This window comes from Micropterus salmoides, unplaced genomic scaffold (genome assembly GCF_014851395.1).
Source record: "Micropterus salmoides isolate LMB-PRFRI ecotype aquatic unplaced genomic scaffold, ASM1485139v1 Ms_hic_scaffold_7, whole genome shotgun sequence".
Lineage (NCBI taxonomy): Eukaryota > Metazoa > Chordata > Actinopteri > Centrarchiformes > Centrarchidae > Micropterus > Micropterus salmoides.
In genome coordinates, this window is record NW_024044459.1 from 4,120,502 (window position 1) to 4,245,208 (window position 124,707).

At 39.9% G+C, this 124,707-nt stretch overlaps 7 protein-coding genes across 8 annotated transcripts; 3 read left to right on the plus strand and 4 right to left on the minus strand.

Annotated features, from left to right (window-relative positions):
- The first annotated feature begins 4,776 nt into the window (after nt 1-4,776).
- On the plus strand, nt 4,777-11,809 carry LOC119891965. The gene is made up of 6 exons (XM_038703985.1): nt 4,777-4,971; nt 7,827-8,039; nt 8,454-8,702; nt 9,933-10,074; nt 11,494-11,630; nt 11,681-11,809. The coding sequence occupies exons 1-5, from the start codon at nt 4,962-4,964 to the stop codon at nt 11,606-11,608; spliced, it is 729 nt and encodes a 242-aa protein (XP_038559913.1). The 5' UTR covers nt 4,777-4,961; the 3' UTR covers nt 11,609-11,630; nt 11,681-11,809.
- Nucleotides 11,712-16,516, minus strand: LOC119891964. Its single transcript, XM_038703984.1, has 5 exons — nt 15,873-16,516; nt 14,430-14,530; nt 14,113-14,331; nt 12,352-12,525; nt 11,712-11,838 (listed from the first exon to the last, which is right to left on the minus strand). The coding sequence occupies exons 1-4, from the start codon at nt 16,328-16,330 to the stop codon at nt 12,380-12,382; spliced, it is 924 nt and encodes a 307-aa protein (XP_038559912.1). The 5' UTR covers nt 16,331-16,516; the 3' UTR covers nt 11,712-11,838; nt 12,352-12,379.
- A 2,887-nt stretch (nt 16,517-19,403) lies between these two features.
- On the minus strand, nt 19,404-22,230 carry rpl35 (ribosomal protein L35). Its single transcript, XM_038703986.1, has 4 exons — nt 22,116-22,230; nt 21,456-21,592; nt 20,613-20,694; nt 19,404-19,596 (listed from the first exon to the last, which is right to left on the minus strand). The coding sequence occupies exons 1-4, from the start codon at nt 22,116-22,118 to the stop codon at nt 19,447-19,449; spliced, it is 372 nt and encodes a 123-aa protein (XP_038559914.1). The 5' UTR covers nt 22,119-22,230; the 3' UTR covers nt 19,404-19,446.
- A 1,196-nt stretch (nt 22,231-23,426) lies between these two features.
- On the minus strand, nt 23,427-46,023 carry golga1 (golgin A1). 2 transcript variants are annotated; one of them, XM_038704319.1, is made up of 24 exons: nt 45,832-46,023; nt 44,856-45,156; nt 43,057-43,147; nt 40,831-40,905; nt 39,169-39,266; nt 39,059-39,091; nt 38,251-38,379; nt 37,779-37,948; nt 37,390-37,501; nt 37,181-37,264; nt 36,065-36,190; nt 35,701-35,796; nt 35,242-35,337; nt 34,642-34,737; nt 32,242-32,382; nt 31,979-32,053; nt 31,547-31,636; nt 31,159-31,261; nt 30,456-30,616; nt 29,604-29,762; nt 29,445-29,504; nt 28,281-28,505; nt 28,018-28,104; nt 23,427-26,288 (listed from the first exon to the last, which is right to left on the minus strand). In XM_038704319.1, the coding sequence occupies exons 2-24, from the start codon at nt 44,982-44,984 to the stop codon at nt 26,208-26,210; spliced, it is 2,517 nt and encodes an 838-aa protein (XP_038560247.1). In that variant the 5' UTR covers nt 44,985-45,156; nt 45,832-46,023; the 3' UTR covers nt 23,427-26,207. The 2 variants fall into 2 exon arrangements, with proteins under 2 accessions (XP_038560247.1, XP_038560248.1); XM_038704320.1 differs by lacking the exon at nt 38,251-38,379.
- Nucleotides 46,024-46,705: 682 nt separating this feature from the next.
- On the minus strand, nt 46,706-52,044 carry LOC119892177 (serine/threonine-protein phosphatase 6 catalytic subunit). The gene is made up of 7 exons (XM_038704321.1): nt 51,898-52,044; nt 49,930-50,025; nt 49,707-49,772; nt 49,473-49,614; nt 49,286-49,365; nt 48,465-48,674; nt 46,706-47,627 (listed from the first exon to the last, which is right to left on the minus strand). Exons 1-7 carry the CDS (start codon nt 51,970-51,972, stop codon nt 47,379-47,381), a joined length of 918 nt encoding a protein of 305 aa, XP_038560249.1. The 5' UTR covers nt 51,973-52,044; the 3' UTR covers nt 46,706-47,378.
- Nucleotides 52,045-53,547: 1,503 nt separating this feature from the next.
- si:ch211-158d24.2 (multiple epidermal growth factor-like domains protein 9) lies at nt 53,548-98,572 on the plus strand. The gene is made up of 6 exons (XM_038704322.1): nt 53,548-54,252; nt 58,521-58,725; nt 72,013-72,152; nt 77,604-77,753; nt 87,566-87,835; nt 96,498-98,572. Exons 1-6 carry the CDS (start codon nt 53,688-53,690, stop codon nt 97,016-97,018), a joined length of 1,851 nt encoding a protein of 616 aa, XP_038560250.1. The 5' UTR covers nt 53,548-53,687; the 3' UTR covers nt 97,019-98,572.
- Nucleotides 98,573-99,773: 1,201 nt separating this feature from the next.
- LOC119891963 (lymphotoxin-alpha-like) lies at nt 99,774-106,916 on the plus strand. The gene is made up of 4 exons (XM_038703982.1): nt 99,774-100,438; nt 102,985-103,015; nt 103,146-103,205; nt 104,322-106,916. Exons 1-4 carry the CDS (start codon nt 100,172-100,174, stop codon nt 104,738-104,740), a joined length of 777 nt encoding a protein of 258 aa, XP_038559910.1. The 5' UTR covers nt 99,774-100,171; the 3' UTR covers nt 104,741-106,916.
- Nucleotides 106,917-124,707: the final 17,791 nt, after the last annotated feature.

Genomic DNA, 124,707 nt, shown 5'->3' on the forward strand with positions numbered 1-124,707 from the left:
CCCACTATACAGTTAGCAGAAAGTCAGCCAGAGAAGGACTCTAACGCTCATGCTCTATGAGCCCCCAAACATGGTAGCTTGGGAAATGAATGGGGCACAAAATACAATTCTCTTAACACGATATGAAGTCCCCTCAAAATGAAATTTTAGCAGCTTCTGGCTTACTTTAAGATGAAACTCCCACATTCTTTACCATTGTCTCTAGCCATTACCTTACTGCTTCAATGAATGTGAAGACTCTCGTGAACATTCTTGGGGTCTATAAGAGAGCAAATTGAGGGGAAATGTAGCTGTTAAAGTAATAAATTGCCGTGTGTATTGTGTTATAATAATGGCATTTGAGTAGGGAGAGAAGTTGTGGATGAGAAGGGGTTTCCCAAAGAGTTGGTACCAGACAGACAGAGTGGACAAGAAGAGCTTTAGCAGGGATAATATAGAAAGAAAGAAGTATTTTTAGATAGGGAAATGGGGGACTGATTGGGTTAGGGAGGCTGGTGGGGTGAGAGAATAAGAGAGAAGATTTTTTATTATTGCAGCAAACCAATTTTCCCACAGGGATAATTAAAGTTTCCTTTTACAGTAATACATCAAATTATGATTACAGAACGAAGCAGAAGACTGATGGTTTGAAAACCAGTTTGTGATGGCATCTCATCCCTCAACAACCGTTATTGAGTCGTCTTACTCAGAGCATTTATCTCAGCTGTTGCGCCAGTGGAGCTGCTCAACATCCAGCTGCCTGAACTAGTTAATAGCAGGTAAGAAATAGCGCAGAGCTTGTGGCAGCAGTGGTGAAAGGTCATGTGAAACATTGTCCCCAAAGGCCTGTGGAAAGTGCACACACATGCTTTCTATTATTATGTTGTAGATGAGACTGATTTTCGAATGTGCTAAACATAAACATCCTCATTGAATCAGTTCCAAAGCCGCATGCCCTGGGTTTAGCAAATTAAAATGAAAGTCTAAAGACATGCTAACACCACCGTGAGGCTGCAATTTTTATTACACTCTACTATAAAGGAGTGCACTCACTGATTATTTTACTGTTAGTTACTTAGAGCCTCATGGAGTTGTAATGTAAAATCTAATGTGGGACTAGAATATTCATTATCTAGAATCACCACTATAATTGGATTTTTGTTCTGATGCATTCACAGAATGTTGTAGCAGCTGATTAGGTTGGAGCATTAACACATGTACATGCTGTTGCTGTAAGTTAAAAACTCTATCCGCAAGCTAATTATTAACTATACCTATCAAAATGAGTGTAATTTCATTATGTAGCTATTATAGTTATCATATTTAAAGGTACCGGCACAACTGTCCTTTAAAAAAGCTGTAAATAAAGCAAGGGAAGTATATAATAAAGCCATGGAGGGTGGAAGTGGATGAACCCAGTTGAAGTAATCACGTGTACGAAACGAAGCTCTAAGAAGTAAAGCAAACTCGGCAGGGATAATTTCATTGTTCAGCACCACACCTGGCATTCTAGTATATTCTGCATATTGGTTGGTGGATTTTGCACAAAAAATCCAAGAGAAATCTGAGAGCTCTCAAATAGAAAGACCACACTCTTTAATAAAGATAATAAAATATTCCCATAACTATGCTGGCATTAACATTTAGCTCATAGGTCCGCTGTACCTAAGTACAGCCCCACAGAGGAGCTAACATGGCTGTGGACTCTTGATCTCGTTATTCTCATGATAGAGGAAAGCTCATGGTGAGTCCAAAATGAAAAGGTTTCATCCTCTGAGAAGCATGAATGTGGTCTGTAAATGTCAACTGCTGCTCTGCTCATCAATGTTTGCATTTGGGAAAGAGGAAAGGACAGGGGTCACCAAAAATATCACAGTTCATCGCCTGCAGACCATGACTGTCACCAGCAGTAGTGGCAGTTGTTGAGATATCTTGTTCAGGACTGAGGTTTTTGATGGAGAAAAAAAGGGCAAATGCACAGACATCATGACTTTAAGAACCTTATGTCACTAATGGGGCAATAAAATAATAACAGCTCCCACAGTAGATGCACATGTGCATAACTTGACAGACTCCCTGGATTGACAGAGGTCAAAAAATAAAGCCAGCTCATGGACAATGGTGGCTGTACTGTCAGCTCAGTTTCTGTGTTCTGCAACAGATCTCACCTGGATATCATCTAAAAAAGTGAGCCCCATGCTGCTGATGTAAATGGTGTGTAAATGAAAACAGACAGAAGCCCATGAAAGCCACAAACCCTCCTCTGATGGATTCAGTTCCGAGTGCAGGTGAAAGGGAATACAGACGCAGGGCAGACTGTATGAATTCTTTCTGCACCTGTCCTCCTTTTAAGTTAAATCAGTATGACGTGGTGATAAAAGTATCACAGAGGAGCCCCAAATCCACTGAGTAATGTTAAGCTGACTCCTCACGCATGACCTTTTGTTTTAGTCACTCATCTTTTGAATTATTTCCCATGGCTAACAGTGCTGGGTTCATGAGCCAGTGTGTTGTTACTGTCCACAGTACAATAGAGGTCACGTGGGTCAGTGGACATACAAACTCCACTCCCTGTGGTGGCTTTGCACTTGCTTCACACATGTCCTTGCAACAGCTGGAGCCACTGCGGAGCCTGGCGGTCCAGTGGAGATTTGGATTTCGTAAATAGGATAGTAGTTTAAAATAAATAAATCTACATTTGCAATATTAGATACAGTATTTATTTTGTAACAGATCATTTTTGAATGAAGCTTATATTCATGCATGCCTGGATTGAAATACTGCACAACATTTATTGTTTGGGCTTTTGACAATAAATTACAGGTTGTATGCCTTTTTCATAATAAAAAAAAAATACACATTCAAATTTTGACTGGGTGGGTTCCAGCTTGCCTTCAATAGATCTTTTTTCTAATCTTTAATGATGGTATTCACTTAAACATGACCATGAATAAAATTCCTGAAGCTATTGCATTAAAAAGAAAAGTCTGCGTAAAAATACAGTTTAAGCCTTTTAAATGTGTTATCATTTTTATATTGTAAGCCATAACCACACTCTGCATGTATTACAGTAAAAGAAAGAACCATAATGTTCATCTATACCTTGTTTGCTCTCATGCAAAATGTATAAACATAAACATTTTGTATTCTTTGTCTAGTAGTATGATCATACTTCATCATTGCCACATGAATATTACGAAGGTGCCCTTAAACATTATAGAGCATTATGAAAAGTTAACTTTTGAAGCAATGAAGCATAATGAATGACTTGAACTGACTGACGTTTATTGACACATTTTTCTTTAGTCCCGACACAGCACAGCATACACAGCATTTCATAACTCAACAGTTGTTGCTTGAGAAGGTTTCTGTTCAATTAAAGTGAAACTGCATTGATTTTCTGTGTCAAAACAAATTTACTACTCCTGGGGAATACAATGCAGAAATGTTATGGATTTTCATTATGGGAACAGTAAGAGCCAGTGCTTTTGGAGATTCACTTTGGAATAAAGTTCAGTATATATTGGCGTCTGATGCCCAGATTTTGACCATTCTTTAATTTATTTGTCTCAACTCACCCAATTTTATAGAGATGAATAAATTGCTGTAGTGGTCATTTAAAGTCCCTGAAAACATATTTACTATTAGTGAGTTTGAACATTTTTGGTTCATTCACAATAGAAATTTCTGTATGTCTTTTTTTTAATCTGTGTTCTTTTCATGGGTTTAAAGTGGACACCAACCAGGGTTTAGCAACATCTGGATCTAAATCTGATCACAGTTTTGCAGGTTGTTCAGTTCGATCAAATCTGATCAAACCACATCCACACAGTCATGATGAAGTAGATTAGTTGAGTTTTTGAGTGTAAACTCTTTACAAGTGTAAACTTGTAGTTATTTAGTAATGTCAATACCTAAGTTTGAGAGAAATACTTGAGATGCTAAACAAGCATGCAGGTATTATAGTTAGTTAACCAACATGCTTGTTATTCAACCACGTAGTGGTTCAGATCACGTTTAAATTGTGAAATAACCAACAACAGTCAGCAACAGCACAGAAATGAGCATTGTGTATTAGGTTGATACATTCAATAACTTTCACTTTGTAGTCTGTAGTTTAACTCATAGTATAAAAGTTGCATCATCATTGTTGCATATGAATTTGGCTCGATAGTTAACAAGGACTTGTGTGTGGAAACCTGTGGAGATTTCAGTCAAATCTAATCTAATAATAATTCTTCTTCTCTGGTGTTTATATCAGATAAGATAAGAACACATAATGTGAATGAGTTAAGTCGAGACTTAATTTTGCAATACCTGACTTGCTTGAATGTGTCCTTCTCTTTATTACCCATAAAACTTTGCATTTGAGTATAGTTTGCAGTTTACTGCAGGTGGTTTGGATTTCATTTTCACTCTTTAACAACCTGCACCACAGCTCTCTTGGCAGAGGACTGATAGGCATTTCAATGTATTTATTTGCTGCTGCCATGTTCCAACAGCACTGTTCCCACCAAATGACCCAAGGAAAAGGAGGATCCACACCCAAAGTCAAATAAATCACTCATGCTGGTTGTGAACATACACTTACTAACACCATTCTTAGCACACTGTTGAGCTGGACATGTGGATCTTCAACACTGATGAAGATCCACATGTCCAGAGCAGTTTACATCCCATGAGAGCCTTGTTAAAATATCAACCATAATGCCATTGTGTCACACAAACCAAAGCTTGTAACCATGACAGTAGAGAACTATGACACCTTACCCACCCAACACCCCTACCAACCACAAACAAACCCAGAGAGTGAGCTCACGGCCCCTTAGCAACAGCTGAGTCTGTCTACAGCAACAGCCCTGCTGTTAAAATCAGCGTTTGGGTGTGGATCCATTTATGGAGGAACATTACAAAATGGGATTTCATTCAACTCTGCATATATGATTCCACAGGGAGCCCTGCTTAAAGACTTGAATGTGTGAATGAGAGCAGGTAAGAGCAGCCACAGAACTTTAAACATTGTGGGAGAGTTGCTGAAAGGCAGTGTAATGAACTGTAACCGTAACCACACACACATGCTTTCTGTTAAAATGCTGTTGATAACCCTGCATGTCCAAGTCACTGAAACAAAACGGCCGAATCAGTTCCAGAGGTGTGTGCCTTCTGTTTTCCTTAAAAATATGTCAGGCTGTGTGAACTGTTGTGTAGTAATGTCCCAGGATAGAAGGAAACGTCTGCCATGTCCTCTTAGACTACACACAGAGTTTAGCCCCAGTCAATCCAACACTATACTGACCAACTGTTTGGTAATCAAAAGGAGTACACACGTATTGTAAGTCAGTCTGTGTGCTTAATTCCCATTGTGTGCTTTTGACAAGATTTTTGCAGGGAGTTTGATGACCATGTATGGGCTGCTGGGCTGAAAAAAAGGTTGTACAAAAAGTTACATTTATGTCGGTCAGTCGGATAGTTGGTCCTCCACTTTGGACTGACTGAAATATCTCAACAACTACTGGATAGATTGTCATGAAATACAAACACTTATGGTCCACAGACCATGAATCCTACTTACTCTGGTGATCCCCTTTTCTACAGTCACCACCAGCAGATTGACATTTTTCGCATTTAGTGAAAAACCTTGACAGCAAATGTATGACTTGCCAAGAAAAATAAATGTTAATGTCTTTGGTCATCCCCTGACTTTCCCTCTAGCACCACCAGCAGGTCAAAGTACAGTCTCAGCTGTATTGAAGATTTGTGTTTAGTGCTAATTATCAACCATAGTTGTCAGCTGTTAGCATGCTAATATGCTAAACCACTGTAAGATGGTGAACATGGTAAACATGTTAGCTTTGTCATTGTGAGCATGTTAGCGTGCTGAAGCTCAAAACTATCGTGGCTGTACACTCTTAATATTGTTATGATTTGTAATGCAAATATTTTTATTTATTTATTTATGTATTTATTCCAAACTTCTACGTACAGTTTCATAGCCTTTTCTTATTTTAGCCCTGTGATTATATTTTTTCTCTCTCTTACTTGTTGTGTGTACAACTGGGTAGAAAGCTGCAGCAAACCGTTGCCCTTGCATGGACAAACAAAGTTGTATTGATCTTGTTGAATATTTGGTGGTTCTAATGCCAAATAGGCCTACCCAACAAAACTAAATCTAAAGTGAAAGGATTTTTTATAAGGTGTGTTTTAGAGAATATGCAAAGATGCAGATAATTAACTATATTCAGAAGGGGAGACTCTGCATTGGCTTTGGAAGCTGAGCCTTTAGCCACAATTTAACATGACTCATTAGCAACAATTAGGTGGTGTGAATTTTGATCCACTGAAAGTTTTGGAGTAAAAAGCTGTTATTTGCAGACAGAGAGTTATTTAGAGGGTTTTACAGAACACACACATATTGCATGACTTTTGTTACAAAATGCCAGTGAGAAATGGTATTTGATTAGATAAAAATGTTAACCTACTTCAAGCTATCGTTCATAACCAAAGCCAAATATAAATTTGGTGTTATCATGGTATGCAAACAAGCCAACACACAGTAAGCTATATTCAAAACATCCTACAGTCTGTACAATAAGTCAACAGTCATAAGGCCTTGTTTACCCCTACCTCCTCAATCAAAATTTCCTGCCCCCAGAATAATGTGGTGTGGCTTTCATTGACATTGTCAGCTTTTCTTTCTTTTTTAAAACAACCATCAACTTCTTATAGGGAAACTAAGATAATCAGTCCCTGCAGCTGCACTATGTGGTGCATAAAATCTTTGTCAAGCTCAGAATTACCTTCTCTCAGCCACATATAGGCTACCGTAAACTGCATTTATCATAAAGCTGCGGTGAGACATGCCCAGCATGCACAAATACAACCTTGGTGTTTCTGTAAAATTAAACACTAAAGCACTTCTGCCAATTCTAGATTTTTATATGAAGTGTTTATCACTCAATTTTAAAACAATATAAAAAACAGAACGGTTTTCTAGATGACTATGCTGAAATTAGCATTTTTGTGTCTTTATAAGAGATTCTGAGAGATGACAGGAAGACAACAAAGGTCCCTGGACAAACTCAAATAGGAGACACTGGTTCGTACATGGGACATGGTCAGGTGCCAGCCATGAGGAAATTTGAAATTATGAGAGGGGACATTGTGAAGGAGGAAATTTTAAAAAAGCCAAAACACATTCTGCAATAATGATTATCAACACCTCTCAATATTGACACAAACACTGAGAGTTTGAGAATGAAAATATGAATGTGAATCATGCTAAGGCCTTCACAACTACCAACCAACCCCAAATAACCCAAATAAACAGTTGATTATGGTGATGTGTAAGACAGTGCTGTCCACCATCATCATCATTAAAACACCAAATAATGGGAAAATGTAAAAGCTCTATAGTTGCAGATTTACCAGGAAAAGCTTCCTGTATGCAGAGTGAGGAATATTTACGCCAGGCCATGTGGTTGACACATTATGTGAACATACTGAATCAAACATAAACTCTGGTTTCACTTAGTGGATGCAAACAAAGGCATATTTTTTTAGGAATGTTTTAGCTCCATGACAATAAATTCAATACAGATTCTGAAGACATACTTTGAAGTTTTTAATTTATGTAATACATTCATGCCATATTCCAAAATCCAAGAACACAGGGAACACCCATTTATAAAATGTCACAATCAGAAGTTTAAAATCCATACCAGTTCCTATAAAACAGGTCAATGTATTGCCTTTAAACTCAACAATACACACACACTCATTAAATGAATATATTGTGAGTCAGTATACTACACACACTGTGACTGACTGTGCACCATCTGTCTTTGCAGAAAAACATGTTGGATGTGTGATGAATGAGAGGAGGAAGCGTCAACCAGGGTGTGGTGCAGATGAAAGCATGTATGTCCACAGCGAGCAGAGGAGGAACTTTCAGTCTAAACCCTTTCATGAGAGCACAGCGTTCACTTTGCTTCCACTGAGACCGCAACCATATGGAGACACAGGGCTTTCCTCCAGAGGCTCTGAGCTCCTTGGCCTGCAAGGTGACTACATGCTGTCTGTCACCTTTCCCACAAATTACATGACATGGCATACAATTATGTTCTGCCATGACATGCTGGCATTTAAAGTTGTTGTATCATCTTGTGTCATTTTATTCCTTGTCATTTCAAGCCATGCCATTTAATTTTGTGTCAAGTCAGTTTATGTCGTGTCATTTCATTTTGTTTTGTGTCATGTCATGTAATTTCAAGTGTTGTGTGTTTCACTTTAGTTCAAGTTGTGTAATTTAATTTAATGTTGTGTCATTTTATGACGTGCCAGTTAATTTCATGTTATGTCATTTTATGTCATGTTTCATATCATTTCAACTTCACAAGTTGTCAGTATTGCCACTGCTGGAGGCAAATATATCTATGTTTAAATATGTAATTGTCTCATTGTTATTCCTGTCATAGTACAGGGGTTCTGCTGTCCCCTCCAGCAGAGGCCCAGCAGTGGGAGGGTGACACACAGGGTGACACCACAGAGCAGAAATGGGGTAGATGGGAGCCTGACACTGCTGAGCAGTCTCAAGGGAAGGCTGGAGAGCAGAACAAAACTCGCATCAAGGTTCAGGACTGGGAGCAGACCTGAGATGACCCCAGAATTCCTGTTCCAGACTCCCACTGTGTGCCATCACAGAGATCCAGTCAGTGGCGCAGCAGGTGAATTAATCATAAATGTTGATTTCCATGTAGCCTCTATGCTGACTGATGAATCAGTATTAGTAGACAGCATGGGAACCACAACTTGGTTCATTACTCTGTTGATCATTTATTCCATTTGTTCAAAGATGAAGGTTGGATGTGCTGAGTTACCAGTTTTCATGTTCCGTTTCCTTCTAACAATCCTTTCTTCATTATACTGGAAAATTCATGCTTAACACCTGCTCATCAACATGGAAACTGCACTGCTAATCAAACCAAATAAGACCTTTATTATGGCTGTATAGATAGATAACTGAGGACTTACCCAATTTAGACATCATGTTAAACCATGTAAAACAAAATGAATCCATGCTTACTTAAAGCATCTAAATCTGATCTAAATATCCAGAGTCTGTTCATATTAAGGTTTATTACAAATAAGCAGTGTAGTACTGATACATGCTACAGTTATAATTAATTAAACCAAAACCATGATCAGATTTTTGATTTTAAAAATTCTATCATCTGTTTAGTCTAACTCTATCAGGAATTAATCTGGGTGGTGATGGTGCATAGATAAGATGCTTGCCTTTGGTGTGGGAGACCTGGGTTCAATTCCCACTGTGAGACATCCACCATGAGTCCCTGAGCAAGACACTTAACCCCTAGTCGCTCCAGAGGTGTGTGACCTCTGATGTGTATAGCAATCTTTTTTTGGGGGGGGGATAAAAGCGTCAGATAAATGTAATGTGGATTCTTACCTTTCATAATGGGGACGGAAGCTGCTGTTTACTCACAATGCTAACCACTTGAAAAGCATTTTTGATCAACACGCACAAACACACACAGGCATGACAGCTTCCAACTGACTGCAAATCTCCATAATCATATTCAGACAACATGCGTATATGAGTTCTTCTGGCTTTGGGCAGAAACAGCTGTTCTTATTTCTGGTGACTCAAACAAATAATCCAATTTCATTGCCAATTGACATGAAAGTTTCTCTGTTTTGCATTCTTTCTATGTTATTTGGATTGGGGGCAGTGTATGTTTTTGCTGCAGTTTGGGTAATTGCCTTTTGGATATCCTTGAGTGATAAGCAGACACAGTTGTTGAAGTTATGCTCCATTTATCATCCGGCCCCAGATCATAGCGTTTAGATTATTGGCAAGCTGCAAATGACATCTGCAGCATAAATGTGACTGCATTCAAAGCTGCATCTCTGACCGTGACTCGCTCTCCTCGCAGAAACTCCCACAACCCCCTGCGACAATAAGAGGCAGGCTCCTTATGGACAGCCCGGCGCCGCAAAGGTTTCAGAACTCCATCTGTATCTGCCTTCATCACTCTGTTATGACGAGGAGCAGGACCCTGAGACTGAGGAGATGAGGTATGAGTTGTTAGTGGTGGTGTTTGGGGTCGTGGAGGCTGTTGCGAGTCATAGCAGAGCAGCCATCTGCATCATTTTCATCTTCTGTTCCTTGGATAATGTCTTTCACGTCACATCTATGGTTTTCACCCTTCTTTCCAGAAACTGGAACAGAGTTTCAAAAACAGGTCTCAGAAGTGATGTCAGTTTGAGGGTGGGGGAGACAAAAAATATTTTCCCAAGCAATTAGAACAACTGCAGTGCACGTAAAGACATGCCAACTGGATCTAACTGGGATCTCTTATATCCATGGAATCAATCCGTGCAACAAAAAAGCCAAAGAAGATGAAGTTGTAGGATGTTCAGTGAAAAAGACTCCCATGAAACATTAATGTATATTATTAACCCTGTTACGTGCAGCATCAGGCAGCTGTTTTCAGTAAAAAAAAAAGTTCTGATAAACCGACTGTACACTATCTGCCCAGCACCAAACAGCTGGTGAAGAAAGAGGAGCTTTTAGCAGCTAAAGAGACATATAGAGCCCAAAACAGAGCTAAAATGAGAGTAAATACCAGACAGAAACACAACTCCAGATGAATGCTAATGTTGCTCCATGTCTGCTGGATGTGTAAAGGTGCAACTTTATAAGGTGATAACATGTCAGTGTTGTGTTTACAGCTTGTTGTGCTGCCCCTAAATGTAGTTTGAGATAAATTTTACGTTCATAGATATATCGAAATAATATCACATAAACTCACATAAGTTAAACAGAGATTTATTATATGGACATTTAAATATCACTGTTTGCAGTCAGCACACTACTACCAAATTAGACATGAACATTAGGATTATTACTACAAATAGGGACCAGACAATAAAGATATCATTATGTGTTCTGTCAGGACACAAGAACAAATGTCTCAGGCCTCACTAGTGGCCCTTAGGGCTACACATTTCATTACAAGGATGGTGTATGAAAAGAAAAACATGATGATGATTTACAATTTCTTTATGTAAAGTTTTCCCCGTGTGACTAGAGGAAAAGCCTCTGGGTCATTAAATACTTTTTCAGCCATGACAGATAGTTGAACTTCCACTATTTGAAGGTATCTATGTTAAAATTGTGTTTCAGTTTTTGAGTCGCATGTAAGTTGTTAAAAAGGTTAATTCTTTACCAAAGTAATACCAATGTAATTCAGAACAAGATAATGATAGTATGACTTTTTTTTATATATCAGTACATGCCCAACTTTAAAAGAACATAGCGACATTTTGGGAACTCCTCTTGTTTGTTGTCTTACAGAGTCATTTCTGTGCTGTACAAAGATAGGTCCATTACATGTTTAGAGTGAGACTGGATGCTGAGGGGAAAGCTTTCAAAAGTTAGGATGTGTTTAGGGTCTTGACTCACTGCATCTTATGTATCTGTGCCCCTTGCAGGACTTTAGCAGAGGAGACCAGCGCTCAGGAATCTAAGGTCAAACCAAACAATGTAAACCCTTCACACACCAGTCAAGACCAGCCAGGACCCGGCGCTCCACAGCACACCTTCTGATGACATCACACCGGAGGACTCTGAGCACAGCTGAGATGTGAAGCATATAGAGTTCAGAGCAGAAAACAGATGGAGCCAATTTGCCCCTAAAGAACATCCACGTGGGCAGAACAGAAAAGAGCGATGGGGAAACAGGCCTCTGCTGATAAGGTCTGCAACTGTCCACAAATGGAGGCTCCATAACGAGAGGCTGGGGAGTCTGCCAAAATAAAACTACCCCACAATAGAGTCTGGGGGCACAGGAAAATAAGAGTATATAATTATGTACTGCTGGGCCACTTGAGAAAAAACAAAGTAGTAAGAGAAACAAAATAAAACTCACAACAGGAACATATACAGAGACAAGACTGGGGCACACAGGAGAGCAACCAAAAAGGAAATATTGCAAAAATATTTGACAGCAAAGTAGCTGTAAAGGTAAAGAATGTAAAATACAGAGACCGTGTGAACAGAAAGGAAAAGATGTACAAAAGTTAAACTATTGGTAATTCAACAAATATGACTAAAGGGATACAATTTTTTTTTTTTAAGTATTTGAGCATGTTTTAGGACTGTAACGACCACTGAGGATACTGATGCTGCTTCCATGCACACATTATTTGTAACTATGACATTAAAAAAAAAATTTGAATTTGTGTGGAACTTTTCACTTTCAGCAAATTGTAAAACAGAACCACACTGGCTCCGGGCCCTCCATGGGACATGACAGCTTCAGATCAAAAAACTTCACACAGTGAGACTACCTGCAGTGGTCCAGAGGTGTGCAGCTGCTTATTGTTCACAGCGTGCCATGTCTGTACAGTGTCTTCTTTCTGGCCGTCTCTCAGTGCAGAGGTAGCAGATCATGCACCACACACTGCGCTCTGGAGAGATCAGGACTCCACTGCTGCTCCGAAAAGGCCTTAGACCACAGGAGCCTGTCGGCAGAATGGAGGGGAGGTGAAAGTCAAGCAGAAAAGGAATCTGACTGAAACTTTGTGTGTTTAGCTCACTCTAGCTGTCATTCCTGGAAGTCCATTTCCACCAGGATCACTTCATTTTGACTTAGTATCTCTTGTTTGTCTTACAATGCTTTTTATTAATATGATTCCTGTTTTCATCTGTTCTGTTATTTCTTGGTAGTTATACCAAACTACATGCATGCTAGTCAGCCCAAACCCCATCAATGTGACTCATAAACAGAAACATTGGCTAGACTATAAAAATAAATTGAAGGTAGGCCTATCCAGCAAAATGAGGAATTATTGAGTCTGTTTGGCTGGAGTGCCATCTGTGCAGACTGTTTGACTGTGGTTGGCTTGTGGCAGAGCATACGGTCAAAAGTGACATAGTGGCTGTTGAATTTGAAGGTGTATAAGATGGTAAGCAATGAGCTGGTGGCTCTGTCTGTCTGTGCAACACTTTGGTACATGACACACTGTGTCAAAAACTACTGGGCAAATGTTTCCAAAATCTTCTTTGGATGTTTGTGGTTCCCAAAAAGTGGTGGAAGAAATATTCTGATCCTTAACATAAGTAAAAGTAGCAATACTCCATTACAAGCAAGAGTTCTGCATTCAAAATGTTACATAAAGGGTTATCAGCAAAATTGAAGTATTTAAAGAATTTAAAGTATTTAGAGTATTTAAAGTATTTAAAGTATTAAAAGTAAAATGTATAACGGATTCCGTCAGTGTTTTATTAAACATTGCTATATTGAATCATTAATACTGATGCATTAATGTGTAGCAGCTTTTTAATATTGCAACTGCTCAAGAAGAAGCTCCTTTGAACTATTTTACATAATTTTGGGAAGTTAAACTGAAAATGATGTATGATATTTTATAAGCTGATGATGATATGGCATGTAAACTCTTGATCTGTACATCAACTGGTAGCTGTCAGATCCATTTAGTTTAGTAGAAGTATTAAGTAGTATAAAATGGAAATACTCAAGTAAAGGACAAATACTCTAATTTAGTTATAATTCTATGATACCAGGATCTTTCCTCTAATCTCACAAGAGCCATTAGATTTCCATTTGAATATACTGTATTGTCAAAGTCAACTGGGGTTGCTCAGCACCAATTATTTTAATCTTCATCACCACATGGCCATTCCTCTAACCTACTCTTACACCTACAGTAAATGATCACTTCCCCGTTCATGCCCCCAGAGGGAGAAGCCTTTAATTTGGTGATTGCACATTGTGTTCTGTAACATCATCCTGAAGACGAGTGGTCTTATTGTTCTGTATTCCTGTCCTTTGCCCTGTTTCCTTTTGTGACATCGAGCTCTTGCAATGAACTATATAAATAAAGTTACTTACTCACATTTTTGGCCCCACGACTGGGTGATGCTCTAAAAACAGTAAAACCTTGAGTATAGTTCTTGCAGCTCTATGCTGCTGTGTAAAAAACACTTGAGTCTGTAGACTGTAGGGGCCCAGACGGTGATATGAGCCTTACTCCCTTCATTTTTACACTTTACTGGCATTATTTAGGTTAAAGAAGACAAAGCATTACCAAGGATGAAGTATGCAGCAGCACTGAGGGAGAGGATGATGAGGAAGATGGTGCCTACACCTAGATCCCCCATGGCACACGCATTTGGACAAGCACAGGGGCTCTCCACCCAGATCTGCAGGGGCACCTCAGTTCTGAGGCTCTGGTCCCGGATAAAAGAAGTGGACTGATTTGGATTACAGTGGTAATGAACAACTGTCAGCGGCTGCTCGCCATGAGCTGGGACAGGAGAAGAAGACTGGCTATCAGGTCATCACACTACAGTGACAAATTGATCAGTGATGTGAATTATATGTAAGTTTTGTGTTGCAACTCACAAAAATATGAGACAGACAGCATCTTCACAGTGTCATTGTAGAGAAATTCATTCCCATCATGTTTTCCATAGCTGATAAAGCGTCTGTTGAGCCTGTGATACCTATAAACAAAATAACACAAAAAAAGAACAAGGACTTCTTTGACTGTTTGAGTCACCTTCAAGGTATGTAAAGGATACAATCTCATATGTGTTGATGATAGCATGTTTACTGAAGGCTCAATGTTGACTTCAATCCAAAAAACAAGCAGTTGCAATACTCCCAGACATGTATGTAAAGGCCAGGGGCCAGACTTTTTTGGAGTCCTAAACAGAATTTCAGATCATCTCTTCCTTACCCTAACACCCCCCCTTTTTTTTCAAAAATAATCTTTGCAATCTGCAAAATATGCACCACAATCAACTACAGTTAGTGAAGAAAATATCCTGTCACTGTTCACGGTGACAGAATATTTTAATAAAAAATAACAAAGAACCCATGGTTTCTTTATTATGGAAAGTGTTTAATACTTGATTTCAGTAACAGTTGTAGGTGTACCTCTTCCTGTCCTTCACTTCTCAGAGTTTTTATTCTGACAGCATGGTGTTTTCAACTCAACTGAAAGTTAATTTCCTTTCTTTCAGGGTAAGAAGTACAAGCCCCTGGATCTGAGACCCAAGAAGACCAGAGCTCTGCGCCGCCGACTCAACAAGCATGAAGAGAGTCTGCGGACCAAAAAACAGCAGAGGAAAGACCTCCTCTACTCCATTCGCAAATTTGCAGTCAAAGCTTAGAGGCTTTTTCTATTGATAAAATAAAATCTGTGTCAAATCAATAATGATAAAAGCACAAGTCTTCGCATCTTCAATATGTGTGTTGGGGTGCCCCCTGGTGGCCACTACTCTTTCAACAGCTGCTCGGTTTCAAATCTAGCCTATATGTGATAATCTTATAAAATATAACGATTAAAGGTTAAACCAGTTGTCCTCAACATTTTGTACTTTAAGCAAATCGAGCTGATAGCTCTTCTGTACATTACTAAAGTTAAATACCGGACTTTTACATGTAACAAAGTCAGAGGAACTGATACAAGTCAGTGTTGACAGTAACCAAGCGTTTTAATTTCGCCAGCCTTACCTTATAACTAGCAAGTCAGCAGTTTATTAAAATATTTAGCAGGTATCAAAATTGCTTTACATTTGGTTCAGACTATGTTTAGAAGGTTTAGCTGAATTATTGCAGGTGTCTCACTTGTTCAAAGCACTGTGCTGTGAATTACGTAATAACCTTTATTTCTTATGGTAAGGGAGACCTAACGGTCAAAGTGACAATGGCTACAGTTACACAGGACCATGAAGAAGTGTAAACGTAGGAGGAAGGTGCGGCTGGAAACATTCTGAAAAAGTATATGTTCAACAAAGTCCTGCTGTTGTGAATCTCAGCACTGACTCGTGTCTGCTCTACCTGACGATGAGGCATGCAGCGACATTAGTGCAGTCCGTCGCTCCTGTCAGGTCTTCTGGCTGTGAGAATGGCTGGCAGGGGCTGAAGGACAGGAGCGTCTCTGCGCTGTTCTCCGGCATGTCCTCTGCTGACACGGGCTTCAAACGGCCCAGGAAACCATCCGCATCTCCCATAGCTTTCAGGTTTATCACCCCGCTCCCATCCTTCATGATGCATTTGCAGTTGTTGACTTTGAAGCAGCCTGACTTAGCAGAATTCGGGTGAGTGGAGGGAGATGAGGAAAACATGCTAAAACAAACTGAGAGCGCCAGGAAGACAGTCTGAAGGCTCATAGTGACCGCGTGCACCAGCGCAGAGGACAGTGACAACCTGCGACTTGTGAGGAAACTAAGGAGCAGCTGACAGCACCATGAAGTTAGGAAAGTAATTAGAGTAAAGGTGATTGCCATTCCGGACATTCCGAAGGCCCCCAGTCTTTCCAAATGCAGTAGTAAAACGCAGGCGTGCAACCTCTGGCCTGCGTTACAGAAGGCAGGGCCGTGGATCACAAATGTGATCACACCGAGCCGGGCCTCCCTCCACTGGCTTCCTGTTGTTTTTTAGAAGTGATTTCAAGTTATTTATTACTTGCAAAGCTATGAAAGGCCTGTCCCCAAGTTATTTCGCAGATCTTTTAGTGTCCCTTCCCGTTCCCTGAGGGCCTCGGATGTGTCATTTCTGGGGTCTCATTTATAAAACAGTGCGTAGAAACCTCACTAAAGGTGTACCTGCGCCCAAAAGCCAAAAATGGCGTGGGCCTACGCCAAAAAATATTCAGACTTATAAAACCGTGCATAGGTACATCTGTAAGCAAGTTCCTTTTATAAATCACAATCAACTTGAACTGGGCTGCATGTGAGGGAGCTCCTTGTCCTACCCTTCAAATGCCCACAGTTGCCTATAAATGGTCAGTGAAACGCCCATCATTAATATTAATAAGTACTGACTGCAGGAAGAAAAGGAGGCAAATTCTACAAAAAAGAAATTTAACTCAGTGTGACAGCAACATTCCTTTTGGTGAAGCTGAAGCATGTGGTTTGGTGGGTAAAAAACTTTCACGCAAAGCTTGTGCACTGGAGAAAAGGGGGCACCAGAGCTCCACCCCTTTATGACTGATCTGCAGGAATGGGCATCCCTCCTGAGTAGTGACGTCACTGGCTGGAGGGGGACACACACGCGCAGGTACTAATTTGGATTCCCCCGTTTGAAAAGAGAGTAAACCAAATGCATTCCCTTGTGTTTGAACATTTATTTAGGCTACACAAACAGTCCACTCACTTAACGAGGCTGCCGATGAGTTAAAAGAAATGTGACTTGTTCTAAATGACAAAACAGTGTTATATTTCCATAAATCTGAATGAGTTATGACTATTCTGATGTTTGGACTGAACAACATGGAAGTATGCTGCTCTCCTGCAGAGTCTGATTAAGCACACTCCTTTAGTCTGTTGAGTCAACCATGGAGTCACCACTTTGTTATGAAAAGTGAGAAATTAATACTGTAGTCCAAGAGCTGCTGCAAGAACCTCTAATCATGACAAACACTGGCTTTAGGTATACATCCCATGCCATCGTTGACTCATGATCCTTTCACTGCCATTCTAAAACAGCAGAAACGTACAATCCAAACCACCTGCTTGTCTCCGCGGTAAATAGGGGAACATTTAAAGAGAATAAATACACTGCTCAAAAAAATAAAGGGAACACTAAATTAACACATCCTAGATCTGAATGAATGAAATAATCTCATTAAATACTCCTTTCTTTACATAGTTGAATGTGCTGACAACAAAATCACACAAAAACTATCAATGGAAATCAAATTTATCTACCCATGTAGGTCCGGATTTGGACTCACACTCAAAATCAAAGTGGAAAACCACACTACAGGCCGATCCAACTTTGATGTAATGTCCTTAAAACAAGTCAAAATGAGGCTCAGTAGTGTGTGTGGCCTCCACGTGCCTGTATGACCTCCCTACAACGCCTGGGCATGCTCCTGATGAGGTGGCGGATGGTCTCCTGAGGGATCTCCTCCCAGACCTGGACTAAAGCATCCGCCAACTCCTGGACAGACTGTGGTGAAACGTGGCCCAGATGTGTTCAATTGGATTCAGGTCTGGGGAACGGGCGGGCCAGTCCATAGCATCAATGTCTTCCTCTTGCAGGAACTGCTGACACACTCCAGCCACATGAGGTCTAGCATTGTCTCGCATATGGTTTCACAAGGGGTCTGAGGATCTCATCTCGGTACCTAATGGCAGTCAGGCTACCTCTGGCGAGCACATGGAGGGCTGTGCGGCCCCACAAAGAAATGCCACCCCACACCATTACTGACCCACCGCCAAACCGGTCATGCTGGAGGATGTTGCAGGCAGCAGAACGTTCTCCACGGCGTCTCCAGACTCACGTCTGTCACATGTGCTCAGTGTGAACCTGCTTTCATCTGTGAAGAGCACAGGGCGCCAGTGGCGAATTTGCCAATCTTGGTGTTCTCTGGCAAATGCCAAACGTCCTGCACGGTGTTGGGCTGTAAGCACAACCCCCACCTGTGGACGTCGGGCCCTCGTACCACCCTCATGGAGTCTGTTTCTGAACATTTGAGCAGAGACATGCACATTTGTGGCCTGCTGGAGGTCATTTTGCAGGGCTCTGGCAGTGCTCCTCCTGCTCCTCCTTGCACAAAGGCGGAGGTAGCGGTCCTGCTGCTGGGTTGTTGCCCTCCTACGGCCTCCTGCACGTCTTCTGATGTACTGGCCTGTCTCCTGGTAGCGCCTCCATGCTCTGGACACTACGCTGACAGACACAGCAAACCTTCTTGCCACAGCTCACATTGATGTGCCATCCTGGATGAGCTGCACTACCTGAGCCACTTGTGTGGGTTGCAGACTCCGTCTCATGCTACCACTAGAGTGAAAGCACCGCCAGCATTCAAAAGTGACCAAAACATCAGCCAGGAAGCACAGGAACTGAGAAGTGGTCTGTGGTCACCACCTGAAGAACCACTCCTTTATTGGGGGTGTCTTGCTAATTGCCTATAATTTCCACCTGTTGTCTATTCCATTTGCACAACAGCATGTGAAATTGACTGTCAGTCAGTGTTGCTTCTTAAGTGGACCGTTTGATTTCACAGGAGTGTGATTGACTTGGAGTTACATTGTGTTGTTTAAGTGTTCCCTTTATTTTTTTGAGCAGTGTATTCCAACTGGACTTAGTTGTCCAAACGAATGATTTACAAACCAGTCTGAAATTTGACCCAAGCTAAAAGCCACAGTTACATTGAGAATTCAGCACATTTCTTGTTCAAAGAGTTGAAGAGGACTTGAAGATGTCATTGAAATCCTAATGACACCTATGATGTTGGGGGTTGCCTTTAAGGACACAACTCAAACCCTGGAGAACCCTTATGTAAATGAGAACTACTGATTTTTGCTTCAATAGAAACAAATATCAATGTGAGATATGTTTGCAGATAAACAATGCAAGAAATGATTCGTCTTTTACACAGATTTTATTTTATCAATAGAAAAAGCCTCTAAGCTTTGACTGCAAATTTGCGAATGGAGTAGAGGAGGTCTTTCCTCTGCTGTTTTTTGGTCCGCAGACTCTCTTCATGCTTGTTGAGTCGGCGGCGCAGAGCTCTGGTCTTCTTGGGTCTCAGATCCAGGGGCTTGTACTTCTTACCCTGAAAGAAAGGAAATTAACTTTCAGTTGAGTTGAAAACACCATGCTGTCAGAATAAAAACTCTGAGAAGTGAAGGACAGGAAGAGGTACACCTACAACTGTTACTGAAATTTTCTAGAGGTGGACTTCAGTATTATACTTTGGTATAATTTTATAAAATCAACACAAGGTCATAGAGTGAGCATGAAGTCTTTACATGTCAATAATGTTATTTCAATGATCTGTTGCTACATTTATTTATATATTTTCATATTTGCATTAGTAGGTGGCCAGCTGAGTACACATCTACCATCAGAAGGTAGGTCATTCCTTTGAAAAGGGACATCACAGCACTCTGAATCTTTCCAACTAGGGTTAGGACATGCACTTACATGCTGCAGACAATCAACCCATCTGCTTGGCATACCATGACAAAGACTTTTAGGCAGCTGCCCTACAGACCACCTCTTCCATTCTGTTACATCCTCAAGTGCCACAACCAGCAGTAAGTATGCAAATTTCCCTTAATGGCCATGTTCTGAATGCTGTTTTCTTGGGAAACCATCTTTATGCATCATCCGTCATCCTAATATATTCATGCAGCCACAGTATATTTTCAAACACCTTCTGAGTAACTATGTAAATGATCAAAACAAAGTGTGGCAACATGACAAGTGCTCAATGTTGCAGGGAAACTGATGTTACACCATTAAAAGCAGTCATTAGTTGGGCCTTTTCTACAGTGTGGTATAGAAACATTACTACTATTGATTAATTATCAACTCCCAGTAAACAGCCAAGTCAAATAAAATTAACGCTGTCTATGTAAATAGTCATTATGAGGAATACTAAGGTCATCTCAAGTCTCAGTCTTTTGGTAAGCAGTGTTGAATGCATCAGCAAAACATCAGCTCAACAAATATCATCTTTGACCAGAGAACCAATGAGGAAAATTTGAAGTTCCATACAGACATGTCATGTTTGTGCTCAGTGAGGAGCTGAGCTTGCTACAATCTATGGTGGCTGCTTTCTCTCACCTTGTAGAACTTCCTCAGGTTCTCCTTCTGTGTCTGGTTGATTACAGTCAGGACTCTGGCGATGGATTTGCGGACAACACGGCTGCAAAGAACAAACAAAGTCAGGAGCTGATTTTTGCACCCCAGATTTTGGTTTAGTGACAAATCAGCCTCAGAAGTAGAGTTGTACACAATTAAAGAAATAAATAAGATCCAAGCCCACTGTTAGTCTGCAGAAGTTTAATTCTGGCAGTCTCAGACTTTTAAAAATTTTAACAAGAAATTTTAAACATACTGCCTCTTGCACAGGTTTCCTCCTTATTTTTCTATGTACATAAATATCCATTGATTATGAGGAATATTCAGGTCATCTCGAGTCTCAGTCTTTTGGTAAGCAGTGTTGAATGCATCAGCAAAACATCAGCTCAACAAATATCATCTTTGACCAGAGAACCAATGAGGAAAATCTGAAGTCCCAGGCAGACATGTAACGGACAGTCTGTAGGGGTTTAATTCCTCTAATGACTTGTAAATTTTAAAGTTAGTTAACGTTACGGTTTTCATCCTTATTCTATAGTGGCAGTGTGGAGCCTAAAAAATCCAAACCTATTAGCTACAATAATTTAGTGAACTTTGTATTTTAGTTTGGTTACCATTTGATAGTACCCTTGCACAGTACTGACGCCATAACACATTTATATATGTTTATCAACCGTGGGGCTCTGCACACACAGAAGACAGCTCCTGTACATGTCACGACGTTATAGCCAGAAACAGCCATGTCAACTCTGGACCAACCTGGTCAACTCGCAAGAAAGTGTGGCTTAGCGCTGATAAATCATTTTCATCCAGCAAGTTACTTACATCTTGGAGAGCTTGGAAGCGGCTCCACCGGTAACTTTGGCCACACGGAGCTGGGACAGTTCATTTTTCAGGTCGTCCAACTGCTTGAGGAGCTCTTCCTTCTTCTTGCCCCGCAGATCTCTTGCCTTGATCTTGGCCTGGACCACGATAGAAGACATTCGTTAACCACCGTATCACATTATTAGACTCAAAGACGCCATCTCAAGCGGCTCGAGAAGCATCAGCTCTTTTAACGTTGTCAGGAGCTCCTATTCCCGACACGAGTCAGCCAAGCTAACACAGCTAACGTTATTAAAGTTAGCAGACCAATAACTTCACGTCTTCACATCATTCAAGCCATCTGCTACCAGTATTTACAGTGAAATATCGGCTGCACGTGTGTTCTGTTAACATTATCCAGCAATAATAGCAAGCAGGCTATCGACAGCCTGCCATATTGTCATTGGCTTAACGTTACGGTTAGCAACTACGCTTAGCAATGTCGGTCTGTACCACCCGAAATATAACATTTAATTCAATTCCGTTAGCAGCCTACTTATAGATAAATTCATAAACAACTACCCGAGAAGCTTATGTACACGTATAATATATTTTTAATGGGGTTTAGTTGAGATAAACGTGAAAAAATACATAAATGACAGACGAGTGTCAGCTCCTCACCATGTTCCCTCTCGCTGCCCTGTTGGAAAGGCCGGACGCACCGCGTGCTCAGAAAAAGTAGTTTCCGGAGAAATGTCTTCTTCTTCGGTCTGGATTTCAGATCGACATCATAAACAGCGCCACTTATGGGCGCAGCGTTGGAGAAGCAACCGAATCAAGATGCAAGACAAATTTGGAGAAAGAAACAACGTAGAAATCAAAAGGGAATATCATTTCATAATCTCTGAGGATTTTAAGTCGTTTCTAAAGGTAAATTAAAATATTATAGAATATACATTGCAAATGGGAAAATGTATGTAGGCTATACTGATAATGTTTTCACCTAAACTGAAAACAAAACTCAAAACACCAGAAAAAAGGCTATTAGGCCTATAGATATCAGCAACAAACACAAATAATTAAATGTTCCAATACCACATTAAGAAAACATGTATTGATAAAAGTATGAATAAACACATATTAGAATAAATAAAATTCAATATTTTTATATATTTGAACCCATTCAAAAGTTTGGGGTCACTCAGAAAATTTCTTGTTTTCAAAAGAAAAGAAAAAATTTATGTCCATTAAAATAACATCAGATAATAGTCAGATGATAATCAGATTGATCAGAAATAAAGTGTAGACATTGTTATTGATGTAGAATGTTGTTGCTGCACACAGCTGATTTGTAAGGATATATCTACAGAGGCCCATTATCAGCAATGATCAGCCCTGTGCTCCAGTGGCACGTTGTGTTTGTTAATCCAGGTTTATAATTTTTTTAAATGCTAATTAATCATTAGAAAAGCCTTTTACAATCATGGTAGCACAGCTTAAAAACTGTTGTGATGATTAAAGAAGCAATAAAACAGGCCTTCTTTAGATTAGTTGATCTGGAGCATCAGCAGTTGCGGGTTCTATTACAGGCTCAAAATGGCCAGAAACAAAAATCTGTTTTCTGAAACTTGTCAGTCTATTCTTGCTCTGAGAAATGAAGACTATTCCATGTGAGAAATTGCCAAGAAACTGAAGATCTTGTACAATGCTGTGTACTACTCCCTTCACAGAACAGCGCAAACTGGCTCCAACCAGAACAGACAGAGGAGTGGGACACAACTGAGCAAGAGGACAAATACATTAGAGGGTCTAATCTTAGAAACAGACAGTTTACAGGTCCTCAACTGGCAGCTTCAATAAACAGTACCCGGATTAAGCCCTAATCTTTTCTTTTTATTGGCCGGGCTGAGATATGGCAACCCCAAACTTTTGAACAGTAGTGTATATATATTTCCCTCTCACTAAATATGCAAGATTTGGAGCCAGAAGAAGTAATTTTATCATTTCAGATTTATTATTAATAAATGTGGGAACGGAAAGTTGTGGCAGCAATTGTTAAATCATAAAAAGCAAAAGACAGAAAAGCTGTAGTGATTGTACAGTTGTTTCAGGGTTTAACACAGCAAAATCAATCAGATTAAAAAGTGCATTCATTGTTTTTTTTTGATTCTCATGGATGCAGATTACCCAGTGTGGGTGACTACATCAGTCTGCTACCGGTTATTAGTAACACAAGAGGATGACAGCTCCTGCATCCCAACATAAAACAAATGTATTCAGAGCAGATACAACTTCAAAAGCAAGAAAAACAACAACTGACCTGAAGTACTTTTTTTTTTCTTCTGTGACTGATAATCGTATGCAGACAGCACCCTGATGTATTTCTGCTTCACAATGTTTGCATATTACTGTCATGAATACCAGCGCAGAATCCTCTGGCCTTTAGAAACAAACAGAATTGTAAAATACTTCTCAGGCTGCTTTAGGGATTCAAAAATGCAGTTTAACCACAGGCATGCAGATTCCCTGGGCCTCCCACTAATTTAAAAATAACCATTCATTGTGTTGTGACTGACATCACACGGAACGAGGAGGATCGGGAAAGACAGTGGGACTGAGTGACAAGCAGAGTCAGAAACATATATGAGTTCTGGTCTATGATGATGATAAATATTGCAAACTGACCTCACATCAAACCATTTACATCCACTGATTGATACAGTTCTCAATGCATCCAGTATGCACATATTTTGATATATAAATAAACATGTGGAATGTACTTTCATTTACATTAGCAAAGGCAGGTACAGGTAGAGCATGTTCACCAGTCATCATTTACATAGCATTCACTTATTTAATCACATTGTTATTTTTAAAATGGACAACTATAGTCTCAATCATTCATATTGGTGTTCAAGGACCTAAAACAGTCTGTGTGCATATTGTATCAGCTCTGCCAGCCATTGTTGCTCCTCTAGTAGCAGCAACTGAAAATAGAGACTTTTCTTTACCCTGAACTGAGCCTCCAAACAGCACTTCCAAGCTACTAGTCAAATGTTTTAGTTTAGAGGTGGTTTAGGTTAGGGCCATGGTTAGATTAGGTTCCGTCACTCGAGGTGACAGAGGGAGGATTTGAGTGCAAGGTCTGCTGGGAGGCTCAACTCATAGTAACAATAACAGTCTAATGGCCAAGCTGTTTTAAAACCCATTTAAGTAAGCTGTTGAACTACAGCCCCGCTGATTTCAGCATCTGTTTATGTTGGCAGACAGGCAACAAGAAATTAGTAGTCCAGAAATGCCAAAGCTACAGTATGTTTTCAGTATTTTAAAAACCATTACGTTGTTTGTCTACCAGACAGCGCTGACAAGTTTATTTTTACACTAGAATATATTGCTGACTGTAGATCTCTTGGTCCCAAGTACTCACCAAATTTAAAGGATCCTTATCAAAACAATTTATGTATCTGTATAAAAAAAAGATATATTGGCCGACATTATCAGATTTTTAAACTCTGTATATACCATCATGTAATAAAACTGGCGGGCTCTAGCTCAGACCAGCTTGTAAGGGCGATTTCAGTGAAGCTGTGGTAAGAAATATGATGACAATTAAATTTTAAGGAAAGATGAGAACAATGAATTTTCTTTAAAAGACACACTCCAACTTACTTTTGATGATTTTAAAATTCAACCTAGTTAATCAAGACTCTAAATGAAAAATGTCAGCACTCTCATTTCTCAAGATCATTCTGGAACTTGAGGTTTCTACTGGACAGAAATCTCAGCCTGGATTCCCTTGAGCTTTGTGAAGTAGTCTTACTTCAAAGCACCAAAACATAGTAAACAGATTTCTTCCAATGCCATCATGAATATTTCAACAGGTAAAGACAACTAATTTACTCCAATCACAGCAAAGAAAATGGTTGATGGTTGAAAGGGCTTCAAACTCAAGTCACTTATCACACATTTAGATCCTTTGACACAAATGTGAACAATTTATGTCCATTTGGCAGGTGCTATTAAATAAACTCTCACTGAAACTGAATCAGCGTCAGTATCCTGTACAGGTCATTAAATGACACATTTTCATTAAGAAGCCCTCTGATTTAAAATAGAAGATTAACAAAGTGACAAGATAAAAGGTCCTTCAGCAATCAAAGGCTGTACCATTTGTCCAGTAAAGACAGTCACATCAAGTCACAATGCTTTTTGTTCTAGAAAAACACAGGTGTAATTTGTGTAGTTGGAATCAGGTAGGAATGAGGCAGTTCCTAAAATAACAGTCAAGACAGTCTGTTATTTCTTTCTGATGTTGTGTCTCGTTTTCTTACATGCCAACTCACTTTCTGCTGTTTTCATGGGCTAGAAAACATCAGATCTGAGTCATATGTCAGGGAAGAAAAATTAGACTTGAGACACTTGAGACTCCAGTGTGAATACAGTGTCTTACCAATATTTTATGGTCAAATAACATTTGGTCTAACGTCCATCTGCCTTAATGATTGGGGAAAAAAATCCCAGTCATTTTAAAATCAACAACTGATTATAAATAGGCCTTTATCCTTCAGACATAGTGTGCAGCCCATCCTCTGTCCCTACAGAGCAGAAAACAACAGTCCTTCCCACACAGAGCCAGAGGAAACTGCGGGAGGCTGTTCAAGGTTGAAAGCTAGAGTCCTTCTCAGACACAGAGGAAGAACCGTAGACTGTATGAAGAACGTCCTCCCCTTGGAGGTGGTCCTTTAGCTCCTTTCCCTCCATCGCTTCCGCTCATCAGCTCCAGTGAGTTGAAGTGCCTGAGACTGAAGGTCGGATGATACCCTTTGGAGAAGGCTTGGATCCAAACCAGGACATCTAGAACAGAAAACACCAGCCACCAGGTTAGCTACCAGTGAAACTAGCTCAAATTATATACATGTTTCATTCAGAAGAGACATTGGCCCCAATACAAGAACATTTTCATGTACTTATCCTAGGTGGTCCTAGGAGGTGGTAAAGGGAACGCAAAAGATGGAGAAAAGCAAGAGTATACGTTGTATTATTTGTGATGTTGCACTGTGAGGTGTTATAATAGAGGATGTCCACCTGCCGCTGCAGCTGTTAAAGAGAATTGGTTGAATTGTTGAAGTTGTCATGCCAAAACATGCCAATAAAATACAAATATGATTCACATTATACTGACATTGTAACCAGAATATACATTAGTTTATAACATTTGTCCCCCATTTTAGAAGCATATTTATTCAGTCCAAATCCATTCAGATGAAGGCACTAGGATTTCAGCTTAGTTTTTTTTTTTTTTTTTACTAGAAAATTGGTGAATGTGACAAGTCACAAAACCTGTATGATCAATTCAATTCAATTCACTTCAATTCAAATTAGCTTTATTGGCATGAATTTGTAAGAACAACAACATTGCCAAAGCATCATACATACAACATAACAACAATCAACCCCATACATTTCATTAAACAAGTAAATAAAGCGTAAAGTAATCAAAGCGTATGTGTGTGTGTAAAAAAAAAAAAAAAAAAAAGATTATTAAAAATTTTAATAAAATAAATAAATAAAACAGTAATCATGTGTGTGTATGTTTAAAAAATATATATATTAAAAATAAAATAAATAAACAGTAATTGTGTGTGTTTAAAAAAATTATATATTAAAAATAAAATAAATAAATAAAACAGTAAGCGTGTTTGTGTGTGCTAAAAAATATATATATTAAAAATAAAATAAATAAATAAAACAGTAAGTGTGTGTGTGTGTGTGTAAAAAAAATATATATATTAAAAATAAAATAAATAAATAAAACAGTAAGTGTGTGTGTTAAAAAATATTATATTGAAATTAAAATAAATAAATAAAACAGAAAGCGTGTGTGTGTGTGTTAAAAAATAAAAATATATTAAAAAAAAAATAAATAAATAAATGAAACATAAATTATATTAATTGATTAAAAAATAATAATTAAATAAATAAATAAAAATAAAATCAGTGTCAAATGTAAAAACAAAACAATTACTAAAATATCAAACGATCAAAATAATAATAATTTGAAAATCTGTACAATTATTTGTCAGTCTGAGGTTCCACTGGTCCTCACTTCATGGCACGAGGGGATATATTTTGCAGCAATTATTTCACATCTGGGCATTTCTCCCAGTAAATAGGGGAGTTTCTGTGTGTCTGATATGAATTCGAATTCGGGGTATATTTGAGAAATGTTTGCAAAGTGTTTTTGTCTTAGTGTTTTTATATTGTATGATCCACTTATATGAATCCATCTGTCTGTTTGTTTGGGGTTCTTGCTCGAGGTCCATTCTGAGCAACAGTGTTGAATTAAGTTGAAAATATCTTGATCTTGACCAATCCCCCTAAGGTCAGTGTCAAACCATCATGTAAATGTTTAAGGCTTTTCTACCCCGATCACAGAAACACCCTTAACTTTGGTGAAACTTCACACAAATATTCAACGAACAAAGCTTTAGTACCTTTTTAAATCTTCTACTGACACATACAGGATGTGTAAAACAATGGTCTGTGTTGAAATAAAGTGTTAAACTGTGAATGAAACACCAACCTTGTACTCCAGAGTTTGTTTCAACATGTCCTCTTCCTCACGAGTGAAGTTCAGCAGCACAGATACAGCTCGTATTAACTGGTATGCCTGACAGAGCAAGACACACAGAATCAGACTTGGTGTGTAACAGAGCCAGGGTCAGTCATTTAGTCCAGGGCAGGCCTACAGGGCTGCACATGAACGCTTTATTTACTTATGCAGCCTATGTAGTTGTTGAACTAAAGGGGTTACAAAAAAAAAAAAAAAGAGCCCTGAGGACTTACTTCAGCTTCTCTGGATGACATAAACTTGAGGACGACATGCTTGAGATACTCAAAGTTGATTTCTCGTGAGTCGTTGAGGTCTGAGGTATTAGTCACCGTAGTGTTGGAGGTTGGGGGGCTCGGGGTGGATGCTGTAGGCGGGTCTGGACAGACCCTGTCTTGTTTTTCAGCGCGGCTTTCTGGCAACTTCTCTCTCCCTTCAGTGTCTGGCTCAGACTTCAGCTTCTACAAAGCACAAAGAAGGAAACGCATATATAATATCCATCTATATTTATACCATTTACCTCTGTACTATTTAACACAATACTCCTGCAATATTTTCTAATGTTCAGACAGGAGATGATTTAACAGTATTGTCAATTTTAAAGCCATAGTTGGTAGTTATGATAGTTTGAAGATGAATCTATAGTTTACCTACAATACTGAATACAGAATAATTAAGTGAAAGGTAAATTGCATGTTGTTAAATATCATACAGTTCCTTCATAGAGTGACGACATGTGATTCAAGTTTCCATTAGTCTGATAATTTTTTTATGTCAATGAGGTATGTGCAACTTTTTAAATGTATTTATATTGGAATTACTTCCGCAGGTATAAGTGGAGAATTTGCATTCATAGCAGCATAGCAACCAGAAAAAAGCAGGACAGAGGTAGAAATCATGAATCAATCAGTTCAAAGATTCGTAATCACTATGTACTTTGTTTACTTTTCTCTAAGCTAAGCAGTCGCATCACCATTTCAAGGCACTTCAGCATGAAGAGCAGCGCTCATACAGCCCAACGTTCAGTGCCGATTCTGATTAAGTTCAGTTCATGTAGAAGCACTGCACGAGGTAACAGCTAAGCAGCCTATTACTGACCACTGAGTTAGTTCCGTTGTCTTTTAATAAGCTTTTAAGGTGGTAGTAACGTACTGTGAATCACAGCTGAGCGGACAACAGAGCTCTACAGTCACTAGTGAGCTCCACTGCTAAAAGTTACAGATTCGGTCAATGGTGAGTCAGTATAGTCAGTTCACTTTTGTTGATAAATTATTTCTTTGTATATGTACTTAACACTTCTATTCTAGATCACACTGATTCCTTTAGTTGTTTCTCCAGTTATAAAAAGAACAGGGTTGATTAGTTCCCTTATCAAGAACTGTTCAGTAAACATGTCTCACCAGTTCCTTCTGCAGCGTCCTCTTCAGTTCTGCCAGTCTCTGCTGCAGCTGCTTGATGGTCTGCAAAACAATACCAATGTGTTTTATGTGCAGTGATGGGTCTGTACATTTCATTGAAAGCTAGAGGAACAACAGAATAGGAGTAAGACGGCAGCTGACCCTGTTCTTATCGCTGAGCTGCTGCTCCAGCTCTCTGTTGACCTTCTGAAGGTGATCCAGATCGTCCACCGTCACACTGCCGTTCTGATCCTCCTCGCACACTTCAGGGCTGTGAAGCTGTTCTGTCAGGGTTTCCACCTCCACCTCCAGGTATGAGATCTGGGCAACACATACCAAACCACAATGAAGGTGTGGGAAAACATGGACAGTACAACCCCCAAATGGAAATATATGATAAGAATGTTTTTAAGGTCAAACTTAAAGTTAAGTCTTAAGGTGGGTTATGTGACAAGGGTGTCTGTTCAGTCTGTGCACTGAAAAATGCATTATGGGAAACAAACAAACACTATTTCAGCAGTTCCAGCCATGTTTTTGTGTCAGTACTGTTAAATAACCCACGGACATTCAGCTTAATTTCTAGTTCACCAAGAAATGCTGTTGCTGTGATGTTATAGCGGCAGGAGAGTTGTGAGTATCACTGTCTAGAGCTGCTGTGCTGCACTGGGAACATCTTGACCTCTCTGCATGTTAGCTTCACAGCAGCTAACCCACAACTAAGCTAACATTAGTTACATTACTTGCTGCGTCCTTGTTCGCTCTGTATCATTTATTAGTTGTGGTACCCCACCTTAAAGCCGGAGCTCCAAATATGGAACACTGGTCTTCCCTGAATAATGTTTTTTAAGTGTGATGGGCAGGTGACAGGTCAATAATGAGCTATGAAAGATTGGTGACTTGAACAAAACAACTATTACAGTTGAAAACAAAAATTACCAATCCTAAATCCTGCATCATTACTGTGTGTACAAAGAGCAAGGTTAGGTATTTCTGACTTTGTGTGTAGATGCTAACCCGCGCCTGGCAGCTATCTAGCTGCTGTGTCTGGCTGAGCAGCTCCTCCCTCAGGGTGATCAGCTGGGAGTCTTTGTCCAGCTCCATCTGCTCCAGCTGGGCTCGCTGTTTTTCTACCTCCTCCTGCAGCTGGACCAGTGATGCCTGCCGACACTGCACCTCTGCAACACACACACAAGACGCAACATTTGAATTTATTTGAAAAAAATTCTAATCCAATATATTAAATATTAGATGTCATTTATACGGACAAATTCTGCAGAGCGACAGGCTGACTAATAAAGCCAATTTATCCTTACAGCAGTGTTTATAAGTCCATTTCTAAGGTGCATTATTTTGGCTACTCCCTGTACGAACACTTAAACAATATGGATTTTCAAATGTCATTACCACTATTTATAGATCAAAGCTGCTAACAGTGCACTATTCACAGCTTTCTTTATTTTATTTTCAGTTGATTAGGATTCCTTTGTATATGTACCTGACACCTCTACCACAGATCACATTGCTATATTAAGTTTTTACCCGGATATAAAAAAACAGACTTATCAAGAAAAGTTAGCAGACATATTGACAGACAATATATAATAACAACATGATCCACCGCTTTGCTACTGTTACACAAAGAAGAAATACATTAAGAACGAAGACTCATGATTACAAAATGGAAGCACAAGAAATTCAGGCGTGTTTGTGCTTGTACCATTCTGGAGTGTTTTGATGTCTTCCTCTCTCAGTGCTAGCTTCTCACTGACAGTGGACAGTTCCTGCTGTGAGGTCTGTAGAGATGTGGTCATCCCTGCAACCTGACAACAAGCAAACCAACCACTTTTCATTACAAAGTACATGTGAATGACAACCAGCTCTGATTGTTTTTTTTGTTTTTTTACATTGTCTTATAATCTGTGAGTGCTAAAATAAAGGCGCAGTCCGCTGAATAACGACTCTTCTGTTCTTTCTTTCCTACAAAGGAATAAGTGTGTTTGTGACTGGTCCACAGGAAGATTGCTACATCATTTGTGAGGGACCCCATGTTAGGTGTTGCCTTTGTATTGTTGTGAATATTGCAAGAAGTGTGTTTGCCCACAGACCTGTGTTTGCAGCTCCTCCTTCTGCCGTCTGGTTTCTTCTAGAGCTTTGGCAATTTCTGTGCTTACTGTCTGCCGGCTGTTCAGCTCCGCCTGTGGGAACACACCAAGACTAAGACAAGAGTGACAAATACACTCCTTTTTTAATTATCTTCTTGAGTCATCATCTTTTTGAGTCTTTAGACCTCTATATTTCTATTGGTGAATGTTCAATACTAAGTATAAAGCTTCTGGCTTTGTCATATGGCAGTGAAGCTATATCATATTATGTGAAGACAGCTGAGTAACCAATTTTTCATTATTGCTCTATACATCTACAAAATAGAAAACTGGTTGGAATAGATGGATTGTTTCCATTACATGTTCCTACTTAAAAATACAGAACATGCCAAATAGAACAGAGATTATGAGCATATGATCTTCTGAAGTTCTAACCCTGCACTGCTCCAGCTCTTCTGTCTGCTGCCTCAGAGTGGCGTTTGTCTCGTCCCTCTGCTTGTCCAGATCAGCCTTGCACACAAAAACAGGTACGAGAAAGTATTAGTCAACATAGAGCAAACTGCGCTCTCTCTTCACTGCAAGAAATACAGCGATTAACCCACTCCCTCAGTGTAACAGGATGACTACTGCACAGTGTTATAGATTACAAATACATCTTTGAAAAATAAAAAGAGCTGAAAATGACAAGCAGAACATACCACCCTCTCCTGCAGCATCTGTCTTTCTGTCTGTAAAGACGTGATGCTTTCCTCCAGCCGGCTGGCCTTCTCCTGACTCTGTTGCTGTAACAAACACACCTGCTGATCCAGAAAGGCCTTCTCTGCACTCCACTCTCCCTGCTGAAAAAAAACATACATACAAATGCATCGTTAAACATACGCATACAAAAACCCACCTTCATTTGATTTTAACAAGACTGAAAATTAGCAGTGTCCCTCAAAAAGGACTTGAGTACACGTGGACAATGTCATATCTTTCTTTTAAATGCTATATGTGTTACAAATGGGTACACTGTGGCTCAATAGCTTATTGTATTAGATCATATATATTGTGATTGGACACTCACAATTGACATTATATCTTATATTAAAAGTATTTAGCGGGAATAGTTGGGTATCTGTAACTAATATTACAAAGAGTACAGTCAAGATGAGATGAGATCTCACGATATTAAAATATGAAAATATTCTCATCAAGGTGAAAAGCCGTCTCATGATATCAGCATGATGGATTGAGGGTGTGTTATCATTTTAGATAGCCCCGCCACTCTTAAATGGTTTGTGTGGTCAATTTACATTTACATTTACATTTATTCATTTAAATGTAAATGTAAATGCTCCGTACTTGTATAGCGCCTTTCTAGTCTTTTCGACCACTCAAAGCGCTTTTACACTACATCTGCATTCACCAGTCACACACATTCATACACTGAGCCTAAGTGCTCAAACGGAAACTAACATTCACACTCACTCATACACTGGCGGAATTTCCCAGGGGCAAATCGGGGTTCAGTATCTTGCCCAAGGACACTTCGACACGAGCCAGGGATTGAACCGCCAACCTTCCGATTAACGGCCAACCCGCTCTACCTCCTGAGCCACAGCCGCCCCACAAGCTGTCTCAATTTGATTAGCTGACGCTTTTATCCAAAGCGACTTACAATTGCTATATATGTCAGAGGTCGCACACCTCTGGAGCAACTAGGGGTTAAGTGTCTTGCTCAGGGACACAATAGTGGATGGGTCACACCAAAGGCATGTGTCTTTCCCATTGCGCCATCACCACCCGCTTGGGTAGGGACTGAAAAAGTACATTCACATTTTTGCAGTTTTCTTTTTTTTTTACCATTGCGTAAATTAAATAGTCAAAATGTGCTTTTTACTCAGCGTTTCCCACACGATTTGGAGAGACTATGGTGGGTGGGTCCAAGGCCCAAGGGGGTCCGATAAAGTAAATTACATGTATCCATTTACTTTTAATAGACACGTCATATATTTTATTTTCTGCGAATGTAATCCAATTAATCTTATTTCTATCCTGTATAGACACCTTTTTTTGAAAACCGAACGTCGTCACGTGTGTCCTCGCGCTAAATTCATCATGTCCGACCCAATTTGATAAATAAGGTTGTATGTGGTTCTCGTATCGTGTAACATGAAGACTTCAAAGCCTCTGTTCAGGTAGGACTCTCATTCTGCAACACTTGTCTTTGTAAAGAGAGAAAATTCCAGGATAGTGTCTAGCCTGCCTGTCAGCTCACACAGGTCTGTTTCAGTTACAATAAAGGCTTGAATACGTGTGCAATCAAAATGTAGGTGCGGTTAGCTTAATCATCTTCTCAGAAACGAGTGACAGAAACACTCAAAGCGGGTCAGATCGTTTTTTTGTGTTTTCTAAGAAGTCAGCAACAGATGGAGGGCATGTGCTAGGAGACAATTCAGCAGAACAGGCAATTTTTGCATCTTTCTCTGACACTTTAAAAATGTTTCCACACTATATTTGCTATTTTCGGCTGATTAATTTTCTGTACATAGTGGTGCTTCATGGCCAGGAAGACTGTAAAAAACTAATTTCACTGTCTGAATACTTGCACTGAAATGACAAATACAGAGTGCACATTGGTGTCTGCAACTGTTATTCTTTATACTAACACCAGATTACACCAAAGTAAAGAATTAAATCCTACAAACTGGTTTGACATTTGGAATATTGTTTGCAAATGTTTTGAGTAATAACATGTGGAGCAGAAGCAGACATTTTTACTCTCATTTAACTCAAATAATTAACTTGTGAATTTGTGATTAAAAATATGCAATTTATTTTAACAGGCTTTGAATGATTAAGCATTTACTGATTACTGTCCAATAATTGATAGAGGGAAGTGCTAGTTCTACTTTTGGTGAGGAAAGCTCTATATGTTATTTTCCGAGGCCATTTTCCCAGTTGGCTGAGAATTATACCTGACATGGGCTAAGAGTATGTCCTCCAACCAGACGATCATAGGGTCAGTGCCAAGTCTGTCTACTCTAACGGCCTCTTTAGGAAATATCAAGCCTATTTTGGACTCATTTTGTGCTATTGACTGTAGTGGTACTCACCAGTTTATCCATATACTGTTGCTTTTCTGTGATCTGCTGCTCTGAACTCTTCAGTCTATCACTACTCTCTAGGACTTGCTGCTCCAGATTAGCTATCTGAAATAGAAAACATACAATGACTGAAAGTGACCAGGTAAAGAAGCAGACATATTAAAGTTAGCTCAGCCAGAATGCCAAGTGTTTACTGTTGTCAGCTGTCAGACAATCTTTACAGTACGCTTCCTTAGCCTCTGTAACCATGTGATTCCAGATTCTCTAGTTGATAACAGATCTACAATTAATATCTAATATATAATGCTTTTGAATAGATTTTTATATCAACTTTAAAATCCAATGAAACACATGTCTCTTTAGACACGTTTTTGGCATTTTAAAGTTGATTAATGCCGCTTTGAGCTGACTCAATGAAATCATAAGAAGTTTTCTGTTTATGTTCCACAAGACATAATTATCCAAACAATGTAAATGTATATGAGGCATAAAAACTGTGGAGCTAAAAATCATGATTTACTCAATCACTGCCAGTCAACCATGCACATGGAGAGAAACTCGACTCCTTTCTTATCTGTTGTTCTTGCAGTACTTTGTCCGTTTGCTTACTTGTGTGTCTGTTCTCTGTCTGTAGGCTCTGGAGGAGTCGTCTTTGTGTCGGAGAAGGGTCTGCAGCTCAGTAATATTGCAACTCATTCTGGATACCTGAGGTCAGACAGGAGGGACAGAGCTGGAGGGGCATTCTGTCACACTGATTTATTGCCTTCACTAACACAATTCTTCCTTTTGACAATTTAGCCTGTTCTAAGAAAGTTAGGGAAGCCACATATTGTTGTCAGGTCAACACTTTGTTATAGTCTCTTTTTATTCACCTGAAAGCTGCAACAGCATCAATGTTGTATGGTGACCTGTTTGCTAATTTAGCACAATGAGTAAATACCTCAGCAGTTATCAATCTACTTAATCCACAGAAATTGTATCCACGTATAATCGTGGTTTTGCAGATTGCAGGGAGAAGATGCAGGGACTTTACAAGTCAGGGTTGAGTGAATATATGCACTGGCTTACCTGTGCCTCCAGAGAGCTGACAGTATCAGCATGGTTTGTCCGAACTGCCAGCAGCTCTGCTCTGGTCTCCTCCAGACTTTGCTCCAGGCTAGACTTCTGAAAAGGCAAAAACTGCACTGCAAACTAACACATTTCCAACAATGTCGGAATATCATTCCCTAGAACAGGGACAGGGCAGAGTCATAATAAAAGACATGTAAAGGTAAGCTTAACATGTTAGCTATTAGTTTTAATGCACAACATGAATCCCTATTCAATTATCATTGAATTATTGTTGATAAATGGATAATTGGTCTTGGCCCACAAATGACTGACCACTAGCCAACACTGGCTGAACTAAGCACCAGCTCTAGATGTTCTTCACCTCCTGGAGAAGCTCCTGCAGATGCTCGTCCTGGCTGAGGTTGCCCTGCAGCCGTCTCTCCAGAGAAGTCACTTTCTTCTGAAGTTCCCCTAACAAGCGCTCCTTGTCCTCCTCCGTTACAGCAGCCTGATAAAGTCAAGGGAAGACATTCACAGACTTCTAGCAAACCGTTTAACTAGATTCTTCAATGTGTTACTATTGTTTTTCTAAAAGGCTGATATATTCTGTTCAATTCTCTGGAAGTCAATTATTATTTATAATTATTTAAATTCTCTTTTTAAATTCTTTTTCTAAATTATCCCCTTTTATCTCCTGAATGCCCCACAGATATTTCCCTGACTTGGATACATTCTCATTCTGAATTACAGGGTTCAGAAGTGAAAACCGGTCCCAAATAAGAACCAAATCCAAAAATTAGCTGTTAGTCTTTTAAACGTGTTGACAATGTGAATGTGCAGTAAAAAAGACTGAAAGAATGAAACAATACAACTCAAAGTAAACGCTTAAAAGAATAAATATATTTTTGTTATCAAAACATTTCACATTTTTTTATTACCAAACTGGAATTGAAACTGGGATTTGATAACAACCAGATTGGATGAGAAGAATCGGAATCGATAAAATTCAAATGATATCAAACCCTAACACCATATTATTACTGATATTTTGTACTATGGAGTCAATTTTGATATCAAATTTTAAAAATAGTTAAAATGTGGGAAAAGAGCTAACTCTCAGTCTACAAGCACAGCAGACTGTTTGAATTAGTTTAATGGTACTCCAGCATACATACAGTAAACTAGGACAGTGACGCTCACCATGCTAACCCCTAATCCTAACCCTTCTTAGCAATGAACAACAACACTAAGCATGTGAAAAGTAATCGTGGAAGAATATTTTTGGTTCTACATCACAGATGGCAACAGCATGGATAAATGTGAAGTTAAGTGGAAAACTACAAATAAGTTTAGGACTATTTTGTTTTTACTTGTACTATTTCTATATTCTGTCAAAGACATGTCATTCACAATGTGGTGCCAAACTTATATATTATAAAATGGATTGTATTCTTACATCATACACTTGGATGAAGCCCCACTTTGATTATGTTCTGACCTTTTGTTGTTGCAACTTCAGGGCGTCATTTTCAGTCTGTAATTCCTGGATGGACCTCTCTAAAGATGACACCATACTCTGTGACTGAAAAACACACGTATCACATACTCGCTTGATTCACAGGCAACTGCCTTGACAAATTATTTATGAATGAATAGTGACTAACTTCGTTAAGAAGAAGTAGAGTGCAGCTTGTGTTCAGGACTGACCTTCTGGAAGTCTTCAGAGACCTGCTGGATGACGGCCTGCAGCTCCTGGCTTTGTCCCTCCAGCTCACTGATCTTCTTGTCTGCCTCCTCTCTGAGCAGCAGCAGTTCCTCTCTGGACAGATCCAATGACATGCACTTGGTCTTCCCGTGGCATTTCACAAAAATCATAGCTCAACAACAAATGCAAACTTGTCATTTCATAGAGCAGGGTGTATATTGAATTCTTTTTTAGATTTGTTCACTTTAAAGTTAGCAGATGGAACCCCAATGTAATTGCTGAGAATTATATTTTTAACAGATTCTCATTTTCCATAAAGCTACCATTTTTCATCAGACTATTTATATGATCATAAAAATCACATACTGCTGCCCGTTGCATTCCTTCTTACCGCTCTATTTCAAACTCAGAGTTGAGTCTGCAGCTCTCCTCATACTGCTGTTCCAGAGCCTTGAGTTTCCCCCGAGTCTCGGACAGCCCTCGCTTTGCTGACTGAACTTCAGCCTCCTTCTGCTGGAGCTCCTGCTCCCGCTGGCTCAGCTGCTCCTCCTTCTTCAGCAACTGACAAACATTAAAGGGAAATATGTCATAATGAAAGAACATACTGCGCAATAAAAAAAGTGCTTCTATGAACCCAGATGAAATCAAATCACACCTCAACAACTTAAGTGCTTTCAAACACATTCAGTGCTAAAGAGACTTTCCTATCCTGCACTGAGGCTCACATCCTTTCCAAAATCCTTTCCAGCTCATCTCCAATGTTCAACTGAATCACAACATGACAGGAACAGGAAGGTGGCAAACTGCATCACTGTTGTTAAGTAATGCTGCAAATCCAACCATTCAACTCTGCATGTACGCACCATGTGTTTAACTTTAGCGAGCTCCTGCTGCTGAAAGCCCTCCAGTTCATCCAGGTCATCCCTTTTCTGGAAGAGAACTAAGCTTTGCTGCATCATCTCCTCTAGCTGCGCTGACAGGGCAGCCTTGTCCTAAATAAACACAACTGTTATATTATACCAGTGTACACATACATGTGTCCATTTTCAGGACATGTGCAGGTTTGAAGAAGCCAAATTTAAGTGTGCTTTCACACCTGAAATCTGGTTTGTTTGATCCCGACCAAGGAAATAATTATTAATAACTAAGACGGAGCAGGAACCAAACACTACAAACAATACACTTTTAGTGTGTCTAGTGCTTTTCACTTTCTGACACACAGTATGAGGGAAAATGCAATGTGGTAATACAAAGATGTGTTACCTTGCCAAGTGATCTGGCAGAAATATAGGCTATTCATCGCATACAGCCTAGATCAGGAGATTACTTTCTAAACACTTCATAGTCAGCAAAAAGTTTTTGAATTCTTGCAGGCCACGACCCTCTGTTTCAAGAGGTCTGAGTCCAGTTGGTTAGTCCCCACTAGACTTCAATAGACAACTTTTACACCAGCCCAAACAAACGGAACTAAACAGGCAAACACGCCAGGGTTCAACTGATCCGACCAAAACAGGTTAGGTGTGAAAGCACCCATTTTCTCTGTTAGGTGTCCAGTACAGTCAAACTTCAAGATGTCATCATAAAATAGTGTATTACTATATTATTTATTATATATATATATATATATATATATAGTGTATGTATGTATAAGTGACCAATTTAAAGACGTGCCTTTTCCACAGTGGCCATCTTCTCCATCCATTCCTGCAGTTAAAGGATACAAAGAGAGATAAGTACACATGTCACAAAACAGAACAGTACAATAAGTGAGTGACATTTACCTGATCTTTCTTCTCCAGTGCTAAAGTCATCCCCTCTGCCATTTTGGCTCTGTTGGCCTGGTGAGACTCGTTCTGTTCTTGAAGTTTCTTTATGGATGCTGGGCGGCAAAAGTGAGAGAGACAGAGAAAGGGAAAGATGGAAACCATACAGAGAGGTTTGTATGCAACCAAAGAGAACAGAAATATTAAATAGCACAGACAGTGGCACCATTAGTAGCTGTGAAAGGTTAGAGTCAGATTAAGAAGTGTTCATCCCAGAAGCAAAGACAGGCAAAGACAAGCGATGCATGGCAGCTGACAATTACAACACCGTTTGTTAAAGCTAACACGGCAATATATGTGTGTGAACTAAGAAAGAAATCCACCCAAGTCTACCTCTGCTTGAAGCTGCGTTACAACTCACAATACTTAAGTACAAGATAGAAGCAACAACATTGGACTATTGTCAGCTCTGAGAGAAGCACTAAGGGAAAAACTGCTGGGTCATTAAAATCAAAAATGTTCATGCCTAAGAAGAGAAATTTTAACAGACAAGTTGGTACGTTGGCCTGATGGTGGCACTAGAGACTTATGGAGTGCCCAAAAAGGGAAATGGTTCATCCTCTGAAGAACATGATCGTGTTCTGCAAATTTCATGCCAACCAGCCGATTGCCACCTCATGTCCAGTGGATGCAGTTGTGTCATTTTCATGCTGAGCTACCACTCTGTAGTTCCAATGTGTGCTTGAAGTACTTTGGAAACAGAGTGTCTTCAAGCGCTTTGTTCTTCAGCAACCACATTTTGAATACAGTTTACAGTTGATTTGTCAACACTGCATTTTTAAAAACTATTCTGTAAGAATAAGACAAAGTCAATAACAAATAAAGCCCATTGGTAAACATTAATTTAATGCCAACTGATCAACATAGGCAATAATGTACATTCACATAGTGAATCACACCACCAAAATAAACCGGCGGCAGCCATGACAGGGCCTGAATGGGACACGGCCATGTCCAGTGGACATTAGGGCATAGACTGTGACACTTCATGAGCATAAAATCCAACTTTCAACAAAAAGGTCACCAAACACACTAGAATCCATCCTCAGGACCATAAATATCCACTGTATGATTCGTCAGCGTTGGACAGACAGTCCACAGTGATATTGTGGAAACAATTAAAAACAGCAGGACAAATCCATGATAAGAGCCAGTTTCTCCACTGGCAGTAAGTCAACAGACCAGAATGCAACGCAGCTATAAAATATCAGCTATAAAATGTTGATATTAAAATAATCTGTGTGGCTGCAATCATTGCAGTAATGTTCATAACCGTAGCTCAAGTAGCTAGTGAGCTATATTTATTTAATGCAGTCTTTGTTTCTTATGCATATATATCCAACTGAATTCAAGTTCAAATCACATCTTTAGGTACAAAGTAACAGACAATGTATGCAGAACTCTGAACTCAACGTGCTGAAAAAGATCTGAGGGTGGATTTTTAGATAAAAAGGGCGAAAGCATTCAGCGCACCCAAAGCAAACCTCTAAAGCCCATTATATTAGCATCTGCGGCAAAAAATGATCTTCGGGAAGTGATGACACACTAGGCGAAGGTTATTACAGCCGACAGACAGATGAGAGAAAGGAAGGTAACTGGGAGTAGAGTAGAGGTACGTACAATCCTGATGCTTTTCTAATGCAATTTCAAGCTTGTCCTTGGTCTTCTGCATAATTCGTAGCTGCTCAGCGTAGTCTATTGTTGGGAAGTAAGGTGATGGGATGGGGTGTCAACAGTACATAGACACACACACACACACACACACACCCCAACACACAACCACACACACAAATGACAGTAAAGAGAAAGGCAGGAGAGAAAGTGAACAGAAGGAGAGGGAGAAAGCAAAAGGGAAAACATGATTGAGAAATAATGGAAGGTAAAACTATTAATGATTTTCTTATGTGAGAAAACCATACTGGTTAAAGGCTGCATGAGAATGTGCGACCTTTAACCTTTTCTGCGGTTGCAAGAGGAAGATGAGCCTTTATACTGGGGGGAAACACCATAAATGCAAAACCAGGTAGACTTTGTCCCACTGAATATACACCCTACCAACATTATCATAGTCATTCATTCTGAGACATTAATGTAATCACAATTTAAAAGACAAACAAATGAATATAACACTCTCTGTGCAGCTTTTTTTCAACATGTAGATGCAGGTCAGGTTTATAGAAATCCACTTTTCTGCTTTAAATTAAAAACAGGAAGAGCACACTGTTCTTCCAGGCAACCAGAGCTTAAGCTTCCAAACGGTGTGGTGCATTTAGATGGATGAGGAAGTGAAAGCCAAAGGAAAAATAATTAGCAGTTTTAACAGTATCACAATTAACCTGCATTGACAAACTGTTAAATGTTTAACAAGAGTTTCAACGTCTTACTGCGAGATTGACTCACTCAAGATAAGAATCCGGATCTCGGGCAAAAACAGCATATCCAAACAAACTGAACAGAATTTAACTGAAAGTGAATCAGTCCGGCTCATCAACTGCTCAGTGACAGTCAGTGATAACTTGTCATTTGCTTTACACTACAAGACAGAATCTCACAGTTATATATCCCAGCTTTCAAACTGGTTCCGGACGGGATCTACGGTAGTCATATTCCCTTTGACAAAGATAGTCTGTTTGACCTGCTGGTGTCAATCTCATAGACCAGAGGCATTCAAGCTCCACTACCAAGACTAGTGTTTAATCCAATATTCTGTCTATAATGTGTATCATGTTAGTCTAGAAAGTAATTTTGTTTGTTTATACGGGTGCTGTCAGACAGCCTATCAATATAAATGTTCTCATGGTCTGCCAGTTCTAAGCTAAAGTGCTTTTATTTGTTGTGGGTGTGACTGTAGTTTGCAGAGAAAAAAAGAGATGCAGGCAAAGTATAATAGCTTCTATTTTTTTTTTTTTATTAAATAATACAGTGTTAAATATTTATCACTGCAATTGCATCAGCCTCAGCCTTTATGAGAGGACTTCACAAGTTGGCAGTTTGATAATTCTGATGTGATTTCATTAACTAACATGTTCGGCTCTATCACTTACAGTCCTGTGCATCACTTGGGTTTAAATAAGAGAGAATGACAGTGTAAGTGTGGTAGGGAAAGAAGGGGGATGGGGAGAATATATTTGTATATTTTATCTGAAAAAGATACATTACTCTATTTCTATTAGTTATATCCATTTTGCTTAAACATAATCCTCCGTCTTATTTTAGTGTTTAGTCACAAACTGCTTTAATCTGCAGACACACGAGCACCTCTGACTCTCTCCCTGTATCTGTCTGCTTCATTGACTTTATTCCTCAGCAGTTTTATAAACACGACTCCCATTTTGCGACAACTTTTTGACAGCAGCAGGTGAGCCACATGTGGAGGAGGCTTGTTGTTAATGATGTAGCCTAACGAAACGATCGAGGTGGGTTCACTGTTGCTTTGCCTGGTATGTGCTTGTAAAATATCCCTGTGTCCGTACGTAAGATAACGCCTCTCTCTAACTCTGCCAAATATACGTTGGGGACTGTACCCGGGCAGCCCACATAAAGTCTATGTGTGGTATTACTAATTGTGAGCGCTGGGTCTTCTTCACTCACGTTGACATGTTATCGTGTGTGGAGCTGTGACTGTAGCCAATTACAGACTGCGCCACTGTTCTCATTAAATTTGGCTGGCAGTGAAATTTACGTGCATGCTGCACAATATGAGACTTTCACGGCCGATTAACCAGAAAACCGTCCGATTTCGCTCATCGGTGCATCTCTAGTTTAAGTGTCTCTGATCTTGGGTATTGATCTCTCCTGAGAGCTGCAGGTGGAATCGCTCCAGCTCGATAACCTTAGCCTGCCTACCTGATAGCTTGGCCTCCAGCTTCCGGATCTGATCATTCCTTCTGAGGAGCTGGGCGGGCAGATCGTCCCTGGAGCTGCTGCCATCAGATGCCTGAAGACACACACAGCATTAGGTAGCACTTAAAATTCATCCTGTTCATTATGTTGAATTTAAAGCATTTCAGTGGTGGCTTGTTACTTTCACTGCAGGAATCATGGCTCTACTGGCAGGAATTCCCTAGTATCAAGTCCAAAACCTGAAGTTTATCCTTAGTGTTGTAGATCACAGAAGGACATTCAGTTATTACACTGCACTGCTGTTGCACTACAAATAACTGTATGATTTATCATTGGTATTTGGCTAGTCAGCTGCAGGAATAACAAAATATATGTAATGGAAGCAGAAAAGAAAGGATCCACTTGTCAGTGTCATGCAAACAAGCTGGGTAAACTGCATCCACACTGACAAGTATTCGTTGTACCAGAAACACAATATCAGCTTGCTGTATTGCTACTCAGCAATGTCACTAAATAATTTAGCCAAGTGCAACTGAGACGGCACTACAGCCTCAGGAGTCTGGCTTCCCCTGTGAGGGATTGCACCCCCGTTTGCTCCAATGAACAGAGCTTTACCACAGATATGGATTTCCTGTACAAGGTATTCCAAAAATATTTCTCTTAAAAACAATACAGGAAAAGCGTGTATTAACACTGAGTAACAAAGTATCCTGCCTACATGCAATCAATACAATAGAGACCAACCCACTAAGTCAGCACGGTTCTAAACTACTGTCCGTCACACCCAAGAAGTGTTACCTACAACTGACTGATTGTGACTATTTCAAAAGCCAGTCAGGGATCCAATCATAGCACTGACCTGAAATTACAGAACTTTTCTGTGACTTTCCTAGAACTACTTTAGACTGACAACTGACATGTGAGAAATCCTATGACAAGAACATGCATCCTTGATCACTAATGTTTCAATCTATTTTCCTTTTATTGCTTTTTAATTCTGTATTTAGAATTTACATCAGTTTAAATGATTTATCTCACCATGCAGCAATTTATTCTTCTGTTGACATCAGTGAGAGGAGAGATGGGAAACTAATGACATCTACACATTTGGCAGCGATGTTGCACATTGGGATGTGCCACAGAGGGGATTAAAATGCAGCTGGACCATGTCCATGAGCACCAGCAGGAGCTGCCAGAGTGTCTCTAACATTCAGACCACAAGCTTAAAAATCACAACGCTGCCTCCTAGGGTGGACACACAAATGAGCTACAAACATTTAAGATGCTTTGTTCAAAAGAACTCAGTTCATATAAATGACCTATTAGGCCAAAAACAGATTAAATCGGAATACAGAACAGTTTTTTATTAAATATGCTGGAAATATTCCTGCTGCTCTGCTGGTCCGAGCAAAAATTCCCCTCTCTGTGTTGTGCGCTGTTAATTCAAGTATGGAGATATTTAATTTATTTTACAAAACTATGAGAGTAAAGACAAAAGATACTGTTATCTGCCGATACTGAGTCAAATAGCTGGATCGGGTATTGGGGCCAATTAAGTCATCGACGTTAATCAATGACGTTGATATTCTGCTGAAAGATGAACAGTAACAGTTTGATTTGTCTCTACGATAGCCGAGAAACAACCTCCAGCAAAAACAATGCCGCTTAGTTTCTCCTCAGTCATGAACAAGCCTAACCATTACTAATTCATTTCAATTACCATTTATCAGATAATTACTCAACAATTTTAAAATAAGCACAAAGATGTAGCATTCTAGTGACTGGTGATGATGAGTACTTACAAAGTCATCCCCAGAATCTGCCCCCACTGAGGTGATGGATTCCTTGCTGATGGTGCGTGGTATACGAACACCACTGCGAGGTGCTGTGGCCGCCTCCTCTGCGATCTTCTTCTTTAACTTGGCAAACATGTCTGTCCTTTCAGTGTCTCTTTTTGAGTGAAATGTTCTGTTTCAGGAGAGTAAGGGACTTCACGCGATGCATGGAGTTTATGGCTCCTTGTGCTGAGGACTGAAACAGACCCTCGTCCTTACACAGTACCCCTCGAAACAAGTTTGTACTGGTGATTCCATTCTGCTACATCTAGAAAAAGAAGAAGCAGCAGTGTGCTATTGTGTGTCACATGTCACATTGTTCTGATGAGCCCAACAAGATCAACTCACTCAATTTGGCATCCATTATCATTATCATATAATGGGTGTGCTATCTTGCCCCTTCTGGCAAAGAATCTTGATATAATTTGGAAGTACTTTACAAATGGATGAAGGAGATTTCACTGCCAGAACAATCAGTGTTTGTAATAATGTTGTTACTCAGAGCAGATGACAACCTTTTGAATGCTTTTTGAGTAAAGTACACTATATAAGCTCTTAAAATGTTTGGGTTACTGTATGACATACTTTCATAGAGCGCAGGAAATCTAATTCTGGATGAATTATGCAGTTCATCCAGAATTAGATTGCATCGAAAGCAAAAGCAGGTTTTGAGTTTGTACAGTGCATCCTAACTCATCCTAACGTTAACCAACGAGTTGTTAGGTCACAAATTCCTGAAAGGTAAAATCTCTTATTACTTGAGTCTTATCACTGTCAGTCCCATTAGGAAATGTACAATCACACTGTCAGACTATGTTTTGACAGACAGCTAGCCAGCTAGCTCTTCTAGCCATAACAATGAGAGTTAACGTTAATGTTAACACCACCGGGTGATGTTAGCAGTCGTTAGCTTGCTCGTTTACTGAAGTCGCCTTTCTCTTACCATATCAATTCCGACATAATATCATTCCGGGGCGTTTTCGGGTGCTCAATGACTGTACCTTCGCCTTTCCTCTGAATACACTGGGAGAAAATAGCTATCGTTGCAACAGTGGATCTGAATTCGCTGGCCACTCTCGTCTGACAAGCTAGCTGTTGCGAGTTGGTGAGCTACACGTAATCATCCCCAACACAGATGATTGTCAACGTCACCGCCGCGCCTGTGTTGATTGGGTAGAAGAACTGAGCGGTGTGGGAACGTAGCAGCAACACGCGCCGCCTAGAGGCGGGAGAAGTAACAGCAGCAGTTTCACACCTGCAGGTCGAGACATCCAGCATATTTTTTAACTGCTGTCTACATGCCATTACTAAAATTAAACTATTGAAATAATCACTTCATAAAAAACGTTTATAAGTATAGATATCAAACAATCAAATGCATGAGGCTGCATTGAATGCTTACTGGAGGGCTTAGGCAAAAGAATATCTGTATTTAGAGGGTACTTAATAAACCTGATCATTCTTTAAGCATTTATACAGTGTGGCTGATGCTGTTCTTCTCAGTTTTATGCAAAACTGTTCATTTAACAGAAATGGGACATTTTAATGTTTGTTGTGACCTTAAGGGAAAGTTTAAAACCACAATTAAACATCTGGTTTCTTCAATTTCAAAGCAAACATCAGCCTTTAAACTCGAAAGAATAATGACTTGACGTATATCGTAATAATTATTGATAATGACTGATATACATATTTTTTTCTTGATAACATTTTTGGCCACATCGCCCAGCCCTACTTACTACCCAATGTTATAAGTTGTTAAATATAATTAAGCATGGCAGTGTTTTTGCCCAATCACACAGGTATTGATGTCTAACGTTTTTTATATTTCTTTATTTAAAAACAGTATGGTGACAGAAAAAAAAATAATTACAAGAGCTGATTCCAAATCTGAAAATTACAGAGGATCCTTTAAGGTACCACAGACTTAACAATACTGAAATTTCTAACAGATAGATATAGTAACTTTTTACACATCAACTCAAGTTTACATGTATATTTTGTAAGACCACATAATAACATTAGCTGTGTAATCCACTGAAATATGTCAGAAAGGATGCCATATTTGCCTTTGTGCAGTGCTTCATTGTCCTACACCGAGCTTTAATACATTACTACATCAAAATAAATTGAGATATTGTATATAACACTGCACCTGCCATGTGCTCAGCAGATTGAATGTTTATTGGAAAGTAAAACGGGGATGTATAAATATGAACATTTTACAAGGGTCAGATGACTTCTGCACCATTTTAACCCTTTCTCTAAAACATTTCAACAGCACAGTGATACTTTGCTGTAATCTTAGGATGATTTAAGCGGCAGAATAATGGGGGGAATAACAACTGACAGTTGGCACCAAGAAATGTACTGTAAATACTGTATATATACTCAATTAATACAGGTTTGTTGTCATAAGTGCTGCTGTCACTGTCCCACTCGGTATCTGTGCACTGAACAAATGGCTGCGCCGTTTTAGTTTTAATGTTCTTACAGGAAATAAGGTGTTGTGGTTCTAGGTGGAATGACCCTTTCAGAGTCAGGCACAGCTCTGAAGAGCTTTGGCTCTCTTGTGTTAGCATCTTTGAAGACCATAATGGAAGCGATGTTGCCGCAGCGATAGCAGTAGTTCGGAGCCGACCACACTGTGACCAGCTTCTCGTCAAACATGAACTTGTAGCCTTCGTGGACAAGTTGATGTGCCCTGCAGATCAGCTTCAGGTTGTTGATGTGAACAAACTGCAGTGTTTTGAAAGACAGAAAGAAGGGGAGAAAGATCAAATAAGTTAAAAAACAGTCAATATGAACACACATCACCTGTTATTTTCATTGGTTAATGAAGTGGAATTTTGCAGGGGCTATTACTGCACTGGACTACCACCACCAGTTTACATGTGACCATGTTTGCCATCAGATGGAAGATGATCTATGATTTTCAGAGCAACACTTCTGTTCTGTATGGAGTCTAGGAAACATTCTTACATTTCACTATAAGCTTGTCTTAACTGCACTTGTGCTTATTTTCAGTTTTGCATCTTGGCAGTAACAGGTGGCCCAAAGCCACACTTGTATCACTGAAGGTGTAGCTCCCTAAAAAACCCAACACAATTCAGTGCAGAAAATTATGAGAATTCCCACTGTTGCAGCTTTTCATTTTGACTTATCACAGCAGGAAAAGCACAGGTGTTAATAATAACATTAAAGCAAGGGTAGGCAATTTATTTCAGAAGCATTCGTTGAAATTGTCTTTACTGTTACTGGACACTTGGTCTGACAGTTGGTGTGAGAAGGCAAGATTATTTGGTTTAGAAATCTTTTCTAAAATTATGTGAAATTTAATTAAAAAATATGTTTGTGTATGAAGGTGTACAGAAGCCTTTTGTTAGGTTTATTTATTTTTGCATGTTCAGAAATTCAGTTTTTCTTTTTGTTTAACCATCGCACTCCTTGCTACTTTTGTAACTGATGTTGATGATCATTTTGTAATTGAACCTAAATGTTCATGACATTGTGTACTCGCTGCAAATCACTCAAAATTAACGTGAGCTCAACTCAGTTAAAGTAAAAGAAACCTACCTCATTTGTGACCTTTGCACCAAAGAGCCAGCCAGCTCCTCTGGGGCTGATGGCCCAAGTGTCAACGTCCTCGGGGTCTGACCACACCAGATCACAAAACGCTCCTTTGTGGGGGATCTCCTGGTTCCGCTCAATGGTTCGAATTTGATCTAGAGTTTTTATGTCTGGGGAGAGACCTCCGTGGACACACAGGATCTGCTCGTCCATCAGCTGTCAAAACCGTAGAATAAGAGATGACTTACAGGTAATGTTCGGTAAATGACATGAGATGTTGTTAAACCCTCTGATACCTGATAGATTACCCACAAATAGCTCCCAAAAAAATGTACTTGGCAAACTGTGATCAGTGGTTACATATTTCAGCTGAAAAGTAAGTTTACTTATAATGTTAAAATAGTATTTTCTTCATATTTTGAATTATTTATTTTTACTGTATGATGCGGCGTGCTTCTTGGACGATTCTGAAAAATGTGTCAAAGGCATTACAAAGGAATGAAACGTGAAGGTTGTGCTATCTTTGCCATCTCTATGTAAATCCAATGATCTTATAAAGTGAACCCGAGCCAAGTCCATTAGTGAGAAAGTAGAGACTGTTCACCTAAAGCAGCTCAGATAGCAGCATCACATTATGCAATGCAGGTAAAGGAACAGCATTTAATCTGTCTTTACAGAAACCAAAAAACTCTACTCATATGTAATTCAGCTGCTGTCTACTAAAAAATAACCAACACGAAGCTTATTCAAGGATTTCAGTCAAGGTTAATTATCAGGTCACATCATCAAAGTAACTACACATAATCAAAAAACACTTCAATACTTACAGCTGCAACCGTTAACATATCAAACACTTTAGTGCAATAACGCCAGGCATTTGCATTCCCATACTTGGTCTGGCATTCGTCTGCAAGACAAAAAAAAGCACTAATTTATTTCAGAAACAGAAAGGTGAGATTTGGGACAATGCAGTTTGCAAAACCTGATCAACATCCGCCACAAAGCAAATCGTACCATAAAAGCCATAAACTTGGGTGATCTGTCTGCTCTCGTGGTTCCCGCGTAGAAGTGTGATGCGGTCGGGCCACTTGGCTTTCAGCACCAGCAGGTAGGTGAACGTCTCCAAACTGTAATACCCTCGGTCAACAAAGTCACCCTGCAGATGACAGAGGGTTATTGCCAACACTGTACAAAAATGCAGGTTACACAGAATAAGGCACAAGTTCAAATTGATTTCAATATACAAACCATAAATATGTAATTTGTGTCTGGAACCTGGCCGCCAGTTCGGAAGAGTTCACAAAGATCGTAAAACTAAGAGACAAAGAGATAAAAACTTAGTGTAGGCATTACATTTTAAACATGCTATGTAAACTGCAGGCTATACTCTGCTGTAATATTAGGGTACACTGAGTGTTCCTTGTGGTGCACTTTGGGTTAGGGCTTCCTGCTTTGAATGGCTGGTTTTTACCTGTCCATGTATGTCCCCACATACTGTTACAGGAGTAGAAACGGGCTGAACGTTGGACTCCTCCAGCAGCAGGTCACACACATAGTCACATAACCTCTGTAGATATGAAAGCACAACACAAATACAGAAGCGATGAGGGTTCGGCCATCCTTTAGCACTAATATTTAATGCATAAATATGTATAATGACTGATGGAACAAGAGGTATTCAGTGTTTCCACCCAAATCTTTTTCTAGTCAGGGAAATACCTCTGAAACATAGTTTACTTTGTCATGGGACACTAATTCTCTGCAGTCACAAATAATGAGATTGTATTAAGGTTACCAGCTCTTTGTAGCAGGGTTACCCCCCCACACCTGCTCAATGACAATGAAACTTCCAGGAATGTGTAAATGCAACTGTGGTTTAGGTACAGATCTGTGATGTGACTGGCACTGTCTAACATCCCAAACACTCAGGAATGACGACCTACCAGTAGCAGTTCCTTTAACAGTCCACCTCGTTCTGGGTAGAATATATCGTATTAACAGTCTCAACTGTAACATATCTTGAGTTTCAAATTCAACAACATTTATTTAAGACAAGGAAAACCAAGCACGTAAAAGAAACCCACACTCATATTTATAAGACAAGCAAACTTGATGCTCACTGATGGGCACTTAGTCTGATAATGTGGTCATAAGGGCATCGGTCTGGAATGATTTTGACCAATAGGCATCCACTATATGGATTCGTGTTTGATTGAGTGCAATACTGCTAAAACAATTAGTTATGTCTTGGTGTACACATTCACACTGGGTGTTCAGTGCAGGAATTACTGCCCTTTTATACATAACCCTGCAGTTTTAGGGGACCAAAAGCAATTGGACAGATGAAGCCAATAATTCTGACTGGTCAGTGGTTGACACTGAGTCAATTCAAGTCAGTGAGTACACCTGTATCTACCTGAGTAACTAATAATAAATTACAATCCAACTGCTTACAGTAAATATTGTGGCGCATTTACTCTAATACTGCCTTTATTTGGGCGGCTGTGGCTCAGGAGGTAGAGCGGGTTGGCCGTTAATCTGGTTCAATGCCTGGCTCCCCTGGGTTGCGTGTCGAAGTGTCCTTGGGCAAGATACTGAACCCCGAATTGCCCCTGGCTGTTCCGCCAGTCCATGAATGTGAGTGAATGTTAGTTTCGGTTTCAGCACTTAGGCTCAGTGTATGAATGTGAGTGAATGGTAAATGCAGATGTAAAAGCGCTTTGAGTGGTCGAAAAGACTAGAAAGGCGCTATACAAATACAGAGAATTTTACATTTATTGGTATCATCTAGCATAATAGCAAATGAAGTCTCCAAGGAAGAAAAGCAACGGCAACTATATTCAACATCAGGCCAAATAAACATATTCACACCTAAATGAAGAGTTTCCAACAATAAGAGATTATCCCACAGCCTTCTGTGCGACTACTGTCAAAGTGCAATGTGTGACCAGGAATTAAATACGACTTTATTAATGAACGCTTGATTGTAACTGAATGTGTAACTCAATTCTGTCCACGACTCCGCAGTCTACCAGCCAGGTGTGTCTCAGTTTTTCGATAAATAACAGAACAGCTTAGGAGTCTCTCCACCAGCAGCCGAGTGATAAACAACCTGCTGTCATCCCTCCATCACAGCAGTGAGCGTCAGCAGGTCGCTACGGATGTCTGGTCATTTCACCGTCAGTATACACATACTTCTTCGATAACATTGTATAGGATAGTTGGGCTTGTATTTAGCTAACAATTTCTTTGAACAGTTTTGACTTCCTGGCCAAAAGATGAAGTCAGCAGGCTAACGTTACTAGCTAACGTTAACTGAAGCTAACGTTGACAGTTAGCTAACTGCGCTGTTACAACATAAACCAGCAGTGAGTTAACGTTACCATTACACGCTCATCACATGTCCTAATCAAAAACATTTATATAAAGTCATATTTACCTTAAGGTCATTTTCTGGGAGGTATTTACACTGCTTTGCAATCTCTGCATATTTATCCAAATCCAGAGGCGCCATTGTACCTAGCCAGTTGTCGTGCGCAACTTCCTGCAACACTTGAGCGGAGTTGGAGACGGTCGTCACCCTCGACTGCCCTCTATCGTGTGTATTACATGGTGTATTAACGAATACAACTTGGTAACGGTTTAACTTGTGACAGATAAACTATTGAAACGCAAGCTGCAACTTCAAAATCAGAATTACAAATAGTCTCCTTTCTTCCGCAATGATAAAGAGTGGAATATTGGCCGTCACGCAAGTTTTATTTTTATCGTTTTCACCGGAAGTATTACTCTGATGTTCTGTCTGACTTGATGCTTGTGGAGTCAACAGTTGTCAAGGCCGTATTTATAATCTGTCTTGAGCGTTCCTGCCCTTGACTTCAATGTGGAATTAAAGCAGATTAGAAAGATTTTACAATAGAAGAATGCATAAATAACTTGTTAAAAAAATTCTAGAAACTACATTCGAAATGAAACCATTACATTAAACGGAGATGCAGTTACATATTACAACCACCGGATGGCAGTGTACACTTACTATAAACCACATCCATGTTATAAATGCTCGCATACCTGCCAGCCATCAAACCTACCAAGAATCAATACATAGGCTACCAAACCGTCTCTGAGCATAGCTTACCACATTTTAAAAATAATTTTCATAACATAATGTATCATTTTCAACAAGACTGTCGCTACGCACTGTGAGCACTGGAGGGAAATAAACGCTTATGATTTGACTCTCATGGTTTATAACTTCACAAGCATCAAGGCAGACGCAAAGGCAGTGCATTACTTCCGGTGACGACATTCAAAATAAATGTTTTAAAATTGAAGCGCAGTTACGTAATATGATGTGCGCAAATATGTTGTAGTATACAGAAACATATATCATCATATAAGTGTTAATAGATTCCCTAGTCCAGTTCTCATTGCTTGGGTAGAACACTTTGAAGAACTGATTTTGTAAACAAAATGTACCAGAGAGAAACACACACTTACCAGACATTGTAGGAATGTTCTGATGTGACCAAAAGATTAAATAAGTGGCCTAAGAATTCTTGATAAGCCGAACTTTCATTCACAGTTTAGGGGTTTGCCTTATTTAACCGAGCCATCAATCAAGATGAATTATTTTTTCTAAATGAGTGTTTTCAGGATAGTTTCATACAGACTCAGGTGTGAAACCATAGACAATGAAGTATGTGACTTTGCAAGCAAAACCAAAGGTAGGTAGCCCAATGATCATTAAAAACATCTTACTACGAGCCACCACCGGGCATTTCCTCTATATTTGGAAGATGATCTGGGCTGTTAGGTGGACGTCTAACATTTAATTATATTGTATATGTAGGTTTACATTATCTTTAGAAACCATGCTTATTTGAGTAGTTCAATTTATGAATGGAACAGGTTATGTTCATCTAATTTTCAGACGAGTGGGGACGTTCGATAATTTACAATATATTGTGTCTTCATAGGGTGTTACGGCGCTGTCCAACCAGCGAAGGAGCGAGCGCCCACAGGCAGTCTTCCCATTGGCCAATAAGTACGTCAATCTCGGGTGGCTCGTGTTAGGCTGCATCGCAGGTGAAGTGTTGACTGTGGTTCATAGGGCAACAAACAGCAGCGTACGACGCCGGGGGACATCAATGGTGGAGTACGCGTTCATTCAGGGACAGGTCTGAGAGAGACCATTATTGGGGCTTACATGGAGAGCTGAAACTGAATATGAGGTTAACGTCCTTAATGATGTACATATCTCCGGTCCTGCTATTTATTTTGTATGTATATATTGGATTTTCTGAAGCTGCACCTCGCATCAGCCCCAACGATGCGTCGCCTATCTCCGGGAAGCCCGGCTCAGCCTCCGACACCGGGGAGACCTTCCGCACCGACTTGCCTCGCAGTTTACCCGAGGGCACGTTCGCTCCCGGGCCTTTAGCCGGACTCACGCCGTCGCCTGGCGTTGTTTCTGCCGGACCGACCACCACTACTAGCCCTATTCCAAAAAATGCAACCACCTTCCAGCCTCTGACAACGGACCCGACCACCACCACCACCACCACCACCGCACCTGATACGGGAATCATTTCAGCCAGTAAAGAACAAATAACAGCGCCGGTTTCCAGATTAAGCAGCGCACGCAAAAGATCCATCGATGCACAAACATCACTTTTTGCTCCGGAGAAAATGCTGCAGACCATGGTGTCCATGGTTTCGCAGCGCACAGCAAATGATGCCTGGGCTGCAGATAATATTGGCATATCTGTTACCTCAGTAGAGAATAGTCAAGGTGAGTTCATGCGAATGAAATACCTACCAGGAACGTGAAACTACATCATTCATATTTTTTTAGCCGTTGTAGGAAATCATGCTTTACAACCGTTAAAAAATAGACATTGGGGAAACAATTCAGTTTTTTTTTTTTACATTCGTGTTCAGGAAACGAGTCTGTGAAGACGAAGAAGACATCCTTGCCTATCTAGACTGCTAGAAGGAGCAGGGTGGTCGCACGGTGGTTTTGACGCAGAGAGCGACCGAATAAACCAGACTGCAACAATGGGCAGACCCCTCAAATAATCGGCGAATCACCAAATCCTTGTGCATGAATATTTTTTTGAAAATTAATTTCAGAAAACTATTCATGCACAATTTGTGCAATGTGGATTTTGCTGTGTGGCCTATTTAATATTCTAGAGGCCCTTTATTATGGGTTAGTGTGCCACATATTACAGCGGGCTGGAAAAGGGGGGCTATGAGGGGGTGCAAGGTTGATCCTGTTGTTGTTCAGTCAATGTATTCGATCCATCACTGCATATAGCATCCGCACAGACCCGTGATCCGTCTGTGTTAGACCAGACACGTTTGATGTTGACAGGGAATCGCAAGAAGCTGCTCAGATAGCTGCCTCATCCCCCTCTATTGTTGTTTGCATGGGCATGTACAGAACAAGGCCATCCAACCAAAATGGCCAGACAGGCCAAGCCATGAATGAGCAATGACACTGGAGCCCCTCCTCTCTCACCTCACACATCCCCAGTATATCCATGTGGATGTGTTGTTCTCCAGCTAACACAGCAGCACAGGCTGATGGATCCTGTCCAAAATGGTTCTTTAATGGTTGGGGAAAGTCTGCTGAAGCCAAAGGTGTCAGTTTCAGAGCCCATAAGAGGATGTTCCCCTTCACTTTTAGGAGATAGAGCTTATTCATTTCTCCTACACTAAGATATACCTGAAGTTTAAGAATATGAAGGATACAAAAATAAAAACGGCTTAAATGGCGCGTTCACAACATCCTCATTTTCCTTTTTATTGTTTCTGAAAACCTTGTTGTTTTTCTTGCCAGAAAGTGCCATGTCCTGGTTGTTAGTTCATGACGGCCCAACAGAAAATCCAGATTTTTTATTTCATATTCTGACTGATGTTGGCCCCTCACATCAGGAGTCCAGTCCAGTCATGTTTTTTACATTGACCCTTTGTTCTCCACACCGTGTACTACCTTACTGACAGCAGTAATCTCAGTGATCGGAGGAGGATTAGAATAGCTGATCATAAATGACTGGTTCTGATATTTGGATGTCCTCCGGTTCAATAGAAATTTAAACAAATTTCTAGTAAACTTTTGAAAGAGAGACTCAGGAACGGGGTTCTAATTGGTTTGATGCCATTCTCTGGATGGTTTACTCAGCTTAAAAAGTGCATTGAGGGGCCAATTTAAGATATCCAGAAGTCTGGTGTGATGCTTGTGAATAGATTTTAATGATTATATTGTATTTGGCGCTGATATCTTTCTGAACAGTTGCATGTGACATGTTTTCATTGTTGTTCTGTTCCCATTGTCTTAAAGTCTTGGTTGATGAATCTTTACAAGATTATCTACCAGTTCAAGCTTAAACAACTAAAAGCTTCTTAGTTGTGGAGTTGCTTTTATGTGTGCTATGTGACAGCAAACGGAACATGTTTGGTACTGAGTTGTGGGTTGGATAAAAAGAGCATTATGAAGACTTTGGGCTTTTGTCACCATTTTCTGACATTTCTGACCTAATAAGAAAATGGGGAGAGAAATAGAGAAAATAGGTACACATTCATCGATAAGTCAATTAATTGTTAGTTAAAGCCCCATTTTGAAACTACATTCTTATATAACTTTAGGTATTTTTATTTTATTTTGCGTCAGTATTGCAGATGAATTGAGTTCAAATGGTGTCATGTTTAGGCAGTTCCCCTTAATCAGTCCGTGTTATTTATCTGGTCAAAATGAAACCTCTTCCCTTATGTGAGATCATCACTGTGCATCTCCAGGAGCCTCAGCACTCTTCATTGTTCTTGTGGAAAGGCCACTCTCATTATAATATCGTGTCAACAAAGGCATCACCTGGGTTAACGCCTCGCCCAGCCACCAACATACATTCTCTGACAGGGCAGGGTCATGGCAGACAGATAAAAGATGTGCTTTCATATAGCTCAGGCTTTCCTTTCTTTGAAACATCTCTCTGCACTTTCTGAAAGCTGATAATTCAATTCTAATGCAACAATTCATAACAGAATTTATCCCGGTTGTCTCACTTTTCATATAGATCAGGTCTAGGCTACACCGTGCAAAATAATTTACAGAGACCCAACATTCCCCACCATGAGCAGTTGGCGACAGTGGCAAGGAAAAACTCCCTTTTAACAGGTCAGGATAACCTGTTTTGATGCTTGAACCAAAATTTAAAATACAGTAATTGTTTCCTCCCACCGCTATTGTTTTCTGTGGAGAAGCTCAGACAGACAAGCGGTGAATAAGTCGAGAGAGGAGTTTTGGAGACATGACTTGTTCTGAACAGCCTGCCGCTGTCCGTGTCTGAATACCAGCCATGCTGTCGCACCACTTTACAGCAGTCAGATAGATGGGACAGAGGTGAACTCTGCCTGTGTTCCTCCCCCTTCTCTCTCCGCTATACACAGGTCCAGTCCAATTTAAATCATACCTGTTGTGTGGCTTTACAGATCACCCCATCCCACACTCACAGGACGTCTGGGTTTAAGAATGAACTGCAGTGTGTATGTGTGAGGTGATATGCATTCACTGGGTCTCACACATTCTCAGGCGTGATCAGGGCCGACAGTTCTTCAGCAGCCACTGTACCAAAGGGTCTGACAGTATACGCCACGGGCTTGCATAACCACAGGCCTTACTTAGTTACATAAAAGTCCAAGCAACAGTGGAAGAGGAGCTCAATCTGAGTGGGACTCCAGGACAGGAATGCATTAAAATTCAGCTGTCCCTCCCTCTTTATCTAGCTGCAAGCTGAGGTATTGTGTGCAATCTGTGTGCATACCATGTAGGAAAAACATTTTTATTTTGCTGTCACATCTCATACCGGTTTGTTTTCTTTGGCTGACTGCTGAGCGCCGAATAGAGACATACAGTCAGGCATTTAGTCGTCACTTGCCACACCTAACTTCAGATCAGATGAATAATAGATTGCCACTCAGTACCCTACAGGGTCATCCACATGTCTATCATTATATCCTCTCTGGTTTCTTACAGTGCGCCAGTTTGAACTGTACAAAAGCCTTCATTGGCAACACAGCAGGGCATACCAGCTTTACCATCTTTGTTTAAGACTGATAAATCTGTACAAAATAACAAAGTAGTATAAAACAGATTGGAGGCCAGCCTGGTCTTAAATCATTAATCTTATGTATAGTAGGGGATATGGAAGCAGGCTCCATGGTTGAGAGAAATATGGACAAGGAAAGTGTTTGTAAGCAGTGTTAATGCATCTATGGGACAATGCTGCAGTTTGTAGTCTGGTAGTGGGCCATCACAAGGACAATGACTTCTGCATTTCCAAACGCAGTGAATCACTGTTTATATTGTGCAATTTAAACTGAGCGAGTCTGCCGCAGCCAGCCATGAGATCGCACCAAAACAGGAAACGCTGTCTTGGCGTAACTTGTTTAGTCGAACGGGCTTGGATTAAAGTGAAAATAGATGTGTTTTATTTAGCTCTTTTTTTCTTATTCTCTGTCACACTTTCTAGCCATCCACAGAATACTCTCACCGCACATGCGCACATGACTAATAAAAGGTTTTAGGGCAATTTAAACACATTAGTTAGGCTACATAATCTACATGATAAAAACTATTGTTCAATCAAATTTTAAGGTGTATTTTGATTTCCATCAAATGAGGAATGTAATAGACTTACTGTGACTAGTTTTGGCACTAAGGCTGGTCAGCATATTGTTTAATGTGTTAAAGAGCTTCTACTCTGACAGAGGATGGTCTTTTGATGGTCATTCAAAATGACCAACCATTAGTGATCGCTTCACATTCTGAAACCACGCTACCAAAGAGGCATGAAACAAGACTTTATGGCTTGTTGAGACTCGTTTCATGAAAAAAAGAATATATATTTGTATACTGTCACAGACTGTAGCGAGTGTTTTCATCCATCCAGAAATAACAGGCCGTACTTATGTCAAAGACTTGTATAGTTATACCACTGATACTACATCTCATCTTTTTGTTTTTCCCTTCCACTGTGACACACCCATTCATCCACGCAGAGGGCCTTTGTAACTGCAGCAGTGGCGGCGAGGGGATTTTGGATCCGGACGAGTGTGATCAGAGAAGCGGTCAGTGTTCGTGTCTGCCGGGCTACGCCGGTCTGCAGTGTGAGGACTGCGAGGAGGGACACTTCACCAACGGCACCAGCGGCTGCCTGCCCTGCGCCTGCGACTCCTTCGGCGCAGTGAACCTCCTCTGTGACAGGTCAGGCTGTGAAAGTAACACAAGTAGCACACCCTCCGGTAGCCATGTTGGAAGTGGATGTTTGTTGTCATGCTGTCATTGAAGAGAAATGTTTCATTTCTGTGTGGAAAATGTTTGACTCAGACAGAATTTGTATTTAGATAATGTTAACTTGTTTGCTAGCTAACTATAGTATACGAAGCTGCATTAATCAATTGCCTCATTTGTTCCCTGGATCCACGTCACAAATGATTAAAGCTTGATGCTGGGCCGGTGACCTGACCTTCAGACACCAGACATCAAATAATGCTGAAAACACTCTCTACTCTTTGAATAGTTCTGTTTCTGTACAGACAGTATTTGGAACATCTGCAGTTTCAGTTGGGCTATTTGCTTGTGGCTGGCAGTGGCCTGTGGGTTCCCTACACATTTGCTGATAAATCATGTGATTAGATGGAGAAAACAAAGCCGTCTGGCAGCCAACCTAGATTAAGAAACATAAACAGAAATGGTTATGTTTAGGTTTTAGCTTGTGGTTAAGTCTAGTTATAATGTTCGAACTAGGCATATTTAGGTACAAAGTTATGGTTTAGATACCTAAGCGTAATACATTGTTGTGTGTTGTCACCTCAGTATTTAATATTACAATGCACTGGAATATTGCTGCTGACCCTCCACACTGCTTGAACTCCGACTTGATTCTTGAAAAGCATGTGATTGGACAGACACCATGTTTAATTGCCACGCAAGCACACAAGTGTGCAAACACTGACTGTGTACATAGCCTTCGTAGGTATATGAGAACCAATAGGTTGACCACAGAGTGACTATAGTTTATCACTGCCAGTCCACCAACATCCTGCAGAGCGTGGGAAAACAAGATGGCTAATTGTGTCACTATGACTTAATACTGAATATTTTCAGGGATCTTTCATATTTAGCCTGCTCGTATGTATTATATGCGCAGTGGGTTTTCATGACAAAGCCAGACATAGCCTCTGGAAAATGTGTGGTGTAGGCTACCTGCAAAGTGAAGTACTATCTTTAGCAGCAAAGTGCTGTCACTTTTGCCTGCCAAACCCAAACAGACTGTCTGCTGTGAATTACTGTTTGTTATCTCATAAAGAGAGACAAGATGTTCTGGGGCTCAGCTTAGCTCAGATGTTTTGTTCATCATAACGCCATAGCCATGCAGAATCACGGCGGCCCTTACATGCAGCATCTCCGCATGTCACAAGAGCTGTGACTTGGAAAAGAAGCTGCGTGTGTGGGTTAGGAACGTGGTAAAAATAGCGGCTGTACTTTCTGCCTCTAACCATGAAAAGGAATGCTGCTGCTTGAGTCAATGTCCACAGTGTGTGGAGGATTTGTTTTGTCATGCTCTGAAAAATACGTCACAGTATGGGCTTACATAAGCTAAATCTTAATAGGTGTAGTCCTAAACACAGGATGCCTTTTTCATGTTTATGAAGTCTACAATGCTGTGTCTAGAGGGACGCAATGGGATGTAGGTGAAGGTGCAGGCAGGATGGTTATTTCAAGGCTCCAAGCTTTCACACACTAACACAGTCCTTCTCAGACAGTCTGAGCCAAGCCTGGCCACTGCTAACCCTGCTAGCCTAACCTAGCCCCCCTCAGGAGCTTATTACTGAGAGTTACAAAGATTAGCTAAGTTTCCTACCCCCCAGCCTGCTGCTTTAGGTCTCTTTCCCATTAAGTAATGAGCCGTCCAGCCAAAATAGAGCCAGTCAGTGCTTTAGTTGTATCCACTGTATCCACGACAGTGACAACAGAACAAACAGGGATTTGAACACTACTGCCATGTTCATTCCACAAACACGAGCATTAAAGCAATAGTTTGACAATTTTGGTAAACACAATGTCCAAAGGTAATAAAATCTGCCTACTAAACCCTTTGAGGCTCACTAGTTAACATGTTTTATTTTTTTCACCGTCCAAAGACATGCGGACTAGGTTGATTGGTGACCCTAAATTGTCCTTAGGTGTGAGAGTGTGCGTGACTGGTTGTTTGTGTGGCCCTGCGATCGATTGGCGACCTGTCCAGGATGTACCCTGCCTTTCGCCCGATGTCAGCTGGGATTGGCTGCAGCCCCCCGCAACCCTGTACACAGGATAAGCGGTTGACGATGGATGGAAGGATATTTCACTTGTTTAATCTGTACAAAATCCAAAGTGTAAAAACAAAAATTTTACAGAGCATTATGTACCAGTTGTTGCCTGACAACTGGTACCAGCCAATAAATAGTCTGGCACATAACGCCTTGTAAAATAGTGAATTATTGTTTTATTTATTTATTTTTATTTATTTATAAAGCACCAGTTTATAACAGAAGTTATCTCCTTTTATTTTTCATATACATGAGTCTAGACCATACTCTTTGTAATTATGTACAGAGACCCAACAATTCCCACCGTGTGCAAGCACTTGGGCACAGTGGCAAAGACAAACGTCCTTTTAACAGCTAGAAACCTCAAGCAGAACCCAGACTCAGGGTGAACGGCCAACTGCCTCGACCGGTTGGGTTAAGAGAAAGAGAGACTCTCCAGCTCTAGAAGCAGACATAGCTGCTGAAAGCAACAGAAGAAGAGAAGGTTGTACGCAACTTTCTGTACAGATTAAACACATTAGATATTAGAACTTGCTTATTACTGAGCTAATTAACACATTATCTGGATTTTCTTACATTTGGACAAAGCTAGGCTAGCTGTTTCCCCCTGTTTCCCCTCTTTATGCTAAATTAAGCTAATCTGCTGCTTTGTACACGGGATCATGGTCATGTTGAAACAGGAAAGGTTCTTCCCCAAAACTGCTGCCACAAAGTTTAAATGGCACCATTATCTGAAACCCCATTGTATTTTGGATTAAGATTCCTCTTCATTAGAACTGGCCCCATACCAAAAGCATGCAGGGCCACACAGTGTGGGATACATGCAGGTTAGCCTTTAGCAGCCGCTAGCGTTAATTTGTACTTCAGCTGCGGTTTCCTAATGTCATACGCTACACGTCTGACCCTCTAATTTATACTCAGGGAAGAGCTGACTTAGCCAGTGTGCCTTCATAATATCACTCCATTTTCAGCCGTTTATGATGTCAGGAGCATTGATAGACACGCTGGCAGAGGCAAGATCACTTCCAGATACTTGAGAGCCAACTGAAAGCATTGCATGAGGGAAAAGCTGATCTTTGTTCACAAAACACAAACAATCACACATGTGTAACTCATTCTGAGCTGGTTATGAAGTGTTTTCTGTGATGATGCAGTCCCACAGTTTGTCTGAGGCAGCATTACGTAACTGCAGTACAATATAAAGCTCAAAGCCAGAGATCCGGATTTTTTGCATGATGCCAACTCTGCTACATGCACATACTGAGACCTATTAACAACGTCCTTTGCATTTTTTAATCCCTGTTGTTGTGTGGAGGTGCATTCATCTAGATATGGCCAAATATAGATGACATGACATCACAAGGAGATATTTCCAGCAGCTAGGACTGTAATAGAATACTTATTTTCATTATTATCTAGAACATCAATGTAAACTTCAGAATTCTGCATCAGTTTCTTCAAATCAAAGACAAAGACCTTCGCTCTAGAAAATAGTCTGCAGAGTCATTCAGCAGTATTATGCAAGTAGAATACCCCATGGAAGATCAATTTGTTTTCTTATTACATCAGAGAAGCAGAGTGCACAGACGACATGCTGTATTGTGATCATTCAATATCCTCAAATCTTGGATCAGACATGATTCACTGAAAATCATGTTTGTTTAGCATCACAAACTAATGACAAATGCTCAGGCATGGCACAGAATGTATCTGATATGCACAGGAAGTTTGCCTTCCTGTATTTTACATTTCGACTCTACTTTGCCCTCAGGTGACAGTAGTTATTCTGTGTGCTGGAATATGAAGTTAAATGACCTGCTGTGCTCTTTAACAGCAGAGTTCCCTGTGGGTACATCAAATGGGGAACCAGCCAGCCATCAGTACAAACAAGCACCAAGCTCATTTTAGGGTTTCAGGTTGCTGATTAACTCACCTTTCACAAGAATTGCTGATAATGACGTGACCTATGTTCACTGCCTCGATGGTGGAAGTTCATCTGTAACTAACAGCTGTGTGTGTGTGTTTGTAAAAAGCCAGCCATCATAGAGAGGGGGAGACGCAGTATCATTTAAATACTGGGATAACAGCTTACATTTTCAGACTGTCTCATGGAAGCCATTTATGGTGTTGCACTCTGTTGTATAAAAGTTGTATCTTTAGAGAGAAGTTCAAACCCTGCTTACGATTTTGCCTCTGCACAGTATACTGCCGCCTGAAGAAGTTACAGCGATGCTGGCAGCTGTGTGAGGCACAGCAATGCTAAGAGCTAAATGCTCACCTTAGCATGCTAACAACCCAACAGTGATGATGTTAACATGCTGATTAGAGGTCGACCGATATGTTTTTTTTCACGCCGATGCCGATACCGATGCCGATACCGATGCCGATACCGATACCGATCTTTTGAAATCCGGGTCGGCCGATGGCCGATTAATGCTGCCGATTTATTTTGGCCGATATTTGGCTGATATTTGCTTGGTTTTTAACCTCTATTTGCACCGAACTGAAGCACAGAAATCCGCATTGATATTCGGTGCGGTAGATAACGGTCGTTAAGGTTCCAGTGCCGTATTAGCATCGGGGCTGTCTGTAGCTACCCGTTAGCAAAGCAAAGCCAGTCTGTCACTAGCCTATAGTGCGTTGGTCTCTTTTTTATTACTTATTTCTCTGCATTGAGTGACAACCCTCTCAAATATAAGACACACAAACAGAACAAATAAAAGTCTCAGATTCACTCTGTAATTGCAAAATTATTGCTTACTTATTGTGACATGATAGCAACTCTTCTGTGATAATGCAACTTCAACTACAATCCAAATTAGCCGAATGTCATGTGTCTTATTCAGGTTTTTTCTCGAAGTTGGCAGTAACATATCAAAAGTTTTTAATTAAATATAAAGGAGTAATAAGAATTGAATCCTTACCGTTAGCTCCTTAGGCACTGGATGAGGTCTGCTGCTCACTCGGCTGGAAAAAGACTCTAGCGGCAGCGCGCGTCAAACACGTGTTCCACGACAACACTAGGCTGCCCACAGATGCGCCTGCCTAATAATCGGCTTGATATACTTGGATATTGGCCGATGCCGATTATGTTAAAAAATGCCAAAAATCGGCCGATTAATCGTCCGACCGATTAATCGGTCGACCTCTAATGCTGATGTTACAGGTAATGTTTGCCATGTTCACCATCTTATTTTAGCGTGGTAGCATGCTAAGATTTGCAAATTGGCACTAAACACAAAAGTACAGCTGAAGCTGACGGGAATGTTGTTGTTTTGCAGATATTTAGTATCTTGTAAAACAAAGTAAACTTCAGAGGATCAGGCAGAGTTAACACAATCCACACTGAGGGCAACACTAATGTCTGAACTAAATATCAAGGCAATCGTTGAGACATCTACTAAAAACCATAAATGTCAAGTTTATGGTGGCACTGAAGGAAAATCAGGGGATCGCCCTTAGCATTCATCCTCTGGGAACCATGTACAAAATGTTACAGTAATCCATCCAGTAGTTGTTCAGGTATTTTAGATTTTCAACTGTAAATACTTGCCAGTATGCCAGCTGTGTTAATAGCAGGTAATTCACTAATCAGCGGCTAAATATTGCTAAACCAATTGTGAAATTGACCCTATCCTGGGACACTGAACTTCGCTGAAAGCCAGACTAATGAAATTCCTTCAGGGTTAGCAGCTCTCAGCTTTCCATGTTCTTAACGACCCTAATGAGATTTACTCTTCTTGTCCTCTCATATTGTGCAACTCTGTCTGCAGTCATGTGATGTAAAAAGGACACATACTGTTTCCCAATTTGTTGGGTTAGGTCATGCCAATATTTGACAAAAGAGCTATATTAACCACTTGTATCTGTCATAACGGACGTGTCAGTACTGTATTTGGGTCAGCTCCTGTGGGCATTGTCTGTAAGGCATTTCTTTTTACCATACTGTATGGAAGGCGCCACCGTCTGTAATGAAATATTGATTGTTGGGGCAGATGTTTCCACCTCGGCATCATGTGTCACTCTGAAGTGGATGCATCATTGCCATCAATGTATCTTTGCTCTGCATTGATTGCAGTCTCTGTTTAATGTTATTTTATTTTATTTGCTGGTAAAAGTAATATAAGGACAGGGCACAATTGCAAAAGAGTGTCGCAGTAGTTTAATTCACATTCTTTGCAGGAAACAGTGCTCCAGTTATAGAGATACTGTCATCAGAAAGCAGCAGTGGACTGCAGGACTGCAGGGTTAGAGCCACATGTCAGAGTCCTGACTAATGGTCACACTCGGGAGACCTGCAGTCAATGCTGGTCTGTGGCTGGGTGTTAAGTGCAGATACACAGTTGCACAGGGCGGATACTGCCCTTTGATTAAAATGCCTCTCAGCTATTCATTGGAGGGATTATTCAGTCATATGTTTTGACTACCATTGAACACGTGTGTATGTGTGTTTTGTGTTGGAGGAGTGACTCTTAAAAGGCGTAGTCTGACATTTTGGAAGATGTGTTTGTTGGCTATCGGACCTGCTCGTCAGCTATCGGACCTGCTCGTCAGCTATCGGACCTGCTCGTCAGCTATCGGACCTGCTCGTCAGCTACCGGACCTGCTCGTCCTGTAAACAATAGCTCTTCTAAAAATGCTTGTCAACAACTCTCAAGCTTTAGATTTTCACATTTTATCCTTTATTTCCATTTTTTTATTGATTATATTGAATTTGGATACATTATATCTATTGAATATGTATATAAATAGAGATGTAAAATTAGACATTGTGAGTGTAGACATAGATAACACTGGATCTATTTATTGGCCAACAAATGCTCTGCCCAGTGACAGTCTCAAAGTTTCTTTGCTCACAGAAGGGTTGCTGGGTTTGAGCTCTGTCAACAAAACCCAACTGACTCTTTAATGGATTTGTGAAAAGCACACTAACAAGATAACAACACATGAACCGGACAGGTTTGAAATTGCCGGAAGGTGTTTTTTCCACTTATGATGGAGTTAGGCTAGCAGCGTCCCCTGGCCTTCAGTCTCTGAGCTAAGCAAGGCTAAGTTTGTACTGGATGCAGAGAGATGAAGGTCACATAGATCTTTGTCATTTACAGTCACATCAGCGTACACTTCCAACACAAAAATGTATGCATAATTAAACTGTAATCTGTAACAAAATAATACACGTATTTCCCAATACTGTGTTCATCAGGATGTGTGATGTGAACTAAACCTGCTTAGTTTAGTTCCCTGTTTTTTCCAACCATTCACCTATTGTTAATTAAAGTGGTGGTCACTTCCCTGTTGCAGAGAGGATGTTTGCTACTGTCTTCTCTTATCCGACACATGTTACAGCCGATGGCCAGCGTTACCACGGCAGCCGCAGAATGGGGTTAAGCTTTGTCGCCCATGTAATACTGACCTACTTAACATGCAGAACTGACGCAGGGCGGCTGGGCCAGCACAGTGCGGTGAAATCACACCAAAACAATAACAACCCCCTCCTCCTGGCCAAAGAGGGCAGAAATTAACACCAGGATTACTCATCACTGAGGGACGAGGTTTCACCATCTAACAAGCATCATCTCCAAAGGCCTACATCCATGATAATATAATAACAATCTGTTCTCCAGTCCTCCCTCTACTGCAGCAACAGCGGACCTGGTGGCTCTGCAGGCTGCATACAGTATTAGATGACACATTTCTAAGTGACAGTCTCATTTTGAGTTGCTCACAGTCTAAGATGAAAGCTCGGTATGCAAACATGACAGATTGTGCTGCATTGCCAAATGTCAGTGTCTGACTGACTGCCAGCCAGTCAGAGCAGAGAACAGGCCATGGCTGCGCATTAAGGACTGGTTCAGCTTGATTTATTAGGTGTTTGCTAATTTCCTGCATTGCCCAACTGATTTACACCATATTGGATGGTTGTTATATGAAGCATTTGTTAACTCATTGGAAACTCTTTCATTATGAGTATTGATTTTGTTAGCCTGATGTGAAAGAAGACATTTTTCTCTTTCTTCCCCTCTTTCATTCGTCTAATTAGAAAAAAGTATGCTTTAATTAAGTCAAATCAAACAATTTTATGACGTCACTGCAGAGATAAGTAACTATACGTTAAAGGGTGTATTTTGTACAAGGAAAAGCACATAAATGAAAGGCAACAGAGAATCTGGCCTAACCGGCATGCTAGATGTTGCAGGCAGGAAAACTGTGTGGACAGCAGGTTTTACTGTGCATGGAGTTTTTATCAGCTGATGATGAGCAGTGAAAGGCAGGGCTGGGCGATTGGACTATATAAACTAGGGCTGCAACTATTATCATTATGGATTAATATGCCAATCATATTGTCAAGTAATCTATTAATTGTCTGTCAGAAAATGTAATAATCACAATATTTATTTGTCACAACTTCCTGTAGTCCAGCATGACTTCTTCAAATTTCTTGTTCAAAAAAATCAGTCTGAAACTCAAAGATATTTTTCTTGTCACATGAAAAGAAAAATCCTGAATATTGAGAAGCTGGAACTAGAAAATCTTTGGCCGATTTTGCTTAAGAAATTATTTTAATGATTAGTTCAGAACCAGCTTTTATTGGCAGGTATGTGTACACATACAAGGAATTTGACTCTGGATTGTACATTGCTCACGATGTGCTTACTTATACAATATTACAATAATCTAATCAGACACAGGCTACATTAAAGAGAACACATATATACACACTTATAAACAAAAACAATAGAGCCCGAGAGACAATAATGCAATAATCAGAGTGCAAAGGATGCAAGAGAAAATAAAATTATTATTATTATTATTATATACATGTTGGAGGTGGATGAGATATACACGTGCACGTAAACATACATGCACATACATGTACACAGTGCGATGGAGCATAGTGCTGGAACAAATAAATCTTATGTGCAGGTGTTATGTACTTGAGGTAGTTGGATTTGATATTCAGTATATACAATATGACAATATGAACAGCTCTGAAATAGAGAATGAGAGAATGATGAATAAATAATGGTGGTAATTGGTAACCAGTAAACGGGTGGCTGATAATTCAAAATAAAAAATCAAAATATTTGCCCTTTATTTTTCTGTTGAAATACCTAGATTTGTCACAGATTTAATTTACTGTATTAGTCAATACAGTTAATTAAATATAAATAAATATATATAGTTTTTAAAATAAACACACAATCTTGAGATTTTTTTTAATAATTGTGATTTATGTTTATATATTAGTTTTATCCTTCAACAGTTTCTTTCATTTTCTAGGCATTATCATGATAAATATTCATATTGTGATATTAATTTAAAACATATGTACCATTACTCCTGGTGTTGAAATGCTGCTTATTGTGGATGAGTTGTACTAGAGAAAAGTAAGCATTACTGACAGCGACACAATCGCTGTCAGTAATGCTGCCAGTCTTTGGACTGTGTGAGCTGTTGGCAGAAACAGCACAGTAACTGGGTTCAGCCAAGCCGTGTGTATGGCAGTGTCTATTGTCTGGCACACGTGGTTCTTTGTTTTCTTGTCACATAAGCAATGTTTTGTAGCTCATCACAAGTGGCATGTGCCGTTTGTAAGATGAATATAAATGTATATAAAAACATGTAACGGAAGGATTTTAATGTTTAGATTTTGATTTGTAGAATAGATAATCAACCAATCACAGGCCTTGAAAAACTCAAATGGACCTTTCCCAGAGGTTGTCTTTTTCATAACATCGCTGCTCATTTTGTAATGAGACCTTGCTGAAAATATGTAAATGGAGTTATTTAGATCCTTCCTACCCACTACAGGCTTGTTCACAGCTTTTAAGTATCTGTCTGATGATTCAGCCCCGACAAAAAATTTATTTCAACAAAAACAGTGGTGCCTTAAATACCCTGTTGTGTACGCAAGCATACTGCCCTTTACTGCCTTTTCAATATGACAGTGTATGTGCTGCTGCTGATTGGGTAACACCTCTGACACAACCACCAAATGGGAGAAAACATACCTTGAAGCCCGTTGCGCAACTTTGCGCACCATTTCAAGGAAACATAAGATTCAGTCCAGAAACTGTAACAAACCAATGCAAAACGTTGTGACATTGAACTGGCCCCAGGCCTTTCCCTCCAGGAGCCTGATGGGCGGAGTCAGGTCATCAGAGAGATTCAGCTCACTTTCTCTGTGACAGTTGGGCATGATCTTTCTGGCTGCTTTGCATTAGGCTAATGATGCTGCATGAGGAAATTTTTGTTCTTGTTGTGTGAGAGTGTGTTTTAGCCGTAAGAGTGAAGACTGTTGATCTCCCAGCCTTGTCCTCAGCAGTGCCCACGCCCCACTAAGCATCAGGCCTGTGGGCCTCTTCATTTGCATTAAGTGCAGTGTTTTAACAAAGCTTCATTTGTGTGAAGACCCACGCACATGCTCATGGAAAGTGCTTCCAGTCACTCTTGATTTACTCCAATTGTTTTGAAGTTATTGTCCCCAGATTATGTTTGTGAGTCCATTGTCTGGGTTTGAGGGCTGATCAGGCTTGACTTAGCATTATATTTTTCCTAGGAAATTACCTTGAGATCACAGAGGCTTGGGGGATATTTCTAAGAACAAATAAAATCTCGTACTGCCACTCACTTAAAAACGTAAATGAGCATGCACATAATTTATTCAGCAGCCAGCTGCATAGGATGGTGAGAATGCATCCGACCTAGGAAAGATATGAAGAAATGAAAGTCATTGTTTTTGAAGAGCTCAAATGTAAATGGATTTAACTAATGTAAAACACATGAAGTTAGTAAAAGGCTTTTATGCTCTGTGCTCTAATTTCTTGTATTTAGTTCTGTTTATAGCCTGACCGCTACTGGATTTTTGAGGCAGATACTAGGGCTGGCCAAAAATGTTATCACTACAAAAATATTTCTCAGTCGCTATCGATAATTATTACGATACATTTCAAATCATTATTTCTTTTAAGATTAAAGGCTGAGTGAAAGATGTAGACAATCAATTGTGGTTTTAAACTACTCTTTATGGTCAGAATATGACAAACACTCTCCAAACAGTGGATCGTTTCACATTCAAAATAATTATAATGATAGTTGAAGATGGTAACATCTTTTTTCAACATAAAAATATGCATGAGTAGAATTGAGTAAAATATTTTTTTCTGTCCCTTTTCCTCAACAAAATAAATATATTCATAGAAAAGTGCTGATTTGTTGGTGATTCAAATTAATTATAATGAACATTTATTGAACATTTGTTATATTTATTCAAAAAAATTATATTGCAGTAATTATTGTTATCGTTTTATCGCCCAGCCCTAGTAGATACTGATTTTTAAAATAAACACACAATCTCGAGATTTTTTTAAATAATTGTGATTTATGTTTCTAGATTACCTAGAACATAGTTTGATATTCTTCTGCTTCAGGGTCTTGCAGGGCTGCTCCAAGCCTTCCGCACCCCATTTATCCTCTCAGTGCCCCCTCTTATAACTGTGTATGGTCACATAGCTGTCTTTGTGATGTGTTATAACTTTAGTAATATAATAAAGGAACAATGGACCAATTTACACTTGGCATTTCAAGCGTTTCATATGTGGATAAAATCCAGTTGTTTTTTTAACATTTAGCCACAGAACTGCATGCTACTCAGGGTTGGCCCTTTTCTAGCCCATGGGGTGTTAACAGTGCACCTGAAGCTGTTGGGGAAGTAACAAATATTTACTACAAGAATGTTTTGGTAGCTAGCTAATAAAGTGACGCTCACGCTTGAATGACTCTCATAAAAACAAGGCAAAAGTTTTGCTTGTCTTTGTGGACACTCAGCTCCCTCAGAGATACAGAATCATTCCATGGTTGCACTGATCAGGGATCAGATAAATGCTACAACAGCACTCAACACATCACTGGAGCTGCTAATTAAAATCACTGGAGCTGCTTTCTTCCTGTCGCTTTAATGTGAAAGGGAGACAGATGGCTGATTATTACTAGTATTTTCAGTGCCATTCAGCTGCCATCACTATAAGAGCAAGACCCTGTTTGTAGCCAATTCCACAGATTGCTTTCTTACATAGTTGCAGTTGGGAGGAGCAGAGATTATGTCGGCATGTTGAAGAGACTGAGACGTTTACATCATTTCACCATCAGGACTGTAGTCTGGCTCCAGTGCTTCTCAGTTGGATTTCCCCGTGGCTTTTTTGATAGCAGACATCTATCTGATTTGTTCAGGGTGTATGCTCTGTTAATGGGGTATATTTCTTCTATAGAAAGTTTTACTAATACTACTGATAGTATATTACTAATGAAAACTGTGCACAGTGAGATTTGTGAATTATATTATAGTATACTATGTTTAACTTTGTTTTTAGAAAAACACACTTACAAGATTTTTAAAAAATGTTCAATGTTGTGATTGCTGTTCAATACGTTTGTTGTACCAAGGTAGTAGCAGACATCTCAGAGACATATCTCCCAATGCACATGTGAATAACTGCTACTTTGCGCATAGTCTCTATTACTCTTTTAGAACTTGTATATCTTGTTTATTTCATATTTATATTCATGTTTATAATTCTAAAGGTTATGCATATTGCTACGCATCTAGTCAAAAGCAAATTCTCTGTGTGTAAAATCCACTTGTCAATAAAGCTGTTTCTGATTAGAATTCTAAACTACTACTATAAACCAAAAGTATCTATATAGCTAGATTAACACTAGCGGTAGGTGAGATCATGTTTTTCTGGGATTTCGTTGGAAGGAAATCGGACAAACAAAATGACATATTGAAGAAACTCATAAGGGGAAAAACTGGATTTTTGCAGTGAGGTGTTTGACACCCCTCTTCTCAGAATCAGAAGAACATATCAGACACGTTAGTTGAGAAACTGGTGTGACCGGTGTAGATGGCTCTGAACTGTAAGTGACTCAGGGTTCTTTCCACAGGCTCCATACCTGGAGCAGAGTTATAGAAAGCAGATGGATGAATGGGAATGCCTGCAGGAAGTCAAGTGTGGAATCACCACAACAGACTGGCTATCAGCTGTCATGACTGCAATCCAAAAAAGCAAACGCACTCAGCTTCCTTCACATCTCTGGCTTGGTGTTTTGCTACATTAAATGGAATGCTTTCTGGGACTTTGTACACTATTGATCTTGTCTTATTTTCTGCCCCTTACAGCTCAGGGATATGTGTGTGCAAGACAGGAGTTTATGGACCCAAGTGTGATGAATGCCACCCTGGTTTCTTCCACTTCAGCAGCACTGGCTGCCGGCCCTGCCAATGTCACAACCACACCAGCTACTGCCATCCACAGTCCGGTGAGTCTGCTGAGGACACCGTAAATGTTGGTGTCAGATAGATGCATCATATATCATTGTATGCATAGTATCATTTTACTGAAAGGTTGCTGTTTTCCCCCTTAAAAGAAAAAAGTATTTGGGTGAGTCATTGTTTGTCACCTTTGATGCAGTGACTTTTTAGTTTTTTTCAGTTAGTTTCCTGTAAGAGTCACACACTTTACCTTCATTTTGTGTCCTCATTGTAAGCTTATAGGGATACGCTAGTTTTATGGTGAGTAAAATAAAAAATTAGAGAGTTATTGTTTATCTTCCATTAAATTACAGTAGGTCTAAGTGTTAAAAAGAAGTTTGTTTGAGTGAGATATTTTTTGTTACAGTATTTTCTTTTTATACACCAGTATGTGTCGTATGAGAGTAAGAGTATAAGAGTTTTAAAAACACCTTTTGGATGCATTTGCTGGTGCTGCATCTATTGTTTGTGTCACCTATTCTCAGAACCGGGCTTGTGTTTCTGACAATCTATCAAAACAATGGAGAAAAACTGCAACTCTTAGAATGCAGGTCTTCTATTTGTAACAGAGTATTTTTACTTTGTGGTGTTGTTACATTTACTGTGACCTTTTATACTTTTCCGTATTTTCTGTCAATGCCAGATATTCATGTTAGACGTGGCCAAAGCTTCAAATAATAAGGTAAAAGTATTTGAATGGGATCCCTGTGAGCCAAAACCTCAGATATCCCACTGTTCTGAATGCTCCACTTTCAACAGTTTTTTCTACTCTCAGCTCCATATGATGTCATACAGCGCCCGTTTCCCATATATGGTCATTTGCGCCCAGCCCCATACTCCTGGCAACCACTATGCTCTGACTGTCTATCTTTACTGCTCAGTGCAGGATGGTGCCAGTTTTGAAGTTGAAGTTGTTTAATATGTCGCCAAGAAAGTGCTTTCTCAGTTGCGAAGGAAAATTAAGCTTGTTTTGTTTTCCTAAAGAAGAATATGCCAAACAATATTGGATATGGTTTCTTTTTTTTGGGGCCAACAACAGCCTGGTAACCATGCTTCAGGATCTTGGCCAATCAGTGGGCTTTTGGGGAGGGGGGCTTAAAATGGGGAGGGGGGCTTAAAATGACCGGAGCATCTACAACTTGTTTCAGACAGGGTGAAATGAGAGCCTGCATGAAGGCACCAGTATAAGACAGAAAATTATTTTTTGAACTCTACCTACCTTGCAGGAATCACAGAACTACAATATATGGCTAGAAATGCAGTATAATAGGTCACCTTTAATAAAAAATCTGATTTTTCTCCACCACTGTCCGAAATGAAAGACCTTACAATTCTGCTTAGGTAGGTCAGGCTGACCATTATTCGTAGGGGTGGGGTAGGGTACAAATGAATGTAATGTCAATATCTGCTGTTTTAAATAGACTGTTGTGAAAATTATCTAACTAAATCTAAACTCAAGTATTCAGATCCGTTACTTAAGTAAAGCACTGCATTGAAAATGTTAAATAAAAGTATGTAAGTATAATCAGGAAAGCTATTTTAAAGTGTTAAAAGTAAAAGTACTCTGTGCAGTAAAGTGCCTGTGTACATTCTATTATTAGATTATTATTCCTCAAGCATTAATGAGGAATAATAATCTGTTTTTGAGGTAGAGCTCAGTCTAAAAAATGTTTTATCGGACTGCAACTAGTGATTGTTTGCATTATGGATTTATCTGCTGATTATTTTCTCTATTAATAAATTGATGGTTTGGTGTGAAAAAGATTCAGAAAATAGATAAAAATGCTATCACAGTTTTCCAGAGTTTAAAGTGACACCTTTCCAATGCAAACAGTCCAAACCTCAACATTATTTTAAAAAATTAAGGAAAAGCAAATCTTCGCATGTAAGCTGAAACCATAAAAAATTACTTAAATTACTTTATGATCAAAATAGTTATATACATGTTCTGTCAATCAACTTGAGCTGTACTTGTATAAACTGTTGGGGAGTTTAATTTAAAACAAAACATTATATTTTATAAACTCTTCACATGTTTTTGTGTAAAAAAGCTTAATTTGTAATAATAAATGATCTATTGGTGTCTGTAATGAAAGGAGTAGCTGTATCTTTGCAAGTTGAAGGTTATCAGTCCAATCTTTGCCACTGAAATTCTCATTAAGTTCCCTACAAATGTAACTCTTGAGCTTTGTGCAGGTTAACACCTCTGTACTATACACTGATGATAACCTGCTTTGTTTGATTAGAGACTTGACAGTACACAAACCCTCCAGTTTCTCTAAGTAAATATTGACTGTGGAACAACAACAGAAGGGTAATATTCAGTTGGTAAGAAAGAACTCCAGGAAAGTTGCTGAAGATGTAGAATATCACAAATCCACTTTCCAGTCTCATTTGTGTGGGATTTAAAATGGATTTATCCTCTTCTATGTCCTTGAGCACATGTAAAGGAGGATTGCTGCTCACCTCCCAGCAATCAGGCTCTGAGACTAAACCTCTAGCTAGTGACAGACAGGAAGAACGGTGAAGGGGGGCTAGTTTTGGAAGCCATATGTCTTCCATTATAATGCAGGGGCAGATGGAGTGCTGTAGTCCTGGGCTCAGTGTTCACAGTGCTGTGGATTAACATAGCTCAGATTTGACAGCTCCCTCTAAAGACCAACCCTGGCCTCTCCCCAGGGCCGCTTACACAAGAGCACATTGTGCAAATGCAAATTATACAGTATCCCAAACACTGTGGACCTCAGATAAACAGGACATGGACTTGTCATTTCCTACAGGACAGAGGCAGATTGTCCCCACACTGACCTGTTCTTTTAAACTTAAATAATATGTTAAGGCGGCCCGGGAGTCTGTGGTTGGGTCAGGGACTTGTCTGTGTGGAGTTTGCATGTTCTCCCCATGTCAGCGTGGATTTTCTCCGGATTCTCCAGCTTCCTCCCACAGTCCCGGTGACTCTAAATTGCCCTCAGGTGTGAATGTGAGTTCAATGGTTGTTTCTCTTTGTGTTAGCTCTGTGGTGAACTGGCGACCTGGCCAACATGTATGGCCTGCCTCTCAACAATGTAAGCCGGGATCGGCTCCCAACCCCCACAACCCTGCAAGCCGCAGGTTATAAATAATTCAAAGATGAATTAAAGAAAAAAAGATTTTCACAAAAACACAAGTTCTATGATTTGATATTCACCAGTGAACCATGAGTGCACATATTTAAAACCTGTCTATAAACTTAAGGTGTTGGAAATGCATTAAATTCTTGTTGCTTCAATTTAGCCTAATAAGCATTAACTTAAATTTAGCCTAATTTCACTCAGAAAACCAACGACTATTTAACAAAAGCAATGTTAAAGTTTCTCAACATGACTCTACAATTAGTGTAGGTAAGCACTTTTCTTCAGACCAAACCCCTCTTCAACCGACAGTTGAGCCTGTAATGTGTGGGCTTTGCTGCAGTGACACTCAGACGCTGATTTCACTTATTATCAGCTCCTCTGTTGACAAAGGTTTAATGTATGGTTGGAAGTGGAGCCTGCAGACGCTTCCAGCTCATGGTTCAAAACCACTGTTACGCAAAAATATAGCAAGCAAGGCAGCCTGTGGACAGGTTTAGTCATGTCTACATAACCTCCATGATCATGGAGGCACAACAACTCAACCACAGAGAGAGGCTCAACCACAAACAGTAGAATAGTGGTATTACCTTCACAAATATTTACAATAATAACAGTTCATGTTATATGTAACAGGTCTGTTTTTTAAAGACTGTAATGAAATAAAACTCAGATCATCAACTTAAATATACATAAAAGCTAATATTCAATATGTATGACAATATTACAATAAACAATATCCTCACAATTCAGTATTGCAAGGTAATTTAAAAATATGGCAGTGACTATGCTAACTTCATCTGATATATACAGCCAGGCCTAACTTTGACCTTTTAATCTCCGATGTCCGAGTGTCCTTGAATGCACCAACAGTGAGTTTCGGGTTCACCTCTCATGCGACATACAGACTGTCCTACCTTACTGTTGGAGCATGTATACAGACTGAGAGGAAGCTCTGCAGGCAAGACTCAGGGCTAATAAAAAACTTTCACCGACCACATATGTTTAAAATAATCATTTAATCTGTAAAGATACAGATTAAATGATTATTTTAAACATAGTTACAATTAATATTCTCCTAAAAATACACTACAATCAAACATCAAGCAGAGATTTTAAAAAACTGCTCTTTGTAGTAAAGATGCAAATAAACACTATATAGTAAATAAATAGTAATTATATATATATATATTTGTGAAGATGAAATCATATTGTCATCATGTTGCTACTGTTTACATTCACGCCAGATGCTAATTCAAAAAATGCTCTGCAGAATGTTCTGGGTTTTTATGTATATGTATATATGTATTTAAATAACTGTATATTATTATGTTATTGTTTTATTTTATATGTATCCATATTTTAATATACATTTAATTATCTATTAAATGCTGTGTGTGTGTGCGTGTGTGTGTGTGTGTGTGTGTGTGTAGCATGAAGGGACCAAAGACTTTCTTTTTGTTATACAACCTTATGTTATAATGACAAATAAACTACCTTAATTATCTATTATGAGGTTTAGTTGATCAAGAAAGCTAAATATGATTTTTAAATAGGGATAGTGCATCAATAAAACATATTTAAACAGCATTTCTAATGTATCTATACTTCTATTATTATTGAAACAGTAACCCATTTATCATAATTTGATATTTGCCTGATTGATATAAATGGAAATAATAGCATTTCATTGCAACATGTGAAAGGTTTGATACGTCTGTGTTTGTTCCTAGACTAAATAAAGGTTATAATAAAAAGCAAGTTTTTAAGTGGGTAAGAAATCTTTAGGTAAACAACGAGCAGGAAAGTGTGTGCATATAGGGAGTGCACACAAACATTTTGATCAGGAGTTGGCCTTTTAAAATTAGATCTGGTCCACTCAGTACAATTCTCCTCTGACATTATGGATATAATGTGGTTTGATTGATTGATTGATCACATGTCTCTTTGTACTACTATAGCAATAGAAAACCCATATCTTGAGACAATTTTCCTGTGAGATGGAATGTGTAAAATATAAAAAAAACCTGTTGAGGTCAAAGTGATGAACGCCTTGCCACATAGAGGATTTTGTACTGTGATATGAATACAATTTGCAACTTTGTAATGTTTCTGGTATGAAATGCTCAAATCCAGTTGAAAGAAACTGAAGATCAGCTCAAACTAAAAGCTGTAAGTCCAAATACTTCAAAACCCCATACTGGATGATTGATTTTGCAGTGACCAACATGAGATTGAAAAGGTAGTGAGAATTATATAACCAACTTATCTCACTTCTTTTTTGTTGACCGAAGTGTGCAGATCCAGGAAATACCCCTCTAATCATGTGACCTTTGTTCTGTCCTCCAGGAGTGTGCCTGAACTGTGAGGGCAACACCCAGGGATCCAACTGTGATGAGTGTAAGCCTGCTTTCTACCGCAGCCCTGGAACTGCCCTGACCGAAACCTGTGCACCGTGTCCCTGCTCCAACTCCACCTCCACCGGCACCTGTCACAGCGGTCAGTCCCTGCTGCTCACAACCACACATTAGGCAATTAGCTTATCCTTGTGATTAAGCAGGTTTTTCTGCACTGGCTAGATAAACACCATTAAGTCAGCATTGTCTTAATAGTGTGTGCGTGTGCTGAATAAGAGTACTGCCATTTACTTTATTTGACTGAAAGAAATCTTTGTGGATTCTCACGCCAAAACTTGACATTGAGGATGTCTTAGAACATTTTTTAAATATTATCATAAAATCACATAGCCCCACTTATAGCGCAAAGCAAACTAATTGTGGTCTTAATAAAGCCAAGTACTGCCAACTGCCATGTATGTTCTGAAATGTGAGTTTGATGTGAAAGAAAAAGTGAAAGTAGTGACATTTTTAATGCCACAGTTAACTTGTTGAACTTGGGAGTGAGCTGGATGTTAGTAGGGTTTCTCATGAAACTAAAAGTACCTGATTTATGTCATAAGTGTTTTGTAGAGATTGCAAGAATTTTAAATTAATTTAAGGATGATTACTTTAATCAGAAAACATTCATTTGGTTAAAATAATAGTTTGACATTTGGACAGTTGCCAAGCAGTTACCGGCGGCTCCAGGAAGTTGTTCCTAGCCAACAAATGCCCTGGCACATAACACCCTGTATAATGCCAATGAAGTTCTCACACTTCCATTTTTGTTTTTATTTTGGAATCTTTGGACACAGCCAGGGTAGCTGTTTGTCCATTTCCAGTATTTTTGCTAAGCTAAGCTAACCTGCTGCATCCCGTCTTAACTCCCTGGCAGAAAACAAATAAGCATTTCAGTTGATTAAATATCAAACTATTCCTTTAATGTTTAGTCCATCGCCTTATAGTGAGAGTCTAAAGACTCAGAGGTTAGGGGGTTATGTCAGGTTAACCAGGTATGTTGTTGGTTAAACCCATTTGTTTAGAGTGACATGTCAACATTTAAGGTATTACCTACTTAGTCCCGCAACAGACAGTGAGCAGCACTGAAATTTAAATTCAGTTCCATTAGTGAACTGAGTGACCTTTCTTACTTTTTAGAATAATCTACATCAGTAGTTCATGAATAAACACATTTTACTTGTAGGAAAAATCTGTTCTCTAAATTTCTAAAGACAAAAAACCTGCCAAATTCAGCCATTAGTCCCAGCCTCATTTACTCGTAGAGAGGTGCAAGTTCACATTCTGTGTTGACTCATTCTGTATGCCACTCCCTAATCTGACCAAACTCACTGTGATTTTGTGTTGCCTATGTTTCCAAAAAGGCCGACGTGTACATCTCGGTTGGCTTTGACTGCTTCTGCACATTCACAGCACACTTTATGAGCAGCAACATGTTCTGTGATGACCTTTTATGCCCAAGGTTTTGTCTCTCAGGATACATACAGCTCCCCCCACACAAATCAGTGAATATTTGCTTAATGTGTTCCTATTCATTTACAAAATGTTGGTTGTTTTCACCTTGGTAAGAAATAATTTCCCAAAGTTCTAGGACTGTAAACTAGAGTGCTTTCCATCTCTACTTCCAGACAGTCTGGGATTAACAGTCACCTTCCTGTATGACCCCACTTCTTTCACCTTCAGGCTGCTGCTGTTCTACTTACACAACACATCCAAAGGTCTCTACTGGGTTGAGATCTGGATTGAACTGCAGTCACTGTCATATGCCTAAACCACCTTTACGCAGACCTTTTCATACTGCTAGCAGACAGGACACCAAAGATGGGAAGGAATATTGTTTTACTGGTGTAGTGTGCTAACACAGTAATCAGTCAAAATTAGATTAACTCCAATTCCAAGACCTTAATTACAGTATGGCCAGGAGCCTTTTTACGCAATGTTTTGCGTGTCATCAGCCTTTCATGGTTTGAGTTCATCAACACAGTGACTTAGATCACAGCTTATCTACGTCAAATGGATCCTGAACCCTTTTTTGCAAACTGCCTATTGTGGTTAGCATTCAACATTACATCACTCTACTCAGTTATTCCCAAGCGGCAACCTCTGCGTCTGAAAAGTGAAGCCACTGCAGAAGTGCTTTAAATCTGCATTTGTTCTAATGGCCAGCAGGGGGCAACTCCACTGGTTGCAAAAAGAAGTCTGAATGCATTGGAGTGTATGAGAAAATGACCCTACTTCTCACTGGATTTATTCCCTCAGTAAACAATTTCCTATTGAGTTTAAAGTTTCAGCCCCTAGTTTCAATTCTTCTTCAACACAGCATGGTGTTTATTTAGTAGAATACGGTCCAATATACATGCTTTAGGATGTGGCTACCTTGTGATTGACGAGTCGCTACCATAATGTGTGTTGTGCTAGTTCCACCCTTTTGTCTGAATATGGTCACTTGTAGTTCCAAAAAAAAAACAAGATGGCAACAGCCAAAATGCCAAACTCGAGGTTTTAAAACTGTAGTCCACAAACCAATGGTCTGCGTCACAGTGGCTACATCCACTTCTTTTAGACAGTCGATGGTTATTTCTCATCACATTCTCTCACCTTGCCCTCCCCCCTTTCTGGACCAGTCATCGACGGTGTTACCATGCATTCTCCCCCTCCAACCCCACCCCCTTTGGTGGCGGCCTGCATGGCAACAGCCATGTATAGTTGCACTTAGGCTGTCAGGTTATGTTTGCCCATGCCAGGGGGCTGCAGCAGAGGATTCTCAATGTGGGAGGGAGGGGAAAGGATGCAAACCAGGCTGTGCTGAGCTGGGACAGCATGAGCACAGCTGGGCCATTTCAGCGGCAGTCAGGCAACAACGGACAGGGGGATGGGCAGCATCACGTTCTCTGTTTAGAGAGGAAGAGCTGCGTTAGACAGGACATGATCAGAAATATGCTCAGGATCGTGTCCACAGAGAGTTGCTCTTGTGTTAATAATCTGTGTGTGGCTGTGGAGGATGTTTTAGACTAAACCCTGGAGCTGGAAAGAGATGCAGCCTCCAAATAGAGGTTACCCTGGCAACAGTGACAGATGAGAAGATGCCACAATGCAGTATCATGGCTCCACGCTGGAGGATGGATGCTGTCTGAATGTGCTGATGAGGCCTGTTGCCGTAAATGAATATCCCTCCATTCTGACACTTAAAATGGAGCAACGCACAGGTTCAGAATGTGGGTCACACATGTTAAATCATCCATGTATGACTATATCTTTACTCAGTGGTATGGGATGTCTGGGCTCATTCAGTTATTCTTTATATCTATCATTTTAAGTGTATCTGACAACTCTTTATGTGTGCCATAGCATAGTGGGGGACAATGATAAACAAGCAGGTTAGGTGGCCCCGTGCAGTTCAGAGCAGCTCGTGTTTCCTCCTGGTTATATAACCCAGCAGGCATGCTGCCTTTGAACCCCCAGCAGAGGTTAAATCAAGCTTATCAGGAGCAGTCTGCTCTGTACTGGAATACAACACAGTCATGTGACCACACTTGATAGAGACCAACATCTAGGCCATTGGAAGGCAGTTATCTGTGCCTAAATCATTCAACAGTGAGGACTGTGGTGTGGTGAAGACTGGAGTCTAAAGGCAGAGCATCAATTGGTCCACAGAACTGTAGAGGAGGCTAGGTAACAGGAATTAATTTTCATAATCAGCATTATCGGTATGCATGTGTACACTTACAAGGAATTTGACTCAGGTTTGCTGTCAGTGTTGCACACAGTTCCAATAACAATTTACAGGAAGACCAAAATAGACAGACATCTAAAAACAAGGTCAACAAAGATAGAAAATATATATGTGTGTGTATAAAAATACACATAAAACCATTGTTTACATACAAGTGGTAAACATAAGTGTGTGTGTGTGTGTGTGTGTGTGTGTATGTATGTATGAATGATATAAAAAGCAAAAATGATAAACAACATACAATATCCACAGCCTGGGCGCACCTTGAGATCCCCCAGGTGGAGCTAGAGAAGATGGCTAGGGAGAAAGACATCTGGTCTACTCTGGATGGATGCCTTTATTTTTAAGTTTAGAAACTCGTGTCGGTTTCCAGGTTTGTTTCAGGTATACAAATCAAAGTAAACAATCCAAATGTTAAATCAGTGATAGTCTGTAGAGTTAAAACATTTCTACATGCCTTAGGTCTGTAGAGACCTGTTACTTATGTAATGCAGATTGAGCTATACATTAAGCATTTCTTGCAAACTTTTCAGAACATAGTATTATAGATGTCATATAGATGTTTTTTTGAAAGCTTTGTAAATGTTACCTATATATATTGTATTTTTATACCTGCTATATTGTGTTACATACAGGCTTCTGTAACTCCTCAATGACTGGAACTTAACCCCTTGACGCCTGAATGTATTTACATTTTGTTTTTTTTTTATTATAGTTTGTGTTTTTGCTTTCAAACTGATGCTAAATCAGGCAAGGCAAGTTTATTTGTATAGCACATTTCAACAACAAGTAATTCAAACTGCTTTACATAAAACATAAAAGCAACAGGGAAATATAACAAAGTTTAAAAGCAACATAGGGAAATTGAAAAAATACACATTAAAATATAATAAAAGTTACAGTGCAGTGTAAAATCAGGGTTAAAAGAGTTAAATGGAAAATAAAAACAGGTTGAGGGGTTAAGCAAATAATTGAGTTACAATTATTCTGAGAAGAGAATAAACAGAGAAGTAAACTTAATCTACTCTCTAGGTAGTCTGTACTCTGGTCCATAGCAATCTTTGGGTCCACTGAAACTCCAAAAACCCTCAACCCTACAGAGAAACCAGGACATGTCTGTCCGCAGGCCACTTTGATCCAGTTATACTCTGGACCCACCTGCACGTTTACAGGTGGACAGAGGTTCCTGCAAATCACTCGGGCGCGAGATTTAAGACCACTTCCTTCACTCTGTTCAATCTCACTCTCATTATCTTTTCACTCAGTTACCTACTCATTTCTCACCGTGTAAATATTTAATTAAAAGCAGTGGTAAAAAGCTAAAAACAAAGAAAAACACGACAGTAAAAGTTACAGTGCAGTGTAAGTTATCAAGCTACTAGTTAAAGCCAGTGGCAAAAAGAAAAATCTTAAATATTTAATTAAAAGCTATGGTAAAAAGAAAAGTCTTCAGTCTTAATTTAAAAGAACTGACAGTTTCAGCAGACCTGCAGTTATCTGAGAGTTTGTTTCAGATATACGGAGCATAATAACTGAACGCTGCTTCTCCTTGTTTAGTTTTGACTCTGGGGACAGAAATCAGAATCGGAAATGTATTTGGCCCTAAACCATTTAGTGCTTTATAAACTAACAGCAGGATTTTGAAATCAATTCTTTGACATACAGGAAGCCAGTGTAAAGACCTCAGAACTGGAATGATGTAATCCACCTTTTTGGTCTTAGTGAGGACTCGAGCAGCAGCGTTCTGAATCAGCTGCAGCTGTCTGATGGATTTCTTAGGGAGCCCTGTAAGGACACTGTTACAGTAGTCGAGTCGACTTAAGATAAATGTATGGATAAGTTATTCCAGGTCTTGCTGAGACATAAATCCTTTAATCCTTGATATATTCTTCAGGTGATAGTAGGCTGACTTTGTAATTGTCATAATGTGGCTCCTCAAATTCAGGTCTGAGTCCATGACTACACCAAGATTTCTGGCTTGATTTGTGGTTCTTAACATTACAGATTAGGTGGATATTATTCATTTGTCTATAGCACATAGAATATATTTAGGTTTCTGGTAAATTTAGGTATGATGCAAATTAACAGGCATAAACCAGTGCTTGCATGTATCGAATATGCACAAACAGGCATTGGGAGAATACATACGCTATTTCGGCTGGATCTGAATGGAAGTGGTGTGATGCGAATTTACAACAATTGGCGTTAAGAGGTTAACAATCACAAACTGGGTTCATCAGATCCATCAAGTTCAGCTCTACAGATAACCTGAAACACCGCAACGTCATTAGTATGACGGTACACTGCATTTTTGATTAAAAAATCATTTAAATGGTTAATCAATTATCAAGCTACTTGGTAGATGATAGAGAATTCATCTTCTGGTGATCAACTAATCAATTAATTTACTAGCTCTACAGTTCACTCTTCCACACTGTAATACGAAGGTCTTCATCCTTGTGTTTGCATTCATTTAGAGTATTAGTGACCCAAAATGAAGCCAAACTGGAAAGCATCATTAGCTTCTGTTACCTGCTACCTGCATTCTGTGGGGGAAAATGATGCTGTTATATATAATAATATAATCCTAAACCTTTAAAGAAAAACATTAGGAAAACCAAAAAAGGGGCTTAATGGATAAAATGAAGGAATTAGACTGGGTGTAATATGGTCCCAGGTCTCTTAAGACCTGAGGTATGTGTTTTAAGGGTCAAGTACAGCATTCAGCAAAGAAATTCCTGTCCTTTCTAATTTTACCTTTAGACATGAAGCACCTGATTTGATGCAGCAAGCTAGACACTCGTGCAAAGTTTATCTATTGTAAAGGATCAAGTTCAAGTAGTTTTGGAAGCCAAGGTTTTGATCACATTTGCTATATTATTAATATTATTATTATTATTATTATTTAAAAAATGCTGCCCTATTACATCTATCACTCCAATCACTACTAATATTACTTCAAATGCATTTTTATAACCATTTTATTTTCTTTGTTAATGTACATTTTACTATAAAATAAAAGGACGGCATCACACTGTTAAGTAACTGTAACATAGCCAATGAAAGTTGGAAAAATTTTGTGAGTTGATCTTGGAAGCTAATATTGGATGCTTGTCCATTATAAATGATCGCTGAGAAGTCTCCCCTTGGGGACACAGTGCTGCTGAGGGTAGTGTACTGTTATACTGTAGTTCCCATTTGTTATGGCATCGTATTACCAGGAACTGGAGGTTGCAGGAGAAAGCTGACTCTTAGAAATGACATGAGGCATGATGGTCCTCATAAGGCACTGGGATAAATTCTAACTGCAGCTGAGCCTTTGTTCCACTTCACTTTTTAGATCTTATTAATGTGGATTCAGGAGTTACTTATACCAGATATTAGGAAACTAAGTAAAAATATACACTATAAACAGTGTAGATTGATGACAAATAAATAGGAAACCAATATAAAGTTTGATCTCAGGCATTGTTCCACTGCGAGCCTCCAGATCAATGGTCCTTGCCATAGATTCTCCTAGTGTTGGAATCTCTACTAGAGGGATGGACAGCATTCTTCCAAAAGACATTCCCTAATTTGGTGTTTTGATGGTGATGGTGGAGAGAACTGTCTGACACGTCGCTCCAAAATCTCTCATAGGTGCTGGTCTCGGTTTGAGATCTGGTGACTGCAGGGGCCATAGCATATGATTCATATAATTTTCATACTCATCAAACCATTCAGTGAGCACTTGTGCCATGTGGAGGGAGGTATTGTCATCCTGGAAGAGACCACTCACCAAAATAGAAATGTTTAATTACAGGATCAATCAGAATAACTTTGTATTGATTTTCCTTTAAGGGGATACGTGGACCCACACTATGCCAGTGAAATTCCCCCCACCTTAATGGAAGCATTTGCTGTTTCTCCCCTCATCTGTTTAGGTTATTCCTTTAGTTCGGTGCCCACCTGTATCTATACCCACCATTCAAATACCACATATGTTTAGTAATTATGACCCAACAAAAAAACTGTACCCTGCCAGTCTAGATACCTTACCCACTGAGTATTAGCAAAGGGCTGTGGTATGATATGACATCTTGAGATATAACAGCGGTGTCTGTGTTTCCACTCGGTTCCACAGGGCGAACAACTGGAAGAACACAGCCCTGTGTGGAGACTCAGAGAACATGGCTCTCCCCCAGATCCATGTCCTGTCATCTTGAGCCACCTAGTGGCACAAAGTTAGCTGTTTCATTTAGGATCGTCTAATTGAAGAGAAGTACATGCATATTTGGATTATTTCTCCTAAAACAAACAAAATTCTATAAATGAACGTTTTAACTACGTTTTACAAAATAGAAAAAAAAAAAAAATTATTTTACCACATACAACAGTATTTGTGATATATTGACTAAGGTGGAGGTTAAGGGTGAGTTTTGAGAGGTGCATTTTAGATATAGTCATAAAATAATAATAATAACACACTTTATTTATATATAGCACTTAAACTTCTTTGCAGAGACACAAAGACATGGATGGGAACATTAACAGATAAAACAAGAAAGTAAGCCATTGAAATAAACATAGCATTTTTAGGGACTTAAAAGAAGACATGGACTCTGACAGCCTAATTTCCTCAGGCAGTACGTTCCAGAGCCTCGGGGCCGTGATGGCAAAAGCTCTGTCCCCTTTTGATTTCAGCTTGTACTCGGGGAGAGACAGGAGACTCCTGCACGAAGATGTCAGACTACACAGTGGTTCACAAGGACTGAAAAGATCCATAATATATCCATAGATCCAAAGATCCATATATAATAGTAGTTCAGTCCTGTAGGGAACTCGGCATACTGAGGTCAGTGGGCTTGCACCATGACTACAGATCATGTCACCCAGGGGAGGCATATACTGTATATGGAGAACAAAATTGGTCCAAGAATTGACCCTTGAGGCACACCATAATTGACATGAGAAAAAGATGACATGACGTTGTTAACAGACAGAAAACTTCCTGTTGCTTCTTGATACAAATATGATGAAAAACAGTTAAATGCAGTACTAGCTATGCCCACCCAGTCCTCCGTTTGTCTAACAGAATTATAATAATAATAGTAATAATAATAATAATAACTTTGATTTATATAGCGCCTTTCACAAACCCAAGGACACTTAACAAACAGGGGGGGGATTGCCATTGTCAATTGTGTCAAAGGCAACACTCAAGCAGCACCAGTATTGAGCACATGCCAGCATCGGCGTTCATTAAAAGGTCATTAGTGACTGTGAGAATGGCTGTCTGCTATGCACTGCTGTGATACTGACAATAGCCCGACTGGAACTTTTCAAAGATGCTATCATCTATCATCTAACATCTATAAAGGCAGGATTCGGGATAATCACAGATCTTAATAACTCTACCTTTTCAGCAAAGTGTGGTTTTAAAACTTCTCACAATTAACAGAGGCACAGGGAGAAGCTAGGTTAACTAACTGATCACCAGGAATCTAGTTTTGTGCCGATGAGCAGAAACAAGATTTGGAAAATGCCGTGTTCTTGTGTCTTTCCCCATCCCATTATAAAGAAGTTATAAGTCTTTCATAGCTGCAAAAGTGGACCTGGGGAACTGATCTCTTCCATCTATGTTCAGCTTTTTCAGCATTCTCATTTACAGCTTTGGATTCTGTCATTTAACCAGGGCTGTTTTGCAGTATTTGAGCTAGATTGAGGAACACAGAGAATTAAAAATGGCCAAGTCATAGATGTATGAGAAATCAGGTAAAACATTGACAAGGGAATTGAACAGAGTACAGAAATTAGAAGCACTGTGCTCATTTAAGAGTATACGTAGAGGGAGATTGGACTGTACAAGTAACCTGTAATTCACAGTTAAAAGTAAAGAGTTTGTGATCTGATACAAACATGGCCTTTATTTCCACAGATGGTATTTTCAGATGAATAATCTAGGGAACAGGGAATTTTATAATTTGTTACTTGTGAATTGTCCAATTTCTGTCTTTGCGTTAGGTAGAATAACTGTTCACCATATTTAACATTACAACTCCAAGAAGAAAACACAGCTGCAGGTCTGGTGGTGTTCTGGAAAGTCATATTCAAGGCCTAGAAGTTATGATTTGCCTAGCCTTTTAGCTAAATCATTAGCAATGGTCAGGTGCTGATGTGTATCTTTGTCTATTCCTGTGCAGATCCCAGTGGCTCCCCAGTGTGTGACCAGTGCCTTCCCCGGTACAGCGGCCCACAGTGTGTCGAGTGCAGCGCCAGCTTCTACAAAGCATCTGGGGCTTGTGTTCCATGTGACTGCAGTGGTAATGCAGACCCCAAGGGCCCCGCCCAGATCTGTCACCCTGACACCGGCCATTGCCTCCGCTGCATCAACAATACCACCGGGCCCCAGTGTGAGCTCTGTGCTCCAGGCTTCATAGGGGACGGCAAAGCACATAACTGCACCCGTCCAAGTAAGACCAAACTACAGTATCAAACGTATAATTCATTACATACTTAATGTTGCATACATTTTCATTTCTTGAAACACAAGTACCAGAGTATTATATACAGATTCTTACTGTTGAGTAGTACATTAAAACAAATGTCAGCCTAAAAATATGTCAGACTAAAATGGTGGTTCTCAGAAAATGCCAGTAGTAATAATAATAACAATAATCTTTATTTGTAGAGCACTTTTCAAAAACAAGTTACAAAGTGCAAAGACAACAATACAAGCAAGAAAACATTGAAAAGATAAAAATACATGTTTAAGATAAATATAAAATAAGTAAAATAGAATAAAATAAAAGGGATAAAATAAAGTCAAATAAGATCGGGAAAGGCTCTCCTATAAAAGTATGTTTTAAGAAGGGACTTAAAAGAGTTCACTGACTCTGGAACAGACAACAGACCTCTGCCCGAGGATCTCAAGGTACGTGCTGGTGCGTATGGGACTAAAAGGTCAGAAATATAACAAGGCGAGAGGCCATGAAGAGCTTTAAAAGTGATTAATAAAATTTTTAAGTCAATTCTAAAACATACTGGGAGCCAGTGTAATGAAGCTAAAATAGGAGCAATGTGGTCATATTTCTTTGTTCTGGTTAAAAGCCTGGCAGCTGAGTTCTGGACAGTCTGGAGTCGATCAATAGATTTTTGGGTTAAACAGGTGAAAAGGCTGTTGCAATAATCCAGGCGTGATGAGATGAAGGCGTGTAAAATGGTCTTGGTGTCCTTAAAAGTTAACGTAGATCGAATTTTTGCTATATTTCTAAGTTGATAAAAACATGATTGAACAAGCTTTGTGGTGTGCTACTCAAACCAGACACCAAGGTTCTTTGCAACAGGCTTAATGTGATTTACTAGGGAACCAGCAGATGGCAATATTTGTTTTGCCATCTGCTGGGACCCAATGACCAGGATTTCTGTTTTGTCTGAGTTCAGCTGAAGGAAATTATTTGACATCCATTTTTTAACTTCACAAAGGCAGTCGGAAAGTGAACTCAGCATTCCAGGGTCTGAGGATCTGATGGGCAAGTACATTTGTGTGTCATCAGCATAAATATGAAGAAATGCCATGTTTATGGATAATATGTCCAAGGGGAAGCAGATACAAGGAAAACAAAATGGGTCCTAAGACCGACCCCTGAGGCACACCATATTTAACTGGTGAGAACGAAGAGACATAGTTGTTTACAGACACTCAAAACTTCCTATTTGACAGGTAGGATGAAAACCATTCTAAGGCAGTACCAGAGATCCCCACCCAGTGCCTCAGTCTGTCTAACATGATGTTGTGATCAATGGTGTCAAAAGCAGCGCTTGTCACACTCTGCTGGACAGCCATTCTTTGTGTTGCACTTTTTAGTTAGTATCTTCCTTATAGTATGTTAGGTTTTGGGGGTCTGCCCCCTGAACTTTTGTTCACCTCTGGCCGCCTTGGTCGGCCTCCTGAACTGCCTTGCCCTGCCGGTAGTTGGCCCTTTGAGACTTTTTGTTTTGTTTTTCTGGCCCTCCGCCTGGCCTCCCTCCGCCCACCCTGGGCCGGCTTGACCTGTTTATTTGTTTGTTTGTTTTTAGTTTGTGATGTTTCGTTTTAGGACGTCGGGGGCCATCCTTTTGAGGGGGGGGGTACTGTCACACTCTGCTGGACAGCCATTCTTTGTGTTGCACTTTTTAGTTAGTATCTTCCTTATAGTATGTTGGGTTTTGGGGGTCTGTCTTGTCTGTCGTCTAGTGTTTGGTAACCCTTGTCATGTCTGTTACCCCAGTTATCCCTCTGCATGTCTGTCTCTGTTTTCCCCTGCTCTCTCTCTCCCTGCCTGTGCCTCATTAGCCTCATGTCTTTCACCTGTGTTGCTCCCGCCCTGCTCGTTAGTCCCTGTGTGTATATATACCTGGTGTTTCTGTCTTGTCTTTGTCGGGTCATTGTATGTTGTCACCCAGTGTTGCAGTTTGTTCTTGTGTCTTCAGCCTTACTCGCCATGTCTCCTTGTTACCCTGCTCAATTTTGGATTCTGGTTTTCACCCTTTTGTATTTCTGTTGGACAGCCTTTGTTTTGGGACTCTGTCATCAGCCACTCAGTTTGTAAGTGTGCTCGCCTTTTGTTTGTTTATTAAACCACTGAACCATACCTGCTCCGCTCTGTGTCCTGCTTTTGGGTCCTCCAACCTGCTCCACCCTGCTCCACACCACCGATCGTGACAGCGCTAAGGTCCAGGCGTACCAGGACTGAGCACATGCCTTCATCAGCAGACATTTAAAGGTCATTGTTGACTTTAAGCAAGGCAGTCTCAGTGCTGTGGTACTTCCTGAAACCAGACTGAAACTTTTCAAATAATTTGTTATTTTCCAGTACAGTGAGCAGCTGTTTGGACACAATTCTTTTTCGATTCTTTGCAATAAAAGGCAGTTTTGAAATTGGTCTAAAATTTTGATGGAGGGAGGGATCTAAACCAGGTTTCTTTAAAAGTGGGTTCACGCAAGCCGTTTTAAAATAATCAGGGACACAACCAGTAGATAGGGAGCTGTTGAAAACAGAGATCAAATGGGGCCCAACAGAATCTATTACTTTCAGTAAAAACTTTGTAGGCATTACATCAAGTGGGCTGGAGGACACTCTCATTTGTGATACTGTTTTTAAAAGCTCAGACAAGTCGATGGGATAAAACTGGTTAAAACTCTCTTGTTGCTGGTGAGAGACCTCTGAGTAAGAGGCCGCGGGGGTAATAGAGGCTCTGATTAACACCACCTTATTGGTAAAATAAGATAAAAACAATTCACAGTCATCATTACTTCCAGCTGAGGCACAAGGAGGGGTTGGGTTTACCAGCTGATCCACAGTCTTAAACAGAAACCTGGGATTGTGTTTATGTGTAGTAATGAGTTCAGAAAAATAGTGTGTTCTCGCATCCGACTTGAAGAAAAGAAAAGATTTTTTCCAGTCTTTAGACGTAGGCCTAACCTTTAGAGGAGCAGTAATATTTAGTGACGACAAGCAGATATGATTGAAGTGATCGACCAGATTGTTGGTGTTGGAATCAGACAGGTGTTGGCTTTGGCTCTGAAAGAATGTGCAAAACTTTAAAACACTTTGTTCATTAGAGAAGCGAGAACACACGGAGCTTGGTGAGGCGGCATGGGTAACGGGTGAATCGCAGCTAAAAACAATACATCTGTGGTCAGATATGGTCATGTCCACTAATTCCACAGAGGAAATAGTGACACCCAGGGTAAAAACCAAGTCCAGTGAATGACTGGTTATGGGTTTACCCTTTGACATGTTGTTTGAAGTTAAAAGAAGTGGCCACATTTAAAAAGTCAGTTGCATTAACATTGTTGGGGTCATCAACATGAATATTAAAATCGCCACAAAGAACAATTCTGTCATAATTTAAAACCAGAGTAGATAAAAATTCAGGAAGTTCTGATAAAAATCCTCCAGGCGGTTTTGGGGGGCGACAAATTATAACAAATATGACAGGTTGCAGCCCTCCAACTTTAAGAGTGAGAACTTCAAAGGAGTTAAATTCATCACAGCGTACTTGATGACTAAATTTTTCCTATACACGCTCACTAGCCCACCACCATGACCACTGACCCTCGGTTGACTAAAACAATCATATTGAGGCGGACACAGTTCAGCTAGCTGGCTATAGTCATTCATCTGCAACCAGGATTCAGTTAAAAACATAAAATCTAGATTTGCAGACAAGATAAAATCATTTACTACTAAGTCTTACTTGACAGTGATCTCACATTGAAGAGAGCCATTTTAAATGAGTTTGTTCTGGGTGCTGGAGTTGGTGCAGTTGTCCTAATCCTTAAGAGATTACTAATATTTCTGTGTGGGATGTGCACATTTCGGTTTACTGGTCTATGCGTGATGATGACAGGAATAGAAGTCTTTGAAACAGCGCTGGAAGCAGACGGCTTTACATGCCAGCAGGTGGAGACAGTTGTTTGTGGCAGTGAGGCAGAGATCTGTTCAGTGAGCGGTGGTGTGTCCAGGTGTGCTGCATGAATGATTAGTCATTCACGTAAGTCATGTGTGGACCGCAACACATGCTGTATGTGAGCAGCTAACATTTCTGTAAGTAAGCCAGCATTCACATTACTAGGGCTCAGAAACTAATGATTATGTAAATAGCTTATGGTCTTATTGTAATGCAATGTAATGCAATTATCAGTGACCATGTCAATGTTTTACATTATCATCAAAGCTACTGTTTAATTGTTTTAATGTTTAAAAAAGAAGATGTGACAACACCCAGGCTTGAAAGGCCCTGCACACTTACACAGGGGTGTTCAGTTACTCTGCAATTGTAAAGTGTAATTTGTCTCACCACAGCAAATCAGGTCCCTGGAACAGGTGAAGTAAATGGATTGCAGCCATTATTAATGGTAATTAAATAATTACATGTGTCTTCTCTGCTTGGAAAAGTATCAACAGTGTGGAATCATGAAAAAGTGTATTGTAAGTAAATCACTTACAGTTGGACATTGCCTCACATATGACTGTACACAGCTGCTTATCAAAGACATCAGCTGTGTAACGAAACAGACTGAAAGTAATTACTTAGAAGCTTACAGTTGTTAAAAAGAGAAATGCAGCATGTGGATCTGCAATATGATGTAGTTGTCTTTTTTGTCACAAGGTGTCACTATTACATCAACAACCAGTCCTTTCTCATTTCTCTGCCACTGCCACGATTCCTCTGCTCGCCAACTCGCCTCACGGCTTTCCCTAACCGAAAAGCGAGCTGAGGAATCGAGGAAATGACGAGGAGAGAGGAGTCAAGGCAACAGACATTTAACAAAATGATATATCCTTGCTTCGCAGCCGTCATTTTAAAACGACGTCAATTATCATGACGTGTGGCACAGCTGCATCATCTGTCCAGTGTTGTGTGACAGCCTGCCGCTGTGATCTCTGTCAGATGAGTTGACCAACTGGCCAGTTATTCATAAAGGCTACTGATCATAAACAATCCAGAAACATGTCTATCATCGTTATGACATGTAGGAACACGTTGAACAGTCAGAGAGATGGGGACTTGAGTTTGAGACTTAAGTCGCACACACAGTGACTTCAGACTTGACCTGAGGCTTGTCCTCAAAAGACTTGACTTGTGAACAGTGTTTATTTTTAGGACGCTGTCTGCCATCACGTTAATTATTACCGTTGGCTGCAAACAGGTTACAGGTTTATTGTTGAATATGTAAAGTTACAGTTTTATTGTTATAACCATAGGCGGGGGCATGTCCCCCTCTATCAGAGGGGTGTCCCCCCCTTAAAAACCAATCAAATAATAGAATCAGAATTAGAATCAGTTTTATTGCCAGGTATGTGTAAACATACGAGGAATTTGACTCAGGATTGTACATTGCTCACAATTGTGCTTACTTATACAATAATACCATAAAACAATAAGAAAATAATAATAAAATAAAATCAGACACAAACTACAGAGTAGACAACACTAATATACACACTATGAGCAAAACAATATAGACATATTGACAAATAGTTCAGTAATCAGAATGCAAAGGATGCAAGAGTAAACTATTACTCATTATGTACATGTTGAAGGTGTATATGATATTGTAGCAGACCTAAAAATTTTAGTTATGCATTTTAATGAATTTTCCTCGTTAAGGGCACCACCGGAGTTGTTATAATCCTAGAGTCTCCGGACCTCTAGGTAGTTTTGAATAATTATACAATTATTACTAGTGATCAGTTAGTTAATAATCGCTCAATTATCTTAAATCAGTCAGTCAGTCTCATATCTAAAGGGTCAATTCTCTTGGCAGGAACTATAAATAGGCAACACACACAGCTCTTGATTATATTACAGTGAATTTATTCTCTAAGGTGATAAAAAGATGGTTGGATACAGGGAACATAAACTTTGCTGAACAATGAGCCTGGAGGTTCGGTTGTGGGAAGCATTTGACTCATAGGGCATAGAAGAACTAATGAAAGTAAACTAATGCTATAGTTTAGGAGTTAAAATGGACATCTGATCACAGAACGTGTGTTGAGTCTTACTGCTTGTCGACAGCCTGCTTTTGGCCTGTTGCTGGTCCCACTCTAGCTGCCGATCCTGGCTTTTTGCTAGGGATTCTCCAGGGTTCTCCGTGTCTGATTGAAAACACCTCCTCCGTCTGGCAATTCGACTGTTTTCAGGTTTCCTTCGTTGTAGCTGGCGAGACCACGTGGCTTGGTCTGACCTCGGTGAAGTTGGCTCGACGAAAAAGGCTTAAAATGGAACTTGGTCGCTCCTGAATTAGTCCAGTGTAACTTAACGGACTCATAACTTTAACAAACAAAATAAAAACAAAGAATAAATAATAAAGAAATTAAACAAACTGAAGGCAGATCGATGTCGCGGCACTTCAGGTGTGTAGCTTCAGGCGAACAAAAGGGCCTGTTTGTTTCGCTGGCCGAGTCTGGGCGCTGCCTGGCGAGGCACGCTGCGCGTGCCGAAACATCCAGAGGGCTGAGCAGAGCGGAAGAGCCAACAGCGAAGAGAGGAGCGCGAAGCGAGGTCGCGTGTCGCTCTTTTGTTGCCTGGGGCGTGGTTCCCCAGGGGGTGTCTCAGGTTTCCCAAGGTACTGCCTTTCTAAACTTAATGTCTAAAGAAATGTATTTGCACGTATTATAATCAAATATTTTCCACAATCGAACCTCAATGGTTGAACGGTTGTACTGTTCTAGGCATTTGGTAACAGGAAACAATTGTCACATTAGTGGCCAGGATATTTATACATTTAACGGCATTTCCGACGAGGGCATGTAATACTTATTTCGTCCACTTGGGGAAGCTCAGGTTACATGAGGAAAGCTTGGATTACATTAGATGAAGGAGTGTCTTGCCGAAAATAAAAACACTGCACAAGTAACTTTCTTTTCAGCAGTAATATCAACAACCGATAGCAACAACAGTTAACATAACTACTCAAGTAGAGGCAAACGTAATCAGGTAACTAAAGATTGAATTAAATGCTTTGAGTCTTTGGAGACTGCAGTCCTTTTACATTGAAAGTTCAGCTGTCCTGGACAATGTCACACTTAGGTGAGACAAGGAGTATCCCTTTGATGTGGTAATAAAACAAAGAATAAGGTCAGTTTAACAGTCAGGCCCCGCGTTATCAGCTTCGGAATCAAAAGGTGCCAGTTTTATGGTCGGGATAGCACTTAGAGAAAGCAACTTTGACCCCTCCCGTTCTTCTCTGGGGAGGAGAAAGGAATTTAGGGTAGCTCCAAATTTATTCCATGTAAAATGCACAAATCCACACCGTTGTTCACTACAATATACAGGTACACATACATGCATACATGTGTAAATGTACACATTGTGATGGAGCATAGTGCAAAGGATGCTGGAAAAAATAAATAAGACCTATGACCTGAGGTAGGTGTATTGGTATACAGTATATACAATAGACCTATTTCCATGCATGCAGTAATGTTACAGCAAATATTGTGGGACATTTAAACAACATAACTAAAAACTGTAGTAATAAAGTTGACAGGAAACTCTCCAGAGGAAACAGAATTCAACTTTTAGCTTCTTAAAACATATTTAGACGACCCTGACGAAGCTCAGGATTGATCAGGAGGACGGCAGTTTCATTGTATGAACCTAGACTGTGTGTGAGACCTTTTGGGCGTGTAGAACACACAACATTCATTAACATTAGATCCTGACTAATCCTGTCAGCGTGTTGGGAGATTTAAATAATCGCTGCTGTGCCTCATGCGTAAATTCGCACTGCGTCTCTCAGACACACCTACCCCCAACCCCTCTGCTGGTAATCACAATGTTAATTTTTTGACCCATCTCGCATCCTCGCATCTTTAGCCTACATTCACTGATAAAAACATCAGTAATATCCACCTGAAATGTCATTAAATCATCTGAAATAACTAATAGAACTTCTAAATACAAAAGGAACACTGCAGAGTTCTGCTGCCCCCATGGTTTGTCTTCCACCAAGGATACACCAGTGTTTCCTCGCCAATAGCTCCTCCAGCAAGCCTCTCTCTCTCTCTCTCTCTCTCTCTCTCTCTCTCTCTCTCTCTCTCTCCTTCACCCCCAACCGGTCGAGGCAGATGGCCGCCCACCCTGAGCCATGGTTCTGCTCGAGGTTTCTGCCTCTTAAAAGGAAGTTTTTCCTTGCCTCTGTCGCCTAGTGCTGCTCTTGGTGGGAACTGTTGGGCTTCTGTAAAGAACATCACAGAGTACGGTCTAGACCTGCTCTTTTATGAAAAGCGCTGTGAGATAACTGTTGTTGTGATTTGGCGCTATATAAATAAAATTGAATTGAATTAAATACAAAAGGAACACTGTAGAGTTCTGCTGCCCCCATGGTTTGTCTTCCACCAAGGATACACCAGTGTTTCCTCGCCAATAGCTCCTCCAGCAAGCCTCCTCTCTTTGCTCCTCTAGATGCTTTTTAGGAATTGAGATGTCCTCCAAGATCTGAAATCGATTTCAACAGTCTGTAAATTATTCAGTAATTCCAGGTCTTTGTTGCATTGGCCTATCAGGATTGTGAATTTAACAAAGTAGTGAAATAAAATCTTTAAATGTTTACTAATGTTTTCAATGCTTTCCTCTCCTCAGCACCCCGACACCTTCCCATACCAGTAGACACAACCACAACAGAAGCGCCCACATCACCTTCCCCCCCGCCGCCCAACACCAGCACCACTTTCACCTCTGCCACAGAGAGAGGGGTCCCAGCTTCCACGTCCAGCAGCAACACGAGCACTGCGCTGAGCACTGCCGCAACCACCCAGGCCCTGTTGACCAGCCTGAGCAGCCCCACTGACAACACCACAGCGGCCCTGACGGAAGTCTCCTGGACGCAGTTCAACATCATCATCCTGGCCGTCATCATTCTGGTGGTGCTGCTGCTGCTGGGCTTTGTTGGAGGCGTATACACCTACCGGGAGTACCAGAACCGCAAGCTCAACGCTCCCTTCTGGACCATTGAACTGAAAGAGGACAACATCAGCTTCAGCAGCTACCACGACAGCATCCCCAACGCTGACGTGTCGGGCCTGCTGGAGGACGAGGCCAACGAGGTGGCGCCCAATGGCCAGCTGGCACTCACCACGCAGGGCAACTGCTACAAAGCTTAGCACGCCATCCATCCCTAGTCTAGATACCTAAATTTACAGATGACACAAAGCTGCTGGAAAGTACCAAATCCAAAGCTCCTTCATATATGACTGCTTGTTGTTACCCTGCTGGTCTGTGGCACTTCACAACGTTTGGCAAACTGACAGTGAGATCAAGTAGATGTGATTTAAAGATATGGAAAAGAGACGCAGACTTTCCACTTGAAACATTTTCCCTTTTTGATTATGATTTTGTGTGGAATGGGCGATCAGTGAAATGGGTCCAAAGAATAAAGCGTTTTATTTGAGTTGTGCCTGCAGAGGGCGCTGTTGTGCAGAATAGTTAGGTAATTGGCATGGCGTGAGACAGGTGCAAAGCTTACACCTGTTTGCTGAAACAATGATCCTGACACGGGTTAGTGGAGGAGCCTAGCATTTCAGATCTTTTTAAAATGGACTTTAGACTGTTTAAGTTATAATTGGATCGCTTTCACAGTGATCTTAAACTGAGACAATGATTGTTAAATGAATTTTTATTCAGTTCTTATTTATTGGTTGACTTTTCATTCTCGGGAGAAATGCTGCACATGTATGATGTGTTTATTCATGGTGTTTTATCTTACGTGCTGTCGAATGGTAATTTGAATTGGCCCGTATGTTTTCATGTATAGTTTGTGTGTTTTGGATAGAGTCCTAAGGGGAGGTGAAAGCTGCTGGTACAAGTATTTTAATGACCTCATCTTTATAGCTTCCTGTCTTTAGTTAAAGTGTGCCGCCTCACCTGAAGTATCTACGAGGAGTGTTTATTTTAAAGAAACTACACCTTACTGTTTATAAACTCTCACCACTTGGCGCTACTGCAGGGTAGTGAATCATACTAGACTCACGTAAATGGCCATAAACTACTTGTAATCTAATCTGCTCTTTGCTGCCTACCTCAGCAAAAGTTGAACAAACCAATTATAAAATGTTTCGTATTTAGTAGAGGTTGGGTCCTGTGAGATAAGACCGTTTAATGTCTAAAAGATAATGTTGCTATAGAGTGAAACCAGCCTGCACATGAAAAAATCTCCTCACCCTACTGGTCATTGTTACTATTAACAATCAAATTGCATCAGCTAAAACAGTGAGTGGCTTCACACCTGATCCTGAAAATGGATCCCCTGTTTTCTGTGTTGTTTAGGCTACCATTGATTGGGTGCGCTTCATTTTACCACGGTGAATGAGTAAAGCTAATTATGGAACTAACTCCTCAGGTACTGGCTCTTTCCCTAATGTGATCACTGTAAATATGATTATTGTACAGATGAATGTGAATAGTAGCACTATTATTGTACAGGTAGAAATACTGTGTGTGTCACTCAACAAGCCTCCAACCTTTCACTCTCCTGGGTGTGATGTTGCAGTCAGCCCACAGCTTTTTGTATTGTTATTTTTATTTCTTATTCTCAGTGGACTTTGCCATATAAACAGCTGCAGGACTAAAATGCACCACCTACAACTCAAAACAAAGAATAAAGTGATGTAAATAATACCCTAAAGCTCAACTCTCAAATAAAAATGGGTTTACTGTTGTCTTTGTGTTTCTCACATACCTTTAATTTAAATCACTGCCGACACTGAAGACATACATGCTTGGAATAATGTTATGAGTCTGTTGCAGTTTTTCCACAAAAAATCTTCCAAACTAGTTGTGATACCACAAACTCTTGCTTAAATGTTCACATGTTAACTGAGATTTAAATTGAGCACAGAGAAACTTCAGCCTTCTTGTGTCAGACTATGGTTCATACATCATTCTGCACAGTGAAACTTGTTCTGCAATTATTATATAATTTCAAATATAAAACAATAGCATTTGGCATCTAGCATGGCAGCCTCTGCCATCAGTGTGTGAATGTGACATGTAGTGTAAAGCGCTGGTTGAAGAATGCAAAGGCGTTATACAAGTACAGTCCATTTTCCATTTACATCACAGTGACGTAGCAATAAGAAACACATTTTTGAATTAGTGATGTATTGCTGTATGTCATTGTGTCTCATCCATATTGATTCTGTATTCATAATTTCTCCCATGTTTGCATTTGCTCACTTCTCTACAGCAGCCTGTTCATCACTCTGCCCCTTATCACCCATCCTCAGTCGCTGCTGCAGGCTCTCCACATTATTGATGTCATATGAAATTAAAAATGAGGTTCCCTTCAAGTGCACGGAGGATGGGTTTTATAGAGGTGAACACATATCTCTACGTAATGCAAAGGGATTATGTAGAAATAAGAATACATTACTATGTTTGATTTGAAATATATTTGACAAATGATCAGTTATAGAGGCTGCAAGGTTTGTTTGATGGAATGTGATGATGGAATGATTCATGCAGAGTATAATTAATGTTTAATTACAGCCTAGTTGAATCTTCTGTATGGAAAGGCCATGGTGGGGATTTTAACTGTAAAGCTTGAACTATCCTGTGATTTGTTACTTGTTAGTTATGGTTGTCTTTGGCAGTGTGATAAATGCTTCTCCAAACTCAAAGCCATCTGAAAACAGGGGAAGTAGAGATTTGAGAAAGAAAGATTTGACAGATCACGAGTTTTTGAGTGTAGATGTGTGTGTGGCTCTTGCCCCAGTTCCTTTTTGACAGTTTTGTATGTTTGTTATATAAGATGTTGTAATGTCTATTGCTTGCCTACAAAACATAATTGACGTATTCATTGTGACTGGGGCCTCTCCATTGATGCAGTTCGACCTTAATATTACAAAATATTCTCTTGAAATATATGTTGACTAGACACTTTTGCTGTAGTGGCTTGTATTACGCCACACTGAAGTTTTATTGACTTCTTACAGCTACAGAGGAATGCGACATTTTCACTTGGTAAGTGACAGAGCAGAAATGGGAAGTAAATATGCAGGCAGGGCCAGTTAAAGGACTTTGATGTGAATGTTGACTTACTACTTTCGTCATCAGAGACATGCCAATGCAGCTGGCGGTATTGGTATGTTGTGTATTGTGTCTGCTGAAGATGAAACGTTAGTAGACAATGGGGGGGAAAAATCTCAGAAAGAGGAAGTAGGTGTTTGAGTCTCGACACTCAGTGAAACTCGCTTAAATCGAGACTCCCTGCCAGTGCAATGGTTTTCAACGTGGGCGTCGGGCGACACCACGCTTAAATGGAGATGTTGGATGGGAAACGGCTGCTCATCCACGAATGGGAAGCCGGCGGCATGGAGGAAGACGGCTGCTGCTGCTGCTGCGGAGTGGAGGCAGGACTGCACCGGCAAAACGCACTGATTCAACTTCTCCGCCAGAAAGAGACACGACTACAGCGAATGGCCCGGTTTTTAGTTGCGGCACTTCTTTTACTTTTTTCAGTCGCTCTGGCTTTACTGCTCATGGTTTTGCTTGGAGGAAGAAGTCATCAGTCATCGGACGGCCAGGTAGGCTACATTTCCTACATGAAAAGCCCAGACCTGCAGGGCGCTGATGTTGCCAGCGGGTGACCAAATTAATGTTGTTTTGAAATGACTGAAATGAAGTATTACTTCTAATAATAAATGGCTAGTCTGTCAGAATAACGGCGAGCAACTGGTCGATAGGTGTTTTAATTTGCGGTTAAACAAACATGCAGGCCTAACGTTACACGGTCAGAATCTTTGACTGTTATAGGCAAGACTTTCTAAGGTCAAGGTTTATTTCCTGGTGCAGTGTGTTTACGAAAGTTTACTTAAATTTGGTCCTAAGTGCTCTGGCAAAGTAAGTCCAATGACGTGTTATAAGAAAAAAAAACCCTGCTTCATAACTTTGTAGCTGCAGGGCCTCAAAACGCTCGTGTTTGCACCACAGCTCAAAGGTGACAACATGCAGCCAGATCAAGAAACACTAATAACACACTGATAGTGTGTCTTGGCTGCCTAGTGTTGTTATGCCACCTCAAATTATTAAACTAAAACAATTGCATCTGTATGTTTACAAATAATAGCCTACTCTTATTAACTAGGCTAAGAATTGGCAGTAAAAGGAAAAGAAGCGTCTAGTACCCACAAACACAGCTATGTGACACTTTACAGTACAGGAGGCTACACAAAATTGTGAGTAGTTACTTAGGAACGAATCGGGAACAACTTGATAAGTAATGCATTATGTTATTAGGTAGCTGACTCAGAATGGAGGACTATGTATAGCCTAACAGATGATGATTATCATCAGAGTTCATAAAGTTAGAAATATATTCACAGATTCGAACTTCCAGGATCAATATCTCGTAAGCAAAACGTGTTTAAAACACAAACAACGCCTCTTTACTATCGTAGTTAAGTAGTTCATACTTAGTTCATAGAAATAAATTATATATATATATATCTACAAACTAAGTGTTGTAGTATCACCAGCAGGATATCAGTGATGTGTGAGGTGATTTTGGAGACACTACAGCTTAGTTATTAATTAATTAATTATTGAATATTAAAAATAGGCCTACCTAATATTAGGTATGCAAAAGTATTTGTGTTGTAGTATAACCAGTAGTATATCATGAATGTGTAAGGTGATTTTAGGGGCACTACATTGTATAAGTGTGAAGTTATTGAATATTTCTGCAGTATGTGTTTTCGGCGTTGCAATTTGTAGACGGTCCCTGCGCACTCGTCTCACAGCCGGCTGCACGTAGAGACCAGTGTTATTTGAGCCGCTCGTTGGACGACTCATTTAGGTGAAAATGTACTTGTAGCTTCTTGTCTACTTAACTACGATAGTAAAGAGGCGTTGTTTGTGTTTTAAACACGTTTTGCTTACGAGCTATTGATCCCGGAAGTTCGAATCTGTGAATATATTTCTAACTTTACCGAACTCATCATCAGTAGGCCTGACTGGGAGAGACTACAGGCTAATTATTTAGCCTAATCGTCAGGTATTGATTACTTAAGAAAACCCCTGATTCACTATGAACCACCTGATGAGCCGCACAAAACCAGCAAGGACTCATTCATTACTCATGACTTAATCATGAGTTAGCCTACTCTTTTTATGGGCCCTCAGTGACACTTCATGCTAAGTAGTTACTAAGAAGTAGCACCTTTTTAGTACTAGTTTTTACTGCTGAATTTAAAAACCCTGTAGCTACTTATCATAAGCATGACAATAGTAGTAACTAGGCCTACCATGCATCAATAGTTTATTCATTAATTATCAGGTCCTGGTTCCTCACTCGTTTCATAGGAACTGCTCACACTGTACTGTGTTGTTACTAAGTTGTAAATTAACATTTGTAAAAATAAATAAAAAAACAGATTTGATGAGTTTCAGTGACAGGATGGTCTGTGACATGTGGCAGATAACTAACATATGGAGAGACACTTCCACCTCTGTTCCTTTCACAGGAGAGTAAAACATATTCTTAATCACCTCATTGGCATGGGCTGTCAGGATGTGGCTTTAATGATTTCCATTTAGCTGGCCAAATCCAGTTAGAGTAGTATTTTCATCAGCCTTTATCTAACAGCATCTAATGGGTTATGAAGCATTACATTTTTTTCTAGCAGCAACAAGGCATCTGGTGACCAATGTCTCAAACTCAGCTTGGGTTTACTAGAACAGTGTTAGCCATGATCATGATATGGTTCCATTGACTACTAATACTTAGTTTGTTCCCATAAATATTATTAGATTATACATTATAATAATAATATATAACTATTCTACTAGCTACTTCAATGTGGTTACACTGTACAATGTAGTAGCAATATATAAATAAACTGTTTAGTAATGTGTTAAAATATTATAATAGACTGTATAATTAGCAATTGCCTAAACTGGGTATAGTTTATATTTTAGAATGAAGTAAAACAATCCATTATGTAGTAGCCATTACTACTGCAGTTGCAACTGCATTTAGTGTAGTATTATTTTGTCTGTGCTATTTTAAGTTTTACTATTACAATTTATCATAACTATTAGTTAATAAAAAAATGTGTTTGTTTACTTACAGCCCAAGATGCAGCCTCACCGCCTTTCGTCAGGTAAATATCTTGTACAATAATCTAGTGAGACTGAAGGCTATGTTGACTTCTGGTTGGGATAGAAAAAATGGTCTATTAAAGCAATCATTCATCAATGTGTTAAACAAGACTTTTTGAATCTCTCTGGTAGACACCATCATCAAACATCAACAACTTAAAGACGACAAGAATCCAAGCGCCATGCTAACAGGTAAAACACACATTGCATAGATTACATGTAAACGTGCATTAGTGAAAGTCTGCCAGGATATGGAAGAGTTGTGAATCATTTCACACGGACTGGTGATTTTCAGTGATGCACTGTATTACTCACAGTTGACCTCACTAGATTTTTTTCCATTGCCCAAAGCACAGTGGATTAACAGAAAGACATGAGAACAAAATTTGCTTTTTTATGATCAATGAAAAACAATGACATTTCTTTCCTAGCTGTAACACTACTGTGTTAACTTTAGGGAACTGTTTGGTGGGTGTGTTCTGTTTTGTTTTTCTTTACTTGTTTCCTGTCCTCCTTTACTACTACCTATTTATCCCAGTCAGGATAAGTAAAAGGGAAGGAGTGGGTAGAATGGTAAAACTGAAGGAATAAAGGAATAGTTTGAGAAAGGACAAATGAAGGAATTGGGACATATATAGCCTAGGATATACAGATGGATTAAGGCTTGTGGATATTCAGACGTATATATGGGTTACAAATTGATGAATAAACAACCAAAAGGGTTGTATTAAGATCAACAGACTTCTTCCCATTATCATTCATTTGGTGTTTCGATGATGATGGTGGTGGAGTGTGCTTTCTAACTCTCTCTCACTCCACAATCTCAACTAGCATAATGTCAGGATTGTATAGGCCATATAATAATGATGCACATTTCAATCAAGTCACAAAGGAAAGGAAGAGGTTAAGTAAGAAAAGTTGGAAGCACTTTAAGGGTTGTAAAATGTACACAGCAATACTTCCTGATGACAAGTACTGAAAGTCATGGCTCTAGATTATAAGGTAAAATAGACTCACTGACATCAAGAAGAGTGTCTGCAGGATTTCATTCAAACCACAGAATACATAAGCAGGTTTCACAGATTAGGTCCTCCGCTCTGCTAGAGCATGTGCTAATCAGTCAAACAGGCACTGTGGAGTTTGGTTCTAAAAACAACTTGCACACGTTCAGCTTTTAATGGCAAATAATTGCCCACCTGTGCTTTAGCATGTTCCCAGCTTTACTTAAATATGTGACATATTTCTTGTTATCTAGAAATGATGCAGAAGAGGAAACATTCATAATCAAATGTTTGCTCTTATTTTCAGCTCCTAAAGGCAAATCGAACAATGGGACATATCTTGAATGGGAGAGTGAGAGTGGAAATGCCTTCTGTCAGGGAGGTTTCAACTACTCCAACGGGGACCTAGTGGTGCCCAGAAATGGCATCTACAGAGTCTTCCTGCAGATCACCTATGAGAGTAAAGACCTCAACTGTGACCATGTTAACCTGAAACTCCACAACAAGGTGTTTTTAATCCAGGATAATTACAATGTCGATGTACTTCTCCTGTCATCAGTTGACACAGTGATTTGCGGCAAGGGACAGTGGAGTAAATCCCTCTATACTGCCGGCTTGTTTTCCCTGGAGGCTAACAGCAGACTACATGTGATATCATCACAACCCGATCTTATTGTTGGGAACGAACACCAGGTGTTCTTCGGTGCTGAACTTCTGCATCAGTAATCTGGTGAGACAGTTAGACTCACAGAAATCTGATTTTGAGGTTGTTTGCACTTTCAACCCCATGGAAACCTACAGGAAGATACTAGATTCATGGGTTTTATTTTCTATTACAGCTCATGAAAAGTGTAAACCCACTGATGAATTTGCAACAGCAAGAAGCTACTAATATCTGCTCAACTGCAGGTTTGCTTTATCTCACTGAAGTTATAAGCTGCATTGTTTTTAACATCATTAACCACTCGCAGAGACATCCTGCTGCCTTAACAATGATTTAATTATGATATACATTTCTAAAGAGCGTGTTTATTTCATTCAATTACATCCCTAACATTTGTAACGCTACAGCCTTTTGGCAAAATAGGCATTGTCAACTGTATTCAATATGCAGTAACGTATAACTCAGTTTGGAATAAAAATAAGCTGTTTGTTATTATCTTCAGTGCAAAAACAAGTTGATTAATTGTCAGAAAATAAATACACAATTTTGAAAAAATCTTCCATACGTGAGGAATTTAATAGGATCATATTCATCTTTGTGGTTTGGACAAAGCAAGCAATTTAAAGACATTAACTAGATTCTGAACATAGTGCTGAGCCTTTTTTAATTGTTAGATCATCAATTAGATCAATTAACCAAAAGAATCTGATCTGGTACCCTGAATATTACACTAGACGAACAGAAAAGTTTTCTTCCCTTGGGAGAATGAAAGGGCTCATGATAACCTGCTTAATAATTGTTAATATTATTGATTACAGGTAGATAGTGCTGTTATTGTACGGTCTTAGCATTAGCTGTTTTGTCTGTTCTTTTTGACTTAATTAGAAATTTCAGCTTTTTTGTTGCAGTGAAATTTTCATCTTTTGAAAGGATTGCATAATATGGTAGCCCTTGTTGGAAGTAGCAAGTCTTTTTCACTGTTTTAACCAGGTCACATGTTTGTGATAGCTGTTACTGAAAGTGGTTAACATTAGGTCAGTGTTAAACCCTGTGGGGGAAAAAAAATAATAAAGGGATATCAATTGGTAACATGTTGGGCATACCATTATGTTAGCAGGCATGAAGCATCTTCATTAAACATAGGCCTGTGAAGATAGGAGGAGATACGACAGAATGACTGGATTGCAATGAGATTTAAAAAGCAACATCCTGTGAAAAGATTTGTTCGTAGAAAACTTTGACAACACTTTGTAACACTAGTCAAGTGATTGGTTATTTTTAGAACCATGTATATTTTTAACCCAAAAGCTGAATGTGATTCGTGTTGAAGGACAACATTAGTCATTTAGTACACAGCCTTACAGTAACTTGAAGTAACAGTCCAGATTTAGTGAAAAACTCTCTGTGGATGGCTGAATTACTTTGTTATTATTTGTACTTGCTTTATAATGCGTTGCCATAGCCAGTGGGTTTGACAAGGAATGCTTCAAGAGCAGTAAACATGGTGGAGTTACCGGAAAACTATCACACATAAACCCAGCCCACGCCCACGCAGTCCTGCTGCCATGATAACATTTTTGTGTTATGTGTAAACATGTTATAGTTTATCAAATAATAAAGATTGTTCCCCAACACAGTTTTTGTACATGTTATGTCCATGTAAGCAGTTGAATCACACGCTGTCAGTCTAAATGTGTAACAAAGTCAAATATGACAGTTTCTCCAAGCCAAGGAAGGAAGCTTTGTACACTATTTTACACCTGTTGTGAGACGGACCTGTAAACCAGAATGTGCTGGAAATGTATAATAGTTGAAAGTATGTGCAGTGTGGGGAACACCGCAGTTTTATCAGCTCTTTGTGATATGTGATGGCTCGGATGCTTGAGAAATGTCAGAATACTCTGCTGTAGATCCAGTGATGGATTAAGGGATCATTATATCAATTATGTATTGGTGTGTGGATGAATTTGACTTTTCTCACAATGGGGCTCACTGTAAGTTGATAAAAATATATGGAAGTGGTTTTATTTTTTACATGCAAGGTGCTGTTGTACAAGAAGGTGCATTGTGCATTATTTAATTCATTGCTTGCTGGGCACCCATTACTCTGTTGGTACTATGCAAGTTGACTTTTTCCTACTTTTAAAGAAATTATCATGATTTATGGAGTTTTATATATACACGTGTGTTATGCAGACTGTTTAATAAAAGTTAATAAATAAAACTGTATTGACAAAACAATGAGCAGTTTCCATCTGTCAGCGGGGAGGAAACATTTTGGTTCATTTTTGTCCTACCCCACTTTTCCATATCCCAGATGTTTTTCATACAAGCTCACTGGGGATTTTGGCCATCCCTCAGCCCCTACATTTAAAAAATAGGGGAGCTTATCTCTAGCCAGCAATGAGTATAAGTTTTGATTGAGATAAGGGGGAAGCAAAGTATTAGTCAGAGTAAAATAAATGACTTCATTATTTTCATGTTTATGGTCTCTTGTCCTGACAATTAATTCTCTGTTCACCAAAGGAAGATTCATATTGTTTAGGGCACCTATTGAAGGTGACACAACCCGGTTACGGCAATAGCAGTAGTACTTTAGGGAACACAGACAGTTACTGGATGAATTGTGGGAGACCCATGACCACTTAGTCATCAAAGTGAATCATATTCAAGAATTAGTTTTCTTACTTTGCCCCACCTATAGTGGCTACTGATTGTGCTTTTTCTCATTGACTATTCCTCAGAGTTGTTGTTGTCTTTCCAAGAAGCCTATTTGGCAAGAGATTTAAAGTATCTTCAAAGCTGGGGTTTGGAAAACTAGATGGAGACAGATTTTGAAAGTATCCAACTAAATAAATCCCACCCCCTCCAAAGCCACTCTCCCATAACACATGTTCATGTGCAGTGAGTGCATAGACAGAGTGCCTATGGGATGATGCGTTCTCTGGAATGCTGCTGAGTGCGGTTTTGTTGCTCAGTCACCTGGCATTGCTCCCCGCCATCATTCCCCGCCGGGCCCCCCAGGCCCCCCGCCCCAGTTTCAGCAAAATCAGTGTATAAAGTTGAGCTTTTGTACAGTAATCAGTTGTGCCCGGTCCCAGAAACACAATTTGTCAGCAGCATCATAAAAATTAAGAAAGCTTTTCATTGGATGCTAAATTAATACAGGCCCACAAGGGCAGGATGATTTATCAACATTTGGAAATCGTTTTACTGGAAATGACACACTCTAAAATGTCTTCAACAATAGGCCTACCTACAAAACAGCATTTTTTGTCATTGATGGGCCAGATCCTGCCATTTGACTAGCCTATAGGCCTAGTGCAAGGCACAGGCCTATCATATAAAACATAGGCTGAACCTCAATTTTGATTTCATGGGAATGCGATATTTATATTATATATTTACAATATGTTTCTCTAAAATCACACTGAGCAGACAATGCATCTTTGATACTCTCTTGTCTTTATTTGTGTGTTTGGTATTTTTTTGGTGTTGATCATAGCCTACTTAACAACTTTTACATTTGTAACATTAGGGGTGCAGTAGCTCAGTCTGTGGGGACTTGGTTTGGAACCCAAAGGGTTGCCGGCTTGAGTCCAGCACGGACCAACTTCTCCCCGGGTGCAGCGTAATTAATATTGATGTTTTCTTCATGCAGTATTGTCAGAATTCTGAGGGGGAATCCAGAAGCAGATCGGACAAGAGGGAGAGTTTAAACAGTTTATTTAGACAATAGTGAAATTTGCAATTGGGGAAAGCTGGCAGGCGAGAGTGGAGAAAGTCCAGGGGGTTGATTCAGAGAGAGACTGGCTGGTGGGCTTCAAGGGGGGTTGAATGCAAACACTGGCTTTCAGGTAGCGTAGGCTGAACAGGATGGGTTTCCAGGACAGCGTTTCCAGGGAAGATTCTCAATACATCATGACAGTCCAGCAGTGACTAGATGTATGGCTGCTCCTTAAGTAGGCGTACTACAGGTGATTAGATGCGGAGCAGGTGAGGTGAGAACCTCAGAACCAGGTGTGTGAGAAGCCAGAGATAGGCACGCCCACTGAGCACTGCCAGGAGAGTGACACAGAAGACCACAAGACAAAACAAAAACACCCCAAGCACCCAGCATGTAAACCAGTCAGAATGTGAAATTTAACATTTTCAGTCAGTAGTGAAGACAAAAGGAGAGCAAATATATGAATAGAATCAATTCCATTGTGAACTATAAACCATTTTTAATGGACATAAAATACAAATATATTATGAATATTTACAAATAAATCATTTAAAATATATATTTAAAACTAAATGTAAAAGTAAACACATTTATTCACATAAAAAAGATTGCGCCTGTGCAAGTGGTAACAGCTATGCCAAGCATGGGCCCACAGACAAGGATGTCCAGCGTACTGAGTTTGCCCCAAGGCCTCTGCAGCTCTCTGGAAACCACGCCTGATAGAGCTGTCACCAATGATCCACACTGTGACTATGGGAAGCAAATAAATAAGTGTAATAAATGCTTCAGGTAATCATATAAAGCCAACTATAAAAGCAAGTTCAGGTTTTTATGCTGACGATACTACTATGTCACATCTGCAGGCAACCATTACAATGTGTAGGCTGCTTCTGCTGAATGAGTGAAGCTAAAGCAGGTTTGGGCTTGGCTAGGACCTGGAGGGGAGAACTCCTGGAAAAACTACTGGAAATTGCTGCTGGAAAAGGTGTTTTCTAGGCCAGTAGGGGGCAGTCTTCCTTCTGATCCTAATAATAAGATCCCAATGTCGCAGTGATGGGGACACTGTGCTGTGGGAAATGCTGTCCGTTAAACCAAGGTCCTAACTCATTATGGTCATTAAAGTTTCCATGGCACTTGTCGCAAAGAGTAGGGGGTTCCCCAGTGTCCTGGCAAATTCTCAACCTGGCTTTCTCCATCTGGCCACCTAATCTTCCCCCAGAGTAATTGCCTCAATGGATGATACCCAGCCCTGGGTGCACTTTCATTCATATTTCATCAGCTGATGATTTACTCACTGAAGAACGAATGAACCAATGATTTTGTCTTGCCTTTTGGGTGAATGTTGTGTGCTTGGTGTGTTTTGTCTGTCTCTCTCTGTTGTGTTCCTTTTCTATGCTCTCCCTGGAATTGGTTGGAATGGTTTCTGGCTCCCCTGGATGGCAGTTGCACACCTGATCATGAGTCTCCACTCATGCACCTGCCCTGCATCCCCGCCAATCACCACACACTATATAAGACCAGGTCCATTGGCCAGCAAGTCTCATGAGTATCCCACATGCCAGCCAACTCTTTCTCTCTCTCTGTCATGTGTCTGCTAGTCTTGTGACCATTTGCCTGCCTGCCTGTTTAACCCTGACATTCACTATTTTCAGGAAGTCACTCTCTGCTCTTTGGATCCCCAGCACATTCGTTATTTAGCAGTTACTTACTGTTGTCTTTTACCCTCTGCTCTAGTCTGCTTCTGGGAACTGTTCAAACTTCAACAAGCTAAATAGCTAATGTTAGCATTATGTAACATACCATTAGATTATTAATAGTTACTTATTAAAAGTAACGTTATAAAAAAGTGACAAATAAAGCTCCTAACCAAAGCTAACCTCCTCAGGAGGAGGTTTACTTCAAGTCTGACTTTCTCTCCGATTGCTCTCCTCCAGTGGAACCTGAAGCAGCTGTCTGACACACCATTTCATTTCTTTATTCATACTGTCGTTCATTATCCATACATGATCACTTTTATGATCAATCTGTCAACAATGTAATTACAGAGACATCGCCAGAAATCATGGATTCATCCTTAGAATAAAATTGTTAGCTTACACTGTCCTACTTTGTAACACTGTGACTCTGGGCATTAAGGCAGCTGTCCACGTGTCAACAGTTGCACTGGAACATTTAACATGAACATTTAACATGGGCTACATTACGGCAGTCACTGTTTAAATCAAACATATCTGTAAAAGCTGGAACTGATCAATAAACAATCATCTGTCATGCTGTGATTAGTCGCACAGATGGAACATTCCCATCATCATGTTGGAGGTGACGATGAGGATGATTGTGGTGCAGCTGAAACAATCATAATCTTATGGTCTTAATGTGTTTTATAGTATTTCATTAAATGCGAAAGGAGTCACAATTTAAATGTAAACTAGAACCTAGACACATTTTCAACTGCAAATCACCAAAATCATTATTACTAGGTCAAAATGTGACTTTACAATCACAGGTCTAGGAGTTAACTCTTGTGACCATTTGCCAACTCTTTCTCTCTCTCTGTCATGTGTCTGCTAGTCTTGTGACCATTTGCCTGCCTGCCTGTTTAACCCTGATATTCACTATGTTCAGGAAGTCACTCTCTGCTCTTTGGATCCCCAGCACATTCTTTATTTAGCACTTACTGTTGTCTTTTACCCTCTGCTCTAGTCTGCTTCTGGGAACTGTTCAAACTTCTGACAGCCGTCTAAAGTCAATTACAGTTTATGCTGTGTGGCCATGACCTCAACAAGAACCAATCACTGAGAGAAAGAAACATCATGTACCAGATGAAAAAGTGCCTTTCTTTTTCAATGGTCAGATAAGAAGAGAAGATCTCGCACAGCCAGCGGTGTGGGGTATAATAAGCTTTATAGTAAGCCATTATGCACCGACACATCTGCTCCGAGAACTCCATGTTTACAAATTTCTTGTTTGGTATAATTCCTTAATAGGCTAAAAAAAAGCATCAGTCATTGTTTAAATCAAACAAATCTGTAAAAGCTGGAACTGATCAATAAACAATCATCTGTGATACTGTGACGATGAGGATGATTGTGGTGCAGCTGAAACAATCATAATCTTATCGTCTTAATGTGTTTTACAGTATTTCATTAAATGCGAAAGGAGTCACAATTTAAATGTAAACTAGAACCTAGACACATTTTCAACTGCAAATCACCAAAATCATTATTACTAGGTCAAAATGTGACTTTACAATCACAGGTCCAGGAGTTAACTCTGTCTAAATATGTTTGATCATTGTTTTAATCTTCAGTTATTGCCACCAGCATTTTGTCCTGTCAGGTTACAGCTGAATATATATTTAGGCCTAATAGGCTATTTGTAATAAGCTATAGGAGAATTTCAGCAGTTGACATTTCATTACGGAAATTCCACTCTGGTAAATGCTCATTGAATGGACTACGTTCAATAAAATATTATATTGTTAACTTAGTGACTTCTTCCTCCCCTCCAGTTTTTTAAGATAAATGGGTGCGTAGGCTCCTATTCCTATTTCTAGTGTCACTGGATTAAAAATCTTTACCCGAATTGTAGTGTCAGAGCTCCATTGATGATAACTTTTTTTCATCCCTGTACATGTGCTTCCATCATGTTGAGCAGTGTTTCCCAACCCTCTCCTGGAGTACCCCTTGTCCTGCATGTTTTAGATTTCTCCCTGCTCCTACACAATAACGAGTTGATCATTTGAATGCGAGTTGATTAAACAAATTCTGATCAGCTGTTCTGGAATTGAACCAAACAACATCCTGGGGCTGTCCCCAACTAAGGATTTACATAGTCGAATCAGAATTGTCAAATCTTTCTTATAGTCGGCTGATAGTCGAATCATGCATGTGTTTGTGCACATATTTCCAGCTAAGCTCATTGTTCACCATTTTCTCTTTGTTCGCCATTCACCGGTCTTCTGCAGAGTTTTCTGTGCGGCTGACAACTGTATGAACGTGTGGTTCCTTGCAGGTCTATTTCCAGTACTATTTAAAATAATAATATTTAATAATAATAATATTTTTTGTGTGGTTCATCAATGGTGATAAATTTTTCGAACGTCCCACCAACTTGGCACAACACCGGTGAAGCTGGGACTCAGTCTCTTCAGAAAGTGCTCCTCTTCTGCCAGCACACACACACACACGCGCACGCTACACATACACATGCGCACTAACCTCCCTACCTTAAGGGTTAGGGTGACAATTTTGGATTTATTCAGGCACTTTAAAAACATTATTTGAAAATGTTTTTTTTTTTTTACATGTTTATTTACAGCATTATGTGTTGACATTTATTTTGTAATACGCTGTTTATTACCCTATTGGGAGAAAACTGGTAGTTCTATGTAAAATTAGATGTTGAGCACCCCCATATCGCCAAAATGGCATGATCCTCGTTTCACTGCAAAGCTTCGACTTTGAGATTGACAGTTGAGTCAGGCCCCACCCATCGAAGCATCGAATCTTCAACCATTCAGGGTCAGCCCTACAACATACATAGCACAGGGTTAGCTGGCTAGCAACGCAGATTGGCATATAGCCTAGCTTCTTAGCCTTAGCTAGCCTGGTAATGTGTGCAAGGTGTGTGTTTCAGTGTGGTTTCAGTAACCACGCACCATAGCTCTACCCCACAATGCCCCACCTCTCTTCCCATTTTTGGTTATTTGGGGGTAACGTTAGACATTATAGCCTAAATTAGGGGACCAAACATAACCTGCGATGTCTAATTGCCCGGCGGGTCGTATGAAGTCTGTTAAGACTGGGGGCCAATCTTCTGGGTTATTTGGTGGAGGAGCAACTACTCCATCAGGGTCGAGTTGCTTGTATCTGATATTGGCTGTACATCTCTGGCTGTGCTCGTACTGGCTGAGGCTGCCTGTATTTCACCTGGGTCTGTGGGACCTGCAAAAGACATCTGTCCTGGGCCTGTGCTAGTACTGGCTGATAATCCAGGATCTACTCTACTGGCAAACATCAACATAGGCCCTGTAAATAATAGATAATAATACTCGCTAGATATTAATCTTCAGCTGCATCAAGCCCATTTAAACTGGCTCCCCAAGTTTCCTTTAATCCATTTTCAAATAAATACTGTTTATTGTTGTGGTGGCAGCCCGGCTGATGGTGAGTGCCCTTTTTTTCTTTTCCTCCTTCGCATCCTGTGTCTCCTCCTCTCTCCCTCTGTGTGTTCTCCCCCTCTCCACTCCGGAGTCCGGCAGGCTATCCACACCTGTGTCTCATCAACCTCCGTCTCCGACCACCACACCTGCCAGCTATCAGCCTCATCTCAACCAGTATTTCTACCCCGGCTCTCCACTCCATCCTCGCTTGATCGTCATAGCATTCAAGCTTTTTATGAACTTATTCACGTCAAAGATTTTCGTCTCGCCCTGGCGGAGGGAGAGGAGGCGTCCGGGTAAGAATCTTTCTTACATCCAGACCGCCAAAAGACTGAACTCCCGCCAGGCCCAGTGGGCCTTGTTCTTCAATAGATTCAACTTCACCCTCTCCTACCGCCATGGGTCCCAAAACACCAAACCGGATGCTCTCTCCCGGCTCCACTCCCCGGACACCCCCTCAGACCCCCCCGACACCATCCTGCTTCACACCTGCCTCGTTGCTTCTGTGGTCTGGGAGGTGGAGTCTGCTGTCCGCCGCGCCCAGTCCACTGAGCCCAATCCCGGCGCCGGACCCCCCAACCGCCTCTATGTCCCGTCGAGTGTCCGTCAGCAGTTCCTAGCGGCCTGTGAGGTGTGCCCCGCCTCATCACCGGTCTCCCCAAGTGTAATGGGAACACAGTCATTCTCACCATTGTCGACTGCTTCTCTAAATCCGCCCACTTCGTACCCCTATCCAAGCTCCCCACCTCTCTGGAAACAGCCCGCCTACTCATCGACCATGTCTTCCACCTGCACGGCATCCCTCTGGACATTGTCTCTGACCGGGGTCCCCAATTTACCTCCCAAGTTTGGAGGGCCTTCAGCACCACCGCCAGCCTCTCTTCAGGCTACCACCGACCTGGGGGTGACACTCAGGTGTGTGGCGTACCGAAGCCCCGCCTCCTCACATCCCCTGGATAGAATACGCTCACAATTCCCAGGTCTGCGCTGCCACTGGTATGTCCCCTTTCATGTGTTCTCTGGGTTACCAACCCCCCCTGTTCCCGTCACTGGAGGTGGATGTAGCGTTTCCGTCGGTACAGGTCTGACGCTGCCGCCGCATCTGGAGTGAAGTCACGGCTGCTCTGCAGCGCACCGCGGCCCGCAATCGCCAGTTGGCAGACCACCACAGTTTATACTATGACTTGGCTGAATATATGATGCTTATTATGATGTGAGAGAGGTGCATCCATATTGCCCAGTCTGCCCCGCTAATCAACATTTTAGTAGTCAATAGTCAATGTCTACTGCTGTCCATCTTCTATTAGTCCAGAGTATCTAAACCTTGACTGAGAGACAGATGATTACTTGTTTTTAAATGTGAGTGCCTATGAGAACTGCCATCACACCCATGCATTGTCATGTCACAAGTTTCATTTCGTGCAAGTGTTATCTTTTCCAAGCTGCAGTTTATAGGCACAGATGCCCATCAGCATTTATCAAACTTAGTAAATAGTTGCTGGGTGCTGCCCAGTTGGGTTGGCAAGACAGACAGACCAAGAGATGCACTTTAGATAGCACCCTAACATAATGTTACTGTTAGCCTATTTCTTGACATCATACTTTGAGAGGAGCAAACACGAGTTTACCCGACGGCTGGTCCTGCAATTCACACACTTTTCACTTTCTCTTCTTGTGCAGAGAAGGATATTGTTTCGTCGTTTTCATCCACTCATCATAATATTGACATTCGCTTTCACCTTTGACACGAGAGTAAGGCAGGGCCCTGCTTAAATGTGCGGAGCCCTACACAACGTGCGTAGTGAGCATATATGACAGGGCTGCTCTGTCTATCTCTCACATGTGAGCCAGTCAAGTGCTTATTAAAAATTATTTTGTGTTTTGTGCATGTTTTACTGTGTGCTTTTAGTTTTGCAGTACCCATACTTATTTAGTATTGTGCAGTTCCTGTTTTGCATGGTTTGTTTTATTTTGTTCTTTTGTTGCATGATTTTATTTTTTGGTGCTGCTTGTTTTGGATAGTGTTTTTAACTTGACCTTGTCTTTACCCCTGTGCCCAAATTAGTTCTAATGTGGGTGACCTGTGGCTGAGTTGGAAGGGGAGAGGGAGGAAAGTAATTTGGTGTGTCTGACTAATGTGTTTCTGCTGTCAGTAAAAGGAGTCAGAAGATGTGGGAGGTGTGGGAAGAAAAGCGGGAGCAAGTGAAGTGTCAACACAGTGTGGGAAATCATCATGCAATGTCTGCACCATGTCCGAAAAGATGAAAGGAAATGGAAGTGAGTAAGATCAGAGCAGAAGAGGGATTTTCATATGCTGAAGATAGAGAATGGTGAGAAAGGATGAACGAGCAGCAGTGCAAAAAGGAAAGGGACAGAAAAGGAATGGAGGTGATCAGAATATTTTCTGCATTTTTTATCAGATATGGATTTATGTTTTACAATTGTGTTTTGATGCTTTTAACTGTAGTTTTTAAGGAAGAAACTGTTTTTAAATTTCTTTAAGAATAAACATTGTTATTATTTTTTATACCTTCTGGTCTACCTTCTGTTCACTTCATTTTTAAACACTGTTTTGTAACTGCTTTTATCCGGTAAAAGAACCTAGCTCTTCACATTTTACTCTTTTTACAATTTATTTTAATCTTGATCAATCTAAAGAGGTCCACCAAAAACCTAGGTGGTGTTTATTTTAAACAACAGAGAGCTTTTATCCTGGTTACATTTTCTGTGTCCTGGAGGAAAAAGTCATAGCCCAAAAAATACAAGACTTATGTCATCATTTAATGATAAATTCATAATATTTTTACTACTTGCTCTATTCCCTGTGCATTAGCCTTAGTGCTCTGCTGATATGGCATCCCCAGACCGTCAGACAAATGCAGAGCTGGATGAGGTGGAAACCAAAAATAATGGAAAAAAAGGTCTGATCATTCATAAATCTCCCCACAAATGCACACAAATGTTTACTTCACACCCTCAACGGTCACCATCTTGGTTACATCGCAGAAGGGGAGGGGCCATCAACCTATTTTAAAATGAAAATGGCGGCCAAGAAGCTGCAGTGGTTCTGATTGTAAAAACACAAATATGTTAAAATTTTAATAGAAGAGGGCAGACTGAGCTAATAGGACGGCTAGCTGCAACTAACCAAGCAAACTAGCTAGCGGTTGCAGTATAAGGTGACTGGATTTCTGAAATGAAAACCGGGGACATTTTTGGTTTGGTGGTCAGTACGTCAATAAAAAATATAATGATGTTATATATGAAATATATCAAAATATAACTTCTGAATGAAATCAAGTCATTTTGAGGCAGAAACTACCTTTCAGTCAATAAGTAGAGGCTGCACTTTCTGGCAAGTGGATTACTGTCTTACATGGGTTGTATTGGCCATTTAAAGGTATTTCAACAGGTAAAAAGGACTGGATTGGTTGGTACACAGAAAGTTAAATAATGTAGAGTCATAAGGATAATTGCAAAAGAGATCATGTCTTTATTGTATATATAACTCAGCAGTAAGTCATGTTAATTATAGGCTACATTCCTTTTTTTCAAATGGACAAGGATATTAGAAATAGGCCTACCAAACACATATTCCATCGGCAGGCTTCTATTATTGCCTATAATCATGTAAAGGTCATGCCTGGTTACGCTATAAACTGTAAACACCTATTTGGCCACAATTATGATTATCCCGTTAAAAGAAACGTTGAAGTATCACAAGGACATACCTTTGCTATTACCATGGACATGAAGTGATGTTAATTTGCACATTATGTCAGTTTGATCCAGATAAAAGCAGCTGTAGACACTAAGAGACTGGGCGATGCAGCTTTAACACGCTGCACGCGCTCCCACAGACGCACAACACTTTTCGGCACAACACCTGTACGCTCTGCTGTCCAGTCTTTCTGGCCACGTAAAATCTGATTTTTGAGCTCCAGACGGGGGACACGCCAACAAAACCGGGAACTGTCCCCAGAAAACGGGGACATCTGGTCACCCTAACTGCAATAGAAAGTAAGCTATCTGTCCATCCAGGAAACTCTGTAAATCACAGAGAGCTCAGGCAGAGCAGTGAGAGGACATCAGAGCGAAAATATTTAACTTTCTTTTATTATTGTAAAAGCACATTCTGCGAGATATACTGACCAACCTCCAGCTCTAGTTCAGCAATGGAGCAACCGCTTGGTGTTGTGTTGGACGGTGGGTCAGTATGTGTTCAGTAGGATAGGCCATCTACTTCGCTGAAGTGCTGGAGGAGGTCCTATGCTACACAGGTCACCTCCATGACGTCAAGAAGAGAGCCATAGTCAAATGGTGTGTTTGCACACACGTTTACTGCCAGACTTAGCCAGAGAAAAAGAGAGGAGGATGTTTTTTTCTCATGGTTTGTAGACACACATTATTAAATAGATGAAAAAGGTCATTTTGTCTAATATGGGATCTATAATTGTTATATAATTTAAAGCTTACCACTATATGTAGTTTTTAAGGAAATTAGTCACTTTTCAATTGCCTATTTGTGAAAGGGTTGTAGCCTCACTTAAAAACGAACCAATCACCAGCTTTCTTGCTTGCCTCTGATGGCCAAGCTCTGCTGCATCCCATGTGAAGAAATCAGGTTAAATTTTCCACGCACTGCCAAGCCTCTTTCCTACTGATTCTGAACTCTACACATAGCAACAACACCGCATAACAAATTGGAGTCCGCTCACACCAAAAAACAACTGGTTTCCAGAACAACACAGAAACCAACACAAACTAATGAGAATTAGATCATCGTCAAGCAATAACGTTATGAAGATTGGAAAGGCATTTTAGTCATGGGAGGCCTCTGCCAGCCTTTGTGTTTTCAAAACCAACCGAGAATTGGCTTTCATCCAGGTAAGGTAACATTACTGCAAAGCGTGAGAAATATATTGAGTTTGTGTTTCAGTTGGCTCAAGTCAGATATTGTTACAACATTATCCATTGCAAATTTCTATAGCTCTATTGTTTTCCTGTGTACTACTAATTTCAAAGTGTTGACAAAGTGTTGCCTGCAAGAAATTATTTAACTGTCCAAAGCAAATGTGGAACGATTTGTTCTACAAGCCACTAGTCATGCAAAGTCAGGGGCAGCCAGTTAGATTATCATGGATCTGGTGTTGTTTGTTTTGTAACAATCAATTTACATTTATTGTTCTTTTACCAATAGTCAGGAACACAGTTTCTTTTATCTTACGTGACCCACATAATATACAATAAAGTAACATAACAGTGCAGGACAACACCACAGTGAAAGATTTATACCCTACGGTAATGTTATTTACTGCAGTCTAACTGTTCCTAAAGTGTGGCAACAATCTCAGGGAGAAGATCGGGTGCTTTTTTTATCCAAGCTTGTGCATAAAGTTGCTCATCGATGGCACTATTTATGAACTGACCAATCACAGCCTGGATGGGGCGGGGCATTAAAAAAAGATTGACGTGGTGCTACAGCTAACTTTCAAAATGTTGAACTCGTTCTGCATGAATGGTTGTGAGTATTGACCAGTTCCTACTAACAAATCAGAGACTAACCACCATGTAGAACATTTTTCTTGCAGAAGGATTTAATGAATGAGAACAATGTACCATAATCAAACTGCTGAAATTGGTATTAATATTATACTAGAGGTAACCTATAAGGATAGGCCTACTATTATCTGGAATTATAATGAATACACTAACGTTAGCCCTAATCAAACCTTAACAAGACAGAAAATGGTTTTATTTGTGAATCAGTTGAATTGTTGAGTCTCAACAAAGCTGTTTAAATGTTATCTATATCTATAAGCAGACATAAGCCAATTAAAGTGTAACCTATAAATATATTATATGACTTTATATAATTATATACTCTATAATTATATTATACTAACAAACTTTTTATTTAATGTTATGATATTGTACAAATACACAAAACTATACTAGTTACTCCTTCAGGTTGTGGATTGAGTCTCTGCAGTGGACCACATGTAGGCTCTATTAAAGTTACAACATAGTTGCACAGTTAGCCCAAAGACCAAAACTGGTTTTGTACAATGCTGTAAACTTGTTTATTTCTGCTGTAAAGTTGTGCTTTTAAACATCGGGGTCCATGGTAATTGACTCACTTTTGGAGCCAGTCTTAAGTGGCCATTTGATGAACTGCAGTTGGCTTTATTTTTCATCCCTGGAGGTAGCTACTTAGTCCGGGTCCTACCTGAAAAAGCCCTGATATCATCAGGGTTGTTTTTGCAGACGGAAAGCTTCTCCAGCGCCACAAACACATTACGCAAGTGTTTGCACAGACAAAGTAGTACTCTGTATGATGAGGAGGAAACTGGACCTTATTTTTACAAAGGGTATTGATGCAGATGTTTCATCTTTTTTACAGGTTCTAGTTTCTGATCACTCCCGTGTCCTTTTCCATATTTCTCTTTGTACTCCAATTAAGTGTTCAGAGTCTGGAACATATATGTATAGCAGTACTGACACTATTGCTAGGTCTCTGTCTTAGTGCTTACCTGACATACTTGACTGCTGCTAGTGCAAATTCCTACTCCCTTAATAACCTCCCGGAGAATGTGAAAACAGGCAGAGAGTTTTAAGAAGTATAAACACACACTTTGTTAGGGTTTTGTGATTTCTTTATTAGTGGATTTGTTCATGTCCTGTATTGTGTTTTGTTTTGCATTTGTTCTGTGTTTGGTGTCAGTCCTGTTTGGTTCAGTATTATCTGTTTCTTGTCCCTAATTCTGCTTTTTTTTGCGTCTGGCCTGATTGCCCTGATGTGTCTCAGCTTGCTTGATTATCCTGCCTGCATGGTGTGTGTGTTGTTCTGTGTCAGTAGCCTATTTAAGCCCTCAGTTCTGTTCAGTCTTTGTTGCGTCATTGTCACCAACTCTGAGTGTTCAATTCTTATTCCCAATTTGAATTACCTTGATGACATATGGTCTGCCTTTTGTTTAGACATCACTGTAAGTGACTGTGTTTAAATAAACCAGCAAACGGATCCTGCCTTGTTTAATGTCTGCATTTGGACCCATCAACCTGTTTGGCACAAGCACTAACCAATCGTGACACACTTTCAGCTGCTAGGACAGCATATTTCTCTCACCTGATTAACATTAATAAAAATAATCCTCAGATGCTTTTTGATGCTGTTGCATAACTCACACAGAATATCCCTGGCATTAGCTCTTCTTTCAATGCTGTTGATTTTCTGAATCTCTTAATGAATGAGATTGATTGACACAATCTGAGACAAAGTCACTGGTCTGCACTCCTCTCAGTAGGCCTACTGGCTATACTTTGATTGCAGGCACTGGGACTAATTTCACTCTCTGTTTGAATCCGTTTCCCTTAAGGGCTTTGCAAGCCTGGTAACTACCTCCAAACCTACAACCTGCATTTTTGATTCTATACAGTCTTAAGTAAATGTTTTATTTTAATTAGTCCTATTCTTAAAATTATCAATAAGTCACTTTCCATGGGCTCTGTGCCCTCAGCTTTTAAAACTGGCATTATTAAACTGCTGCTGCTTAGAGACACTGATCTGCATATTCTGAATAATGAGACCAATTTCTAATCTTCCTTTTATGTTGAAATTACTTGAGAAGGCGGTCTAACTTACTGCCTACTTATCTGGCAAAAAAACTTTGATACATTTCAGTTTGGCTTTCAGTTCTTGTCATTCCTCTGAAACTGCTTTAACCAGAGTCACAAGTCAGCAACAGTGATGTTAAATCAGTATCAGCAGCAATAACAATAGACCAATAAAATCTACCTACCTAGTAGTCAATGATTGGTCATTTGGTTTATTTGCCAAACAGAAGGCGAGCACACTTTTTTCAGAGTGTCTGAGTCCAAAATCCATAAAACACAGGGAAACAGGATGACACGACGAGACAGAGCTAGGCAGGCTACACACTGCAATGACCGGACAGAGAACAGAAACAGCAAACATTTAACACCAGGGACTAACGAGCAGGTGGGAGAAACACAGGAGAGAAAAATCTAACAAGACAGAGAGGCTGCAGGGGAAAACAGAAAGACAGGGGAAAACAGAGAGACAGGCAGGCAGAGGGATAACTTGAGGGTTACCATAAACACTTGACAGGCAGAGAGAAACTAAGCACGAAACAAACACCAGATAATAACAGAAAAGACAAGAACTTAGGCAGGCACAGATCCAAACAGAAACATAACAGAAACAAGCAGACTGAACACTGAACACAAGGCACTGGCACAAGAGAAGAAACATACTGGAACACAGAACAGACTAAAAACTAATCATACTAACAGGAAAAACAGACTAAACTAAGAACCTAACATGGAGCAGACATGGGCAAAATAACGAACACCGAAGTACACAGACCAGGAGGAAATACTAAGACATTAACACAGAACTAGGAACTAAGACATGTAACCAAAACACAGACTAAATAACAGATACCGAACTGACCAATAAATAAACTCCCAGAGAACTAAACTCAACAGAACAGAGGACAGAACTAAACTGCAGATACAAAACCAACCAAACAAGAATCAAAGTACAGCACACAGAGAAACTCAGGACAGGCTTGTGACATTGGACCAAATATGGGAATGAGAATTTGAGTGTTAACATTGAGGGCTGTATCATTTCTGAAAGCTCAACCATCAAAAACCTTTGAGTGATTTTTAAATCTCGTCTGACATTCCAGTCATATCAAGGCTATTACCAAGACAGCATTTTTTTTCACCTGAGTAACTGTCAAAATCTGACCTCTACTATCACTGTGTGATGATGAAATTGTAATCCATACATTTGCACCTTCCAGACTTGATGATTGTAATGTCCTTTTCTCTGGTCTTCCTAGCTGTGTTACTAGAAGTCTTCAGCTTGTTCAGAATGCAGCAGCTAGAATCTTGACAAAAACAGGAAAGTTTGACCTTATAACACCCATTACAGCCTCTCTTCACTGGTTACCAGTGCAAGCTAGAGCTGATTTTAAAGTTCTTCTTTTACCTTACCTATCTCAGCTAATAACACCATACACGCCTCCCCTCTGTGTACCTGACAGAGGGGAGGCGTGTATGATCACCTTTTTAACATCCTTTTAATTGATGTTTTTAATGTGGTTGTTTTATCTTAATTGTTTTTTATTTGCTTGCTGTATGTTTGTCCTATGTATTCTTTTTAATTGTAAAGTGTATTGAGACCATGCTGCATGGTGATTCTGCACTTTAAATAAAATTGATTGAATTTGTTAGTGCCCCTTCAACGTTAAGCATGGAAGCTAAAATACAATTCAAGTCATCTAACAACTGTCAGGGCAGAAAGATGTTTGGCCACATATGGTGACGTAGGAATTTGTGAATTAAAGGAACTTTGACAGCGTGGCAAAGCAGAATTGAGGAGAAACTGCATAGTTCAACAGAACAATAAAGGCAAAAAGATCTTCATTATTTGGCCAGCCAATTAGTCTTTTTTGGGGGCTAAAGTTGTTGAATCTATAGGGTCACAGATTTTGGTGTTGTTTATGTATGAGGACATGTTGCAGTCTAACACTAGTTTCATTAGTATTAAGAAAAGTCTAGTAATTGGTTATTTTTACTGTAAGTACAATGTATTTATTTTCCAAAAGCTGAATGTGATTCGTGTTGAAGCACAACATTAGTTACGTATTTAGCACAAAGCCTTACAGTAACTTGAAGTAACAGTCCAGATGTAGTGTATAACGCTCTGTGGATGGTTGAATTACTTTGTTATTATTTGTACTTGCTTTATAATGCGTTGCCATAGCCAGTGGCAAGGAATGCTTCAAGAGCAGTAAACATGGCGGAGTTACCCGGAAAACTATCACACATAAACCCAGCCCACGCCCACGCAGTCCTGCTGCCATGATAAAATTTTTGTGGTATGTGTAAACATGTTATAGTTTATCAGATAATAAAGATAAAAAATGCCGAACTACGTTCACCAAAACAGTTATATTTTTTATGTACTGTTTAAATGTACTTTTGGCCTTTCCAGCGGCACTATACATGTGCTTTAAAATAATGTTGGGGAATGTTGCAATCCATGTTCTGTTCAAACTAATGTATTGACATATTTTATACAGCAGTATGTCCATGTGAGCAGTTGACTTACACATGTTGTGTCAGTCTGAACGTGTAACAATGTCAAATATGACAGTTTCTCCAAGCCAAGGAAGGAAGCTTTGTACACTATTTTACACCTGTTGTGAGACGGACCTGTAAACCAGAATGTGCTCGAAAGGTATAATAGCTGAAAGTATGTGCAGCGTGGGGAACACAGTTTTATCAGCTCTTTGTGATAGGTGATGACTCGGATGCTTGAGAAATGTCAGAATACTCTGCTGTAGATCCGGTGATGGATTACAAAGCAATCCTCTTATCATGGATGTATTTGTGTGTGGATGAATTTGACTTTTCTCCCTATGGGGCTCATTGTAACTTGATAAAAATGTAAGGTGCTGTTGTACAAATATACATATATAGGTATGTTTGACAAGGTTAAAGATGTGTTTTTTAAATTTCATTATTATTATAAATTTCAAGCACGTTTTATGTATGTATATGTTGTGCAGAGTATCTAAATTAATAAAACAAACTGTACTGACAAAACAATGAGCAATTTCCATCTTTCAGTGTGGAGTAAAAATATGGGTTCATTTTAATTCAATTCTTGAGACACTTCCCCACATCCCAAATATTTGTCATACAAGTTCACTTTGTGGATTTTGGCCATCCCTCAGGCCCTAATTTTTTTTGATTAAGAATATGACTGCTAAGCAATGAGTGGTTTGATTGCGATAAGGGAAAAGTAAAGCATTAGTGAGAGTAAAAGGAAAAGAAATGGTTTCATAAGTTTATGTTGGTGAGCTCTTGTCCTGACAACCCATTTTCCATTCACCAAGGGAATATTCATATTGTTTGGCAGCACCTGACCTAAGATAATCAGTAACTTTATCAGTGACTGTATGACACCAACCTGGTTACAGCAATAATATTGTCATAGTAATCCTAATTGGATTGTATGCTACCCATGACTGGCATCAAAGTGAATCACGTTCTGGAATTGTTTTCTTACTTTGCCTCACCCAGAGACGTTAAATAAGAAT

Excerpts from the sequence above, each read along its gene's own strand:
- LOC119891965 (XM_038703985.1), top strand. Across the intron at positions 8,040-8,453 it reads TGAGCTCCTTGGCCTGCAAG|TACAGGGGTTCTGCTGTCCC; the intron begins GTGACTACATGC and ends TTCCTGTCATAG. Across the intron at positions 8,703-9,932 it reads TCCAGTCAGTGGCGCAGCAG|AAACTCCCACAACCCCCTGC; the intron begins GTGAATTAATCA and ends CTCTCCTCGCAG.
- LOC119891964 (XM_038703984.1), bottom strand. The coding sequence starts at position 16,330 with ATGTCCGGAATGGCAATCACCTTTACTCTAATTACTTTCCTAACTTCA. Across the intron at positions 14,531-15,872 it reads GCTGCATGCCTCATCGTCAG|GTATCACAGGCTCAACAGAC; the intron begins GTAGAGCAGACA and ends TTTTGTTTATAG. Across the intron at positions 14,332-14,429 it reads GCTGTCTGTCTCATATTTTT|CTCATGGCGAGCAGCCGCTG; the intron begins GTGAGTTGCAAC and ends CTCCTGTCCCAG.
- rpl35 (XM_038703986.1), bottom strand. Across the intron at positions 20,695-21,455 it reads GCTTCCAAGCTCTCCAAGAT|CCGTGTTGTCCGCAAATCCA; the intron begins GTAAGTAACTTG and ends TGTTCTTTGCAG. Across the intron at positions 19,597-20,612 it reads ACCTGAGGAAGTTCTACAAG|GGTAAGAAGTACAAGCCCCT; the intron begins GTGAGAGAAAGC and ends CCTTTCTTTCAG.
- golga1 (XM_038704319.1), bottom strand. The coding sequence starts at position 44,984 with ATGTTTGCCAAGTTAAAGAAGAAGATCGCAGAGGAGGCGGCCACAGCA. Across the intron at positions 34,738-35,241 it reads GACAGAGAACAGACACACAA|ATAGCTAATCTGGAGCAGCA; the intron begins GTAAGCAAACGG and ends TTTCTATTTCAG. Across the intron at positions 30,617-31,158 it reads CATCAAAACACTCCAGAATG|AGGTGCAGTGTCGGCAGGCA; the intron begins GTACAAGCACAA and ends TGTGTGTTGCAG.
- LOC119892177 (XM_038704321.1), bottom strand. The coding sequence starts at position 51,972 with ATGGCGCCTCTGGATTTGGATAAATATGCAGAGATTGCAAAGCAGTGT. Across the intron at positions 50,026-51,897 it reads TCCCAGAAAATGACCTTAAG|AGGTTATGTGACTATGTGTG; the intron begins GTAAATATGACT and ends TCATATCTACAG. Across the intron at positions 49,366-49,472 it reads CCAAGTTTATGGCTTTTATG|ACGAATGCCAGACCAAGTAT; the intron begins GTACGATTTGCT and ends TTTGTCTTGCAG.
- si:ch211-158d24.2 (XM_038704322.1), top strand. The coding sequence starts at position 53,688 with ATGAGGTTAACGTCCTTAATGATGTACATATCTCCGGTCCTGCTATTT. Across the intron at positions 72,153-77,603 it reads CTACTGCCATCCACAGTCCG|GAGTGTGCCTGAACTGTGAG; the intron begins GTGAGTCTGCTG and ends TCTGTCCTCCAG. Across the intron at positions 77,754-87,565 it reads CACCGGCACCTGTCACAGCG|ATCCCAGTGGCTCCCCAGTG; the intron begins GTCAGTCCCTGC and ends ATTCCTGTGCAG.
- LOC119891963 (XM_038703982.1), top strand. The coding sequence starts at position 100,172 with ATGGAGATGTTGGATGGGAAACGGCTGCTCATCCACGAATGGGAAGCC. Across the intron at positions 103,016-103,145 it reads GCCTCACCGCCTTTCGTCAG|ACACCATCATCAAACATCAA; the intron begins GTAAATATCTTG and ends TCTCTCTGGTAG. Across the intron at positions 103,206-104,321 it reads TCCAAGCGCCATGCTAACAG|CTCCTAAAGGCAAATCGAAC; the intron begins GTAAAACACACA and ends TCTTATTTTCAG.